General features: G+C 53.4%; 2 protein-coding genes across 8 annotated transcripts; one reads left to right on the top strand and one right to left on the bottom strand.

Moving 5' to 3' along the window:
* Positions 1–2160: 2160 nt before the first annotated feature.
* LOC144940599 (KH domain-containing, RNA-binding, signal transduction-associated protein 2-like) lies at positions 2161–62399 on the bottom strand. Of its 4 annotated transcripts, none has more exons than XM_078866827.1 (9): positions 61987–62399; positions 38794–38915; positions 37143–37259; positions 18860–19006; positions 18228–18367; positions 14961–15129; positions 12499–12557; positions 10919–10956; positions 2161–9466 (listed from the first exon to the last, which is right to left on the bottom strand). In XM_078866827.1, the coding sequence occupies exons 1-9, from the start codon at positions 62114–62116 to the stop codon at positions 9363–9365; spliced, it is 1026 nt and encodes a 341-aa protein (XP_078722953.1). In that variant the 5' UTR covers positions 62117–62399; the 3' UTR covers positions 2161–9362. The 4 variants fall into 4 exon arrangements, with proteins under 4 accessions (XP_078722953.1, XP_078722954.1, XP_078722955.1 ...); XM_078866828.1 differs by having other exon boundaries at positions 10919–10953; XM_078866829.1 differs by having other exon boundaries at positions 14961–15126.
* An 11408-nt stretch (positions 62400–73807) lies between these two features.
* Positions 73808–96205, top strand: ASRGL1 (asparaginase and isoaspartyl peptidase 1). Of its 4 annotated transcripts, XM_078866822.1 has the most exons (8): positions 73808–73907; positions 75440–75488; positions 81339–81567; positions 81730–81872; positions 82842–82993; positions 85453–85571; positions 92967–93077; positions 94140–96205. In XM_078866822.1, the coding sequence occupies exons 3-8, from the start codon at positions 81372–81374 to the stop codon at positions 94400–94402; spliced, it is 984 nt and encodes a 327-aa protein (XP_078722948.1). In that variant the 5' UTR covers positions 73808–73907; positions 75440–75488; positions 81339–81371; the 3' UTR covers positions 94403–96205. The 4 variants fall into 4 exon arrangements, with proteins under 4 accessions (XP_078722948.1, XP_078722950.1, XP_078722952.1 ...); XM_078866824.1 differs by lacking the exon at positions 75440–75488 and having other exon boundaries at positions 73808–73900; XM_078866826.1 differs by lacking the exon at positions 75440–75488 and having other exon boundaries at positions 81342–81567.
* The last annotated feature ends 16906 nt before the right edge of the window (positions 96206–113111 follow it).

Below are 113111 nucleotides of genomic sequence, written 5' to 3'. Positions count from 1 at the left end.
ACTTGCAGGAGCCGTCCACGCAGGCGCCGGCTACATCGGGCGTGTGGGGGAGAGGGCGGGTTGACTCTGGCTGGGTTGACTGGCTGGGTGACTCTGGCTGAGTGATTCTGGTTGGGTGACTGGTTGGGCGACGGTGTGGGAACGAACTCCCAATTGGCATGCGAGATGCTGGTAGCTTATTCACACGTTAAAAAAGTGTCCATTGAAGATCCATCTCTCTCTCTTTAGTTACTTTCTAAACGTCATCGCTTCTTCTTTCCTTGCTTGTTGTTAGACGAGTTTCTGCCTTTCCATGGCATGGCGCCGCTGAGAACGATTTCAGGGCGCTTCATAACATTCAAATGATTATCGTTGTTGGTCTTAATTCCCGGTGGGGTTGGTCAGCCTCCCAGGTCGACACGAAGTCGTTGGTGGTCTCTCTCTCTGTGTGTTTGTGTGCACGGATCTCCATTTCGCGGGTCGCAGTGTGGGTGGCTCACAAACCGGCTTGCTGGCTTTTCTCGTCTGCGTTCGTAGTACCGTGCTCCGGGCTTTATTGGGTTGCCCAAAGCAGGGTTTGTGAGTTCCTTCTCCGAGGCTTTGTGGGTTTGTTGTCGGAGTCATCAAGATTCTCAGTCTGGTTTCCATAGCGAGTGGGATGTTCATGGTGCAGCGTGTAGGGTGTTCACGGGGTGTGCACGATGAACATGTATTTAACAATAACTACCTCGCCTGGTATGAAGGAGGTCGTGGTTACGACCTCGTCTCTGACACTGCCTGCTGCTGCTGTATATTTGGAGTTTGCGTGTCTCTCTCTCTCCCCGTGGTCGCGAGGATTTGTCTCTAGGCCCTCCGGGGTTTCCCATCCACATTAGAATCAACGTCACGCGTTTACTATTATTTGGTTGCTGATATAAATTTCGTTAAAACCGCCACCGCCAAACCGACGCAGGCAATCGGTAAGGCTTGTCACGTAAATAACATTTGCAAACTAGTTACTAGTTCAGCACGCCGGTGTGTTGGAGAGTAAACCCACGACAACATCTACAATTGTTGGAGAGTAAAACCACAATGTTTAAAATTGTTTATGTTGTGAGTTTACTCTCCAACACACCGGCGTGCTGTTCTAGCAACGAATTGCCACGTTTTGTTTATGTTACAAACCTTCCTCTTTGGCTGTGTCGGGTGGTAGCGGCTTTAACGACGCATTTCTATTTATGCGATCTAACCCCAACACCTCTTATGGATGATATTAATCGTGGACGCCTACGAGGTGTTAAACTAAAAATTGTTTTTATTCTTTGTTCTTTAAGTTAACATTTTATACTGGTAGGAGCCTCCTGGTTACACCAGCCCACAGGGGATTATTGTGTCCGTCGTGCAGGGAGGGACTGGGTGGGGAGGGTGGGGCTGGGTGGGGAGGGTGGGGAGGGGCTGGGTGGGGCTGTGTGGGGGGTGGGAGGGGTGGGGCTGGGTGGGGAGGGGCTGGTCACCCCGTGGTGCCCTTATAAAACTCAACGTTTAACCTACTCACGCCGGATTGTGCCCGCCCTCAAAGTCGGGCATATTTGCGGAATACACCACGCCGCCGTTGACCCTGGCCATTGACAGAGCAACCCAACGTTCCTACCAGCTCCCTCCGCAGGAATGTGTTGAAAATTGTGAGATCCCGATGTGATGTTTGAATAAAATGAGAGGCAATCCCCCAAGATTCCAGCGTCCAACTTAAGAACGTCCGCACTTGCGAACAACGAAACAGCCACGAGACGTTGTTGTCCGTCACCGTCCCCACTTGCGAACCGAGCCGTGGAGAACTATTTTGTTCGGCGGAGCGAGATGCAGCGAGTCCCCAGCATCCCCATGCCGATGTACGACGGGGGGGGGTGATAAAAATTAAGGTACTGGGACTATTTTTAGTCAGACAAATCTAAAATCATGGCGAAACCTCATCAAATTGATCTCCTTCGAAGTGGTCTCCTGCTGATCGAACGACGATTCCAGCGATTACTGGCACGTGTCGAGGCATCTTGTGGTACTCTTCGATTCTGGGGGGGGGGGGGGCTTTCAGGTATCGAGTGGCAGTCTCGATGATGGTTGGAGGCACGTCCTGGCCGACGTTGGCTTTGGGGGACGCCTTGCGTTGCAGTTGGTCAGTGAAGGAAAAAGAGTTCAGGGTTTGAATCGTCTACAAAAAAAACTTTATTTAAGTTGGGTATTTCTGCAAAATGCACAGTCTCAATATATAAAGATGTAGATATATAAAAAGATACATTAGCTACGAGCAATAAGCAAAATGTACATGGCCTGGCGCGAGCGAAACGATGACAGAGACGCGAGACAGACGGGGGGGGGGGGGGCACAACCGGCATCTCAGCCGCTGCTGCCGCTGCTGCAGCTGCTGCTACTGCTGCTGCAGCTGCTGCTGCTGCTGCTACCGCCGCTGCTGCCGCTGCTGCCGTCGCTGCCGCTGCTGCTGCCGCTTGCCCGAACCCCCCCAAAGTCTCCTGCAGCGAAGCGAGCCCCCCCCCTCGTTCCATCGCAAGGTTCAAAAATATATTTATATATATAACGGCGCGCGAACAGAGAACAGTGGCAGGAATTCTGACTTTCAAAACAAGAAAGATCGTCAACATTTGCATTTTCACGATTGCCAATTGAACGGACGAACCGGCAACACGGGGGGGGGGGGGGGAAGGGACAACAGCGGAGAGGCAAGTTTGACACGAGCTTGGGGAATGCAACAACAAAGACCCTCCGTGTCGCCGAATCAGACTGTTGCCGTTAGTGGACAGCACCCATGAAGGGCCGGCACACAGCACACGAGGTGGGTGGCCAGCACCACGCCCGGCCGCCTTTGTCTCCCCGGTTGCGATGTTTTACACACCACCGCCAGGCAAGTCATTTGAGGCCGAGTCGACCGAGGGCGAGGCCTGGTACCGGTTCAGATGATCGTCACTGCTGTTGGTCGCGAGCAGGATTCGAACTCGTGTGGCCGGGTTCGTAGCGCAGCGTAGCGCTCACCACTACGCACACGGACACGTCCACGGCCCTTCCCCGCCCGCAGGCGATACGCAAGCACGCGCGCTCAGATTAACGCGCAAAAAAATCACATTCACAACATATTTTACCTTAAATGTTGTTGTACCTCACCACCTTCTCAGGTGTTGTGTGTGTTTCACGAGCAACGATCGAGGCGGTTTGTAAAAATATTCGACAACACACGGGTGTCCGTTTCACTGGCGATACATTTGCGCAGAGCCGCAGGGGTGGGGGCCCCGAACTGGACTTGTAAGACCTCAAGTGGCCACCACATTTACGCGCGCACGTACACGCGTGTATGTACGCACACGTACGAAGGCACGTACGCGCACGCTCGCCCGCCTGTCACCGCAGGAGGCCCTCGCGGTCAGACGAAGCACGGCACTTAAATATCAGATGTGGCGTTGTTGCCAGGTCAAGCAATATTCTCTCCCCCCCCTCTCCGAACAGCGCAAGTTAAGATGATCGCAGTGACAGGAACACACATTGTGTCTTGCGGGCCCGTTTCTAAGTGGTAGGCCGTGCGAAACGAAGTGGCGTGGGGGGCCACGTCCCGCCGGCCCACGTGCCATCGGCCGAGCCCACCACGAGCGCTCCGGGGAGGCCGCTATCGGCGGCTGGGGGCCCCAATCCTCGCGTCCCATGGCAGAGGTCGCCAGCCGCAGGAACGAGGAGCGAGGGGACGCACCGTGCGGACGACTTCTGGGCACATTCCCGGCGGCTTTGCCGGTAAACGCTCACCCCGCGTCGGCGGCGCGACGGGGCACCCCAAGCGTCGCTATTGGCTGGGGGGAGCCACACTTAAGAAGCCGGTGATAATTGTTGGCTGCGGCCCGAGTTAGTAGAGTGAGACCCGCTAACAGACACGGGGGCCGGGCCACGTGTCAACTGCTCCGTGCCACACATTTACCGCTCCATACCACAAATGGACCACTCCGTGCCAGGCGTTTACCGCACGGCGGATGGCACAGATGCGGTGGAGCCTTTCGAGAAGAGAAACGGTCACGTGTGTGTGGTGGCTCGGGTCAAGGTCTAAATTTTCCAAATAAAAAAAACACATATTTACAAACTAATGCATTTTGTAAAGCCGCATCGCAACATCGCCTCCCCCTTACTGGCAGGCTACGCTCGTCTGTGAACCCGTAGAAAATAGTAAATAGCAAAAACGTATCAAACTCATCATTGAGTTTAAAAAATATATATTATTGTTGTTATCGTCATTGTGTGAGGGACTCGATCACCTCCAGCAGTTCACAACCGACGGTGAAACGAAAAACAAAGCATTAATAAATCACGTCAAACCAAGGGGAAACACTGAACGCGAGCTTTGACGGAGCGACGCGACCACACGAGCGGAGACGATTCGCCTCCTCGTGCCCCCCCCCGCTCACCGTGACGGCGGCACAGACGCCACAGACGCGGGGAGGAGGAGCGGAGGAAGCCGTCTTTGAACGGGCGAAGGAGCGGGGGAGCAAGCGGCCTACGGGTTCTGATGTAGGTCCCCTGTGTTTATGGTTGTTTTGGTGTACCAGGTTAGGCTGCCACGGAGCTATTCGGCAGCTCTAGTCTTGCCAACATCCGCGCTAGCAACGAGGGTGCTCGCGGGAATCACGCGGCCAAGACACAACGCGTGCGTGACACAGACGGGAGGGGGGAGGGGCTACTCGCGCCAGACGTAGTGTGCGTGTTCCTCTCCGGAGCAGAGATCACAATACCGAGACGTCACCGCGACCCAAGCCGATGTGATGCCACTACCACCACCACCACCACGGCCACCGCCGTCGCACATCGCTACCCCCACGTCCCACCCAACGCCAGAGAGACACTCCTAGACTCAGAGACCCACACAGAGGCCCACAGACTCACACAGAGACTCCTAGACTCACAGACCCACACAGAGACCCATAGACTCACACAGAGACCCCTAGACTCACAGACCCACACAGAGGCCCCCCCCTTTGGCAGGTCACGGGAAATGGCAACTCTAGCGGGAAATGGCAACTCTAGTGCACTGTCGATCGGGAGGGCAGGGGGGGGGGATACCCACGCTTTACCCCACACACCACGGGGCGCCACCTGCCAGGTCGACTTAACGTTCCAAAGGGAGACGATGAGCCGAAAAATTTGGCCCATAAAAAAAATTCCGGGCCTCTGCGGAAGACGCTCACGCGCTAAGCCGGAGCGGCCCGTGCCGCGATGGGCCCCGGCACCGTCGTCACCCACCCCCCCCCCCCCCATGGCGATCGTGCGTCCGAAAGCGGCGGTGTACGTGGTGCTCGGCGCCAGCCGGACGAGCCAATCGAGCGTCGCGACGGCGGCACCCAAGACGACACGGGCGGCGCCGTGGCCGACGTCGTCTGCGATGTCGCTGGGGCCAAATAAAACCACGAGAGGAGCATTACTCTGTCGCCGTGTCCACAATGCGTACCTGCTGCCACCACCACAACCCCCCGTCAGGTTGCTGTAAGAAAGGTCACACGGCACCTGAGAATGCCAACCCCCCCCCCCCCACCAGCGCTCCGACTGTCGCCAAAGGTTGCCCACGCGCGCTTTCCTAGGTCGTATGAAAGCATTAAAATTATGTTGTGTGATTGATCGCGACAAACGCCAGTCCACTGCCGGTGCCCGGCACAAAGCTCGGGCGCGCGACGTGGGCCAGGTGTGACCCGCAAGGGCCCCACCCCCCCCCCAGCTGCGATGACAAGAACCGCGATCGAGCGTTTAGTCAAGAACGAGGAGCAGCCTCGAACTGCGAGCGCGGCGAGCATCGGGGGCTTCACGCACACACACACGCACACACGCAGGACGGCGCTGCCGCGTTGGCCGCCTTGTGCCGCTCGTTGTCGCGCGTTCGCGGGTTCGGGCTCCAGCGGCCGCCCTGGTTAATACTTAGGGCGTGCATGACAACAACCGCGTCGACGCCACGTGCCGCTCGCGTCGCAGCAGGACGCTAGCGGTGCCCCGTGACGTCTTTCGGAGGGGTGAGCGAGGGCCACGTCAGGCGCCCGCGTCCGCGGTTCCCAAGTTTGGCCGAATTCGAGAATTGCCAATTACTCGCTCGGGATCACCGTCGCCTGCAGGTGGCGGACGGATGGCCCCCAGGTCACTGTCACAACATGAGACTCATCTCGGTGTCTTTGTGCTTTCACCTAGTTAAGTTAAGTAAATAAAGTGCACAGAGATGCTATCATTATTATTATTGTTTTGAAGGATCAGAACCAGCGGTGAGCTAGTGGGCATGACGCGAGGCTTGGTGACCTGGTGGCGGCAGGGGCTGCGTGAAACAGTTTGGTCGACGAGTTGGAATCTGAACTCGGCGGCTCGTAGAGAAGTTGTCGGCCGGGAATTCGGCGGCAGGACGGGGGAAGCGACGCTGGGGAACGCGGGGCAGGGGAACGCGGGGCAGGTGAGCGCCGGGGACACGGCAAGGGGAAGGCTGCGTCAAGGTTAAGGTCGCGGTCCGTGGGAGATGCACGCGCAGCGTTGAGTGCCCCCCCCCCCCCGTAGCACTCGCTTACAACAAGAGGGAGGGGGGATTTCACAGTTGTGCGAAGTGTACCAGCACAAGAGACCTATCGCCAACTTGCCTTGAAGCGACCTACACATTTTTGCTTTCTTAAATAAACCACGACAGTTCTTTACGCGTCGACGTTCGGTGGACGTCCGGTGGCATTCAACGGACCCGGGGTGGTGGGGGGGGCGCTCGTGATGACGATGGGGGGGGGGGCTCGCGATGACGGCCGCCCACCGACGACGCCCGACACAAAGAAGGCAGCGCGTCTTTCGTCACCTCCACGCTCCGCGCGCGGCATCTGCACACAGCTGGTTTGGGGTGCACACCGGAGGCTTCGGTTCACCACCCCACCCGCCCACGCGGGGGATCTTTTCAGCTTTCCCACCTTTAATCTCTTCTCGCGGGGGGTCTTTCGCTTCCTAAACCAACAACACGGGTTTCACCCCATCACACCGGGCAGCGCACGCACGCACGCGATGGGTGGACGCGATCGCTAAGCGCGAGCGTAAATATATACACGCGCGGATTAGCGGCGCGTCCAGGACCGCGGAACGCACATCGCAAGTCGCCGTAGAGAGAGCGGGCCGGCTCGTACGAGAGCGATAGTCTCGTACGCACGAGACTCTCGTACGCACGAGACTACCGCTCCGGTGCGTACGAGAGCGACTGCTTGTTTTGGTGGGGAGAGGCAGTCGGGCAGGTGCAGGGGGAAAAACAAACGTGGGGTTGGATTTAGGCATCTGGAGTTGTCAAGAGGTGTTGAGAACGGGGGTTTCAGCGGCACGTTCACGACTCGGCACCAACCAGGCCGGCAGTGACTCGTATGTCTTCAGTGCGGCAGTGACTCGTACGCCTTCAGTGCGGCAGTGAACGGAGGACAGCGAGGAGTTAGCTTTGTGGATTATTTTGTTTGTTTTCCTTACGGTAGTTCGTTTTTTTTCGAAGCTCGCCACCCTCTTGCGACCCCGACGAGCCAATGAAAAGAGCACTCTACAAACAACGGTCTCTGAGTGTGTGGGTGACGGAATTGAAGAATAACAATCCCGTGCCGTAATCTGAGCGAATGGAGCCCATCGGCGCTTTTAAACTTTTTAACCCTCGATGACGTTTCCTGTGAAGCCCGGCCACTCGCACAAACGATTCCCATTCCCCCCCCCACCGCTTCAAAGAATATTTTTCATTTAAAAAAACCAGGTGACAGCGACGCCCCGGCGTGTTGTTTTGATTGCGGGAGGACACTTCTGAGACACTGCCTAAAGAAGTCCAACCTAATCCCTCCAACTGAACGGCGAAGAATGTCAAAACTCGGCGTCGCTAATCTGGCCACCGCCCCCCCATCGTCCCCGCCACCACCACCACCACCTCCACCGTCCCCGCCACCACCACCACCACCTCCACCATCCCCACCACCACCACCATCGTCCCCGCCACCACCACCGCCCCCATCGTCCCCACCACCACCACCACCTCCACCACACGACGGCAGAAACGACGACGACTACGGCGGTGATGCTGACGAGCTCCCATTGTCTTAATCGTCATCGCGCCGTCGCTCGGCGTCGTTCGCCAGTCACGGCGTGGGGAATGTTCCAAGCGCCGCGGCAGAAGTGGCGGTGGTAGTAGTGGTGGCGGCGGTGGTAGTGACGGTCATCGTGGTTGCGGTGGTGGTGATGGCAGTAGTGGTGGTGGTGTGGTGGTGGTGGTAGTGGTCGCGGCGGTGGTAGTGGTGGCGGTGGTAGTGGTGGCGGCGGTGGTAGTGGTGTCGGCGGTGGTGGTGACGGTCATCGTGGTTGCGGTGGTGGTAATGGCAGTAGTGGTGGTGGTGTGGCGGTGGTAGTGGCGGCGGTGGTAGTGGTGGCGGCGGTGGTGGTGACGGTCATCGTGGTTGCGGTGGTGGTGATGGCAGTAGTGGAGGTGGTGTGGTGGTGGTTGTGGTGGCGGCGGTGGTGGTGGTGGCGGTGCTCGTGCGCCCTGAAGCCCGGCGCCTGCGTTCCGCTCGCAGCCCAACAGGTTGAGACACGCGGCAGTTGGCGGAAACCGCAGGAACGCCACGGGATCTCAGCAATCTCTTCACGAAAAATGATGCACTGTCATCGCCCGGGGTGTTGTGGCGGATGGGAGGGTGCGTGCGGGCGGGCGAGAGGGTGTACAGGAGCACGAGGGATTATGGTATGTAGTTTGTGTGGGCTTTGTGCAGACTTTGTGTGTAGTTTGTGTCTAGTGTGTGTGTAGTGTGTGTGGAGTTTATGTTGAGTGTGTGTGTTGCGTGTAGTGTGTGTGTAGTGTGTAGTATATGTAGTGTGTGTGTGTAGATGACTTTGTGGGTTACAACCGGCTTACGGGGGGGTTGCCACCTGTCCTTTTCCCCCAGGACCGTGCTCTTGTCGAGGAGCTATCCTGGGGAATTCCTTTTGTCTTCTCGGGGACACTGCACATCCCGGAGTCGCGTCAGCCGTCTTATAACATCGCACAACTTGGGGATCCACGCACGCACGCACGCACGCGTAATCCTCCCATCTTCCGGCACCGTGCGATGTCTGTCCTTTGTCCGGGACACGTCTTCGCCTGTTCCTTCGGTACCTTGAAGAGGTGGCAACACAGAGCGGGAGGCCGATGCCGCTCGTGCCGAGTTGGGTGGGTGGGTGGGGGGCGAGCGGGCGGGTGGGCGAGCTTGTGGCAACGGAGAGCGTTTGTCGGGAGGAAGAGAAGGGGGGGCGGCGGCGGCGTGGTTAACTGACCTATCAGGTGGGACGACGGCCGGCCCTTCAGCCATTCAGCCAGCCCGCCCACCCGCCAGCCTGCCCCCCCCCCCCGGCACGGACGGATTGATTCAGTATCTATCGTAGGGATGGGGACGATAGACGGCCTTGCGCACGCGGCTCGGCGGGTCCGACTTGAGCGGGGCCTGCGGCGCTCGGGACCACTCCTCTGGACCTGCACCAGGCCCACACACGCGCACACGGAGAGACGGACGCGCGGCCGTGTTAACGACGCCCACCGACACGAGCGCGTCACGGCGACACCGCGGGGACATTTCACGCATATTTGTCAACGGTCAGAGAGGTGGAAACGAGCGAGCCGTCCGTACTTTCGAGATGCGGTCGCTGCACTGGGATAGCTTTCGGCGGCGGCCGTGAGCCGACAGTGGATTTCCACGTTCCCATGGCGAGGGACAGTGCTCTCTCTGCAGAGCTCTCCCTGCAAAGCTCTCCCTGCAGGGCGGCCACCGCCAACTCTGGCCACCAAGTGGCACGCGACGCCTCGCTCGCTCGCTGAACCGCAAGACGGAGTCTCCCACCCACCGGGAATTTCACGTTTTTATTTCTCCAAATGTTTTATCCTCGGCGTCTGCGTCGCGGCGACTCAAAGAATTCATCCGGCCCGTGAAAAGCGGATATCACGGAGCCACCCCTGAGGATTCCACCAGGATTAAAACTGACGGCCTCCCAATCGTGAGATGGATGGGCACCTCTATCACGGCGCCGCGGTTAAGATAGGCAACGAAACATTACTCGAAATCAGTTTTGTTTAAGCAACAACAACAACATAAACGCCTAAGCTGTGTTGCACAGCAGTCTGGATGAACACATTATGGGTGCCACGACTCGAGGGAGTGGGCGCGCACAAAGACATAGGTCCCCCCTGTAGCCTGTACCAGACTGTCAGAGCAAGTGCTGTTCACAAGCAGCACCTACACGAGGGGGGTGGGTGGTCGGCACCACGCCCGGGCGCCTTTGTGTCCCCCAGTGGCGATGTTTACTACACACCGCACCATGCACTCATTTGAGGCGTGCCTTAAGTGAGGCGTGCCGTGCATGCACACACACAGGCTCACACACACATACACGCCCCCACACAAAAGATAAAAAGATCCCCCGCATCGCCTTAACAGACTGTTGGGGAAAGTGCTGTTAGCGAGCACCTATGATGGCCGGAACGGCACACGAGGGGGTGGGTGGCCAGCACCACGCCCGACCGCCTTTGTCTCCCCAGTGGCAATGTTTACACACCGCACCAGGTACTCATTTCAGGCTGAGTCGACCTAGGGGAGGCCCAGAACCGGTTCAGATAATCGACATTGGGTGTTGGCCGTGAGCGGGAATCGAACCCGGGTCGCCAGGTTCATAGCGCTCCCAAGTACATATACTGTGTGTATGTACTGTGTGTATGCACTGTGTGTATGCACTGTGTGTATGCACTGTGTGTATGTACTCTGTAGATGCGCTGTGTGTATGTACTGTGTGTATGTACTCTGTAGATGCACTGTGTGTATGTACTGTGTGTATGTACTGTGTGTATGTAATGTGTGTATGTACTGTAATGTGGCGGTTAGCCTGGTGTTGTGGCCGAGCGTCGTGTTTGAGCAGGATGCTCGTAGGCTCTCACCGTATTCTTCGTGTCCGTACGCGTAGTACCGTGCGCTGCTGGCGAGACAAAACAACGGCGGCGGTCAGTCGCGAGCGATGGCGAGGGATGCGTCACGCTCGCGCCCACCGCCACCCCGGACGGGGCCGTGTGTTGCCGGGGCCGTTGGACGTGTCGGGCCCTCGGTGGAGCTGCGATCTCGGCGGCTCGTCGTGGTTATTGGTGGCAGCTTGTAACGCGCCGAAAAGTATTTACGCTCAGTCTCGAAAGGCGGGGAGAAGGCACTCAAGAGGCTGAAACACGATTGGTACGGTTGGCTACGCATAGCGCTCAAGAATTTCAACGTACGCACGTACGAGCGGGGAAAGGCAGCAGTAGCAGCAGCCACGCGGTGAGGAGTCGATGTTAATGGGCTCAGATGGCGACGTGGCCTAACCCAAAAAACAATTCACGATTCGTGATATGTGGCCGCGAAAACCTCCAGCGCGCCAAGCCTGACCGCATTGTCGTGCAGGGTTGTATGGTGAGTTCACGTGCATATGTACGTTGAACTTCTTTCACACCATACGTAGACAACCATGCTTATCGAAGGGGCGGGGGTAAGACAACAAACTAAACACAAAAAGCAGTTTTAAAACAAATGAGTTTGTCAATCTAGATTGTTTAAAAGTGCATAGCTCCAGTGGCTTCCTGATATCGGAAGGAAGAGCGCTCCAGACGGCCGTGGAAGCACATCTGAAAGTGCGTGATGCGGTGTCCATCTTTGTTCGATGGCTAGCCAAAAGCCCCGCAACTGCGAGGATGACCCGATATCACGTGATGACGAGATCAGCGAGGTGTTGTGCTTCAATTGTGGCAAGCACTGTGTGTGCAATGAGCACGACCTTACAACGGATTCGTTCGGCAGCCGGAAGCCAATGCAGCTCCGCGAGCACCGGACGGACACGGTGTCGGCTCTTGGGGTACCACCCGGTCACGACAAGAGCTGGAGAATTTTGTACGCAAGCCACAGCTTGGCAAGGCGAAGGCTAAAGGCCACGCTTGCACAGCCTCAACGGCAACGGGAGGGGGGGGGGCGTGATGACTGCCGCGCACCGCCAATGGACCCCACGCCAGCCGGACGGGAGGCATTGCGTGGACACACACCACGTATACATGCATGTGTGGGTAGGGCGCGGTGGTGGCTAGGAGATATTAACTACCTCGCCAGGTATACAGGAGGTCGTGGGTTCGATCCCGACCCTGACGCCTGCTGCTGTATATTTAGAGTTTGCGTCTCTCTCTCTCCCTCCGTGGACACGTGGATATTTCTCCGGGGCCTCTGGTTTTCCCTCTCCACATTTAGAATCAATGTCACCACGTGTTTAGAGTATTTGGCTGCTGCTATAAATGTCCACATGATGATGACGACGATAAGCCACTTCGTTGAGCTATTGTTTGCGATGGGCCAGGTCGCTTCTGAACAATGAGCTTCATAGTTCAGTGGGACCTTACCTGGTTGAAATTGAATTAATTTATTCGTAGTTTAGTCTTGATATAGATATCCAAATGAATCACTGTGATGAGCGCAGATGCACGTGGGTGCGCCGTGCGGGACCCACCTGCTGGGGTTGGACGCGGCGCTCTCGTAGCTGACGGTGTACGTCTCCTCCTCGTACTCCTGCAGCACGAGACAAAACGGACGTCACACGCCAGAACAGATCAGAACATGTGATTTGCACCAGAGGTGATCTGATGACCAGCAGCTCAAGACGAACGTGGCACGAGAGACGGGGGTGGGGGGGGGGGGCCTCGCCTCCGCGTGCCTTCGACGGAAAATCCGTCGTATAGGCTGAAGCTGTCGTCCAGAGCAGCGGCTCAAAAAGAACTTGGATCGTGTGGCCGGCTTGTTGATTAGACCACCGGCTCACAAGAGTCGAGAAAAACGTGGGCCACCTAAAGCTGTCTGAATCGGTCCCATCGACTCTCCAATTTGGTGGGCTGAATGACAAAATGTACGCTTACTCGGTTCTGTTGAGGTGGCCGTCTGGATGAAGGCCGAGTGCTTTTGTACGTGCAGTGCTGCAACACCGAGCGAGGTCATCCTCGCAGCAGAGGCGTCTGGCTAAGCCATCCAACAGAATCGGTCACCGTATCACGCGCGCTTTCAGATGCGCTTCTGCGGCCGTCTGGAATGCTTTTTCTTCCGATATTAGCAAGTCACTGGAGCTGTGCTTTTACATCATTATCTAGATTGAAACTCATGTCTGTACAACGCCTTTTTGTGCGTTTAGCTTGTCGTCCTTCCCTCGCATCTCCGATGGGTACCATTGGCTACATACGGTGCGAAAGGATTTCAACACACGCACGCACGTACAAATATATGCGTCAAGCTGCCTTACGGCAACGTTTTTCCATCAGATTCGAACGAACGCCCTGAGAAGCGCCGTGGCCTCTGCTACGCTGCGGGCGGTAGTCAGACAAGCACGTGCACGCAGCGAGTCTGGCGACGTTCATCGGTTCCTGCCAACCGCGCTGGTGCCAATCCAGAGTTCCCCCTTTCCTGGGGCAGATACCACAAACTTTTAAGCGGGCGGCAAGCTTATAAAACTAAACGATCGAACGAGTTCTTCGGCAAAACGGCGCCCCGAGGGAAGTTTTGTCTGAAACAAGACCCCACCCTGGTTATTTGCATCGTGGTGATGATTAATTTATCCGTTCGTCGCACGCCCGAGGTGTCCCCCCTTCTGAACACCAGCCGCCGCTGACGAGGACGAGCCCTTCGCGGGGGTAGCGCGCGGCCCGACGCGAACTCGCCGACTCACTATCAAACTTTGTTGGTGTCGTAACTTCCACGAAATTTTCGCTTTTATCCCGACCGCGCCGATCGGCGTCACCGTCGCCGCACTGAACTCTTGCGCCGCAGTGCAGCAACCCTCTGCGCTCGAGGACGGTCCCGTGGGAGCGGATATCACAGAGCTACCACCGATATATCTGCTCCATCACTAGTCCTTGTAGAACAAAACAAGGTTCAAATTGCATCGATGACGGCTCGGGGTTGTGTGTGTGTGTTCGCTCTCGCGCAGTACGTAGCCAACCGTGCTAATTGGAGGAACAATGTTATTGGCTGTGAGAGAGGGAGGGATTGATATGAGGAGTTATTATGGTGCTTGTATCTTTGTTGACAGATGGATGCATTGCAACATAGCCCCAGGCTCTTGAAAGGAATTGCAGACATATTCTCGATATACAAACTAGGGCTGAACGATTTGGGGAAAATATATGATTGCGATTTTTCTGACAGATATTGCGATTGGATTTGCGATTACATTTTTTTAAGTCAAGCTTCATTACCACATGATACCATCAAAATCTGAGCTGCTCTATATATTCTAATGCAAGGATGAGAACTTAAAACATATGAATTGCTTCCAACATGTATTTATAAAAATGTTTGAATTGAAATAGAACAATCAAACATAGAAGAATTGTTAAGTTAAATAAATAAAGTAATAGTAATACATTTTTTTACAATTTCAATGAGAAAGTAATAGGACTTTTAAAATCGCAGCCTTTGCGATTTGCTAATCGCATTGTTTAAAATTGCGATTTCGATTTGAAATCGATTAATCATTCAGCCCTAATACAAACGTTCGGTTTTTTTAATTTCGTGCTCAGACAATCGACAAATTGACGGGAGAGTTTTCGCTTGCCGAAAATTGCCCCGGCGCGACGCGGAAAAAATTTACTTAGCACAGGCTACCGGACACGCGCCGGGCGGTACGACGCGGGCAGCCCATCAGACGCGTCCACTGCCAATTCATCCAACGGTCGATGGCAGGGCGAAATCTTGGCCCTCGTCCAGGCAGACACGGCCACAAATGGGTATCTAGCGCCGCCGAATGTGTGCGAACACGAGCGCCGCGGGGAAAGACAAAGGCGGCCGCCCGGACCTTCATCGGCTGCTTGCTGGCGGCGCCGTCGGGCGTGGTGGTGGTGGTGGGGGGCGCCACATCGGGGGAGCGTGCGTGGTGCCGCGTGCGTGGTGCCGCGTGCGTTGTGCCGAGCGCGTGGTGCCACTCACGTATTCTCCATGCGTTGGCGCCGGCACCGCTAGGTACACGTCGTGGGCGTCGCGCGCATGGGGGCGGGCGGGCACCGCACCTGGCACGGCGCCGTGCGGCGCGCGCAACACGCGCACGGGGCGCGACATGGGCAGCGCTACCGCCGCCACCACGTGGCCACTGCTGCTGCTGCGCCACGGGGGTACGGGGAGTGGGGGGGGGGCAGCAGGGGGAGAGGGGAGGAGGTGGGGGATGAGGGGAGGGCGGAGGGGAGGGTGAGGAGGTGGGGAGGGGGAGGATGAAGAGAGGGGGAGGGTGAAGCAGGAAGTGGGATGAAGAGAGAGAGAGGATGAGAGGGGGATTAAGGGGAGAGGGGGAGGAACGTGAGAAAGAGGCAGGTAGCGTGAGAAGCAGGTGGGGGGGGAAGGGGAGGTGGGTAAGGCGGGGAGGAGGAGGTGGGGAGGGGGTGGAGGAGGAGGTGGGGAGGGGGGAGATGCGGAAGAGGGGAAGGAGGAGGAAACGAGCTCAATCAGAAACATGCGTCGCCACCACAACACCCGCAGAGACACCTTGCCAGGCCATCATCATCATACCACCACCACCATAAACATCTTTAATAAAGATAATTACCACGAAAGGCAGCTTGCAGAGCGACTGACTTTTGAACATTTGAATGTTTTTTATTGCGAACTTTATCGCCCTGCACAAATGTTTATGTGCTATTGCGGCATAACAGGATGCAAGAGACTACGGAGCATTAGAACGAATGACTCCCAGAATTGTTTTAGCCGCGTTTGCCGAGCGAGGAACGGGAGATTTACCACCCGCGCGGACCAAAGTCTCTCCGTTGGCCAAGATTGAGCGCCACGCGATATTAATACTCATCACCCTGTTGAACGCAACACTTTGTGCCCGCCACAGTTCACTTTTGCGCTTTGAAACGAACGCGCTCGCCCACGGTTTAACTGGCAATTTCTTTTTTGAAAAAAGAAACCCCCTTTAAGAAGATGCTAAAACCTTGATTCACGATCGATATTTGGGGGGAAGGAACGCGTAAAGATAATGGCGTCAAGACCTGCCGGCGAGCGACGCGGCCGAACGGGTCTACTCGCCACACCGCCATAAAGAAGGCCGGAGCCTGAATGGGGCTACTTTGGTTGTGAGGATTTCTCCTCTTCTGGACCCGATGGGCCCAGCAAGTCATGACAATCGCAGTAACTCACCCACACCACTACCCGTCACCCCACTCACTCACCCACACCACTACCCTACCCCCCCACTCACTCACCCACACCACTACCCTACCCCCCCACTCACTCACCCCCACCACTACCCTACACCCCCACTCACTCACCCACACCACTACCCTACACTCCCACTCACTCATCCACACCACTACTCGACACCCCCACTCACTCACCCTAACCACTACCCTACACCCCCACTCACTCACCCACACCACTACCCTACACCCCCACTCACTCACCCACACCACTACCCTACACCCCCACTCACTCACCCACACCACTACCCTACACTCCCACTCACTCACCCACACCACTACCCTACCCCCCCACTCACTCACCCACACCACTACCCTACCCCCCCACTCACTCACCCACACCACTACCCTACACCCCCACTCACTCACCCACACCACTACCCTACAGTCCCACTCACTCATCCACACCACTACTCGACACCCCCACTCACTCACCCTAACCACTACCCTACCCCCCCACTCACTCACCCACACCACTACCCGACACCCCCACTCACTCACCCACACCACTACCCTACCCCCCCACTCACTCACCCTAACCACTACCCTACACCCCCCACTCACCCACACCACTACCCTACACCCCCACTCACCCTAACCACTACCCTACACCCCCCACTCACCCACACCACTACCCTACCCCCCCACTCACTCACTCACTCACCCTAACCACTACCCTACACCCCACTCACCCACACCACTACCCTACACCCCACTCACCCACACCACTACCCTACACCCCACTCACTCACCCTAACCACTACCCTACACCCCACTCACTCACCCTAACCACTACCCTACACCCCACTCACCCACACCACTACCCTACACCCCACTCACTCAACCACCCACACCACTGTTACACATGTGTTGGTCCGGCAGAGGGGGGGGGGGGGGAGTTCGTTCCCAGCAATGCCAACGGGTGCCGGCCGTCATACCACCCCCTAAACACGTGTACATGTGTCGTGAGACAGCAGGAAAACGAGATTGCCGAAAGGGCTGCTTGCGGAGCCACTCCGTCGAGCGCACGCACGTACACACGTACGCACGCGCACGCACACGCACGCACGCACACAAACACGTGTGGCGCACTTGAGCCATCGTGCGACGCACGAGTCAAGCAGGGAAGAGCGCGACGGCGGCGGCTCGCGCAGTCACCGTGAATCACACGATGACACTCTACACTATTTGCATACGCAGGTGACCTTTCCATGGGCACGGCTAATCAATCATCATCGACGCCACCTTGCCACACTCCTTCCTCCCCTACTCACTCCCTCCCCCTCCTCCCTCCCTGCCTCCTCCTCTTCCCTCCCCCCTCCTGCTCCTCCTACACCCTTTCTCCTCCCTCTCCCTTCCTCCTCTTTTCTCCCCCTCCCTCCTTCTCCGCCAAGTTCTTATCGCCTTCTGCTCGATTCGAGCAACGGCCAAAACTCTCTCGTCTGTTGAAACTCCGATCGCGCGCCCTTCTGTTGCGGGTCCGCTTTGGCATTCCGGGCATTTTTTGAGGCCTCTTTCGCAGCGACCGCGATTAAAATCGAATGCAAAACCAACAAGAACAACGGCATGCCGCGGGTTGTTTTGTCGGCGCGTCCATCCTGCGCAGAGAGATGGCCCGCGGCCAGCAATCAATGGGTTTATTTCACATCCTGGTGTAATTAATGTGTACGGATGGGAGTAATTAAAGGGTATAGGGATGGGAGTAATGAAAGGGTACGGAGTGACTAACGTCTCATGGCAGACGCGAATGAGTATGTGTTAATTTGGAAAGACCGAGCGGACCATTGGCCACACAGAGAGTGAAGCACCGCAAATTTTACACGAGTCTCAAGGTATTCCACGCGAGTCTACGAGTCTCTACGTAAGCATCGGAGTCGCCGTGTGAAACCAGACAGGAGTTGAACAGCGGTGAACTCGGAACGTCCCACGGAGGAACTGCAGCAAGACGTAGACGTTGTTGCTCGTCACGCAGGCAGAGGAAGAAGATGAAGAAGCTAATTCTCACCGTGCCATGTGGTGGGGGGCTTGACGAGACACGGGGCGGCCTCTCCCGGGCGGCCCGTGGCTCGCGGGAGCTGGCACCAGGGCGTAGGCCTCCTCCTCTTCGCCGTTCATGTAACTCGACTGCCCGTTCGTTTCGTAGTCCTACAAAGACAGAGATATCCCGCATAGCCTTAGCAAACTGTAGGAGCAAGTGCTGCTGTTAGAGAGTAGCACCCTATGAAGGCCGGCACGGTACACGAGGGGTGGGTGGCCAGCACCACGTCCGACCGCCTTTGTCTCCCCAGTGGCGATATTATTACACACCGCGACGTGTTACGAACCCGGCGACCGGAGTTCGATTCCCGCTCATGGGCAAACACCGGTGACGATTATCTGAACCGGTCCTGGGGCCTTCCCTAGGTCGACTCAGCCCCAAATGAGTACCCGGTGCAGTGTGCAGTAAACAATCGCCACTGTACCAGCCACCCACCCCCTCGTGTGCGTGCCGTGCCGGCCTTCGTAGGCGCTAGATACTCGCTCACAGCACTTGTCCCAACAGTCTCTTACAGGTTATACGGGGGGGGGGGGGCGGGGGGGGGGCGGAGATCTTTTCTCTTTGTCTTGCCCCTCATTTGCCGAGCGAGGCCTGCTCACCGGCTGGAGGAAGTTTTGCAGCTCGGCGATGGCGGCCGCCATGCGTGCATACGCCTCCTTGGGCGGCGCGTTCACCATGACGAACACGTGCAGCTGCTCCTTAAGGTGCGAGTACTTGAGCTCCGCGCCGTTCCGCAGCTCCTCCTCCTGCAAGCGCAGCAGCGGCGGGAGCAGCAGTGCAGCAGCGGCGGGAGCAGCAGTGCAGCAACGGCAGCAGCAGCACAGCAGCAGCAGCGGGGCGTGGAGGGAAGCTTTTAACACAAAGTGCTTGCCGCAAATGAACCACAATACCTTGACTGATCTCGTCAAGGAGCATAAACCATCATCACGCAAACTCCGGTCATCATCCTCATAGCAGCAGCGACGCTGGCCATCGAACAAAGGCGGTCTCCGCATTGTGCAGCACTTTCAGAAGCACTTCTGCGGCCGTCTGGAATGCTCTTCCTTATGATATTAGAAATTCATTTCTTTAGAACTGCTTTTTGTGTTTGGTTTCTTGTCCTTCCCCCCCACCTCCGATTAGCACGGTTGGCTACGTACGGTGCGAAAGAAGTTCAACATACAGGCCTACACACGTACATACCTACAATCCGTCGAGGCACGAGGAACAACATCATCGCCTCTGTTGCGAGGGCGACCTGAGCTACATCAAGGTCAATTTAAGAACACGAATGATATATAAAAAACTACGTAAATCAATACAGCACAATGTGACTATGGATAAATTGCACCTGAAAGATATTAATTAACACCGGCCAGCGTTCGTCAAACGCCGCTAAGTAGTTGGCGACGGCATACAAATACGAACGCGAGCTGCTGCATTCAGCACCCGGGGCGAGACGACGCACATCGAGTGCACCAAACCACGCGCGTTACAACCCGAGAATACATCGGAGAGCCACTTTTGGATGTCTCTGGCCCAACGCTTCTCCCGCCAAGTTCAACGCACGCATGGGACCCTTCCAACCCTCCCCCGGTGCACTCTGTCCGACAACGTAACCGCTCCGGTTCGCCGGCAACGTTCGAGTCAACGGATTCGAGAGGCGATCCACAGCGGCGTTACGTCACAGCAAAGCAACTCGCCCAATCACACACTGTTGTGTCCAATCAAAGACAAAGATCCCCAGTATAGCCTGAACAGACTGTTGGGGCAAGTGCTGTTAGCGAGTAGCACCTATGAAGACCGGCACCGTACACGAGGGGGCGTGTGATCAGCACCACGCCCGATCGCCTTTGTCTCCCCAGCGGCGATGTTTTCACGCCACAACGGGTACTCATTTGAGGTCGAGTCGACCTAGGGGAAGCCCAGGACTGGTTCAGATAATCGTCACCGGTGTTGGCCACGAGCGGGAATTGAACTCGGGTCGCCGGGTTCATCGCGCAGCACCAACCACAACACTACCGCTCCCCATACCCAGTCGCGTGCACAGCACGCACCATGGCCGTCAGCCGCGGGCAGCAGGGGACCCGGTCAAGGCGAGGGGTGCAGCCGTGGGAACTGGTTAGGCGGCGACACCATCGGGCAGCAGTGTCAACGGTGCAACCTTTCATTTGAACCCTACCCCCCCATTGTAATGCTGTGGACGAACTGGGAGGTTGTTTCATCTGTCAACGGGAACCTGCAGTCTCCACCAAGCAGGCACTCTCCACCAGGCTCAACCATGCTGCATGCTTGCAGCACCGGTCAATCTACAACCACTCTTCATGGCACCGAACCCGTTTTTAAAAGCAGGTCTAGAGGCCACTCGCGGTGTGGCATTCATTCCTCGCTCGCAGCGAGCCTTCGACACTTCACGTGGCCTCAAAGTGCACCTGGCCTGGCACAGGAGCAGTGGTGTCGTCACCGCCGCTGAGTGGCGGAAGGCGGATATTAGTATTGGTGCGTGAGTTCGCGTGGGGAGCGGGAGTGGAGCGGTTCGTGCGATACGCTACGAATCCGGCGTCCCGAGTTCGCGCTACGAGACGCAGCGCGACGAGCAATGCGGCGGCCTATGCTCAACCCCCCCTCCGAGGAGCCTGGAATGCGTTCCGTGTTTCCTGAAAGCCGTTGAGTCAGTTCGCCTTTTTGAGTCCAGGGTCACAGCTTCGAGCAAGCGCTGTCGAGCGTTGTCAAGCCGGGTTTGCAACACGCGCACAGCGGGTTTGCCTCGAGATCCGCCAAGCGTTCTCTGGCTCTCTCTGCTGTGCCGAGGTGGGTGGCCAGCCCCATGTCCGGTTACCTTCGTCTCCCCAGTGGCGATGTTTATTTACACACCGCACCAGCTACTCGTTTGAGGCCGAGTCGGCCAGGTGGAGGCCCAGGACCGGTTCAGATAATTGTCACTGGTGTTGGCCGTGAGTGGGAATCGAACTCGGGTTCCCAGGTTCGTGGCGCAGTGCGCTAACCGCTACGCCAGCGCTACCTATACACAGACTGCGCGCGCGCACGCACACAACCACGCGCAGACAGACAGATGACCGAGTCGGGAATCAGACCCAGACCCTTCTTGCCGTGTGGCGGCGGCGAACATCGGCCACCGGGCGCGGCCCAACCAAGAGAGGAAGCAGCACATTTGAATGACAAGGCCTGAATTAGCACGGCTAAAAAAAAAACAGCAGGCGTGAAATCAGAAGGTAATCGCGGTATTTATAGCGCCTGGGGCAGGGCAGGGAGAGGCTCATTCCAGCGGGGCCAGCGCCCGTCCCGGCCTCACACCGAGGAGAGCCAGGGCCCAGCCTCTACATTCCGAAACCCAGAGCCATGCTCCGCACTCCTCCCGCACTCCTCCCACATATCTGCCGCACGTCACCCGCATGACTCCCCATGTTGCAGTGACCGCTAAGGACTGACGCAACTCGCCCCACCTTTTCAACTGCTGCCCCAGGGGTTCGAATGGACGTTCAGCGAACCTCTGGATTGCGAGCCCACTTCTTAAAGTCCACCAACTAATATTGAATTGTTTACCAGGTAAGGCTTTAGTTTGTCGTCCTTCCCGCGCACCTCTCGTTAGCACGGTTGGCTACGTACGGTGGAAAAGAAGCTCAACATACATGCACACAGGCTCCACTGAGCTATTTAACTCTTTTTCAGAAACGACTTGGCGATCACAAATTAGAGCCCTACGAAGTGGCTTATCATCATCGCATGTTAATTTATAGCAACAACCAAATACTCTTAAAAGCGTTATGTTGATTCTAAAAACTGAGAGAAAAGACCACACGACCACGGGGAGAGAGAGAGAGAGAGACACGCAAACTCCAAATATACAGCAGGCGTCAGGGTCAGGACCGATCCCACAACCTCCTGCATACTGTGGCGCCCCGTATGGTGGGGTAAAGTGTGGGTACATGGAAACACCAGGCCGGAGCCAGAGGCAGACCCAGCAAGAGGCGATTCACGCCATGTGAGTCACGTGGGTTAGTTTGACCATACCTCACCACACTAGTCCGTGCGGGGTGGTGAAGGCAGAGGGGCACAGGCGTACAGTACAATAATACATTTTGCTGCGTTGCTCTCTGCCGTCCACCACGTGACCAAACAACCGACAACAGCTGTGATGCATCGCAGTCGACCGTCAAAGCCCTGCACAGGCTAAACCCAGCTCAGCTTCTGAGAACTGATGGGAGCGGGTATTGGGGTGGAGGGTGCATTCCGGGTGATTTGGCGATGGGCAAAGAGATGTCTCTATACAAATATACAACAAAGACACAGATCCCCCCTATAGCCTTTAACAGACTGTTGGGGCAAGTGCTGTCATCCATGCGGATGTAGCAAGAGCTGAAATAGCTACTATTCTTAAGAATGCTAAGAAACCCACTAGTAACATCAGCAAAAACGAACGCTCTGAACTCGCGGACCTAAAAAAGAGAGATGATATAGTCATCCTCTCGGCAGACAAGGGCAATGCCACGGTCATCATGGATAAAGATTCATACAACAACAAAATCCTGGACCTTCTTAATGATGGGAGTTACTCCAAAATTAAAAACGATCCCACTAAAAGCCTAACGACGAAAACCAACAGTATCATCACGAGTTCGACTTCCCTAATCGAACCAAGCAAACGTCCCTCTCTAAAACCATCGGCGGCAAGACCTCCCAGACTCTATGGTCTTCCCAAAATCCATAAGGACGGCACCCCGCTACGACCCATTGTGTCGACGATAAACTCTCCTACGTACAAACTAGCCCGTTTTCTATCAGATACTCTGCTCCCTTTCACAGGCAAGACCTCTTCAGCAGTACTCAACTCAACCCAATTAGTCTCTATGGTTAAGGACATGGTACTATCTCCTGATGACATCCTCGTCAGCTTTGATGTAGTATCTTTGTTTACCAAAGTCCCAGTACCGGACACCCTAACAATAATTGAGGACTTAGTCCAACATGGATTGAATTCTGATGCACCTGCGCTGGTTAGGCATTGCCTCACCAACACCTATTTTACCTGGAATGGCACCTTCTACAAACAGAATGAGGGTACCCCTATGGGCTCCCCTTTGTCACCAGTTATAGCCAACATATTCATAGAAAAGTTTGAATCAGACGCCATCCAGACATCCACCCTGCGTCCTTCCCTGTGGAAGAGATATGTGGATGACACTTTCGTCATCTGGCCACATGGCCTCCCAGCATTGAACCACTTCTTGGACCACATCAATTCTAGACACCCATCCATCAGATTCACCATGGAAGTGGAGAAAGACGGTAAACTACCATTCTTGGATATTCTGTTTGAGAGGAGTCCTGACGGTTCCTTGGGACATTCTGTCTACAGAAAAGCCACCCACACAGACTCCTACTTGAAACCGGATTCCCACCACCACCCATCTCAAAAGAACTCTCTCATCAAAACGCTATACCACAGAGCACATGGCATTTCTGACAAACAACACCTGACCGGTGAATTAAGACATGTACATCGGGCCCTCAGGATGAACGGATACTCTGACCGTACTATCCGCCAAGCTGTCTCTCCCACCACACAGAAACAGCCACATGAAACTCCGACCAAAACCATCACGTTACCATACATAGCTGGCGTGACCAAAAAGATCTCCAAAATTCTAAACAAACATAAGATCCAAGTCCGATTCAGTACAGTGCATAAAATCCGTGATCTGATTCCATCTGTGAAGGATGTCGTTCCTGACTTACAGTATCCTGGAGTCTACAAATTGAGTTGCATTTGTGGTGATTGCTACATTGGAGAAACGAAACGTCATGTTTCTGATCGTGTCCGCGAGCACAAGTCAGATCTGAAACACGGCAGAACTGATTCTTCTGCCGTGGCCGATCATTGCTACAACTCGGTGGGCTCTCATGAAATTGTCTTTTCCGAGACCAAGGTTCTCTGCAAACCTCCCGGCTACCATCAAAGGTTTGTACACGAAGCCATACAAATATACAAACACAGACATAATTTCAACCGTGATGATGGGTACAAACTTAGTAATCATTGGAAAGATGTTATCAACCACGCAAAAAAGACTTAATCACAAATTTTTTGGACCATCTTATCTGACAGGCACTATTTTACTGTACTTTACCGAGTGTTAACATCCCCAGTTATTTTAACAGTACTCTCTTCATTGTTCAGCCAGCATTGTTATAAACATGGGCATTTTCGTTCTTTTGTCTATCATGTGTATCAGACCCCCCCTCCCCCTCTCTCTCCATTGTGTTGGCGTGTGCAGTAATTGGCCGCTTGCGCACAAGCGCTTCCACGTCCGTCGCCCACCCTTTTGGCCTCGCCCCCCCCCGCCTCCCCCTCCCTCCCGATACGTTCCATTCATTGGCTACCATAGTCTGATGAGCTCCCCCTAAGTTTGTACCCATCATCATTTTCGTTCTTTTGTCTATCATGTGTATTAGACCTCCCCTCCTCCTCTCTGCCCATTGTGTTGGCGGGTGCAGTGGCTGGCCGCTTGCGCACAATCGCTCCATTGTGTTGGCGTGTGCAGTAATTGGCCGCTTGCGCACAAGCGCTTCCACGTCCATCGCCCACCCTTTTGGCCTCGCCCCCCCTCCCTCCCGATACGTTCCTTTCATTGGCTACCATAGTCTGATGAGCTCCCCCCTCCCTCTCCCTCCCCCCTCAACTCGCTTTTAAGGGATTACATCTTGAATCATTGCCTCACTTGATACAGCTAATCTGGCTGTGACGGTCCCACCTGATGACGGAGACTTGTGTTGCCTCCGAAACGTCGTGATTTTTGTTTTTATTTTATTTTACTTTCTACGTGACTTTACCGAAAAAACCTAAGAAGATGCTGTTAGCGAGTAGCACCTGTGAGCGCCGGCACGGCACACGAGGTGGTTGGGTGGTCAGCACCACGTCCGGCCGCCTTTGTCTCGTTAGTGCCAATGTTTACACATTGCACCAGGTACTCATTTTCGGTTGAGTCGACCTAGGGAAGGCCTAGGACCGGTTCAGATAATCGTCACTGGTGTTGGCCGTGAGCGGTGAATCGAACCCGGGTCGCCAGGTTCGTAGCACAGCGCGCTAACCGCTACCCACTACCACTCCTCATACACAAACTGCCCGGCTCTCTCTGGCAGAGCTCTTCGCCTGCTCGAGTCAAGGAACCATGGCCGCGGATGCTGGGAAGTGGAACGGATGCGACGCGGTCCGTCTCTCCAACGGGACCCCCCGGGACCCAGTTTGGTTCGCTCCGATGCCACCTGCACAGCGAAGGAAGGCGAGAGGCAGAAACGCCGCCGGCGACTGCGCCGTTGCTCGTACGTAATGCACGTGGAACTTCTTTCGCACCGCACGTAGCCAACCCTGCTAATCGGAGGTGCGACAGGGTACGACTCGCCCTCAAATGAACGACCTGGTGCGGTGTGTAAATATTGCCACGAGGGAGACAAAGACGGCCGGCCGAGGTGCTGGCCACCCACCTCCTCGTGTGCCATGCCGCTCTTCATCGGTGCTCCTCGCTAACATCAAAGTGTGCTGCCCTCGAGTGTGTGTGTGGGCCAAGGTAAAAGGATCTCAGAGGGAGCTCTGTGATGTCTGTTTTCGCGGGGCCGTTCACGAGCACGGAGGGTGAGACGCACCGCCCCGCGAGCCTTCCGGGCGGATTGTACCGCCCGGTGAGAACGCGACACCGATTGTGCGACGGGGATAGCATCGGGGGGAAACCACTCTTCTGTTTTTGATTGAGACCGACGGCGCAGGCAGGTTGAACGAACACAACGCGGCGCCGTGACGGGGAGCCGTGGTGGCTAGATGTTAATCTTGCCTGGTACGCAGAAGGTTTGTGGGTTTCGATCTTGACACTGATGCCTGACGTACTATATATTTGGAGTCTGCGTTTTTCTCTCTCTCCCCATGGTCACGTGGATTTTTCTCCGGGTCCTCCGGTTTTTTCCATCCACATTTTGCATCATCACGCATGTTTAAGAGTATTTGGCTGCTGCTATACATTCCAGGTGATGATGATGATGATGGGCCACTTCGTTGAGCAATCATTTACGATGGCCGGGTCGTATTTGAAAAGTGCTAAAGAGCCTTACACAGTGAAATAAAAATATTCTTGGTTCTTTCGGAAATAATAAAATAATAAAAATAAAACTATAAAATTCTCACTACGTTTCGATTGCAACACAAGCAATCATCATCAGGTGTGAAAACCACTTTTTTCAAATGTTCTTGCTGTGTTAAACCGAAGAAAAGAGTTTTCAATCTTAACTGATTTAAAAGTGCATGGCTCCCAGTGGCTTCCTAACATCAGAAGGAAGAGGCGTTCCAGACGGTCACAGAAGCAGCGCAATCTATACATAGCAGCTCAGTGGGGGCCTTACCTGGTAAAATAAAAACGTTAAAAGTTTTGAAAACGGCGTGGACGCTCGGCTGTGGCTGCACGCATGGGAGAATGCGAGACACCGACGGTGGCTGGGGGGGGCGGGGGGGGGGCAGTGGGACTGTGCCCTCTCCTCAACTGGACGTCAGCAGCGAGGCGATTGTCCTTCTGAGAAAACCCAGAACACGGCTCCTATTGTGCACTCCGTGAATGGGCGGCGAGCCCACGCGACGATTTCACACGGACGGCGGCGGCGCGACGGCCATCGGCGCACCAACGGTGGCAGAGTGCAGCAGCTCGGTTAATTAAAAAAACCGCAACTGTTTGAACAAGAATGGGGTTTTAGTTTTTTAACACAAGTAGATTGTTCATTGCCGACAGTACCACTTGTAATTGGCTTCTTACGCCCTACTCGTCCTTCCCACCACCGTGCAAAAAGGAGTTAAACGAAAAAACGCGGAAACCTGACGCAGCCAGGTAATAAATGTGTCACGTGACTTGCAAAGTGGGCAAGTCTGTTGCCACTTCAGCAGCAGCAGCAGCGCAATGTTTCGCTCGAGATCATGCCCAGCATCATCAGGTTGTTAACCGGAGCTCAGATCTCGAGATCCATGCTGGCCACTAATCTCGACCGCAATGTCACAGCCATTTAAAAAATTGCAAGATTCCTCTTCAACGACGACACCGGTGGTGCCGCTGAAGCAGTTATACATTTGGCCACGTGCGATCCCAACTCGCGATTCACACGCACAATCCACGTGCGATCCGCACATGTGATCCACACGTGCGATCCGCATGTGTGATACACGTGTGATTCACGCATGGATCGCACGTGTGTGATTCCCGTTTGGTTTTCATTCATTGGGTGCGTCGGTTGGACCTGTGAGACGAGTAAAAGCTGCACGGGGAAAAAAACCCCTCAGGGCGTCTTCTCGGGCACATTCTCTCCTCGGGTCGAACATCCATCGTGAGAGTCTCGGCCATTAATCATCACAGAATGGAGGCCGGGACTTTCCCAAGCCCACTTTCTTTTGTTCGCGATCAAAAGCGACGTCTCCAACCTGCGGGTTATGTTCGCGAATCCACGCGCGTCCAGGGGTTATTCCCAGCGCGCATCCCTGCCGCTTTGCGCACCTTTCCACCGCAATGTTTGGCAATCCTCGTGTTTTTTTGTACGTCTCCCCCCCAACTACTCATTACGTATCCCCTGCAGTCGCCCTGCTTCGCCCTTTGAGGCATCACACGGCAACAGCTCACGCATCCGCCTCGCCCTTCCACTGGGAGCTATGCACTTGTTTGGAACTGCTTTTGGTTGTGTTTAGTTAGTTGTCCTTCCCCCCGCACCTCCGATTAGCACGGATGGCTACATACGGTGCGAAAGAAGTTCAAAATAAACTATTAATGAAACTATTTTTATTTCACCAGGTAAGGCCCATTGAGCTATTCAGCTCTTTTCAAAAGCCACCAGGCTTCAACGAAGTGGCTTATCGTGTGGAAATGTATGGTAGCCAAATACTGTACAAGTACGTCTCTAAATCGAGAGGATAAAATCGGAGGACCCGGAGAGACATCCACGCGACCACGGTGGAGAGAGAGAGAGAGACACCGCAAACTCTGAATATAAAGCAGCAGGCGTCAGGGTCGGGATCGAACCCACGACCTCCTGTATAGCAGGTGAGGCGGTTAACATCTCCTAGCCACGTACGTGCAACGAATCTGACGTTAATGTCAGTGACGTTCCAGAAGGGTCCGAAGAGGGGCGAGAGGGGCGGCCGACGAAAAATTCAAAACGACTTTCATGTCCGCGGCCGCTCACCGATGATGCCGGACCGCCCATCGGACATTTTCGTGATGGCGGCCAATAAAAGTCAGGCTCACGACGTTGTCGCCGCTGCCGCCATTGTCGTCGTCCGCCACTTTTATTGGACGCTCACAAGGTGGGGGGGGGGGCTTCAAAGGGGCATTAACAGTGGAAAGCTTCCTCCTCCCCCCCCTTCCTCCGTGGGAGATAACATTTACAGCATTCAGTAGCCCAAACACGTGGTCCCGACCGACCCAGTGTGAAGGTCACACGTTCAACTAATCTAAACTGCACGTGCGCACGTGACCCGCCCTCTCCCCCCCCCCATTAAAATAGTCATACCTATCAGACTGGACATTCGTTTTTCTTCACGATTCGACGGCCAACGCTGCTATTAACAAAATAACACGATGTACATTTGAATTAAATAAAATATTTTTTATTTTACCAGGTAAAAAGGCCCCACTGAGCTATGTAGCTATATATTTGTTTTTCAGAGGCGACCTGCCAATCACAAATGATAGCTCGACAAAGTGGCTTACCATCATCATCGTCGTGTGGAAATTTATAGCGGAAGCCAAATAATCTGATGTTGATTCTAAATGTGGAGGGGGAGGAAAAACTAGAGGGACCCGGAGAAAAGAATACACGCGACCACGGGGAGAGAGAGAGACGCAAATTCCAAATACTTTTATTTTACCAGGTAAGGCCCACCGAGCCGTGTAGCTCTTTTTCAGAAGCGACGTGGCTATCACAAACAATAGCTCAACGAAGTGGCTTATCACGTGGAAATTTATAGCAGCAGCCAAATCCACACGATCATGGGGGGAACAAGCAAATTCTAAATATACAGCAGGCATCAGGGTCGGGGTCGAACACCACGATCTCCTGTATACCAGGCGACACCTCGGCACCCTTTTCACCGGGCAGATCGCCCCCACTCCCCCTCTGCAAGACTGCTCAGTCCACGTGGCTGCTGCCGCTGCTGCTGCCAAGCGGTGTAGCGGGAGCCCAGAGTGCGCTCCTCCTTCATCATTCACCCCGTCACGTCTGTGCACATACCCACACTGGTGCATGTTTACAAGCTCGTGACATTTCACACAAAGAATATTTCGAACTTTGATACGGTCACCGGTAAAACGACCATAAACCCCCCCCCCTCCAAACCTAACATTTACCCAACCCAAGGGGGGAGGGCAAAAAACCACGACACCCGAATAAATGAGTGCGACGTGAAAACGTAAGACCTGTCAACCGTGCAGGGCAAACAGCGCAGCCCCGCAATCGCTCGCCCGACGTCCTGGGAACGAATAATGTGGGATGGGGGATACCCAACCCTGTGCCCCACCGCACGCGGCCTGCCGATGGTCGATGAACAACCGTGGTCTTCGCTTTGAGACTTGAAGACGGTTGCGGCGCCGTTTCAACTGATGCTGGAGTCTAACCGGTGCGCTGCTGGGTTGCAAGTGCAGTCTGCGAACCGTTATACCGCGGTGGCGGGGAGACGTTAACTACCTCGCCTGGTATACAGAAGGTCATGGGTTCGATCCCGACCCTGACGCCTGTTGTATATTTGGAGTTTGCATGTTCTTCCCGTGGGGGCGTGGATTTTTCTCCGGGTCCTCCGTTTTTTTTCCTCCACATTAAGAATCAACATCGCGCATTCAGAGTATTTGGCTGCTGTAAATTTCTGCGTGATGATAAGCCACTTCGTTGAGCTATCATTTCTGATGGCCGGGTCGCTTCTGAAAAAGAGCTACATAGCTCGGTGGGCCTTACCTGGTAAAACAAAAAAACATTGTTGAGTTTTAAGTCCGTAACAGGTAACTGTAACGTTCCTTTTCTAGTTTTGTCTTTCACCAACCCCGAGTGCCAACGGTGTCACGTCACGAGATGCCGCATTCGTTCGGACCTCTCACGGAGCAGTGCGGCCCTTCCTTTGAGAGAACGGCCATCGGAAGGAGACGTCTGAGAACTACCTCCAAGATCCCTTCTGGTCTGCACACTCAGAGTGTGGCACTTTCCCAGGCACTCTGCCGCTCAAGAGTATGGGGCAGTCCTCGACTTAGGGAACAGGCTATGTTCCTGAGAGCCGTTTGTAAGTCGTGTTGTTTGTATGTCGGAACTCAATCGTACGTCGGAACTCAATCGTTAATTGCACGCACGGTCAGTGGTATAAAATGTGCTATGGTTGAACGAAACAGGGTAGCATTGTTAAACTAATACGTCAGAAGTGTTGTACATTTGCATGTAATACTGTAATAATACTGGAAAGTAAATAAAATCTAAAGTAAAGTAACGCAAAAAGAAAAAAACAGTTTAATTTTCACTTAACTTGAGTCGAACGGTTCACTCTTGTTGTTGTGCATCACGCGGAACACTGGGGCACATTACATCTCGTGGAAGATCACGCCACCCAACAAAATAGTTCCGCAGTTGGGTTTGTAAGCACAACCGAACGTTGGCAAGTCGGACGGTTACAAATAACGTCTCAACGGCGGTTCATTCGTAGGTGCGGACGTTCGTAAGTGAGGACTTTTTAGGTCGGGGACTGCCTGGAATGTTCATCCACATGACAGTCACCCCAAAAGTTTTAACTCAAGAGCTGGAATCTATCCTAATTACTGCGTGTGCAGAACCAAATCTAAGTGATGTCTTTAAGAGTGCGATAATTGCCTGATAGGTCTGAGACCATCAACTTCAGCACAATCGAAAACCCGGTTCTGCCTGGATATGAACCCCGGTGCTCAGCGGAGGCAGCTCCTGCGGCGTCTCAGCCGCCCGGCCACCTCGCGGGCAAACCTCCGTCGTGGGACGCCCGAGATTGGCGCGGTTGGGCCACATACGGTGCGCGAAAGGAGTTCGACGTCAGTCCATCCACACGTACGAACATCCACACAGAACATCCCCCCGCAGTGACTTGGGCAAAAATAACTAACGGCCGCCAGCTCTCTGCGGGCCTCTGAGACGACGGTCGGAACGATGACGTGAGCCCGGCGGTGGCCCAAGGGCTGGGAGATTTGGCACGGGCAACGCCGGGACACCTCCGCGCCTCTCAAAACCGTTGCTTCCAAAACGCCGCATGCGGCTTGTCCATGCCGGGGAGCCGGCAAACCCCCCCACGTTTATGTTTTTTTTTATGAACGTCGACTTTTTGAAACTTGCCTGCTGTTTTTCTGGCACGCGATATAACTGAACTCTCCGGTTTCGCTCTGCGAGCAACTGCCAATTATTTGCACGCAGACAAAAGGACCAGACAAAGATCGTCCCCGTCTTGTAGCCCGCCACAGACTGTCGCGGCAAGTGCCGTCGGTGAGCAGCAGCAAGCTGTGAAGGCCGGCACGGCACACGAGAGGGTGGGTGGCCAGCACCACGCCCCGCCGGCGCCTTTGTCTCCCGAGTGGCGACATTTACTACACATTGCACCAGGTACTCATTTGAAGCAGAGTCGACCTAGAGGAGGACCAGAACCGGTTTAGATATTCTTCACCGACATGGGCTGTGAGCGGGAATCGAACTCGGGTCGCCGGCTTCGCAGAGCAGCGCGCTAACCACGACAAAATCTGAATATTTATCCCGGAGGAATCCGATGAGCTCTAAAGCTATTTTTCACAGATGCCCAATAACGCTCCCCAAGCTCAGTGTGTGTGTGTATATCCACACACATATTGTTGTTTTTATATACGTGTGTATGTATATACACAGAAAGACAAAGATCCCTCGTGTAGCCTTAACAGAATGTTGGGGCAAGTGCTGTTAGCGAGCAGCTATGAAGGCCGGTATGGCACAAGCGTGGGTGGGTGGCCAACACCACGCCCGGCCGCCTTTGTCTCCCTCGTGGCGATGTTTACACACTGCACCAGGTACTCGTATGACGCCGAGTCCCAGGACCGGTTCAAATAATCCTCACTGGTGTTGGCCGTGAGCGGAAATCGAACTCGGATCCCCAGGTTTGTAGCGCAGCGTGCTAACCGCTACACTGCCACTCCCCACAAACACACACACACAGCCACCGTTCCTGTCATCACCTGTATCGAGACAGCATTGCACCTGAACGTGAACACTCAGGGGTCATCGGCACCGGGCGTGTTTACTCCGCGTCACTGCACATGCACGCAAACTTCAGTCGCCACAGTCCACGTCGCGCAATCAATTTGCGATGGCTAAAGGTTGCACAGCGGGTAGAAGAATGACCGTCGAACACCGTTTCATGTAAAAACACACACACCACGCACTACAAAGATTTGCTCTCAGATGAACACACACACAGACTCACGTTGGTCGTACAGAACGGCTGTTTGCACAGCACCTGCGTTGGTCACTGGGGCACTCAGTAGCCGCAGTGAGGGCCACCCTTTTGTGACCCCGGGAGAAATCAGTGTTGACAATTGCACCGGGTACGCACAGGAGACCCGAGTCAGCTTTCACACAGTCCAGAATAGATCTGGATTCCGGCAATCGATAAAGCGCCCAAACAGTGAACGTCCCCCACTGTTTCCGCGCGGCATTCTTGGGATGCGGCCACACTTCAGACAGCCGCGGTGTAACTCCACATTGTATCGCACAGACCTGGCACAGCTACACAGAAAGAGACCGACACACTCGGCCCACAAGAGCCACGACCACAGACAGCCATAGACTTACATCGAGACCCACGGACTCACACGGAGACCCACAGGCTCCTCACACGAAGAGCCACAGAATCACCATGCAGTGACCCACAGACACCTCACACCGAGACTCACCACACTCTCAATTGGTAACATCGCCCCAGCAGCAAAAACTTCAAACTCAGAAAATATTTCCTGGTACAATTCATTATCTTGAGGATGCGTCTGGCCAATAGCAGTTTACATTTTATGCAGAATTGTTTTTTAGCTATGGTAGGAAGCCCACCCCCCCCCCCCCCCCAGAGGAATCCCATGCAGAACAGGGGTGAGAACGTACTAACCTCCACACATACAGGAACCCAGACTGGGGAATCGAACCCAGGCCCTGGGTTCGATTCGCCGGGCCGCACGAGTGACGCCAACCGCGCTCTCCAACCAAATCCCATTCCGTCAACGTGAGTTAGAGCACTGCCAACCTGACATGAACACGCACCTACGCACGCACCTAAGAATGCACGCAACTAATCTGGACACAAAGCTCCGTCTCCAACACCGGCGCTGGCAAGGGCGAGTGTGTGTGTGTGTGGGCGAGTATGTGTGTGTGTGGGCGAGTGTGTGTGTGTGTGGGCGAGTGAGTGTGTGTGTGTGTGCAAGCAGCACAGGGTGGGCCCCCGCTCGCAAACAAGCAAACACACGTCGGAGCTGCGGCAACACGCGTTAAGACGACACCGCCGTGGCACCCGTCCCAACGCTCCGCCCGAAGAGCCGGCGACCACGGCCCCCACAAGTTCTCACACGCTGGGTGGGGGGGAGGGCGGGGGGGAGGCACACATGAGTGAGGGGGGGGCAAACGTGGGTGGGGGTTGGTAGACGCGACGGGGGCACTGTGGGACTGATCTAGCGGCGGCGAAACTCCCTCTTCATCTTCTTCTTGTCGTGCGGCTGCTGATGCGAATGCAGAGCAACAGCGGCTACGGTCTCACATTCAGGTGGCCAATCCAGCAGACAACAGCGTCAGGAGGTAGCAGAGTAGTGTATCATTGTAGATTTGGGCGTTGCGTCGTTCCTCCACGTTGGGTCTCTTTCTGCTGCACGTTCACAAACATCAGCAGAGACAGGATCCCAATGGTGGGGACTCTTCAGTTGAATTCCCACGCCGATGATGAACGCTACGCACTCATTCATGGTGATTCCCCTCTTGAGCACACCACTGCTGGAGGAGCGCACTTTACCGCGCCGGTCAGTTCGGATTGGCAAAGGCGGGCAAGATGGACGTGGCGGCGTCGTTGTGGGGCACGCCGATGGATTTTTCTGCACCCCCCCCCGCCCGCCCTGCTGCCCACCGCATTACCCCACAGCCTATAGCAACTGTTACGCGTGGCAGTCTGCCACATCCAGGCTCTCAAAACCTTGCATAACTTCCCAAAAGTGACGAGATGTGGGGGGGGGGGGGGGGGTGCATTTCCCAGGTGATAGGTTACAAGATGTAACCTATCGGGGAACGGTTAACGATGAAGTAAATGGTGGTGAGATAATTTCTAGACTGGCATTCCGAATGGGCCCCTCCCCCGTGAGGCAGGGCTGTCGTTGGATTACCGGCGTTATTTTGGGGCTTAACGTGCACACCCGACGTCGACTCTTCTTTCCTATTCTCTCTTACGAACCCGACTCAAAACACGCCATCGCAAAACCTCAGAATTATAGGCTTAATGCCAGTCGAGAGCCTCCCTTGCTGACGTCCTCACCGTCAACTCGTCACAGTGAGCCACGGTGAGCCACGGTGAGCCACCCAGGCTGGGCTCACGACCGTCCACGTTTCAGCATCGGCCATTACCAACCGGTGGGTCATGAATGTTCTCCGAAGCAGGCCCCCGCCCCGAGGGCGGTTAACTTGACCATCCTTCACCGTGGGCTGGGGAGTGTTTTATCGGTGAAAGAAGGCGGAGGAGCCATGAACCCGGGAAGGGGGTAGGGTCTATACCCTCCGGGCCGCACGTAACGTTATTTTTATTAAGGATACGCCGTGTCGTAAATCGCGTTAACTGCGGTGGCTCTTGAAATGTTAACTTTAGTTTTTGTTACCGAAATGGTTGCCGACCCCCCCCCAACCCCTGCCCGCCCGCGGCATTGGACAAACACCAGTGAGCGCAGAAACAAGCAGCAGCAATGGGACGACCGTGGCGTGATGATGTTGAGGTGGTAGCTGCATGATGAGGAAGAGGGGAATATGTTGACGTTGATGGTGGTGATGTTGATGATGATGTGGCTGTCTGGAATGCCCTTCCTTCCGATATTACGAAGCCACTCGAGAAATGGTGTTTTAAAAAATCAGATTTTTGTGTTTAGTTTGTTATCCCTTCCCCTGAAACTCTGATCACCATGGTTGGCTATGTACAGTGTGAAAGAAGTTCAACAGACATACTTCTCGCCGAAGTGGCAAGATGTTAACTGCCTCGCCTGGTGTATAGGAAGTCGTGGGTTCGATCTCGACCCCTGTAAATTCGGAGCTTGCGTGTCTCTCTCCCCGTAGTCATGTGGATTTATCTCCACATCCTCCGGTTTTTCCCTCCACATTTAGAATCAACATCACACGTTTAAGAGTATTTGGATGCTGCTACAAATTTGCACCTGATGATAAGCCATAGTTTTGCTTTTTTACTTTTTACCCAGGGTTCGAGCCTGCTTGGCTTGCCAAGTACGGACAAGTTCACGCGCGCGCGGTGTGCGTTCCGGACGACCCGGTCGGCTCAAGAGCCACACACAAGAGACGGGCGTGGCCCGAGAATGGCAGGATGGGGGAGGTGGGTGGTTTTAGGGTGGGGGGGGGGCACGGCCAGGGTGGGGGCCCCCGTGGACGCGTGCCAGCGGCCCTCCCGTACCCACAATTGCGGAGCCTCCTCCGCGGGGGCGGGTTGGCATGACGGTATTCCGCGCGGGCCGGCGGGCGGACGGGACCGGAGCACCGTGCAGTCGCTGGGCAGGCGGCGACCGGCGGTCTAACCCAGGCGATGGGAGTCAAGCGTCAAAGTGACGTCGGTTCTGGGCGAGCCACGCCGCAGATGTCACGATGGCAGCGTGGGCCTCGTTTGTGAGAGCGGCGAAGGTGGGCGAGGCTCGCGTCACCACCCCCGTCGGGAACGGCGAACGCCGAATCGCGGGGGGAACTTTCGTGGCCGCGCGCAGTTCCCAGTCGCTGTCGACGGACTCCGAAAAACAATGCGACAATTCTCGTTTTCCGTTGCGTAAACTTTTCAACAAACGAAGAGGCTCCTGCGAAAATGCATCCACATTCAAGAAGACAGCGCCGCAATATATAACCGTGCAGAACAAAAACAGATGCACACACACACGTACGCGTACCGACACACGGACTCTTTTGAAAAATCAGCTGCCATGTGAACCACAAAGAATGAAACTATCACCAAGTGCAGGGTGGGCCCGGCCAGTGTAGAGACCAAAAGTGAAAGTGGCGTGACCCGACCGACGCACAACAGCGAGCGCACGGCCCACTAAATAAACTCACGCGATGTGGTGACCGGTGACAGAAGTGAAACTGTGACGAGCGTCGCAGCAGCGCTGTCTCCGCAGCTTCCACTTGTCACTCGCCCACTCATCAGGCGAGCGAGCGAGTGGATTGGTGAGTGAGCAACCGAGTGGGTTGGGATGATGAGCGAGCGAGCAGGAGAGCAAGTTGGTGAGTGACCGGGTGAGCTGGTGAGCGAGTGGGTGAGTGCACGAGCGAGTGGGTGAGTGATCGGGTGAGCTGGTGAGCGAGTGGGTGAGTGCACAAGCGAGTGGGTGAGTGATCGGGTGAGCTGGTGAGCGAGTGGGTGAGTGCACGAGCGAGTGGGTGAGTGATCGGGTGAGCTGGTGAGCGAGTGGGTGAGTGCATGAGCGAGTGGGTGAGTGATCGGTTGAGCTGGTGAGCGAGTGGGTGAGTGCACGAGCGAGTGGGTGAGTGATCGGGTGAGCTGGTGAGCGAGTGGGTGAGCGCACGAGCGAGTTGGTGAGTGATCGGGTGAGCTGCTGAGCGAGTGGGTGAGTGTGTGTATCCGGTGCCACGGTGTTAACCGCCCCCCCGTACCTTCTGCTTGTCCCTCATCGACCCCCGCCCGCAAATGGCCATGCGGGCACCCGTGCTGGCTTGCAGCTGCTTCAATGTCTCTCCCTTCGGCCCCAGCAGCTTCCCGATGAAGTTGAACTGCGAGGCGACAAGCGGAGAGAAGCGTCAGTCCACAGGAAGATCCCCACAATGATCCCCACCCCCCCTGTATAGCCTTAACAGACTGTAGGGGCAAGTGCTGTTAGCGAGTAGCACCTATGAAGGCCGGCACTGTGGCACACGAGAGGGTGGGTGGCCAGCAGCACGCCTGGCTGCCTTTGTCTTCCTAGTGACGATGTTTACACACCACAACAGGTACTCATTTGAGGCTGAGTCGACCTAGAGGAGGCCCAGAACCGGTTCAGATAATCATCACTGGCGTTGGCCATTAGCAGGAAGCGAACTCGGGTCGCGGGGTTCGTAGCGCGGCGAGCTAGCCGTTTCACTTCCGCTCCCCACACACATAAATAGTACAAACACACAGTATATACACACACACACAGCAGGGCCCCTTAACTGCAACGCTGGCTGATAGAAATGCCACGTCATATGGCAGCCAATAGCACCTGCTTGTACCCAATAAACATTTCCTAGGGGAGGCCAAGGACTGGGTTCAGATAATCGCCACTGGAGATTCCCACGCCGCTCCGCTTGCACGCAGATTCTTCTTTTGTCCCGTGATTGTTGGTGACAAGACGAGAAGAACTTGGGGGGGGGGGGAGACGATGATGGTAGGTAGGGAATTCTAAAGCGAGGGGACAAAAATAAAAAATAGAAGTGTTGTGACCTGTGGTATGGTGAGTGACTGGGTGGGTAAGTGGGCGTGTGGGTGAGTGGGTCGGTGAGTGAGTGGGTGGGTGAGTGAGTGGGTGAGTGAGTGAGTTGGTGGGTGAGTGAGTGGGTGGGTGGGTGAGTGTGCATGTGGGTGGGTGAGTGAGTGGATGGGTGTGTGCGGATGAAGAGTTTTTGGGACCTGCGGTGTAGTGAGTGAGCGACTGAGTGAGTGAGTGGGCGTGTGAGGTGAATTGGGTGAGTTGTTGTGACTTGCAGTGTAGTAAGTGGGTGACCGGATGGGTAAGTGGGCATGTGAGTGGGTGGGTGGGTAAGTGTGTGAGTGGGTGAGTGTGTGAGTGGGTGAGTGGGTGGGTGAGTAGGTGGGCATGTGAGTGGGTGGGTGGATGAGTGGGTGAGTGAGTGGGTGAGTGTGTGGGTGAGTGTGTGGGTGAGTGAGTGAGTGTGTGAGTGTGTGAGTGTGTGGGCGAGTTGTTGTGACCTGCAGTGTAGTGGTTGAACAAAGTGTTGTGGTGAAGATGAAACGGCGAGTGTCTGGTACAGACCAAGCCCTCAACACGGGTGGAGGAATCAACGGGTAAAGTTCACGGGCACAGTAACCATGGTAGCAGTGACAGGTGAGTGATAGAAGTTGATGGGAACAGTAACCATGGTAGCAGTGACAGATGAGTGATAGAAGTTGATGGGAACAGTAACCATGGTAACAGTGATAGAACAAGTGACTGGAGTGAAGCAGCGAGCGCCGAAAAGCCGCCGCACAATCCAAGCAAGAGCGGCAACCTGCTGTGATGGTCGTGCAAGGCCCGCCACCACCACCACCACCACCACCACCGCCGCTCACCTTGGGGTGTTCCTTCACCGGTATGAGCACCTTCTCGGACAGCTTGATGGACTTGTTAGCCAGGATCTCCAGGTACTTGGGCTCATCCCGCTTGTTCGCAGCGTGGCGAACTCGCGTGATCTCTGTCAAAAAAGAAGAAAAAAAACAACCACGTTGCATTAAAAAAAAAACTAACAAACCATTTTCTATTTTACCAGGTAAGGCTCCACCGAGCTGCGTAGCTTTTTTTTCCAGAAGCGACCCTGGCCATCGCAAACGATAGCCCAACGGAAGTGGACGATCGCTGTGTGGAAATGTACAGCAGCCAAATACTCCATGAATCGGTGACGTCGATTCTAAATGTCAAGGGAAAAAGCGGAGGATCCGGAGAAAAATCCACGCGACCACGGGGAGAGAGAGACACGCAAACTCCAAATATACAGCAGCAGGCGTCAGGGCCGGGATCAAACCCATGACATACTGCATGCCAGGCGAGGTAATTAACATCTCACCACCTCGGCGAGATGTATGCATACTGTACGTAGCCAACCGTGCCGATCGGAGTTGCAGGGGAAGGAACAAGAAACTAAACACAAAAAGCAGTTCTAAAGAATCAGTGTTCAATCTAGATAATCATTTAAAAGTCCATAGCTCCAGTGGTTTTGTAATATCGGAAGAGCATTCCAGACAGCCGCATCATCAACATCACCACCATCAACGTCAACATCTCCCACTTCCTCATTATGCAGCTAACTCCTCAACACCATCACCACCATCAACATCATCGCCACCATCATGTATGTATCTACGTTCAACTTCTTTCACACCGTACGTAGCCAACCGTGCTCATCGGAGGTGCGGGGGGAAGGACAACAAACACAACAAGAATAAAAAAATCTGTTTTTAATCTAGATGATTTAAAAGTGCATATAGCTCCCAGCGGCTTCTGAATATCAAATGGAAGAGTGTTCCAGACGGTCCGCAGAAGCGCCGCATCTGAAAGTGCTTGCGGGGTGGACGTGGTCGTCCATCGAGCCGGCGCTGCCCGCCCGCTCGTCCACCCATTCGCCTGTCCGACAAGTGGAGGATTGCGGTCCCCGATGCCTCCTGAACATCGCCCCGCCGTCACTGACCCCGCCATCACTGACCCCGACGTGGTGGTGGTGGCGGCGAGCGCGCGACTCGCTCGCGCCTGTAACAGGAGCAGCGGCTAGCCGCGTGACGGCGCGTGCGTGCGTGCGTTTGTGTGCGCACGCGAGCGAGAGAGTGAGCGAGCGATATTTCCTCCGAGGCACCGATAGCAACAAACACCGCCATAAATTATGTGCGCGAACAAAAAACCGGCTCAGGCAGCGGGGTGTCGCGCACGAACTCCGCCCGACGGCTTCGCGCTAAAACGGCGCTCGCGCTCGTCGCTGCCGCGCGCTTTTCGTAAGCGGGGGACGAACGAAAGCCAAGTGAGCCCGCAAGACGCAGTGGCGGCGGCATCGGGTTGTTTCGCGAGGGCGGTGCACGGCATTTGCCGAGCGTGGAGTTAGCCGAGCAGGGAGTTAGCTGAGCGTGGAGTTAGCTGAGTGTGGAGTTAGTCGAGAGGGGAGTTAGCCGAGTAGGGAGCTAGCCAAGTCGAGCAAACATCCCTGCTTGCCCTAACCCAGTGTCGTCGCGACTTGGACAAGTTGCGCCTGAGATAGAGAGGGGGAAGCGCGACGATTGGAGAACGCGACGAAGCGCAATACACCTCGCTGCTGACCTCGTGGAGGAGCGAAAACCATCACCACGCAAACTCCGGTCATCCTCGCAGCAGTGGCGGCTTATGGATAACCGTCGAACAAAGACGGTCGCCGCATCGCGCGCTTTCAGATGCGCTGCTTCTGCGGACCTTCTCAACTGCCCTTCTATTCGATATTTGGAAGCCACGGGGAGCTATCCACTTCCAAATCGTTGTCTATTGTTGTGTTTAGTTTGTTGTTCTTACCCCTGCATATCTAATGAGCAAGGTTGCCTATGTGCGGTACGAAAGAAGTTCAACATACGTATATGATGGTGGTGATGATGTTGATGGTGGTGATGATGATGTGGCCGTCTGGAACGCTCTTCCTTTCGACATTAGGAAGCCACTGGAGCTGTGCACTTTTTAATCCACGTTAAAGACTAATTTCTTTAGAACTGTATATTGTTGTGTTTAGTTTGTTGTCCTTCCTCCACACCTCCAATCAGCACGGTTGGCTACGTATGGTGCGAAAGAAGTTCAACATACACACACGTAAGGCGACCGGTGGCTGAGACTAACAACCGAGTGGCAGCCGTAGTAGGGAACGTACGCCCTCCTCGCCAGATACGTCCGTCCGTCACGTTCCGCCCTGGAGATGGGGCGTGCAGGAACGAGAGTGGATCGCTGCCGTCGCGAGCGGCCTCGCGACGGCAGCGGCAACATTGCCCCGAGTGGTCTCCTGCGCTGCGGACCTTAAGGGATCCCCTGGGCGTTCAGCGTGTACGCCGACATCATTTGGGTGCACATTTGTTTTGCCAAATTCGAAAACTGCCCGCAAAACGACTCGGTTGGGATCGCGCGCGGTCGTGATCACCCTTGGAATTTTTTTTACGTTCCTGGTCTCTTGAGTTCTCGTTCCCGGGGGAGAATAAAGGAACGAAACTTCGCCCAAGCGAGTCGACAGACCGTGCCTGATGGCGGCATGGCCGGGTGACAAGCGAAGAGGCGAGGAGGTATGTAATCCATCACGACATGGTGGCCTGGCAGGGCGTCGCGGGGCTTCCCACAAGCCTCAGCCGCCATGGCCGCCACGGCCGCCACGGCCTCCACGGCCTCACACGCGATCCTCGCTCAGCCTCCCAGTGGCTGAGCCCCAGGCACCCCCGGACAGGGGGCAAAAACTTCACGGCACCCAACAAGCACACTCTCGCACACACGCTCGCACACACGCACACACAAGCTCGCACACGCGTACACACACACGCTCGCACACGCGTACACACACACACTCGCACACGCGTACACACACGCTCGCACACACGCACACACAAGCTCGCACACACACACACACGCACGCACACGGGCACGCACTCGCGCACACACACGCACACGTATGCGCACGAACATAAAGACAAAGATCCCTCATATAGCCTTAACAGATTGTTGGGGCAAGTCCTGTTAACGAGCACCTATGAAGGCCGGCACGGCAGACGAGGGGGTGGGTGGCCAGCACCACGCCTGGTCGCCTTTGTCTCCCCAGTAGCGATGTTAACACATTGCACCAGATACTAATTTGAGGCTGAGTCGACCTAGGGGAGGCCCAGGACCAGTTCAGATAACCGTCACTGGTGTTGGCCGTGAGCGGGAATCAAACCCGGGTCGCCAAATTCGTAGCGCAGCATGCTAACTGCTACACCACCGCTCCCCACGTACACCACAGCAACCGCCATTCGCCACTAAGTGGCGGTGACATCACCACGGCACTTGTGCCAGGCTATGTGCATGTTGAGGCCACGTGAAGTGTCGAACGCTCGCTGGCAGGAGGTCACGGGACAGACCCAGGTGCCACGGGTCGACTGACTGAGATGAGTGGCCGATGCACCACCTATGTCCCCTACTGTGCTAACTTGCTGTGCTTTAGCCAGATGACGCTCTGCTCGTTGTTGTGAGCATCGCTCCTCCGCCCTCCGTTGTTGTTGGAGAGCGACTGCCTCCAACTGCCCAGTAGCGTCCTTCACGAGCCTCCTCCACAGAGGCCGATCTTAACACCGCTGGTACCAGTCATCAGCAAGTCCACTCAGCTCCACGTCCTCCTGTACCACATCACTCCATCTCTTCTCTAGCCCGTGCCGTGCCCGTCTAGCCCCCTCTATGCGGCCGAACAAAAGCTCTTTAGGAATGCGGTGGTTGGGCATGCGGGCTTCATGACCCAGCCAACGCAGCCTTGCCTGCCGGAGGAGCTCACCGATGGGACTTTGTCCAGATCTTTCAAGGATTTGTGAGCTCCTCACACAATCCAGCCTGGTTAAACCCAGGATGGAATCATAGGCAGGCCAGCCTAAATGTTTATAACCGGTGAAGATGTTCCATTAGGGGGGTCCCACGTACACGCGCATGCACGTACACACGCACACAGCGAAATGGCGCCGCCGTGCCATTGATTCACACTGAACTCACGTCACCAACACCGTGGCCCGAAAACTGAAACGTGTGGAATTGGCGACGTCACGGGCGATGGCTCTGCTTCATGCCGCTTCAAGTAGAAAGGGCCATTGGACAAGATGTCGCCTGTTATATATTTTGCCTCTTCGGGCCCCAGTTACAGTTGATCGTCGATTTATCCGGCGCGAGATTATCCGGCTGCTTCCAACATTATCCGGCGGTCCCAGGCCGATCCGGCAAAATCAGCAAAACCACTCCAAATGCTGTAACCAGCACCGTGTGAAGGACAAAAAATATTACATATGTTACATTATACACTACATACAACTTAAACAATGCAAATACTGCGCGTATATATACACACGTCACCCCGTGATGCAGACTATTCGAGATTGCAGTGGTAAGTACGGTACAGTAAATACGGTAGCTTTTTAAAGTGGGATATTTATTTGCATCTATTTGTATGTTTATTTATGCCAATTTAACAGAGTAAACACATACAAATATAACAACACCTAAAAACATAATGTAATGCAAGAATGTACAATTTTATTTTCTGAAGATTAGTGATTATCCGTCATTTTTGAAAGTCGCTGGATAATCGATGATGGACTGTTTTTTCTTTACCCAGCAAAGCCTCGCCGAATTTCATAACTCTTATTCAGGCGGGTCCAGCCAAGAGAAATTTGCAGGTTAACTCTTCAGCACTGGGATGTTTTGGCCCAACATCATTTGCTTTGTATGGGTTTATTTAAATTTTCAAGCTACGGAGAGGAAAAATACGGAAGGCCCGGGAGGAAACCCACGCAGAACGAGGGAAGAACATACGCATTCCACATGGAGAGGTACCCGAGGTTGGTATCGAACCCGGGCGCCTCCGTGGTGCGAGGGCACAAGCGTTACCGCCCGTGCTGCAACAGCCCTGGGCGATGACGTCTCGAACGGACGGAGCGCGATTCGGACGTTTGCGTTCCCGACACAGCCCGGGCGAGGCACGGGCCTGGGAGCGCGCGGCACGCCAAGCCACAGATCCATACTACCCTACACCTCACACCCCACAGGTCCACACTCCCCTACACCTCACATCCCACAGAGCCACACTCCCCTACACCTCACATCCCACAGAGCCACACTCCCCTACACCTCACATCCCACAGAGCCACACTCCCACACAGCCCACAGAGCCCCACTCCCACACATCCCCACACCCCACAGATCCACACTCCCCTACACCTCACATCCCACAGAGCCACATTCCCACACATCCCACAGAACCACCCTCCCCTATACCCCACAGACCCCCACTCCCACACAGCCCACAGAGCCCCACTCCCACACATCCCCACACCCCACAGATCCACACTCCCCTATACCTCACAACCCACAGAGTCACACTCCCACACAGCCCACATCCCCACACTCCCACACAGCCAACAGATCCACACTCCCCTACACCTCACACTCCCACAGAGCCATACTCCCACACATCCCCACACCACACAGAGCCACCCTCCCCCCACACCCATTCCGTCCCGACGACGGAATGTACACGCACCGTCATCGGAGTGGGAAAGTGGCTAAGCAAATTCTACGAGCCGGGAGTGGATTTGCTACTTGAACGAGCGTCGTTTTACAGCCCAGAGCCCGTGATGAAACAAGCAAAAGCCACATTCCTATAGCGGGGGCGGATGTGGGACACACAACGACTGCTGACTTCCTCACCTCGCGAGTTAGCTCAATTGGATGACGACGAAAAGGTGATCGAGCAGAGTCGACCACCTCTCCCTTGGCCGGATTTTTTGTTTCACTCGTGATTTTGTTCGAGTGTAACACGTAGTAGTCGTAGGTCTTTCACGACCAATATTATCCGTGAGAGGTTTTTGTTGTCGAGTTATATCGCGTAAATGATAAATGCGTCGTCGTTAAAACCCCCGCTACCACCACCCGACACAGCCAATCACTAAAGGGTTTGTCGCATGAACAAAACGATGATCGATCAGTTATTAGTTCAGCACTAACCGGTTGTGTGTTGCAGAATAAACCCACGACAACGTTTGTAATTCGAGTACCGTGACATTCTGCCAGTAATTACAACAACCAGCCTCGTCAGGCGACAGCCAGAGAGTTGTGGAGAAATCCTCCTCCTGCTGTTTCAGTCTTAAATAGAGGAGAGATACATGTGATGTCGTCACCTGTGAGCCAATCAGCTGGAGATATACAATGCATTCATATAAATTACAATGTATATCTATTGTTGGTTGGGTTATTCACAGTTCATCAACATACATAATGTATGAACATTATTAATTACAATGTGTATCTATGCTGGTTGGGTTATTCACAGTTCATCAACATACATTATGCATGCACGTTATAAATTACAATGGATATCTATGCTGGTTGGGTTATTCACAGTTCATCAACAGATATAACGTATGTACATCATTGTTTCAATAAACGATATTGGAGCACTTAGCGGCTTTTAAAATGTACTCATTACATAAACGAGGCTGCCACCACCACCCCAGCCAACACCGCACCACGGGAGGCCCTCCTTGTCCGGCGTGTGTGTATATACAGGTGTGTGTGTGTATACAGGAGTGTGTGTGTGTATACAGGTGTGTGTGTGTGTTGGCACAGTAGGGGGCACAGGTGGTGCATCAGCCAGTCATCTCGGTCATCTCAATCAGTCGACCTGTGGCACCTGGGGCTGCCCCGTGACCTCCTGCCAGCGGGCGTTCGACACTTCACGTGGCCTCAAGGTGCACATGGCCTGGAACAAGCGTCGTGGTGACGTCACCGCAACTTAGTGGCGAATGGTGGTTGTTGTTGTTGTTGTGTGTGTATACAGGCGTGTGTGTAAACAGGCGTGTGTGTGTGTGTGTAAATAGGCGTGTGTCAACAGGCGTGTGTGTGTGTAAACAGGCGTGTGTGTGTGTGTGTAAACTGGAGAGGTAGTGTAGCGGTGAGCACGCCGTGCTACGAACCCGGGCACCCGAGTTCCATTCCCACTCACGGCAGACAAACACCAGTGACGATTATCTGAACCGGTCATGGGCTGCCCGCAGGTCGACTGAGCCTCAAATGAGTACCTGGCACGGTGTGTTGTAAACATCACCACTGGGGAGACAAAGCCGGCCGGGAGTGGTGCTGGCCACCCACGCCCCTCGTGCGCCATGCTGGCCTTCATAGGTGCTACTCGCTAACAGTACTAACTCAGGCGATATGGGGGGATCTTTGTCTTTATATACAGGTGTGTGTGTATACAGGTGTGTATTTATACAGACGAGGAAAGTCCATCAGAGTGAAGACGGCACAGAGACGGCACGACCTTTCCATTCACGTGAAGAAGACGCGGTCAAAAATGCGTCAATATCGTTAAATCGCCGGGGAACACGTGCACGCACGCACGCGCGCACACGCACGCACGCGCACACACGCACGCACGCGCACACACGCACGCACGCGCAGGCACACACGCACGCACGCACAACGGCATTCGAGGGCCCGTTTTCACGGCGTGTTTAACCGGCGAATGGGGAGGCAAGCGGCGGGGGCGAGGATTTCACCAAAAACATTTTCACGGAGCGCGGGGGAACACGTTGTCGCGCGCCCGTGCCTTCCGCAGGCGGCCTGCGGAGAAGCGACGACGACAACTCCGCTCACCGAAGAGCGTCCGACGGGCCGCACGAGACCAAGCGCGAAGACGAAACCCATTGTCTCATTGACAAGAAACCCATTGTCTCATTGGCAAGAAACCCATTGTCTCATTGACAAGAATAAGATTGTCTCATTCACAAGAATAACATTGTCTACCCATGCCAGGGGGATGCTCAGAACCTCTCAGTTTCTAAACTGCAGTCTGCCAACCCCTCCCCCCACCCCCCTTTGGGGATTGTCCAATGCTGAGGCTCAGTGCAGAGCACCGTGGGGGCAAAGGGTGCGAGAGTGATGGTGGTGGTTGGAGCAGTTGTGACATCCGGTGCCTCAAAGCGAGAAGACCCTGGGTTCGATTCCCGACGTGGGCGCCTACTCTGTGGAGTATCTAAGTTCTCTCTCTCTCCCCCCTCCTTGTTCTGCGTGGGTTTTCCTCTGGGTTCTTCAGTTTTCCTCCCGTAACTTAAAAGAAAAAAAACCCTTACCCACGTTGTGACCGGTATTGGCCAAATTACAGCCCCAATACCGAAAATGTACTGGCAAATTACTCAATATCTTGCCACTCTATCTTTCTGTGTCGCCTTCTCGCCCTCTAGGCTCTCAATCTTTGCTGTCTCTCTCTGTTCTTCTTCATTGCACTCAATCCACGCTGTCGCTCTCTGCACTGGAACAAACTTCCCCCTCCACATTAAGCAGTCACAAGTTTCAGCTCCTCACTCAAAACTCACTTATTGTTCCCTAGGTCACCCCACGACCGCCTTATCTCCCCCTCATAACCACCAACGCTGCTATTCCCTCTTCATGTTCTCATTATATGTTCAGGTGGCGACATGACCAAATAATGACTCAGCGAGCCACGGGACTGGAGCAAGCAAGGAGAAAGCCAAGACAACTAACCAAGGGCCCCTGTTTAATCCACTTCCTCAGGTGAGGAGAGAGCGCAGTGAGGGGAACACAGAGCAAAGGGACCCTTGCTACAGGTGACTGGGAGATCCTGGCAGACCTCCGGAAGAAGCTTCGATTCCCAGAAGCGATAGCCGGCAACAAGCCTCAGACTGGACATCATCCTCTGGTCCAGAGGAACCAATCAGGTGGTCCTCGTCGAGATCACAGTACCCTGGGAGGAGAGGATAGAGGCAGCACATAAGCAGACGCTCAGGAAACACCAGTCTGTCATCCTTGAGAGCCAGCGGGATGCATGGAGAGGCTGGAGTCTACCAGTTGAGGTCGGCTGCAGGAGCTTCGCAGGACAACCACTCCGGAGAGCGCTGGAGGCTGCTCGGCATCGAAGGAAGAAGTTGTTGGCAGGCAGGCAGAAGCGGCATCCTGTTGGATCCGGCTGAAGCGGAGTGAGCGGTGGCAGAGCCAAGCCGGCAGTAAGGGAGGCCAGGGCTGAGTTGAGCGGCGGATCAAGGGGGTAGTTCCAGGACGCTGGCTCTGCCGCCGAGCCGCCCCGAGGTGTAGTGGGCTAATCGACGAAACACCGGCAAGGAGGGGGGGGTTGTGCCCACTTGAGAAACCGGTGAAATTCCCACTCGGCTCGCTCCCAGTTAGGGGAGTGGTGCCTTGAATGAGGAAGGAGTAGCGATTGAAGTGACATCCGGCCAACAGAAACCAAAGGGAAGTGAGTACCTGTCAGGTGAGCCGGCAGCGATAATCCCCATTGTATTTCGGATGTATGGCATGGTTAAGGCGCTATGTAATTTACGTTAAGATGAGATATGCAGCAGCTGCAGCAACAATATAGCCTCCCCCACTAACCACGACAATTATAATCTTTATTTAGACTTGCAGGAGCAGGTATCCGATGAGCCATGAAGCTCTGATTCACAGATGTCCAGTCTGGGGGCTCGGGGTCAAAGTTACGACAACAAACGACAACAACAACAAAAACGACAACAACAAAATTATAGGAGTGCAAAAATAGAGAGAAAAGGTAAGCAAATCACTAAATATACATAAATAAATAAAAACTAAGTAAATAAGTCAGAATTTTCAACACTAAATGACAGCTAGGGCAAGGCAGTTTAGTAGTAGGTCAGGCTTTCGCGACCAATATTATCCATAATAAAGGTTGTTTTTGGGTTAGATAGCATAACTATAAATGTGTCATTAAACCCGCCACCACCCCCCGACACGGCCAATTCGTTACCAGTTGAGCAATACAGCAAAACAACAACAAGAACAGTCCCAGACTACAGCCAGACAACGACAACACAGCAGTAGTATTCCCTCAATGAAACAGCAAGTTGACATTGAACTATCGATACCACACGGGTAAGGATAAAAAGTCACAAATCACAAACTTGGCAGGAACCTCCGATTGGCGCGGTTGGATACATACGCTGCAAAAGAGGTTCAACGTACACAAAAGACAAAGATCCCCCGTATAGCCTACACAGACTGTTGGGGCAAGTGCTGTTAGCGATTACACGAAGTAACACAATTTTTGTTCCTGGGTAGTAAGTGTTATTTCCTAATTGCCTATGCCTAAAAAGTATAGAAACTGGCTATTATTCCCCACAAACTTTGCTTTTGTGACCAGGACAGTGATATTTTGAATTCTACCCATTTTCAATGAGAAAACGGGTGAATTTGTGTCTTTTCGTTCACAAAGTCAGAAAAAAAAACATGAATCTAAATTAACATATATTTATACTAAAATAATAAAAAAATTACTACAAAAGATTTAGAAGCGAGTAGTTTTTCGAGATTTACGATTATAATGTAAATCACTTTCACGAATCAGCCCCAAAATGTAGCCTCCCATCATGTTCTCGTTATACTGTCCTTGGTAGCGGCGTTAAAAGTCAAGTAAATCCTGGTGGAAGCGCTAGCCTTGCTCCTCCGAGTACACTCCCATGTTCTCCTTGAATTTATCAAGATGAGCATCAAGTATATGGACTTTGAGGGACATCCTACAGCACATTGTGCCGTAGTTCTTCACCAAAGTCTCAACCAGCTCCACACAGTTTTCGACCTTATGATTGCCCCGGAAGCTACGAACCACTGGGACAAAGTTGTTCCAAGGCACTTTCTCCTTACTAGTGAGCTTCTTGGGGAATTAATTGCACTCCAGGATCTTATTTATCTGTGGTCCGACGAAGACACCGGCTTTGACCTTTGCCTCAGACAGCTTAGGGAAGAAGTCTTGAAGGTACTTGAAGGCTGCTGACTCCTTATCTACAGCCCTGACAAATTGTTTCATAAGGCCCAATTTGATGTGCAGTGGTGGCATCAGCACCTTCCAGGGGTCCACCAGTGGCTCCCACTTGACGTTGTTCCTCCCCACAGAGAACTCGGTCCGCTGTGGCCAGTCCTGCTTGAGGTAGTGCACCTTGGTGTCCCTGCTGTCCCAAAGGCAAAGATAGCAGGGAAACTTGGTGAAACCACCTTGGAGACCCATCAGGAATGGCACCATTTTGAAGTCTACGATAACCTCCCAGCCGTACTCATACTTCAAGGCATCCAGCAAGGTCTTGATGCTGTTGTAATCCTCTTTGAGGTGCACCGAGTGAGCCAGGGGAAGAGACAGGTACTTGTTACCATGATGGAGCAGCACGGCTTTGAGGCACCTGGATGAGCTGTCAATGAAGAGGTACCGCTCGTTCTGGTTACAGGCGATACCGATTGCCTCGAACAGACTGGTCACATTGTGGCAGAAGCAGAGCCCATCTTGACGGGTGAAGAAGCTGCAAAAAGGTTGGTGACGCTTCCTCTGATCTCCGAATTGCACACTTTCATCCAACAAGTTCCACATCAAAAGCTTGGCATTGGACTTGGTGAGACCAAGATCTCTGATCAAGTCGTTGAGGTCTTTTTGGTTGGGGTAGTATAGGTTTCTCTCCTCAGCACACGAGGGGGTGAATGGGCAGCACCACGCCCGCCTGCCTGCCCGCCTTTGTCTCCCTAGTGGCGATGCTTTACACACTGCACCAGGTACTCATTTGAGGCTGAATCGACCTAAGGGAGGCCCAGGACCGGTTCAGATAATTGTTACTGGTGTCGGCCGTGAGCGGGAATCGAACTCGGCTGACCAGGTACATAACACAGCACATCGCAAACCGCTACGCCACCGCTTCCCACAGACACACGTGCACACACGTACACACACGGACACACACGGAGGCGGCAATAAGAGAGCAACGGGGGAGTGGCGACGGGGTAGGGAAGGAGAGGGACTTTCGTTGCCTAGCAACGCTCTAGAGAATATCTAGCTCAACGCACTTGAAATATACATAATTATTGTTATTGCTGTCATTGTTGTGACAGTTCATCTGCTTGTTTAATCCAGGAAAGCCTCAGCGGGATCTCAAGACCTTTTCAAGCGTTCGCAGGAGAGGGGCCTGATGGCTGCTGTGTGTCACTACCAATTGAGGACATTTGGCGGAAATTTGGGCCGCGACAGCAGCCAGTAGCATGCAGCGGCGGGCCGAACTCGTGACGATGCTGTGTCACGGGATCGTCCCCTTTGTTACGGGATTCTCCGATGCCAGGGTTAACGAGGGCGGCCCCCCGGGACTCGAAGCGCGAACCAATCCCAACGAGTGGCGAGTGTTGGGCCACCGCTGGGCCACCGCTGGGCCACCGCTGGGCCACCGCTGGGGCCACCGCTGGGGCCACCTCCCCAAACAAGAAAGCAAGCGGCAAAACTGTTACCCGTCTGGAATGCTGCTCGCTCCCATAGACGTCTAATTCCCCTCCCGTAGACGTATAATTCCCCTGGCATTCTGCTCACACAGCAGCGCTCGTGAATGTTGTGGCAATAGCGTCGGCGATTTAAAAAACAGGTGAGAAGATCCACGGGCAAGGGCCCGCGGCAGTGGGCGGGTGGCAGAGGTGGGGGGGGCAGCAGCAGTCCTTGCTCGGGTCAAAAAAAATGTCAAAGAACCAGTTATTCCTGTGACCGCTGTGACAGGTGAGGGAGCATCATTTATGAATTTCTGCTGCTGCTGCTCCCTCGTATCACGGTTTTGCAAAAAAACACCCACGCATGCAAAAAACCACACGCACGACACGTGTACGCAGCAGCACTGTTACTTCCTCGACACGCTCGGAGTGAGAGTACGCACGTCTCGAAACTAAAATTAAAACGGCGGGCTCATCGCCAAACAAGGGTCATGCGGCATCAAGGTTTAAAAGACTTTCCCATTCTAAATGTAACACGTAGTAGGCGGCTTTCGCGATCAATATTATTCACAATCAAGGTTTCTGGGTTAGTTCACGTTGAGTATAAATGCGTCATAACCCACCACCACCCGACACAGCCAGGAAAGTTTGTCACGTAAAGAAAACGCGCCAATTAGTCACTCCTGGCTGTCTCGGGTGGTGGAGGGTTACGACACATTTATACTTACACGATCTAACCCAAAAACCTGTATTGTGATTATTCTAAGTTATTCTCTGTACAAGCGGCGGTGACGTCACCGTGGAGCCTGTGCCAGGCCGGGTGCACATCTGAGGCCATCACGTGATGTGTGGAAGGCTCGTTGCTGGTAGGACGTCACGGGACAGACCCAGGTGCTGTGGGTTGATTGTCTGAGACGACCGGCAGAAGCACCAACTGTGCTCCCCACTCTCTCAACTCTGCATTTTATCCGCCCGGCGCTCCGCTTGTTCCTGTGAGCGTTGTTGCTCTGCCCTTGGCTGTTGTTGGAGGGTGACTGCCTCCAACTGCCCAGTAGCAGCGTGCTTCACGAGCCTCCTCCACAGAGGCCGACGTTGACATTGTCTTTGGCAGGTCAACTCAGCTCCACATCCTACTGTAGGATGGTGCGGAAAGCTCGCTGGCAGGAGGTTACGAGACAGACCCAGGTGCCATGGGTTGACCGACTGAGACGACCGGAAGACGCACTACACGTGCAGACGCACCACCTGGACTCCCCATTCACTGCCCATTCTTAGCAGGGGATAATAATGGACCCACATCAAGGGGGAAAAGCAGTATCACAATCAACAATCAGCCACGATCAAGCCACTGTTGGATAGAGGCCTACTCTCCAAAGCTCATGCCAGCATCCTCGACCGAGGGGCATGTAACCGTCGCAACTGCATCGAGCGGTAACGAACGAACGCAGCACCCGGGATGCCGGCTAATGTTATCGGATCCCGGAAGCTAAGCGGCGGTTCAGCCTGGACAGCGCTTGCATGGGTGAAGTCACATGCACGCCAAGTTGCCAGAGTTCACTTAAAAACTCGAAACCTGTGGTTGCTATTGTTGTTGTTGAATCGCTGCTGTCCACCAGCGCTGCTCTTCTGGACTTCGGAAGGCCCACGCGGCTTACGCTCACCACCTTCCCCAACACCTACTGACCAGTGTGGTGAAGTATGGTCAAATATAGCCCACACAGTCTCACACGGCGAAGGTAGGCCCTTAACCAGCAATAAAAGGGCTGTCAACCGCACGGCTCACTGGGTGAACGGGAGCGGGAGGAACGGAAGGCGAGAGCCGGAGGAACAAGGGGCCAGAGCTGGAGGCACTGTGGCGCCACCGTCACCGCCGTGGCGTGCCTCCCCGGGTGAGCGACAGCTACAAGTGGCGGTGACCACGACGCGTGACGCGACCAGACTCTGGGCAAACATCCGCGGAGCTCCGAGCGCCGACGTCGCCTCGCGAGGACGGGAAACGTGGCCCGCCCGTACAACAGCAGCAGCAGCAACGTCACCACGGCGCTTGTGCCAGGCTAGGTGCACTTTGGGTACACGTCAAGTGTTGAAGGCTCACTGCCGGCAAGAGGTCACGGAACAGACCCCAAGTGCCGTGGGTTATCTGACTGAGATGACTGGCGGATGCACCAACAGTGGGTTGAACACGGATAGTCGTAATACTGAAAGACAAAGTACACCACGGTCTGCACCTGCTTATGACACTTAAACACATAAGCTGGTGATGCGATATCTTATTATTCCTCGCATTTACTCAATCACAGAGTTTCTTTTACGTTATCTTCATATCCTCGAACGGGGGGAGGGGGGGGTGCACGAACACAACGTGGTGTTGCGTTGCGCGTCGAGTTGCATCAATAATGCACGCGACAGCCTCTGTTTAATTACAAACAAAGACGCAGAGTCCACACCGTGCCAGGCGGCGGCTTACAACAGACGAGCGCGTCGTTCGTAGTTGCAGCTTTGCCGACGCCACATTGTGGCTGAATGGAGTTTGAAAGAACTAACAAACAAACACTGCCTTGTTGTAAAAGACCCGACACGGAAGATCCCCTGGGGTTTGATCTTCCACGAAGCTGCTCACGGTCCACCCTAAACCGTATCCACTGCACAAACTGTGGCAGCAGCAGTGGATGCGGATGTGCAAATGGAAAATAAAAGAATCTCCAGTAGTAGTCTGCGACTGTGATGGTCCAGAACGGACCGTAACAACGTATAACGACGCAATGCCCTATCCACAAATACGACGCAGACATCACGGCGATACACTCAGCCATACAAAGGAAAGAAGGATTGACCAACTCTCACTCATGAACTGGAGACGTCACCGTGGGCCAAGCCAGTGATGCCACATCCACAACAACCACCGCCACCACCAGCACCACACCACCACCACACCTCACTACCAACGCGTCTCACCCACCGCCAGATCCTCCAAGGTTTGCCCTGACAGTTTCATTCCACCATCTGGTCTCTTACACTCACGCAGAGACCCAAACACTTGCAGAGATCCATCAACTAATACAGAAACCCACAGACTCTCAGAGACTCATAGCCTCACACAGAGACGCATAGACTCTCACAGAGACTCTTAGACTCTCACAGAGACCCTTAGACTCATGCAGAGACCCGTAGACTAACACAGAGACCCAAAAACTTCTATTATTTTTTATTTTACCAGGTAAGGCCTGCTGAGAACTTTTTCAGAAGCGACCTAGCCATAAATGATAGCTCAACTAAGTGGCCTATCGTGGGGAAATGTATAGCAGCTACAATATTCTAAACGCACGTTGATTATAAATCCAAACAACCACGGGGAGAACATGCAAACTCGAAATATAAAGCAGGCATCAGTCGCAATCAAACCCACGACCTCCTGTATACCAGGTGAGGTAGTTAACATCTCGCCACCACTTGCAGAGATCCACAGACTCGCACAGAGACCCATAGATCTTTTCCGGCAGTATCCCACCAACTGCTCTTAGGCCTTCACTTCCCATTAATCGCCGGTCTCATGGACACCACTCCAATGCATGCCTTGTTATGCATGTAACTCACTACGTGTGAATATATATAGGCACCATACGTAGTAGCACCTATACACATTAGCAAGTGCTGGCATGCCTTCAGTAAAGGTGGCTTTAGCTGTACGAATGTTATTCTTTAATTCAATTTGCTGGGCTAATTGGTTTGCCATTCCGAGCGAGCGACCGACGGGACATGTAACATTGCCACACCCCGGCGGGTCTCGGAGGAACGCGCGAGGATGGCGAATGGATTGGCAAGTCGTAGGCCGTGGATATAACAGAGGTCACGATCAACCCCCCCAGCCCAAACCGCTCCCTCCGCCCCACCTCGTGGCCTGACTTGCATTCCGGAAAACACATCACAGTGATGAATGTACGGCACTCTCGATTATCCGCGTGCGGTTTATCCGATTTGCAGATTAACCGCGCACACAGAGATTTTAAAATAAGTGAATAGCTCGTTGATGTTCCCTTGAGCCCAAATTAATAATCTAAAACAGCGATACATTGTTATTCTTGGAAATGTTCATTACAAGTCGTACCATGCTTGAACCGGACAAATATGTTGTTCCGGTTAATCTGAAATCCACGTGATCGCCTCTACAGTACAGTAGTTGCAATATCTGTACAACAGTGGGGCAGAGTTTGATTGATGTTGATTGGCATGGCTCTGCTATCATCCACTTAGTAGGCCAAGTCTTCTGACGGGAGCAGGAAAGTGTTATCACTGAGCAAGCACATTGATCGGTCGATCGTTTATTTTTGGCAGAGATTGACGAAAATGGTTATATTTTTGGATTACCCCCATTTTGAATTATGTGGTAGGAAACGCATGTTTCTTCATAACGCGGATGTGAAATAGATATAACGCAATCGAGCCAACAGAAACTGCATCTCGGCGTAGCATCATCATCGCACAATATATTGGGATGATGCTGGATACTGCTAGATGCTACCCACGGCGCCCCGGTCTTTATTCAGGCCTGCGTACACATCTCACGTGTTATAGCAGACTCACAGCCACCACCGGGCACGCGATCGAGCGAGCTGGCTGGCTTTGTGGCCAGGTTAGGGCCCTCAACGACCTGTAACGCCAGAGCTTCAATGACAACCCGTGCGTGTGTACGTACGTTGAACGTCTTTCGCACCGTGCGTAGCCAACCGTGCTAATCGCAGGTGCGGGGGAAGGACAACAAACTAAACACTAAAAGCAGTTCGAATAAAATTAGTTATCAATATAGACGAGTTAAAAGTGTGTAGCTCCATTGGCTTCCTAATATCGGAAGGAAGAGCGTTCCAGACGGCCGCAGAAGCAGCGCATCTGAAAGCGCCGCACGATGCAGTGTCCGTCTTTGTACGATGGCCCGCCAAAAGCTTCCAGCGGTAATTACAGCATCAATTGCTGTAATCTGACTTCTCACTCAGCACGGCTCCTAGTTTGCTCGAGGCTAAACTGCTAATTTCTTCTCCGTTAAGTACCAAAACAATCTCGAGTTGTGTTCACGGTTCACGGACTCCAAAAGCAAGCGCTTGACTTACCCTCCTCCCTCTCGGGCCATTTATCATCGTCCGAGACGCGCAAGGTGTTAGTCATCGGTTTACAGCGAGAGTTCCATCTCCCCCCTCGGACGCGTTCCGGTCCCTCGGGCCGTCACTCTCCAATCACCCGTGACCATTGTCCACCGTCGGCCCTTGTCGCGCGATGCGTCCGGCCCTCGCCCACTCTGAATTTATCAAGTGGCAGCGATCGCAGCCGATTGTGTTCTCCGATCCACTCCCGTTCCTCTCTCCCTCTCCTCGCTCTCTCTCCCCGCTCTCTCTCCCCGCTCTCTCTCCCCCTCTCTCTCCCCCTCTCTCTCCCCCTCTCTCTCCCCCTCTCTCTCCCCCTCTCTCTCCCCCTCTCTCTCCCCCTCTCTCTCCCCCTCTCTCTCCCCCTCTCTCTCCCCCTCTCTCTCCCCCTCTCTCTCCCCCTCTCTCTCCCCCTCTCTCCCCCCCTCTCTCTCTCTCCTCTCTCTGTCCCTCGACGTGATCCCCAAACGTGCTTCTCTCCATGCTTCCTTGCGCACTTTTCAGCCGTTCGCTCGACGATGAATTTTTTTTGGTTTCAACGATCCCCACACACATACACGTCATGGCGGGTAAACGGCCAGGCAAAGTTACTCAGGGTAGAATTAATCCAACGAACCTGAATGAATTCGCCTTAATTTGAATTCTGTAGAACAGCAAACAGGCATCTCGCCTTGCTGAATACCAACCTAACCACTTCCGTCTTTCTACAATTCCCTTTATTCTATTCTCCACTTTAGAATTACACCCTTTCTTCACAACGCGTGTTTGTTGTCTTTGTACGACGGGGGTGTTTGAATGGCCCGCGTGGGTTGGTAACCACACTGCAATAACACCGGCTGCTAGAGTTGAAACGGAGGTAAATAAAGTATAACTTACATAAAGAGGTCATTGGGAGAGAGTGGATGGGGCGCCACGGTGGTGAGATGTTAACTCCCTCACCTGGTATACAGGAGGTCGTGGGTTAGAGTGGATGGGATGCCACGGTGGCGTTCGTGAGTGCAGTGGTTACCTCAGCGATTGCTTAACAATGTTATGATGGATAACATCGGCGGTGTCATAGGTATGCGCCGTTTCTGGGTCTCCGCCAGGTCGACTCAACCTCACATCACTACCTGGTGCAGTGTGTGCGTGTCAAAACAAAAGCACTGGGGAGACAAAGGCGGCAAGGCGTGAAGCTTGCTGGCCACAAGCCCTTTCAAAGTGCCAACGCGGGTTGCCAAAGCATGCCGCCGCAGCAGCCCGTGGTTCGGCTCCACTGGGGTTTGTGATCTTTGGTCGTCACACAAAGCGGTCGGGACGGCTTTGTGTGACGCGTGGGCACAAATGAAGAGGATATTTACAAAACACATCGGAGGAGTCGATGGAGCTCTCGCTGCCCGCAGCGCACATGGCAAGGTGTTTGTTGTTAACCCGTTGACCCGCCGTCCTCCCCACACTGGGATGTCCGTGAAAAAAGCAGCTCATCGGATTCCTCCTGCCATCGAAATAAAGATCCCGATTCCGATTGTGGACACCGCTGCCGCTTTATAATCTCTTTACCCCCACATCTTGATGCTCGTGCTAAACAACCAAAATTATAACCATGCTCACAAAGGGCTAGACCTACCAACATCACTTGTACAGACGACTTTTTGTCAATGCCATTCTGGATGACGGACTCCCAACACCACGTGGAATGCGAAGGCCACATGACCATACTTCACCACGCCGGTCGGTGCGGGTCGTTGAAGGCTGGAACATAGTGCAGTGCAGTACAACGGTGCACTTTTGCCACACTGCTCTCCAATGATAGACGTAGGCCCCGCCGCAGCCTATAGAACCTAGTTTGTTTGTTACAGGAGGCGATTGGAGCTGGTCCAAGCACAGGCTCAACATGTATTGTTGTTTCCCTGCTTAGCTTGTGAGAGTCGAGGAGAACTGGTGGGCGAGTGTGTTCCGGGCGACTTTGTCGAAGGTGCGAATTACGACAACAAAAACATTAATATTGCCTTCTTGCCATATTTTTCGTCTCCACATATGACAAATCGAAGGGTATTCTTTTTACACAATCCATTGGGCGTACGGCCGAGGTCGACTCAGCCTCAAGTGAGTTTTCGGTGTGGTGGGTAAACATCACCACTGGGGAGACAAAGGCGGCCGGACGTGGTGCTGACCACCAAGCCCCTCGTGTGACATGCCGGCCTTCATAGGTGCTACTCGCTAACAGCACTTGCCCCATCAGTCTGTTCACGCTGTGCGGCGACGTGGGGGGATCGAGTTCGAGACAAAACTCTACGAACACAACTGCGTTACACCACACTGGACTAGGTAGGTGTTGGTTGTTTTTGTTGTTCGGCACGCGGATGTCCAACATTTCACTGGGAGCTTCTTCTTGATGGAAAAGAAGGCCCACAAACACCGCATACGTGGGAACAACCTGAAAAACTCGCGTGTAAGAAGTGAGTCTCGACTAGACATCTGTTGAAGAAGAGCTTTATAGCTCATCGGATTCCTCCGGTATGACTAAAGATTCTGAATCTAACACTTCAAACGCAATGTTAGCAGCATGCCAGGTTTGGTTTGAGGAAGAAATGCAAGTTTTTCTGTTTACATTTCTGTTCAGGCCACATTCTAAGCTGAAGAGGCAAGTGAACGTGTGTGTGTTTGTGTTTTCTATCACGGGGGGATCGGTAGTGTCGTGGTTAGTGCTGCGCTACGAACCCGGCGACCCGAGTTCAATTCCCGCTCACGGCCACCAACACCGGTGACCATTATCTGAACCGGTCCTGGGCCTCCCCGAGGTCCACTCAGCCTCAAATGAGGACCTGGTCGCGGTGTGTGTAAACATCGCCACTCGGGAAACAAAGGCGGCCGGGCGTAGTGCTGGCCACCCACCACCCCCTTGTGTGGCCTTGGTAGGTGCTCACGAACAGCACCCCAACAGTCTGTTAGGGCCATACGGGGGATCTTTCTCGTTTCTATCGCGGTCGTTGGGCACCGGCCCTGATGCTCAATACGCCACGCGGCCAGCAACAAAACGTGGGCTCATCAATTCGGGACAAATTCCGGATTAGAAAAAACGACGGAAAAACATCATCGAAGACGGTTATAATGTTAGCATTGTTAATTCTCTGCGTGCCGAGTGCACACACACAGACAGACACACGCCACGTGGATTTTTAATACAGTTCCACGTCCAATGCTCTCTTTAAGATCACAGCCGTGCGTCACACTACACCGAGCCCGTAGGCTTGCTCGCGCGCACGCACGCACACGCAACGAATGTTCACTCATGACAGGATATGCGTAGTATGCAGCCTCCCAAATGCATCAATCTCCTGCCACTGCTACTCTACTAGCCTGGTTAGTGTTCCCGTGAACTCCACTTACTCATTCCTCCACGCATGTTGAGACCTCACACTGCAAGTCACAACAACACTCACCCACTCATTCACCACACTGGCGGTCACAACAACTCACTCACCCACTCAATCTCCCACCCAGCCGCTCACTCGCACACTCATTCAACACACTGGTGGTCACAACTCACTCACCCACTCACTCTCCCACACAACAACTCACTCACCAACTCACTCTCCCACGCAGCCGCTCACTCACACACTCACCCACTCATTCACCACACTGGCGGTCACAGCAACACACTCACCACACACTCACTCACCCACCCAGCCGCTCACTCACCCACCCACTCCCTCACCACACTGCAGCTCACCTCACTTCCCCATCTCCCGTTTCTCCCTTCTCACCGCTCCACCCGTGGCACTCCCTCCCTCCCATCGTCTCCAACATTCACAATCCCCAGTCGTAAATCGCCTCGCTCATTTCAGGAAAACCTATCTATTACGACTGTACAATGCACACAACTTTGCGTGCACGCACACAGACACCGCATCGTAATTGTTGACACGCCGGTATTAAGTGTGTCACTATAACCATGGCTCGCTTAACCTTTACTGTAGCATTGCACTACCCTTGGTTCTCATCGATACAAAAATGTAGAATGTTAACAACTACGTGGGTGTGATGAAACAAAGTAGTTGTGTGACTTACGTGCTCCATGATTAATTTGTGTTTTCGATGATTACCTTCTTAAAATAACCTGGCCATGCCTCGCGACCCACTCAGAAAGGGCATCTCGCAAGCACCGTCAGCGGCGTGCGTGCATCCCAGGGTACAACTCCTTGGTTTCATCACACTTATGCAGTTATATATTCTTGGTTCTTTCGGTAAAGTCACGTAGAAGGGAAATAATACAATTATAAAAATATTAAACAATAAAAATGATCACGACGTTTCGACTGCAACACAAGCAATCGTCATCAGGTGTGAAATCCACAGCAAGAAAATTTTGTATTGTTATATATTATTATTTTATTATTTCCCTAAAGCTTTCAGTCACGAAAGCTTTAAATCAAAACCTATGCAGTTACTAACATTACACATTTTATTATCGATTGAGAACCAAATGGGTGCAAGGCTGCAGTGAAGGTTTAGAGAACCGTGGTAGCAGCAGTTCGGACATCTCTCGCCACCGATGTGTCAGTGCGCTAACCACTGCGCCACGACTCCCCCCCTTTCATAACACCCATCACCAAATGTGCCAAGAGCAAGCGAGAGATGTTCAACCTCAGGTAGCAGTTTAACACGTAGGCTTTCGCGAACAACATCATCCATAATATAGTTGTGTTGGGTTACAATCCGAGTACTCGATTTGCTCTCCAACACGTCAGTGTGCTGAACTAGTAACGAATGGCCACGTTCTGTTCACGTTCTGTTTACGTGAATAAAATCTGACTAATTGGCTGTGTCGGGTGGTGGTGGGTTTAACGACACATTTATATCTACTATCTAACCTCAAAACAACTACACTGACGTAGCAACACCTTTATGTTGAAACCCAAACTAATAAATCACATCATTCAGGGATATTGGCCACGCAGATAAATCGGAAGAGCCTTCAGCTGTGCCACTTGTAGGTGGTATCGACTCGTGATACATCTTCTGGGCTCATGGACTCGAGCAGCTGCAGTCGCAATAATTTTGAACACGAAAATCACCATGAATTGTGTATAAATACTGTACACACAGACGTCTGAATAAAGAGTACACGGCGCAAAGACAGAGAGAGAGAGAACCCTGCTGCGCAAGTGCGTACGGCACTGTGTAAGAAGAGCAGCAGGTGAGTGGTGGTGGTGAGTAGTGGGCAGTGTCAGGGCAGTGTCAGGGCAGCACGTGAGTGGTGGTGAGTGGTGGTGAGTAGTGGGCAGTCAGGGCAGCAGGTGAGTTGTGGTGGTGAGGAGTGGGCAGTGTGTAAGGGCAGCGTGTGAGTAGTGAGTGGTGGTGAGTGGGCAGTGTGTCAGGGCAGCACGTGAGTGGTGGTGGTTAGGAGTGGGCAGTGTGTCAGGGCAGTAGGTGAGTGGTGGTGAGTAGTGGTGAGTGTGTCAGGGCAGCGTGTGAGTTGTGGTGGTGAGTGGTGGGCAGTGTGTAAGGGCAGCGTGTGAGTAGTGAGTGGTGAGTAGTGGTGAGTGTGTCAGGACAGCAGGTGAGTGGTGGTGAGTAGTGGGCAGTGTGTCAGGACAGCGTGTGAGTAGTGAGTGGTGAGTAGTGGTGAGTGTGTCAGGGCAGCATGCGAGCGGGCAGCACCTTCCTGGATGAGGCGCTTGTACAGCCCCTGGCTGCTGCCCAGCTTGTCCCGCTCCGTCTCCAGCTCGTGGACGTAGCCGCGCGCCTTCTCCTCCTCCTGGCTCCGACTGCTGCTGCTGCTGCCCTCCATGGCTGCGGACAGTTCCTCTCTCTCTCTCTCTCCGAGGCTGGAGGTGCGGGGGCTGCCCCTCTCCTTCTCTCAGGGGCAGCACGGGGCGCAGGAGGGCAGCGGTGCTTCTCCCTACTCCAGCTGCTGCTGCAGCTCCTTGCTTCTCCCCCTGCTGCTTCTCCCTGGTTCTCGGTGGTGGTATCCCTTTATAAAACCAAAATAAAACAACAAGGGCAGCGATAACAACACCACAGCCTGCCGATTGCGATCGCTGCTGCTGCTGCTGAAGCTGACTGCTGCTGCCTCTAGCAGCTCCCGCTCGGTATCACTCCGCGACTACCCCCCACCCCTCCCCCTCCGCCGGGCCGCGTCACCGCCGACTTGGGCTCACGCCGCGAGAAGAGAGAGAAAATAAACCACCCCCGCCCCCTTGCGGCGCGATTCCCCCACCACCAAGAAAAAAACGTCACGAATTTGAATTTTTGAAATGAAAACAAATATAACGAAAGACGGACAACGCGAGATTAGGGGCCATCCATTTAGTACGCACGCATGGAGGGGGGAGGGGGGTTTCACCCAAATGCGTTCATAAAAAAAAATAGATTAAATCACGACGTTTCGGGCGCAACACAAGCGTCCTTCTTCAGGTGGGGACAACTTAGCGAAAGCACGACCGCTTAAGTGTGTCTCAGAGGTGTCTGTGACGAGTCATTATATAGTCCCGGGGGGGGGGGGGGGTCAAACTGAAATGTGCGTTACTAATTTACCCGGCAGCATCACAAAAGGCGGCTTATCTACTTCCACCATCTGCATTACAAAGCCTCAGTTGAACTCCAATCGTTGCTCGGGGTTACAACTCCCCCCCACACTCACCATGCCCCCCCCCCCGCGACTATATAATGACTCGTCACAGTCACCTCTGAGACGCACTTAAGCGGGGTGCTTTCGCTACGTTGTCCCCACCTGAAGAAGGACGCATGTGTTGCGCCCGAAACGTCGTGATTTTATTTATTTTATTTTAAAAAAGTTTTTACCTACGTGACTTTACCGAAAAAACCAAAGAGTATGAATCCTTTCAGTCACGAAAACTTCAAATCTAGAACCAAATGCTACGCTTGCGTATGGGGGGGGGGGTCACGTTTTGACGGATTTTTGCGTTCCTATTAAACTAGGATGGCCCCCAACTCGCCTCGCTAACTATGGAGCCGCTGACACTCACCGACTCACTCACTCACTCACCTACTCACCCCTCACTCACTCACCACTCACTCACTCACTCACCCCTCACTCACTCACCCCTCACTCACTCACTCACCTACTCACCCCTCACTCACCTACTCACCCCTCACTCACTCACCTACTCACCCCTCACTTACTCACCTACTCACCACTCACTCACCTACTCACCACTCACTCACCTACTCACTCACCCACCTACTCACCCCTCACTCACTCACCCACCTACTCACCCGTCACTCACTCACCTACTCACCCCTCACTCACTCACCTACTCACCCCTCACCAGCTTGAACGCAGCGCGTGCCGAGGTGAATGTGAAACTTCAAATCTAGAACCCCTTAGTCGTTGGCGGGGCCAACGACTAAGGGGGCGGGGCTAGAGTTAGAGGGCAAGGCCAGTGCCGAGGGGCGGGGCTAGAGTTAGAGGGCGGGGCTATGGCTCGCCAGGGGCGGAGTCACAATCAAGGCCCTTTGTAACGCTAATTAATACTGGTAGGAACGAAGTGGACCAGACCACCAATAGATTAATGTGTCCGTCCGTCCGTCCATCCGTCTGTCCGTCTGTCCGACAAGATGGCCGCCCGCTCCCCCTGCGATCTGTGAACTAAACAAGATGGCCGTCGCTTCCGGCGCCTCACGGCGAAACTTTAAATTTCGCTTCAAATTTACTTTACTGAAACGCAGCACGTTTTTTTTACACAGAGACAAGATACATTTATATTAACACAGACACGAGATACATTTAATCGCCTTATTTGCGAGGCCTACTGCAGAAAAGGCATCGCGAGGCCTACTGCAGAGAAGGCTTCGCGAGGCCTACTGCAGGAAGGCTTCGCGAGGCCTACTGCAGAGAAGGCTTCGCGAGGCCTAGTGCAGAAGGCTTCGCTAGGTCTACTGCAGAGAAGGCATTGCGAGGCCTACTGCAGAAAAGGCATCGCGAGGCCTACTGCAGAGAAGGCTTCGCGAGGCCTACTGCAGGGAAGGCTTCGCGAGGCCTACTGCAGAGAAGGCTTCGCGAGGCCTAGTGCAGAGAAGGCTTCGCGAGGCCTAGTGCGGCAGGCTTCGCGAGGCCTACTGCAGAGAAGGTATCGCGACGCCTACTGCAGAGAAGGCTTCGCGAGGCCTACTGCAGAGAAGGCTTCGCGAGGCCTAGTGCAGAAGGCTTCGCGAGGCCTACTGCAGGAGGCTTCGCGAGGCCTAGTGCGGCAGGCTTCGCGAGGCCTAGTGCGGCAGGCTTCGCAAGGCCTAGTGCGGGAGGCTTCGCGAGGCCTAGTGCAGAAGGTGGTGGTGGGGGGTGGCGCCTCACGGCGAAACTTTAAATTTCGCTTCAAATTTACTTTACTGAAACGCAGCACGTTTTTTAAACACAGAGACAAGATACATTTATATTAACACAGACACGAGATACATTTAATCGCCTTATTTGCGAGGCCTACTGCAGAAAAGGCATCGCGAGGCCTACTGCAGAGAAGGCTTCGCGAGGCCTACTGCAGGGAAGGCTTCGCGAGGCCTACTGCAGAGAAGGCTTCGCGAGGCCTAGTGCAGAAGGCTTCGCTAGGTCTACTGCAGAGAAGGCTTTGCGAGGCCTACTGCAGAAAAGGCATCACGAGGCCTACTGCAGAGAAGGCTTCGCGAGGCCTACTGCAGGAAGGCTTCGCGAGGCCTACTGCAGAGAAGGCTTCGCGAGGCCTAGTGCAGAAGGCTTCGCTAGGTCTACTGCAGAGAAGGCTTTGCGAGGCCTACTGCAGAAAAGGCATCGCGAGGCCTACTGCAGAGAAGGCTTCGCGAGGCCTACTGCAGGGAAGGCTTCGCGAGGCCTACTGCAGAGAAGGCTTCGCGAGGCCTAGTGCAGAGAAGGCTTCGCGAGGCCTAGTGCGGCAGGCTTCGCGAGGCCTACTGCAGAGAAGGTATCGCGACGCCTACTGCAGAGAAGGCTTCGCGAGGCCTACTGCAGAGAAGGCTTCGCGAGGCCTAGTGCAGAAGGCTTCGCGAGGCCTACTGCAGGAGGCTTCGCGAGGCCTAGTGCGGCAGGCTTCGCGAGGCCTAGTGCGGCAGGCTTCGCGAGGCCTAGTGCGGGAGGCTTCGCGAGGCCTAGTGCAGAAGGTGGTGGTGGGGGGTGGCGCCTCACGGCCAAACTTTAAATTTCGCTTCAAATTTACTTTACTGAAACGCAGCACGTTTTTTAAACACAGAGACAAGATACATTTATCAATCTTAATTTGGAGCTTTCGTGACTGCAGGAATTATTCTTTGGTTCTTTCGGTTAAGTCACGTCTAAAAATAAAATAATAAATTAAAATAATAGCGACGTTTCGATTGCAACACAAGCAATCATCATCAGGCATAAAAGAAATAGCATTAAAAATCTAACAAGAAAACTATAGACAGACATAAGCAGACAGACATCACAAGGACACACAGAGAGAGGACACATATCGGCACAGAGAGAGGGGTCGTTTCTGTGACGGTCCCTTAAATATAGAGAGGGGGGGGGCGGGGACGGAGAGAGGGAGGGGGCAGAGAAAATTAGCATATCAATGAGTGTACGGCAACGTGTTGCTGCTGCGCAAGTAAGATGACGACGTGGCACGGCACACAAGCTTGAAATTAGGAGAAAGGCACACTAAAATTAAATAACCTCGCAAAATATCGAAATGTGATGTAATACAACACAGAGGGTCGGTCAACACACAATTAACGCATAGCCTGGTTGATTACGTATTTCAAAGATTGCTAAGTTAGAATTTAAGTGTGAACATTCCAAAAGAGAGGACACAGGCAGAGAGAACAAATAGCCAGAGAGAGAAAAAAGATAAGCTTAAAACTTCCCCGTAGAAGTGGTTCAATCTTAATTTGGAGCTTTCGTGACTGCAGGAATTATTCTTTGGTTCTTTCGGTTAAGTCACGTCTAAAAATAAAATAATAAATTAAAATAATAGTATTATTTTATTTTTAGACGTGACTTAACCGAAAGAACCAAAGAATAATTCCTGCAGTCACGAAAGCTCCAAATTAAGATTGAACCACTTCTACGGGGAAGTTTTAAGCTTATCTTTTTTCTCTCTCTTGCTATTTGTTCTCTCTGCCTGTGTCCTCTCTTTTGGAATGTTCACACTTAAATTCTAACTTAGCAATCTTTGAAATACGTAATCAACCAGGCTATGCGTTAATTGTGTGTTGACCGACTCTCTGTGTTGTATTACATCACATTTCGATATTTTGCGAGGTTATTTAATTTTAGTGTGCCTTTCTCCTAATTTCAAGCTTGTGTGCCGTGCCACGTCGTCATCTTACTTGCACAGCAGCAACACGTTGCCGTACACTCATTGATATGCTAATTTTCTCTGCCCCCTCCCTCTCTCCGTCCCCGCCCCCCCTCTCTATATTTAAGGGACCGTCACAGAAACGACCCCTCTCTCTGTGCCGATATGTGTCCTCTCTCTGTGTGTCCTTGTGATGTCTGTCTGCTTATGTCTGTCTATAGTTTTCTAGTTAGATTTTTATTGCTATTTCTTTTATGCCTGATGATGATTGCTTGTGTTGCAATCGAAACATCGCTATTATTTTAATTAATTATTTTATTTTTAGACGTGACTTAACCGAAAGAACCAAAGAATAAGATACATTTATATTAACACAGACACGAGATACATTTAATCGCCTTATTTGCGAGGCCTACTGCAGAAAAGGCATCGCGAGGCCTACTGCAGAGAAGGCTTCGCGAGGCCTACTGCAGGGAAGGCTTCGCGAGGCCTACTGCAGAGAAGGCTTCGCGAGGCCTAGTGCAGAAGGCTTCGCTAGGTCTACTGCAGAGAAGGCTTTGCGAGGCCTACTGCAGAAAAGGCATCGCGAGGCCTACTGCAGAGAAGGCTTCGCGAGGCCTACTGCAGGGAAGGCTTCGCAAGGCCTACTGCAGAGAAGGCTTCGCGAGGCCTAGTGCAGAGAAGGCTTCGCGAGGCCTAGTGCAGAAGGCTTCACGAGGCCTAGTGCAGAAGGCTTCGCGAGGCCTAGTGCAACAGGCTTCGCGAGGCCTAGTGCGGCAGGCTTCGCGAGGCCTACTGCAGAGAAGGTATCGCGAGGCCTACTGCAGAGAAGGCTTCGCGAGACCTAGTGCAGAAGGTGGTGGTGGGGGGTGGTGGGGTGGTGGCGGTGGGGTTGGGTGGTGGTGGGGGTTGGTGGGGGGGTGGTGAGGGCTGGTGGGAGGGGTGGTGTTGAGGGTGGTGTTGGGGGGTGTTGGGGGGGGGCTGTCAACTGCGCGTCACCAAGTCGTCGGCTCCCGCGAAAATCGCTGCGTTTTGTCGTCACGGCGTCGTCGATTTGATGGCGTCGCTGAGATAAAAGCGCCTCCTCGCTGAAGTCGGTCGCCGTGAAGTCTGCAAACGACCACTTCGCCCCCAAGTAGTTGAAGACGGGGGACAGTCGACACAGCGGCGTCCACCCACGATCACCACGATCACCACACGCCGCCCTCACCACTTAAGCAGGGCGCGTTGCTAATGGGCGGGGTAGAGGCGGGGACTCGGAGCCTCTGGCGCGCATCGCTCCTCCCGGAAGGGGAGCACCCCACGGGCCAATCAGCACGGTGCTCAGAGCTATTGATGGGCACCGGGATACAATCGCAATTATCTCACCAGATATTTATTGGAACTATTCCCAGGACTCAACAAATTGATCGTTTGGAAATGAAAGACTACGAGTCTTTAAATCTCACAGCGTTTCTTGTCAAAACAAACACTTTTAATTAACGTTACACTAGAATACAGTAATTTTTTCTTTAACTCCTCTATACCCGGACGATATCCCTGTACCGGTACTAAGTATTATTCCTACCAGCCCACCCCGCAGGGTCCTGTTTGTAATTAGCGTATTTGTGTACGTGAAGGCCGGTACGGCACACGAAGGGGGTGGGGGGGGGGGGGGCACGCCCGGCCGTCTTTGTCTCCCGAGTGGCGACGTTTACACACCGCACCACGCACAGGAATCCTTTGCCAACCGCGAATTTACCGATTGCGGGTTTTGAGTATATACGGATTTCTGTATCCATACAATAGGGTTTTTTGGGTTAGACCGCGTAAATATAAATGTGTCGTAAAACCCGCCACCACCCGACAAAGCCAATTAGTAAAGTTTCTGACGTAAACAAAACGTGCAAATTAGTTACTTGTTCAGCACGCCTATGTGTTGGATGGTATACCCACTACAGCATCTACAATTGTAGATGTTTTGTTTTTCGTCACAAACTTTATGAATTCTCTGTGTCGGGTGGTGTGGCAGGTTTAACGACGCATTTATATTTAGGCGATCCAACCCAAAACAAAACCTCTTATGGAAAACATTGGTCGCGAAATCCTGCTATGTGTTAAACGCTGATTAAATCCGTGGGATTGTTTAAGGATTTGTGGGATTTTCTATTTTCCACAATAGAGGTTTTTGAGTTATTTGTTTCCCAATGACACCAACTGCCCTGCTGTCAATCAACATCAATAATGTGACGTAACAAGTGATATAACTGGTAACCAACGTCAACATCAACCACGATTTGACATGTCACCAACTCGTGATGCTGCTGCTGCTATTGGCAGCGGTGCACAAGCAGTTCAAAACAACAACAACAAACTCAACCAACACGTTCCGTGGCAATTACACCGTGTATCCCTAACAGGAGGGAACATATAATTGGCGACGTTTCGGACAAAGGCCCTTCTTCATAGCGCACACAGAGAGAGGCCAAAGAAGATGGGTGGATAGAAGTTAGCGACTGGTATTTACCCGTTGGAGCCTGACGATAATTAAATGGCACGAATATAAATATTTCTAGTTTTATAGTGATGCAATTGGCATATGAATGGGTACATGTCATTGTTCTCGTCTTGCGGCAACGGTTGCGCCCACAGGCTCGGGGCACATCGTGGAGGGTATTTGTAAAAGACGCGTGTCACTCCGCTCCTGGATGAGGGCCTCGCCTCGCCGTGCGGGTTCGCAGGGGTTCCTGCCAGACTGGTTGTAAGAGCCGAACGCCAGACTACATTCGAAGCTTTCGTAACTGCAGGAATTACTCTTTGGTTCTTTCGGTAAATTCACGGAGAAATAAATTAAATAATAATAGAATACGACGCTTCGATTGTGACACAAGCAACCATCATCAGGTACAAATGAATGATAAAACAAACATAGTAAACTTGGAAATATAATGCAATACAACACAGAGAGTCGGCCAACACAACAGTCAACACCCCACCTGGTTGATTAAGTTCTTCCAAAGATTGCTAAATTTGAGAGAGAGACAAAACATAGACACGGAGACACACACAGACACACAAGCAGAGAGAGACTCACACAGAGACAAACAGAGAGAAACACGCACAGAGACACAGAGACACACAGAGAAAGACACACAACATAGACACACAGACAGACACACAAGCAGAGAGAGACTCACACAGAGACACACAGAGAGAGACACACAGAGACACACACAGACACACAGAGAAAAACACACAACATAGACACACAGACAGACACACAAGCAGAGAGAGACTCACAGAGACACACAGAGAGAGACACACACAGACACACAGAGAGACACACAGAGAAAGACACACAACATAGACACACAGACAGACACACAAGCAGAGAGAGTATCTCACACAGAGACATACAGAGAGAGACACACACAGAGACACACAACATAGACACACAGACAGACACATACGCAGAGAGAGACTCACACAGAGACACACAGAGACACACACATAGGCACACAGCCTAACGCCAGGTGTGCCATTAAGTGTGTCAAAGAGCACAGACGACCATCACGCGAACTCCGATCATCCTCGCAGCAGCAGCGGCTTTTGGCTAAGCCATCGAACAAAGATGATGGTCACCACATCGCACAGCGCTTTCAGATGCGGCGCTTCTGCGGACGTCTGGAACGCCCTTCCTTCTGATATCACAAAGCCACTGGGAGCGATGCCCTTTTACATCACCATCTCGATTAGCACGGCTGGCTACGTACGGTGCGAAAGAAGTTCGACGTATGTACGTGTGCAACGCTCCCTATCATCTTTGTGGTCGCCATTATTTTCAATTACCCATGCGAGTGTTTTTGTTATATTTGTTCTGATTGCTGTTTACCTCATTGCTGTAGCATATCATTAGACCTCCTTTGCCAGTACCAAAATATAATAAGGGGTTTCCCCTTTTTTTCTGGCAACAAAACTGAAACCTTTTTACAAGTAATTCTAGATTTGAAGCTTTCGTGACTGCAAGGATTCATATTCTTAGGTTTTTTCGGTAAAGTTACGTAGGTAAAAAATTAAAATTAATAAAAGTAAAATAAAAATAAAATAAAAATCACGACGTAATCATGTGTGCTGTACCATACTTTAATTTTCTTCTGTTTGTGCCTTCATCATTTTGGTGAGCCAGGTCACTCTCTTGCAAACTAGACTCTTGTCCTGGTCTCTTGTATGTACGTTGAACTTTTTCGCACCGTACGCCGCCAACCGTGCTAATCGGAGCTGCCGGAGTTCTCGCCCGCGTAAACAAAATTCGCTTCACTTGCACTCTTGCTCATGAGACAATCCCTGTTTAAAAAAAAATATAACCTTCAAATGAATGGTGGCGGTGGCGACTTGGGGAGTGGGCGTTCATCCAGCAGTGGAGTGACCATGGCTTAGGATTATGAACCATCAAAACCACAACGGCCACCACCACCCTCATTGAATAAACAATCACAGAGACCCGCTGTGGGTCCCTGCAGATAAGAAGGCGATTTTACGAGACCATGAGCAGCAGCCGATTGGCTTTCCAGCCCAAATCCGACGCAGCAGCAACAACAGCAGCAATCGTTTAATTGAGAAACATCTGAACCGGTTTCGACCTCCTCATTATTTTTGCGCTCCAAACAACAATAAGCACGTGCGGTGTATGAAAGCACGGCGACAGCGACCTCTAGTGGGTGCGCTAGGACGTGACTGCCACGCGTTGAAACTGGCCTGCCAGGACACATCACAAACTCGACCTGTGTCTTTGAGAACCGATTGGCTGTAAAATAAACCGAAATCGTGAAGCTGTAAACGTTGGTAGGGAGAGGTGGGCGAACCCACATTTTACCCCACAGCCCGCGACCTGCTGGCCGATACACTTGTCGGACAGAGGTGGGGAGGCATTTATTTAACTTTAAATCATCGTTTCGACTTTCAGCTGCCGCGCCTGGAGGTAAGAATTCAGCAAGCCAATCAGAGTCTGCAATCGTCCTGGAGGAATCCGAAAAGCTACTAAGCTCTTCCCCCCCCCCCCCCCCCCACAGATGTCCACCAACAACAACAATAAAGGGGGGAGAGGAACTCGCCCGAGAGGATGTCGAACCGAGGAGATGGACCGATGGAAATCAGTTCACATCGCTGTCAACCCATCACGGGTTGCCCCGTATTCTTCTTGTACAGGGAAATTGAGTTTTCAGGTCCATACGGCGTAGAGCCGTTTCAATACGGGCACAAAAATGTCTATGTGTTTGTGTTTCTCCCTCGTGATGGGACTTTGTAGAATGAATGTTGAGATTTATAAGGGACACGGGGTGACCAATAAGGTCTGAATTGATCTGTAATACGGTAGGGCACTGATAAGAGTTTGACAACTATCAGTTCAGGTGATTGGTGGATCGTTTTACATTCCACACACCGTTCCGATTGGTCGGCTATATTTATCAGTGAGGTACACTCGAATAATTATCATCTCCCTAATTTGTAGTGTTTTGAGAGCCGGTGTGTGTAAGTTGGGAGACTCTATCTGACGAGCCAATTCCTGACAAAACTCAGAATCCCCATGTACCGAGTGGTAACTCGGCTTTCGCGCCCAATATTATTCACGATTAAAGTTCTTTGGATTAGATCGCAGAACACATTCCTGCGGAGGGAGTTGGTAGGAACGTTGGGTTGTTCGGTCAATGGCCAGGGTCAACGGCGGCGTGGTGTATTCCGCAAATATGGCCGACTGTGAGGGCGGGCACAAGCCGGCGTGACAGGTTAAACGTTGAGTTATATCAGGGCACCACGGGGTGACCAGCCCCTCCCCACCCAGCCCCACCCTCCCCTCCCCACCCAGCCCCTTCCCACCCTCTCCACCCAGCCCCACCTCTCCCATTTTTGGATGCACGACGGACGGACGGACACAATAATCCCCTGTGTGCTGGTGGAACCAGGTGCTTCCTACCAGTAAAATATTCACGTGTCGTTAACCCACCCACCACCCGACGCCACCAATGAGTCGGGGTTTTGTCGCGTGAACAAAACGTGCAAGACGTGTCTGTGAGTACTTCAGCCGGCATCGTGGGGTGATGGCGAGCAGCAGTTTGGCATCCCCAATGGGCAATTCTGGCAAGCCGCCTGATGAAGCTGGCTGTAATCACCAGCGAAACGTCGTACTCCAATTGTCAATGTTGGGGCTTTAATCTCGCCATAGACTCCCCCCCCCTTTTATGAATAAGGGGCCGTCCATAAATGACGTCACGCGATTTTGGACGATTTTTGACCCCCCCCCCACTTCGTCACACGGCATCACAAAAGTCAGACCCCCCCTCCCTCAAATATGACGTCACAAAGCTCTGTCCCCCCCCCCCCCCCCAAATATACAACATGCTTCAAATCGCTTTAGACTATTGTCATTGTAGTGCGTATTTAATGTGGCGCTGCACTCTGATGTTGTAGGAGAAAACATTTATTAAAAAGTCTATTTAATTAAGTAGAACGTGTTGTCTATATTCATTTAAAGTTGCGCATTTTAATGTGACGTCACATTTCTCAAACACCCCCCCCCCATCGTCACAAATGTCTGACCCCCCCCCCCAGGTGCGTGACGTCATTTATGGACGGCCCCTAAGAATCCCCACACCCGACGAGTCAACTCCCTCCAGCAGTGGATCGAGCACGTCACGGCTCTGCTGACGAGGACGTCACCGCTATTCCAGCGGGCGCTGCGCTTCGGGTATCGCTCCGCCGGGCTGTGATTCGCCCTCGCCGCGTCACGGCCACAGCGTGGAGGAGGCGGCAGGTGCCGTCGCGAGAAAAATAATTTTTGTTTCCTCCTCCCCGCGTTTAGTGCAGGAACAGAGGAAGGCGAATCTGGGTGTGGGGGCCTCCCCCCACCACCCCCTCACACACGCAGATAACTAATGTACAGCTCAGGATCAAGTATAATCGATCCACTGCTGGATGGAAATCCTCTCTCTCACAGTTATTCACAATCCCTGTTCAAAACCAACGACACGGCGATTACATGATTTCGCTTTGCATTCGATTCGGGAATCGATTTTTTCTTTTCTCGCCGTCAATCGCCTACTTTGTGGTCGATTATTAAAATTACAAATTGTTTGTTTGTTCTCTATCATGTTGTAGTTAGTTATGTGAATGCTCATTCGTGGTCACAACACATCATTTGTACGCAAGGGATAGTGCAAATATTATATAGCGAATCGAAAACATCGATTCAACTCCCGGTCAGCTGATCGGGATGTAATCGTCAGCTGGTCGCGTGCTGGACTCTTGACTGAGAAGCTACCGGCGGGGAGGTGAGTGGTGAGTAGTGAGTGAGTGGTGAGTAGTGGGTGAGTTGTGTGTAGTAAGTGGTGAGTAGTGGGCGGTGAGTGGTGAGTAGTAGGTGGTAGGTGGTGGGTGGTGAGTGGTGGGTGAGTCGTGAGTGGTGGGTAGTGAGTGGTGGGTGGTGAGTGGTGAGTAGTGGGTGTGTGGTGAGTAGTGAGTGGTGAGTGATGAGTAGTGGGTGGTGGGTTGTGAGTGGTGAGTAGTGGGTGGTAAGTAGTAGGTGGTGGGTGGTGAGTAGTGGGTGGTGAGTGAGTGGTGAGTGAGTGGTGATTAGTAGGTGGTGAGTAGTGAGTGGTGAGTAGTAGGTGGTGAGTAGTGAGTGGTGAGTAGTAGGTGGTGAGTAGTGAGTGAGTGGTGAGTAGTGAGTGAGGATGGTGTGTGTGTGTGTGGTGAGTAGTGGGAGGTGAGTGGTGAGTAGTGGGTGGTGAGTGAGTGGTGAGTAGTGGGTGGTGAGTGGTGGGTGGTGAGTGAGTGGTGAGTAGTGGGTGGTGAGTAGTGAGTGGTGAGTAGTAGGTGGTGAGTAGTGAGTGGTGAGTGAGTGAGGCTGGTGTGTGTGGTGAGTAGTGGGTGGTGAGTGAGTGGTGAGTAGTGGGTGGTGAGTGGTGATTAGTAGGTGGTGAGTAGTGAGTGAGTGGTGAGTAGTGAGTGAGGCTGGTGTGTGTGTGTGTGGGGAGCGGTGGTGTAGTGGTTAGCCCTACGCTGCGCTAGGGCCAACACCGGTGACGATCATCTGAACCGCTCCTGAGCCTCCCCCCTAGGTCGACTCAGCCTCAAATGAGTACCTGGTGCGGTGTGTATAACACTGCCGCTAGGGAGACAAAGGCGGCCGGGCGTGGTGCTGGCCACCCACCCCCTCGTGTGGCCCTTGTCGGTGCTCGCGAACAGCAACTTGACCCCAACAGTCGACACGGGGCGGGGGGGGGGTATCTTTGCTCGTGGCCATGCTGATGATCTCTCATGAGCGTGGACCCGGAAGGCCACAGCTGAGAGAGGCTCGTGGTGAGGCCTGCGGTGTTTCCCTCCCGCCAGACTGCCCTTCGTGCCCGGCCCGACTGCCCTCCCGCCCGACTGCCCTCCTCCTGCCCGACTGCCCTCCCGCCCGACCCGGCCCGACTGCCCATCCTGTCCGTCTGCTCGCCCTCCTCCCACCCGACTGCCCTTCCCGCCCGACTGCCCTTCCCGCCCAACCCGACTGCCCTCCCGCCCGACTGCCCTCCCGAGACGGGAGGAGAGAAGCCGCGTGGACTAGAGGACACGCTCGTCAATCAATCAATCATGACAAGGAAACCATCACAACGGAGACTTTGATGCAGCGGTCATGGTTCTTAACTTTAACTGCAGCCTTGCACCCCTTTGGTTCCCAATCGTAAAAACAATGTACAATGTTAATGAATACGTAGGGGTGGATGAGAGAAAGTAAAGCTGTAACTTACGTTGCCACGTGCTGAATTTGTCTTTTCTATTATTTGCCTTCGAAACAAATCTGGCCCATGTCTCCCACCCCCCAGAAACGGCATCTCACAGCATGCCCAGAGGGAGCTCTGTGATGCACCCCAGGTTAAGAAGAACCACTGCTCTAACACTCCGCCCAACACGAGCACTACTCCTAACCACACACTAATCCTACCACTAATACTACCACTAACCCTACCATACCAATAACCCTACCCCTAACACTAACCCCACCACTAACACTACCACTAACACTACCACTAACCCTACCCCTAACACTACCACTAACCCTACCCCTAACACTACCACTAACCCCACCCCTAACATTACCACTAACCCCACCCCTAACACTACTACTAACCCTACCACTAACACTACCACTAACCCTACCACTAACCCTACCACTAACACTACCACTAACCCTAACACAGTGGTGCACAACCTTTACTGCAGCCTTGCACCCATTTGATTCTCGATCGTATTTTTTCAATAATGTTAATAACTACCTTGGGGTTGATGAGACAAAGTAGTTGTGTAACTTAACATGCCCCGTGCCTTAACTTGGGTTTTCGATGATTTACCTTCTAAAGAAAATCTGTCCATGTCTCGCACCCCTCCCCGCCGCCCCAGAAAGGGCACCACCCCACGCACCCCCAGGGGGTGCTGGGTGGTGTACCCCAGGTTAAGAAGAAGAAGAGCCACTGCTCTAAGGCAGCGGTCCCCAACCTTTTTGGCACCAGGGACCGGTTTTGTGGAAGACAATTTTTTCACGGACCGGGTGGGGGGGGGTCATCATTGGGTTATTCCCCCTTTTCAAAGAAGCTCTCCAGCGACGTTTGTTTTTACTCATTGTGGCTTATAGGGGTTAGAGCTTGTGGGCTCATCAACACTGTGACTGCGACAAGTGCGCAGTGTGGGAAAGAGGCGCGGATGGAAGTGGTCAATAATAAAACAATGGGGGCGGGGGCCACGCGCGGACTCACCGCTCTCCTCCTGCTGTGCGGCCTGGTTCCTAACAGGCCACGGACCGGTACTGGTCCGCGGCCCGGGGGTTGGGGACCCCTGCTCTAAGGGAAGCAAGCGGGATTGGGTAGGCCATGTCTACGGCTCGAAGGTACGACAATGGTCGAGACGAACCAAAGGAGGGGAACACGCCCCAGAGAGGACGGTAACCGCGGAGATGGAGCGACGAAATCGGCTCGTGCGCAGCAGGAGCGAGATGGATCGTTGCATCGGAGAACCGCCTGCAGGGGCGACGGCTTGGGAGAGCGAAGGCCTCATTGAGTGGATGGATAGAACCACGGCTGATCACGATGGTGACAGTTGTCTTGCGAGAGCATCGGGTGACGGAAGGGGCCTTGATCCACGCGTCAGGGTAGCGAGCCTCTACCTGGCGGGTCTAACACCTTGGCAATGCGGTCTCTGGCTCGCTAACCCCTCGCCTGCCAGGGTACGCGATCGTCGGCGCCAAGCGGTCCGCGGTTGTCGAGATGTGGATTAGGCAGTGGGTGGTTCAAAGTTCAAGAGCGTTGAGCCGTCAAAGTTCAAGAGCGTTGAGCCGTCAACGGCTGGGACCCTGGGTTCACATCCAGGCAGCCGCCCAACTGTGATTAAATCCAGGTTCTCGAGTGTATAGTGGAGATGTTGTATGCCTCAGCCTGGTCACAAACAACTCCGCAAAAACAATTGAATTCTAGCTTTTTTATTACTCTCATTCGACGAGCATTACTCCAAGGTGGCAGGGCTGGTCGAAAACACTGCCTCCTGTTTTTATCAGATGCAACCTTGCAAGGATTTTGCTCTATGACAGTGGTTCTTCTACTTCACCTGGGATGCACACACCCCCTGCGAGAGATGCCCTTTCTGGGGGTGCGACACGTGGCCAGATTTTGTTTTCAAAGGTGAATAATTTAAAACACAAATTGAGCATGGGCATGTCGAGTACAACTACTTTGTTTGATCAAACCCGATGTATTTATGAACCCAACTTTTTTTTACGATTCAGAACCAAATGGGTGCAGGCTGCAGTGAAAGGTTAAGACACCACACTGCTCTGTGATGATATCGGCGTCCGTGGGCTGTTTTATTTCTCGGGGGTACAAATGCACTACTACTGGAAAATTACGAGAAACGTTTATTCCGTATGGCATTTTTATGAATGTTTAATGCTTGCCTATGGGCTATGCATTAACTAGAGCCTTGCATGTCAGCTGCCTTGTTACTTTGAAATCCTGTGCAAAAGCTTGGTCCTACAAACCCGAGGTTTGTCAATGAGAATCTTTCCAAATTGTATTTCTTGCAATATAAGTACTCTCTGTAGCTTAGTGGAACTCGTTTCCAAACACCCCTTCATGGGCCCTGCTTCATAGCGCTCTGCCATCCTCTCTGCCATCCTCTCTTCATGTTCTCGTCATAGCTCTCTGCTCTGAAGAAGGTGCATTCCCAAAAACGTCGCCATTTCTTTACGTGGCGGTGTTGCTGCCGTGTGTGTTTTGGGATTACGTTATTGATGCTTGTGCGCAGCGTCTTTTGTTCAGATGGGTCTCGTGTCGTCTTACCGGACCTCCTGTGTATTGAGCAACGCGCATTGGCACGCAGCATTCCAGCGTACAAAAGCTCCCGTCCTTATCCACACCACCAGTTCAAGAGAACTGAATGAGCCTGGCGCCCGCGAGTGTCGTTTTCAAAATCGCCCACTCGAGAGTTGAGAAGATGCGGCCACCCCCGCCGCCACCACTACCACCACCTTAGGCACCGTGCCAACGGCGGCCACTGTCGGTCGTTACCTTGAAGGCGACGAGGTAGCAAACCCCCATACGGCCCTTCGTCTCGGTGAGGATCACAGCCGGCGTGTGGTGGCCACGTGGCCACCAGCTGGGCAGCAGCTGGCCAGGTGTGGGCCCCCGTTTTTAGGTTGCTTGAGAGCGCACTCTGCTACGCTTCTGAGCGCGTTTGCCGACCACCCAATGGGATTGGCCCCAACGGTTGTAAAATAACCACACGAAGAGGAGCGGTCTCCGGCGAAGCGGTGAAAGTCGACCGTGTGAAATACTCTTATATAAGCGCACAACTTTATCTGTGATGAACGCTGCACTTTCCGTCGTCCCTGCGCCCCCTGCATGAACGACGGAGGCGCAGGGACAGACTCTCGATTACGTTGGAATCGATCTGCAGACGGCCAGCAGCTCTGTGTCGCCTTATCTCGATCCCGCAATCCCAAACAGGTGAAAGTCCGCATCGAACCGAACCCCCAGCAAGGCCATCTACTTAACGACTAGAGAAAATTCACACGAAATGTCGTTTTCAATGAAGTCTTTCAGATCTAAAATGATACAAGCTTTTAATGATGAAATAAAATTATCTAATTAAAAACATAATACAATTCAAAGATGTTTCATTTTACAACTTCAAAACGTAGCATCGGGTGCTTGCGTGAATGCGTCGTTCGTGTGCAACTTTTTACGTGACTTTCCTGGCCAAAGGCCGCGGATGGTTGCTCGGGAGCGCCGCCGTAGGCGCGGCGCCCCCAAACAACCCCTCGTCGTAAATTGATAAAAATGCAGAAATCGCTGCCAGGGCAGGTTCGTTCGGCGTGCGATCGGTGCGTACAACGTCTAAAAATAAATTGCGGCATATCGGCGTCATGCTTTGTACAGGTATTGCGACAGTAATGCCTCCGAGCTGCTTGTCGTTCCCGGAACGTGCAAAATAGCAATTCAGTTGATGACGCATCCTGTCCAAGCCCAGTTGCCTTAACTGTCAATAGTCTGTCCCTCACCAGCCCTTTGTTCTCTGTCCCTCACCACTTGGTGTAATCCCACGCATGCCACCTATCCGTGCTGCTGATGAAAGTGCTGTTTAATGTACGTTGAACTTCTTTCGCACCGTACGTAGCGAACCGTGCTAATCGGAGGTGCGGCGGAAGGTCAACAAACAGAAAAAGTAGCTCTAAAGAAATTAGTTTTCAGTCTCGTGCAGCTTGGAGCAATTCCACCGCTGAAAAATGGCAAAGATATAATTTTCGAGGAGATGTCTTAAAGTGAAGATCCTGAGCCCTATTGAAAAACAATAGTTTAGTAACTTTTTTTTATTTTTGTGAAATGTTCCTGCCATGGTTCCTCCCAGCCTTGGTCTTGTCTCAAATGTCGCTGAAAATATTTACAAAAGACTCAGCACCTGCGACTGTCACCTGCTCCCGCCACCACCTGCCCATGTGTAAAACTATACACGCGGCACGCATGCACACACACGCGCTCACACACGCGCGATCACACACACGCGCTCACACACACGCGCTCACACACACGGCCCTGGCAGCCTCGTAGGAAAACAGAGAAAATAATTAGGGCAAAGATTCGCAATTGCATCAGCTTGCACTTCCCAGGTATTAAGATCGACCTCTGTATTTGCTGACGGCTGTGAACGTCGCAAAGGTCAAACCGCACAGGCTCATTGCAGTGCTTTGATGGAGACAGATTTAAAACGTTGATCTATTAAAAACTTAACTTATTTTTTATTTTACCAGGTAAGGTCCCTCTGAGCTGTGTAGTTGTTTTTAAGAACCGACCTGGCTGCCATAAATGCTAGCTCAACGAAGTGGCTTATCGCGTGGAAATTTGTAGCAGCAGCCAAATATTCTGAACACGTTTTTAAATGTGGAGGGAAAAACCGGAGGAGAAAAATCCACGCGACCACGGGGAGAGAGACACGCAAACTCCGAATATACAGCAGCAGGCGTCAGTGTCAGGATCGAACCCGCGACCTCCTGTACACCAGGCGAGGTAGTTAACATCTCCCCACCACGGCAGTACATCAAGTGGATTAATTTCCATCTGTCTTCCATCTGTACGAAGATAAAGGGTTATACCCCACCCCCCCCACGTGTTTAAATGGTAACTTGCGGAGTTGACCAAATATCCCGAATGTACGGCCACAGAGCTTGGGCGATTGTTAGCAGCGCTGGTTCTGGCTGCTGTGGCGTTACAAATTTGCGTGTATATTGATATTTAAAGCGAACGTGTTGACAAAGTAAAACATGACGTGAGAGTTTCAGCGTGGGGATGGATGTGCTTTCCGGATTAAAAAAAAAAATCTGAAGATCCGATCTAGTTCATGAAATGTTAGATAATCCCGTTTTTTTAATATTGGGATTGATCCAGAAACATAAAAATATATCACCGGCATGACATCACTTCCCTCAACAGTGGCGTCACTTCACACTAAGATCTGAAAAATAAGAATAGGTTTTACCATATCTGGCAATAAAACAGGTGCTTCGATGTTAAAAAAGTTGATACCTTTTGCAAGGAATAAATTACTGCATGACCCACACACTTTACTTGTGGTGAAAATGCAGACAAACATGGCTCTGATAACCTTTGGAATTGCCTTTGAAACTGATTGGCCTACACCAGAGACAGAAGCCTGTCCCGAGACGAATTTAACCATATTTGTACTTTTATTCTTATTTATGTAGTACCGCAGAAGGATACTTTTATTATGCATTCATTTATTATTTAACTCGATTTTTCTTCCTATTAAGATAATGGTAAATAAATCCAGAGTTCCTTGCACAGAAACTTTGTATATTGACTATTTGCATATTGAGGTATTTACTATATCAGGTGTTCATACAAAAGTCAGAAGTTGACACAAAAAATCCGCCCAGCTCTGCAGTGAGCGATGTTCCCACCGCAAACGGAGACGTTTGCGAACAGGTTGTACGAACAGGTCGTACGTAGTTACAATTTGCATACAGGAACATCGTATTCCATGTGATGCGTGTCTGTTTAAAATACTCTAAACCAGTGGTTCTTAACCTTGAGTGCAGCCTTGTACCCCTTGGGTTCTCAATCGTTGAAACAATTATAATGTCAATAATACGTAGGTTTGATGAAACAAAGTAAAGTTGTCGCGCGACAGCGATGAAAAACTGCAAACTCTTCTCTGTTCCAGAAGGGGACCTCGCGGGCGCCAGCCGGGAGAGCCATGATGGAGGGCGTGGAGGTGGTGGTGGTGCACGGCGGCGCCGGCGTCGTCAGCGACGACCGGGCCGAGGCCTGCAGGGTGGGCGTGAAGCGCGCTGCGGCCGAGGGGGCCCGCGTGCTCGCCGCGGGGGGCTCCGCCATGGATGCCGTGGAGGCGGCGGTGGTGCTGCTGGAGGACGACCCCAACTTCAACGCCGGTAGGGCGCTCACGTGACCCCCCCCCCGCGCGTGACCCCCCCCCCCCCGCGTGCACCCCACCACCCCCCGCACGCGACCCCCCCGCACGCGACCCCCCAACCCCCTCATGTGTGACCCCCCGCCACTCCCCCCCCTCCCCCGCGCGTGACCCCGTTGCGCAGGCGTGGGCTCGGTGCTCAACGCGGAGGGGGATGTTGAGCAGGATGCCCTCGTGATGGACGGCTCGCGCCTCGCAGCCGGCGCCGTCTCCTGCGTGCGCAACATCGCCAACCCCGTGCTCCTGGCCCGCCTCGTCATGGATAAGGTGCCGCGCTACCCACCCTCGCCCTGGACAGGTGGATGTATGTATGTATGTTGAACTTCTTTCGCACCGTACGTAGCCAACCGTGCTAATTGGAGGTGCGGGGGAAGGACAACAAACTAAACAAAAAGCAATTCTAAAGCAATGAGGTGTCAAGCTAGATGATGATGATTTAAAAGTGTATCACAGCTCCCAGTGGCTGCCTAATATCGGAAGGGAGAGCGTTCCAGACCGCTGCAGAAGCGCATCTGAAAGCGCCGCGCGATGCGGTGATCCTTTGTTCCATGGCCAGCCAAAAGCCGCTGCTGCCAGGATGACCGGAGTTTGCGTGATCGTGGTTTATCAGCGAGTTGGAAGGATGGATGCAGAGTTGGACGGGTGGACAGGTGGACACGCGGGCGGTCGCAGGTCATTGTTGGGTTAGGCCATGTTATGATCTGACCAAAATGTGTGTGGATACTACCCTCCAATATCTGACACAGCCAGACAAATTAAATTGTCACGCATGCAAGCGTTGAACCACGCGCCGATTAGCATTTGCTTCAGTTCGCTCACCGGTGATTTGAAGGGCAATTCCTCACAACTCAAGTTAGCTGGAGATTGTATCTTGCCGCTATATTTACCGGCGAGTGAGCTGACGCCATAAGTCCTCCGCATATATACGGGGCCCCCAGAGGCACGTGGCAACAGCGAACGGCGATGATGCTGCTGTGACCGACGTCTCCTGATGAGCATGAAACCGGTCAATAGCTGTGACTTTGTACCACCGCTGACCACTGGGACGATCGCGTCTTCCCCGCTCCTTGGGCTGGCGGCATAAACGACGACAAGAAAAAAAACTGCCGTGCTTTCTGGACAAGGCTGTACGAGGTTTTGCGTGCGCGATGCTTGCACACCGCCGGCCGCGTGCAAGTGAGCGCGGGTGGCTAAACACCGGCCTCCGTCTGCCTGCGTGCGCGCGCGCGGTGGCAGACGAGTCACGCGATGCTGACGGGGAGCGGAGCGGCGGCATTCGCGCGCTCCCAGGGAGTCCCCGAGGTTCCCGCGGAGCAGCTGGAGACGCCGCGCTCCCGCCAGCGCTGGGAGAAGAACCGGCGGCCCGACCCCCAGCGCCACCCAGACGAGTAGGGCCCCCCCCTCACTACTCCCACCCCCCACCCACCCCCTACCCACACTGCACCAGTACACACCAAAGTTCCCTCTTACCTATGTATACAAATGAACTATGTTTCTAGTCTCTAGGATAGTCTACGGGTCCACTGTTAGCCTTCCGCAGTGGTGGCCAATACCCCAAGCACCGTGATCCATCCTGGTGCTTGTCACCGGGAAGCTACGACCAACAATCGCGTGGGCGGATTCAACCCTGCAATGTACTCCAGACATAGCAAGTACACACGCCGACTTGGTAGAAGTGATGTGTTTCAGTGATCTTCATTGCAAGGCCACCGCGGGCCCACTGGCAGCCCCTGGTGGCCTTTAGCGCGGGCCCTGACGCGCACCCCTCATCGTCATCATTGTGTTGTCACAAGCCCCCAATGGTTTCAAATGGTGTGGCGGCCCTCGCACTAATGATGGCTTATCGGCGAAAGTGGCGCCCCTCTCAAACTTAGTGAAGCACACTGCTGTTTAATGCACAAATTCTTAGTCAGGGGATTTGCATTTGCCATCGGCCGTAAGTAAATGTTCTGTCTGCCAATGTCTTTGTTCCGAGTTGTCCTGATATCCACAACAAAATCGCTCACGATGATCCACCCGCGGATCGCGATTCACGTACTGGCCTCTACCGCTCTATGGGATGGCTCACCGCCATTTACAATAAGTGAAAAAAGCATCATCATCACCTGCCTCCTTGGGCAGGTTACATTCTGAAATGGTATGAGAATAGTATCACATTAATCTCATCACACACAAACGGTTTTGTCAACTAGTTTGTGTCACGCGTGTAGTGTCAACGATTCATAGACAGAGTTTCTAGGAGACACTTTCTTTATTAACAACTTCCACGGTCTCGTCCGCACACTCTCCACACGAGCTCAGCCTGTACACAACACCGGCCGTCTAGCACTGACGGAGCTGACTGAGATAGCCAACTACTCTCCTTCGTAGCGCAATATCTAGAGGAGACGTTGAGCGACGACGACGACGAGATGACAGCGACGACGAGACGGGTCCACTCCCAGCACCGGCCTGGGGCCTCCAGACGGGGTCCTCTATGACCCTTCCCTAGTTCCTCCCCCTTGCCCACACATCGTGCTCACACCCTCACCGGCGTGTGAGCTGTCTGTCCACCACAGTTGCCGCTGCTGTCCACCAGCTGGCGCTATTGCACTACACATGTATTTACTCCCACTCGCATTGACAAAGCCACTGTGGTGAGATGTTAACTATCTCACCTGGTCTGCAGGAGGTCGTGGGTTAGATCTCGACCCTGACGCTTATATAGTTGGAGTTTGCAGTGTCTCTCTCCCCGTGGTTCCTTTGGATTTTTTTCCACATTTAGAATCAACATCACGCGTTTTGAGTATTTGGCTGCTGCTATAAATGTCCACGTGATGATAAGCCACTTCATTGAGCTATCATTTGTGATAGCCAGGTCGTTTCTGAAAAAAAAGCTACATAGCTCAGTGAGGCCTTACCTGGTAAAATAAAAAAATAGATGGAGCCGGTGCAGAGCCACGCTTGACATTGGAGAAGAAGGGAGCCCACAGACACCAAGGCAATAGAGCCTTCCATAAAGCACACATACACACAATGGAGTGCTGCTCAGCGAACACAACGCGAGACAACATGGATCTACCAAGCGGCGTCTAAATGCGATCGCGTCTCAGGGCACCGCACAAAAATAGAGAGCTGTTGTGGTGCTGAGAGGCAGCCAACAGACTCGATTCTGATTGGTTGTTCCCCGTCATGGCGTGGCACCTGTTTAAAGGAAGCCTGGTCTCACTTCCTGAATTCTCATTGAAACTAAAAAAATTATATTACCAGGTAAGGCCCCTCTGAGCTATATCGCTATTTTATAGAAGCAACTTGGCCACCACAAAGATAGCTCAACGAAGTGGCTTGTCACCACGTGGACATTTATAGCAGCAGCCGAATACTCTTAAATGCACGTCGATCCTAAATATGGAGGGAAAAAACCAGAGGACCCAGAGAAAAATCTACGTGACCACGGGGAGAGACACCGCAAACTCCAAATATACAGCAGGCGTCAGGGCCAGGAACTAACCCGCGACCTCCTGCACACCAAACGAGGTAGTTAACAATTTGCCACATTGAGGCCCTGGGTACTTTTTCCCTGATGATGCCTCACCTATTCACAAATCAAACATCGTGTCCGTTACTAAACTTGGACTCGGTTGCGAGATTTGCTCTTCAACTCGCCAACAATAATTTGTACGCTGTTTAAACGCTCGTGCACGCGACAATCTAACTCGTTTGTCTGTGTCGGGTGGCGGAGGGTTGCACGACACACGTCTGTTTAGATCACTTACATGGCCTCACGAAAACAATCAGCCGATAGTAAAACTACATCCCGTGGCGACGCCTCCCTGTGGCTGTGGCGCTCTCCCCCCCCGACTGGCAGGCTGCACGGCACCGTGGGGGCGGTGGCGCGGGACCGCTTCGGCAACCTGGCGTGCGCCACGTCCACTGGAGGGATGACCAACAAGATGGTGGGCAGGGTTGGAGACACTCCGTGCATTGGTGAGTCACGCCGATGGCTGAACTACATCCGGTGACGCGGTTGGTCCATGGGGGTGGCCCGGTCACCTTGCGTGGCTGTCGGGGGCCGGCGTCGCCAATCGCCCCTTTTCGTGAGCTGCCCAACCGTAAAAGTTGCGCACTTAAGTTGGGGGCCGACTTTGAAGCGGGCTACGACGGAATCGCCGATCTTGCTGATGTTAGCCAATCAAATCGAGGGGGCGTAGTGGGGTTACACGACTACTCCAAGTATGGCTTGTAAATGAATCACTTGCCAATTAATTGATTGCCAGAGAATCTCAACGAATCGTCATTTTAAAGATGGCTGCCCGTTCAATTTCGCGCCACTGTTGGATTGACGGAGCGGAATCGATTACGATCATGCCTCGATTTACGATCCACAATGACCATATATGGGCAAAGACAACGCTTCCTTGGGCCAATGCCTTTCTTCCATATATGGGCAAATCACCGATCGGTGATCTTGTCGCGTGTCCAAATTCATCATGGTTAAGCGCCGCACCCGTGGTCACCACCCCCCCGCCTCCTCGTGATCCGTGGTGCAAACAAATCCCTCGAGACGCCGGTGTACAGCACCAAGAGCAGTTTATGGGAACGCTGTCGCAAGAGGTCACACGTCTGGTGCAACGGCTCCTTCGCTGACTCCGCGTTGATGAATGAATGCCCCGTCCGTGGCCGCACTCGCGGGCCTGGCACGAGGTACCTGGTGCAAACTCTCGGTTGAGGGTCTCACCGGAAGCCTCTTTTGTCTCCTGGATGTGTTTCTACTTTCTTGCACCGGAGAACCTCCTCGGTGCCTGGCCTGAGCGTGAGCGCCGCCAGGGTCGGGAGAGGCCTCGTACCGATACGTCCCGTGAGCGCCACCGGGGTCGGGCAGAGACCTAGAGCCGGGCGGGCATGTGGGCGGGCGGGCGGGCAGGCGGTGCGACGTCAAGCGCAATCACAACAACGACGATAACAACAACAACGGGCGTAGGGGAAAAGGAACCAAGTGTTTTAATTCGGGCTCTCGTGACAAACTCGTGTCAACAATAGTTAGAAGATACTTCGTGGAGGCACAACGCATGCACGCAAGGGTGTGATCGCCCACAGGTTTGTGTGAAAAGGATTTTTTTTCGTGTTTTGTCAAATTATTTTATATCAGATCTCAGCTGTGAAGGCTCAGTGAGCCGAGGGAATGCAGGGCTGGGCTCGTTACACCCCGAGATGTACTCCTGCATGGTGGGGGTGGGAGGTCAGTATGAAATATGTTGAAGATGATGTTGAAGTAATCGGTTCAAATCCAGCATCGATGCTGGGCGACGTTTGATCGATGTGGGGCCTGGGGAGATGAGGGAGACCCGGCGCTTCGTGGATTTCGCGAGTGAGCCTTGGGCCCTCTATTTTGACGCCCGGTTCCTGGCAAGGCCGCTCGTCGACCCCAAATGGCGGCTTTGCGGCACGCGCCGTGCGTTGACCGTTACTCCCCCAAAAACTTTCACCGCACCTCCCCCCACCCACGTGCTGCTTGCTGTGACGAAGGCAAGGGAGAGATGGCCCGCTCAGTAGTGCGTGGTGAAAGTTTCGAGAGAGAGGGAAGGAATGCTCAGCCTGAGCCTTCTTGCGATCTCGAGTCTCGACGACCAGCGGGGAAATGGCATTGCCTCTGAAGGAATTGCTCCGAGAGATGGCGAGGTGGCTGGGTAGTGGGGCGAGTCGGCTCGCAATATCAAGGGTTGACCAGTTCAACTCCCGGATGGGGGGGGGGGGGGGTCGACTCGGCTCATCATCCTTTCCTCCGGGCGTTGATAAAAAGAAAATAGGTACCGCCTTGTGTCGGGGGGTGGGAAGTCACCAATGGTTGAATCAGAATTCTGAATCTGTATTTATCCTGGAGAAATTCGATGAGCTATGAAGCTCTTTTTTTATCACAGATAAGACAATACAAAACATTGGAGTGCAAAGTAATTGTGAATGGTAAGAAAATCACGAATCAATAAATAGGTAAAGTAGATGAAGAACACAATTACCAATTGTACAAGTTCATAAATACTTCATGAAGTTGTACAGAGACTGTTCTGACTCTCCCCCCGCCATATGAATGTGGCTCTGCAGGGGTGGAGGGGGGGGGTGTTAATGGGAGGATGGGCACCCGAGCCTCGATGCCCGTTTAAGTGGCAGAAGCTTTGACTCGGGAACCACGTCCATGAATGATCGCGATTCATTTAATTTTCCCATTGAATGACATCTGTGAACTACTGGACATGTGTGAACTACTGGACATCTGTGAACTACTGGACATGTGTGAACTACTGGACATGTGTGACACTACTCGACATGTGTGAGCTACTGAACATGTGTGACACTACTGGACATGTGTGAGCTACTGAACATGTGTGAGCTACTGGACATGTGTGACACTACTGAACATGTGTGAGCTACTGGACATGTGTGAGCTACTGAACATGTGTGAGCTACTGGACATGTGTGAGCTACTGAACATGTGTGAGCTACTGAACACGTGTGAGCTACTGTACACGTGTGAGCTACTGAACATGTGTGAGCTACTGAACATGTGTGACACTACTGGACATGTGTGAGCTACTGGACATGTGTGAGCTACTGAACATGTGTGAGCTACTGTACATGTGTGAGCTACTGGACATGTATGAGCTACTGGACATGTGTGAACCGCTGGACATGTGTGAGCTACTGAACATGTGTGAGCTACTGAACATGTGTGACACTACTGGACATGTGTGAGCTACTGAACATGTGTGAGCTACTGGACATGTGTGAGCTACTGAACATGTGTGAGCTACTGTACATGTGTGAGCTACTGGACATGTGTGAGCTACTGGACATGTGTGACACTACTGGACATGTGTGAGCTACTGAACATGTGTGAGCTACTGGACATGTGTGAGCTACTGAACATGTGTGAGCTACTGTACACGTGTGAGCTACTGGACACGTGTGAGCTACTGGACAAGTGTGAGCTACTGGACATGTGTGAGCTACTGAACATGTGTGACACTACTGGACATGTGTGAGCTACTGGACATGTGTGAGCTACTGGACAAGTGTGAGCTACTGTACACGTGTGAACTACTGTACACGTGTGAAACTACTGAACATGTGTGAGACTACTTGGACTCCGGTGAACTACTGGACATGTGTGACCAAGAGCTTTACAGCTCATTGGATTCCTCCTGTAGTGTAAATATTAACATTCTGACCCCGTGCACCACCACCACCCACCGACCACCTTTTTGCAGCGCTCCTCAGCCATCTCCATGTCCCAGCTGGAGGACGCTGACCTCCGTCCCTGTGCGCCGGGGTGAGGAGATGGCATTTTGTGGCGGGCGGAGGAACCGCCCCTGCGTGTGCGCGTGTGTCGGGGTCTCATCGCACGTCGTCCCGCGCCATTAGCACCGCTCCCCGAGTTCCGTAAACCCGAGCTCCCATCGTCGTCGTCGTCGTCATCATCATCGTGGTCCCCCCGTCACCCCCCCGCTTATCGCGCCGTACGATTAATGGGGCGGTCAGGGGCAGGGGGAGGGTGCCGTATTTACTTTCTGTACATTCTGCGGACTGCCTCGGTACAATTGTCTCTGTGTGTGTGTGTGGGGTTACGTGTGTTCATGTGGAGTAAACACGACAAGGTTGTTCCACAATGGCAAGGGGGGGGCGGGGAGGGCTCGTGTTCACGCGGCCCCCCCCCACCCGCTCGGCGAGGCTTGCAGTCACATTGAGTTTATTTTATATTTACTTTGTATCGTCGCACTGTGTTGATCCAGGGACAGCTACACCGAGCCTCAACACTTTGTTCTTCTTTACGGGGAGGGTTCCTGCCAAGTTCATGGTGATTGGCGTGGTGGTGACCACCCGTGACCTCACAGCGATGTACGCTTGGGTTTGATTCCCGACCCGGGCGCCTCTCTGTGGAGTCTGTGTGTTCTCTCTCCGCCAATTCAAGTGAGTGTGTGAGAGCGAGCGAGCGTGTGGTTGTGTGTAGTCTGTTTCTTCTCTCTCTCTCTCTCTCCCTGTTCTAGTGAGTGTGTGAGGGTGACTGTGTGATTGTGTGTAATCTGTTTGTTCTCTCTCTCTCCCTGTTCTAGTGAGTGTGTGAGGGTGACTGTGTGATTGTGTGTAATCTGTTTGTTCTCTCTCTCTCTCTCCCTGTTCTAGTGAGTGTGTGAGAGTGACTGTGTGATTGTGTGTAATCTGTTTGTTCTCTCTCCCTGTTCTAGTGAGTGTGTGAGAGTGACTGTGTGATTGTGTGTAATCTGTTTCTTCTCTCTCTCTCTCTCCCTGTTCTAGTGAGTGTGTGAGAGTGACTGTGTGATTGTGTGTAATCTGTTTCTTCTCTCTCTCCCCTGTTTTAGTGAGTGTGTGAGAGTGTCTGAGTGTGTGGAGTCTGTATGTTATCTCCCTCCCTGTTCTAGTGAGTGTGTGAGAGCGAGCGTGTAATTGTGTGTAGTTTGTATGTTCTTTCTCTGTTCGAGTGAGTTTGTGAGAATGAGTGTGTGGAGTCTGTATGTTCTCTCTCTCTCCCTATTCTAGTGAGCATGTGGGATAGAGTCATCTTGTTGGGCGACTTCAATGCCCGAGTTGGTCATGATGCTGGCACCTGGTCTGGAGTGATTGGAAGCCATGGGCCAGATCAGCTCAATAACAACGGTAGGAGGCTGCTAGATTTTTGTGCAGCCCATGGGCTTGTAATTACCAACACGCTGTTCTGGCATTGGCGCATCCACACCACATCATGGATGCATGCCGGGTCCAAGCAAGAACATCTGCTGGACTACGCAGTGACGGAACAGCGGATGCGGGCCCATGTCCTTGACTCCAGGACCTACTGTGGAGCTGATCTGCCCACTGAAATTGTCATCTGTAAGATGCGCCTGCCATTTTTCCACTCCGGTGGTGGGTGTACACCTAGGACCCGATTTAAACTCATAGTGGCCTGGTCTCAGCTAGCTGATGAAAGATGCAAGCGAGAATTTCATCATCGCTTGCGGCTGGGGTTGGCATCGTTCCCTACTCCTGATGTCGAGGGGAAATGGGCGAGGTTTAGGACTGTGGCTCATGCAGCTGCAATGGCTGCTTTGGGTACACGGTCCAGACCTCCCCAGAGATCCTGGCTGACAGAGGAAGTGTTCAGACTGGCTGAGAAAAAGCGACAGGCCCACTCTCATCGTCTACAGCATCCCACGTCAGAGAATGAGGAGGCTTACCGCAGCCTTCGCTCGGAGGTTCGGAGAGTCGTGAGGCACTGTAAGGATGGGTGGTGGTCACGGGTTGCTGAGGAGATGGAGTCTGCCTCAATGGCCCACACCTATTACCATCATTATGGGAAAAAACGGTGATCTAATCTCCGACCCCCAAGAACAGGTTTGCAGATTTGCAGATTTGCTGACCATTTCTGTGAGGTCCTGGGGGAGGAAAAATCCCTCAGCCGGGAAAACATCATGGGACAAAGTGGGGTTGACCCTGCTGAGGCTGCGGGGCCTCAAATATTGGAAGAAGAAGTCACCCCCTGTGAGTGGCTGGCTGAGGTGCCATTTGTTGAGGAAATACTGAAAGCGATCCAGAGGCTGAGAACAGGAAAGGCACCGGGCAGAGATGATCTTCCAAGTGAAATGCTGAGGGAGGGTGGCGTTTGTGCACAGACTGCCCTACATGACATCATAATAACAGTCTGGACCACTGGACGGGTTCCTCAGGATTGGAAGGATGCCCTGGTAGTCCCCCTCTTCAAGAAGGCGGACTGCACAGACTGTAACAACTACAGGGGCAGCTCACTCCTCAGTGTGCCGGGAAACGTCCTGGCAAGTATTATTCAACATCGCCTTGCTAGGCACGTTGAGGAAAGGCTTGCGGAGCCCCAATGCGGTTTCAGGAAAGGGCGGTCCTGCACAGATGCCATATTTTCTTTCCGTCTGCTACATCAGAGGTGTAGGGAATTCCAACAAGACCTACATCTCTGTTTTATTGACCTAGTCAAGGTTTATGATACCATCAGTAGGCCTGGGCTCTGGGTTGTTCTTCATGCTTTTGGAGTTCCTGACCCTCTGCACACGATCATTAAGGACCTTCATGATGGTGAGCGGGCCCGGTACACTTCACGTGGCCTCAACTTGCACATAGCCTGGCACAAACTTCGTGGTGACGTCACCGCCACTTAATGGCGAATGGCGCTTGTTGTTGTTGAGTCTGTATGTTCTCTCTCCCTGTTCTAGTGAGTGTGTGAGAGTGACTGTGTGAGTGTGCAGGCTGTATGTTCTCTCTCTGTCCCCCGTTCTTCACGGCTTTCATCCGAGTTTCTCTGGTGTCTTCCCAACTCATGCAGCCAGCTATGGCTGCACAGTTTGGTAGTACATGTTATGTATATCGTTTATTATAAAATTTCAGTCACAGTTCCTATGATCACTGTTACATTGCTTTTATAGCTTTATTTTGGTGATTTCGAAAACGTTTTAGTTTAGCCATATTTGTTGTTGTACAGAGTTAAACTGATAACTTTAATCTAAATTGTCGTATGGTTGTTATTGTTTGACTTGCACCCCACTGGGATTTTTGCACACAACATTGATATACGGTGCTTTTTCTGGAAGACTTTGCTGTTTTTTCCTGGATTTTTCTGTTGCGTGTAGTCACTTTAAGATGTTTCTTGTTCATGTTTTGTTTGTTGCGGTTGCACCCGAGTCAAGAGCCACATGGCTCACAGGGTTATACCAAATAAATGAAACTGAAATTGAAAGCTAATGAAACGCAAACACATTGTCACCGGTGTTGGCCAAGACATCCCAATGCTCAAAGATGCCCGACAAATTACTCAATGAGGCATCACACAAACAGCCACAGCAGCAACGTCGCCCCCTGCTGTGAGAACTCAGCAGGACCCTTTGGAAAAACAGTCTGGAGACTCGTACAGGCTTCCCTGGGTTAGACGAGGGAAATAATCATATTGGTGATAATATTATGATTGCCAATTTTGACCGTGATGCTGATGCACAATGGCCCGCTTTTATTTATTTTTGTAAATCGTCTCGGGATCTTGAACGTCCCAGCGTGAAGCAGAGACAGTGCATCATATTGACGCAGGAAAGACATTCACCCCACGATTAACCAGGGTGGCCGTGGGCTCGCAGCATGAATCTCTGGAGCATGCGGTAAGACACGTGGCCGTGACGGCTCACCGGAGCCACGTGGCCGTGTCCAGGTGCTGGGTGGATTGTCACATCGCAGGATCGTGAGAGGTAACGATGGCTTGGCAGGGGGGAGATGTTCATCCAGCCGCGGATTGACCATAGCTGATGGTGCTAATTACGGGGGCATGTGGTGATGACGGTGGTGGTGGTGGTTGTCTGGGCCCCGTGTGTCTCCGCACAGGGAGCGGAGGCTACGCAGACAACCAGCTGGGGGCGGTGTCCACCACGGGCGACGGGGAGTCCATCATGCGCGTGGTGCTCGCGCGCCTCGTCCTCTTCAACGTCCAGCAGGGTGAGGCACCGGCTCCATCGCCGCCGCGGTGGCCCAGCACAGGCACAGGCCGCCGCCACCTCCGGCTGGCACCGCATCGCGCGATATGGCCTCTGATGGTCGCCGGCACTTGCGCCGTGTGTGTTGTGCGTGAGTGTGTGTGTTGTGCGTGTGGTGTGTGCGTGGTGTGTGTTCGGTGTGTTGTATGTATATTGTGTGTGTGGTGTATGTTGTGTGTGTGTATGTTGTATATATCTTGTGTGTGTATGTTGTGCGTGTGTGTGTTGTGTGTGTGTGTTGTGCATGTGTGTGTATGTTGTGCGTGTGTGTATGTTGTGCATGTGTGTGTGTGTATTGTGCGTGTGTGTGTATATTATGCGTGTGTGTGTGTTATGTGTATGTTGAACTTTCGCACCGTACTTCACCAACCACGCTAATCGGGGGTGCCAGGGGAAGGATAACAAACTAAACGCACAAGGCAGTCGTAAGGAAATGAGTCCTCAATCTCGATGATTTACAAGTGCACAGCTCCAGAGTAGCAGCTTGAGCTTTCTTCATCTCATCGTCCGCTGTCAAGCAGCGTTCACCTTTTCTGCCTCTCGACCGCTTCTCCAGAAGCTCTTCCGTCGATCTCGAACTCCTGAGAACGGGGCTCAGTCCACGTCGGTTTCTCCGTCGTGTCACCGCGCTGCCCCACGCTGCCCCACGTGACCACGCTGCCCCACGCTGCCCCATGTGACCACGCTGCCCCACGTGACCACGCTGCCCCACGCTGCCCCATGTGACCACGCTGCCCCACGCTGCCCCATGTGACCACGCTGCCCCAGGCTGCCCCATGTGACCACGCTGCCCCGCGCTGCCCCATGTGACCACGCTGCCCCACGCTGCCCCATGTGACCACGCTGCCCCACGCTGCCCCACGCTGCCTCATGTGACCACGCTGCCCCACGCTGCCCCATGTGACTACGCTGCCCCGTGCTGCCCCATGTGACCGGCTGAACCACGCTGCCCCGCGTGACCACGCTACCCCGCGCTGCCCCGCGTGACCGCGCCGCCCCGGCGGGCCGACTGTTTCTCCTCCAGGCATGAGCCTGGAGGAGGCGGCCGACTCGGCGCTGAGTCACATGACGGCGCGGGTGGGCGGCACGGCGGGCCTCGTGCTGCTGGCGCCCGATGGCCGCTGGGCGGCACGCTTCAACTCGCTCCGCATGTCCTGGGCGGCTGCCTCGCCCGGGGCCGCCCTGCTTCACTACGGCCTCGAGCGCGGGGAGATCCTCGCCGAGCCGGCGCCACCGATGCCGCTCACCGCGCCCGGGCCTGGGTCTGGGGCTGGGCCCAAGCGGTGACCCGGGGGAGGGGGGGGAGGACGGTGGGCGGCGTACGTCGGTGTCGTTTGCATGCTAGCGGTGATCACGGGCGTGCGGGCGGGTGGCGCTGAGACGTCGGTCGGGCGCTGGGCCGGACGGGAGAGGTGGCAGCGACGTGCCGACGTGGGTAGGAGGGGAGATGCGGCTTTGTTAGCAAAGCCAGAGTGATTTACAATGAGGCACTGTTTACAGCCCTGAGCCAGCGATGGAAATCCCACATTCCTGTGGCGGGGGGCGAGTCTATCCATAAGAAGACTACCCCCACAACGTGGTACCCGTTTTATCATCCCCCTGGAGGGATGATGGGCTGAGTCGACCGCTGCTGGATGAATGCTTCGCCCCACGCCGCGTCGAGCAGGAGGGGGCGGTTTGACACGTCGTAAGCGAGTGGCAGCGCTTGCGAACGTCGCGAGCTGTACATTGGCAGCGTTTGCCTCTCGTGGAACTGACGGACGCGGCTTGGGTACGAAGAAGAATGGATTTGCGTGGAGGCTTCCCGCCGGTGTCTCGAGGCCTCGCGGCCACGTCGGCGACACGGGGCGCACGTGCCGGCGAGGCGGAGGCCCCCCGAGGAGCGTGTCGCTGTCCGCTACTGGACCCCCACATGGTCTGTTCCTCAGGTTCTCGTTTTAAATTCGCAGGAGGTGTGTTCAGAATCGCTGTGAAGGCGGTACGTCTGTGTGCGTCCGTGCGTGTGTGTGTGTGTGTAGGGAGCGGTGGTGTAGCGGTTAGCGCGGCGCTACGAACCTGGTGACCCCAGTTCGATTCCCACTCACAGCTAAAACCAGGGACGATTATTTGAACTTGTCCTTGGCCTCCCCTAGGTCGACTCAGCCTCAAATGAGTACCTGGTGCGATGTGTAAACATCGTCACTTGGGAGACAGGCAGCTGGTCATGGTGTTGGCCACCCACCCCCTTGTGTGCCGTGCTGGCCTTTATAGGTGCTCGCTAACAACACTTACCCCTACAGTCTGTTCGGGCAATATGGAGGATCTTTGTCCCTGGAGCGGTGGTTAGCGCACTGCTCTACGAACTCTGCGACCCGAGTTCGATTCTCGCTCATAGAAAACACCGGTGACGCTTATCTGAACCGGTCCTAAGCCTTCCCTAGGTCGACTCAGCCTCAAATGAGTACTTGGTGCGGTGTGTTAACATCGCCGCTGGGGAGACAAAGGCGGTCAGGCGTAGTCCTTGCCACCCACCCGCTCATGTGCCGTACCGAGCTTCATAGGTGATACTTTCCCCAATAGGTGACACTTTCCCCAACAGTCTGTTTAGGCTTCACGGGGGGTCTTTGTATGTACAGCCCGTTTTGTCACTCCACTGCTAGACGAGGGCTTCCCCCACGCTGTGTCGGTCTTGTGCGGTAGTTTATCTGTACTTCACCAGGGCGCTGCGGTGCTGCGGTGGTGAGAGGTTAACGACGTCGCCTGGTCTACAGGAGGTCGGAGGTTCGCTCCCGACCCTGACGCCTGCTCCTGCTGTATATTTGGAGTTTGTTTGTCTCTCTCCCCGTGGTCGCGTGGATTAGTTCTCTCCGGCTCCTCCGGTTGGTACCTCCACATTAAGAATCAACGTCACCGCGCGTTTAGAGTATTTGGCTGCTGCTATAAATGTCCACAAGCCACTTCGCCGAGCCATCATTTGTGATGGCCAGGTCGCTGCTGAAAACAAGAGCTGTACAACGTTTAGTTGAGTACTGAAGGAGCTTTCATCGATTGAAGCCGCTGTCATTGTGTTTGTTCCTGTGAAAATTAAAAGGTTTTTCCTGTGGCCCCTTCAGCTGCTCTCAAGCCGTTTCTTCTTCAGCGCGCGCGTGGCCTTCGCTCCGGCGATGACGAATTCCCCAGGTCGCCGGGACCGCGAGGTGACCACGTGCCGTCGTCCCCCTGATCTTCCGCTCGCTCGCTCGCTCCCCGCGGCGTGACCCGAGCGGGTCGCTCGTTGCGAGGATTTTTGTCTCGCAGCGGTTTTTGCGGTGCGGACACAGCGACCGCCCATCCCGGTTGACGCTTCGGCGCACGTCAACCGTTGGATACTCGGCGCTGTCCACTATGCGGTGGACGTCAAACGTCCTCGTGGTGTCGTTCGCAAAAAAAATGGGCCGCTGTGAGCACGCGAAAATTTACTCATTTGGGAAATGCGTCGTGGTGGCATCGGCCACTCCTTGCAAAACTAAAGTTCACCATGGGAGTCCAGTTCACCATATTAGTCCAGTTTATCATGGGAGTCCAGTTGTCCATGGGAGTCTCTTTAAGTGACCACTTCATGACTGTTATTTATTGAAGGACCATCATCGCTGTCTCGTATTCACACATCGCAGCTTTTTGAAAAATGTACTTATTGATTTTTTAAAAACCTTTTTACCGAATTCGTTATGAAATGAAAAATGTCTCTTGTTGTTGTTGGTTTGCCGAACCACCCCCCCCCCCAGGGCCGGATCATGGTCCCATGAGGCCAGTGGGCACATGTCTTTTGGAGCCCCCCCCCCCCCCCGCTTTCCTATATTGGTGTCTTTCTTGTCTTCCTCCTCGCAAAATCATTCACTAGATTGTCAAAATCTATCTGTCTGACAAGGTCTGACTCTATTGACATAGGGGACAATGAGCTGAGACGTGTTTGGCAACATGCTATTCCACAGCTAATTTTTTTTATTCTGGCAGTTTGTCACTGGGAAAGTTAGAAAAATCCGAAGTGCCACGAAAACATTGGGAAACACTCAAACGTCTCAAACAATTTATTTGGGCACTTCTCACCCTCAGAGTCAGACATGAAAGACGTGAATTGGAGGAGTTCGTTGGCAAAGTTCATGTCCAGGTCTGATGAATATGCATCAGAGAGTGAATTTACCTTTTCCACTATGACATCACTATTAGACACCTAATCTGACATAAACAGAACTACAAAGAGACTGGTCAAACGCTTGTAAGCGTCCAAGCGATATTCAAGGCATGCCACTAGCTTATCAATGACCACATAAAATCTCTCTATTTTGAACTCCTTCCCCTCAAGTGTCACACCTGGCTCTGAGCTCTCATCTGCAAATGTTTTGCATTTTCTCTTTCGCTGAAGATCGTGCTTAAATCCCTCAACGAAGACAAAAGCTGTGCTACTACAGAGATGTCAATGTCACTTTCCTGTAGGTGCATGCTTGTAGCGTGGAACCGGTCAAGTATGACGTCCCAGAAATGTGCCATGAACACCATCTCTAAGGTGTCCAATTAGCACAGAGTCCAGCGGCCTCAATTCGAGTATCTCTTTTCTCATTATCATCATGGCACATACCACCGAAGGCCGCTCTGATGTGGGTGTAATTTCTCCACAGTGCCTTGGTTGACTCTGCCCGAGCACTCCACCGAGCACTGGACAGCGATTTTAATGTCAGTCTGACATCTGTCCTCCGAAAGATTTTCCCCCATCTGTGTGTGGATGAAGAGCAAAATGTGTACAGTGACTGCAACATGTTAAAAAAAACTCGTCAGCCTCTGGGCTACTGTCATCAACTCACACTGTAAGCGCTGCGGGGCCCGGGAGCCCGAGTGGTCAGCTCACGCTTGAAGCGCGGAGGGGCCAGGGAACCTCACACTGTAGGTGCCGAGGGTCTGGGGGGCCCAAGTGGTGAGCTCACGCTATAAACACCCAGGGCCCTAGTGGTCAACTTGCGCTGTGCGCACTGAGGGCCCTGGCGTTCTACTTCCTTCGGAAGTCTTGGGCCACGCACCGCGTGCGGCCTGAGGCTTGGAGGCCCTCTGGCTGTCCGAGGCCCCAGGGAACTGGCCTCATTGGCCCGGTCCATAATCCAGCCTTGCTACCCCCCACCCCCCAGCCCGCAGGCGCAAGTGGCTTCCGAAAGCGGCCCGCGAATGAAGTTCCAAATTCAGCCGAGAGAGGGAGCCAAGGGATTGGTGTACAGACACTGTGCAGATGATCGGCAGCCAGCAGCCACGCGGGCCAGGCACCACCAGCAAGCTGGTATACTCCAGCAGTGTCGGGTTTGTTGTGAAGACATCTCGCGCAGGAAAATTACCAAATAAAGAGCCCAGGAGGTGAAGCTGTTGCACGTTGGTGGAAAGCCACCTCCGTCGATATTTGGCAGAAAACAAGTTTTTGACGACCTGATGCATATTGGCCCCAAACTGCTTCCCGCCTCCCAACCAGTGCACACACGGACCGCATACAGAGTACATACACACAGCACATACACAGTACATACACACAGCACATGCAGAGTGCATACACACAGCACATACACAGTGCATATACACAGCACATGCAGAGTGCATACACACAGCACATACACAGTGCATACACACAGCACATACACAGTGCATACACACAGCACATACACAGTGCATACACAGCGCATACACAGTGCATACACACAGCACATGCAGAGTGCATACACACAGTACATACACAGTACATACACACAGCACATGCAGAGTGCATACACACAGCACGTATAGAGTGCATACACACAGCACATATGTAGGGGTTATTACGGAGAGAAAGGCGGACAGAAAACACAAGGGTGTCTGCACCCACACACGGGTGTCTACATCCACGTCCGCATCCGTTAACCACTGGGGGGGCATGGGGGCTCTGTGATCCCCCATAACCCCGCCCCTTGGAGGGAATCCCTATAAAAGGCGGGGAGCCAGAGAGCTCGGGGCCAGTGTGGAAGAAGCTTACCAGTGAAGTCTGAAGACCGGCAGAATAGGCCCTGGGACTCCCCTGCCTCGCTGCCCTTGTCAGGGCCGAGCTGGGCAAGCCAGCGGCGCGGCCCCAAGAGCTTCCGGACCTCTGCTCTTGTAAGAGCAAGGCCGGCTTAGCTGGGTGCCGGGATCCGTGCTTACCAGGGCCGGATCAGACAGCCTCCCGTAGCACTATTAGAGGAGGGCTGGGAACAGGACAGGGGAATTAGTGCTAGGGGTGGTTTCCCATCTAGTACGGGTGAAGGGGCCGTTACCCCTTCAAGTATTGTACTGTCCTTGTGTTAATAAAAGAGTGTGCCTCGATTCCGTCGTCAGTCTCCCTGGAACTCACTACACATACACAGTGCATACACACAGCACATACACAGTACATACACGCAGCACATACACAATGCATACACACAGCACATACACAGTGCATACACACAGCACATACACAGCGCATACACACAGCACATACACAGTGCATATGTAGTAGGTTCCAGGAGACTTGGACGACGTAGTTGGAGGCACACTTATTTATTAAGCACAAAGGACATAACAGGCCGAGATGTACAACACTTGAAGGGGTATCGGCCCCTTCACCCGTCTAACTGGGAGATCCACTCTCTATGTTACAGCTAGCCTACTCCTAGGTCCTCCACTACCGGGCTAGGGGAGGCTAGCTAACCCAACCCTGGTTAAGCTGGGATTACGGCACCCTGAGTCCCCAGACCGGCTCTTACAAGAGCATCGGCTCTGGGCTCTCGGGGCCACGCCACTGGCTTGCCCTGGTCGGTCCTGAGAAGGACAGCGAGCCAGGGGAGTCCCAGGGCCTATCTAGCAGGTCTTCTTGCTTCACTGGTTAAGGCTGAACACTGAACCCCGAGCCCTCCGGCTCACCGCCTTATATAGCCACTCCCCCCCTGAGGGGTGGGGCCGTGGGGGATCCCAGCTCCGTGTCAGCCCCCCAGGCTGAACGGTGCGGACGTCGATGTAAGCGCCTCTTGGCGTACGGGCATAACCACGCCCAGTGTGTTTGTTAAGCCCTCCGTAACACCTCTACACATACACACAGCACATACACAGTGCACACACACAGCACATACACAGTGCATACACAGCACGTACACAGTGCACACACTCAGCACATACACAGTGCATACACACAGCATGTATAGAGTGCATACACACAGTACATACACAGTACATACACACATCACATGCAAAGTGCATACACACAGCACATAGACAGTACATACACAGTGCATAGACACAGCACGTACACAGTGCATATGTAGTGTGGTTCAAGGAGGCTTGGACGAAGACCACTTCTGACACCAGATGTAGTGTGGTTCAAGGAGGCTTGGACGACGTAGTCGGAGGCACACTTATTTATTCAACACAGTTGTATCTACAGGCCGAGATATACAACACTCGGAGGGGTATCGGCCCCTCCACCCGTCTAACTGGGAGATCGACAACCTATGTTACAGCTAGCCTATTCCTAGGTCCTCCACTATCGGGCTAGGGGAGGCTAGCTAACCCAGCCCTGGTTAAGCTGGGATTACGGCACCCTGAGTTCCCAGACCGGCTCTTACAAGAGCATCGGCTCTGGGCTCTTGGGGCCACGCCACTGGCTGGCCTTGGTCGGTCCTGAGAAGGACAGCGATCCAAGGGAGGCCCAGGGCTTATCTAGCAGGTCTTCTTGCTTCTCTGGTTAAAGCTGATCACTGAACCCCGAGCCCTCTGGCTCACCGCCTTATATAGCAACTCCCCCCTGAGGGGTGGGGCCGTGGGGGATCCCAGCACCGTATTAGCCCCCCAGGCTAAACGGCGCGGACGTCGATGTAAGCACCTGCTCGCGTACAGACATAGCCACGCCCAGTGTGTTTGTTTCCCATCCGTATCAACTCTATAACACCCCCTGCGTAACACCTCTACACATACACACAGCACATACAGTGAGGGAAAAAAGTATTTGATCCCCTGCTGATTTTGTACGTTTGCCCACTGACAAAGAAATGATCAGTCTATAATTTTAATGGTAGGTTTATTTGAACAGTGAGAGACAGAATAACAACAACAAAATCCAGAAAAACGCATGTTAAAAATGTTATAAATTGATTTTAATTTTAATGAGGGAAATAAGTATTTGACCCCGCTGAAAAACATGACTTAGTACTTGGTGGCAAAACCCGTGTTGGCAATCACAGAGGTCAGACGTTTCTTGTAGTTGGCCACCAGGTTTGCACACATCTCAGGAGGGATTTTGTCCCACTCCTCTTTGCAGATCTTCTCCAAGTCATTAAGGTTTCGAGGCTGACGTTTGGCAACTCGAACCTTCAGCTTCCTCCACAGATTTTCTAAGGGATTAAGGTCTGGAGACTGGCTAGGCCACACCAGGACCTTAATGTGCTTATTCTTGAGCTACTCCTTTGTTGCCTTGCCCGTGTGTTTTGGGTCATTGTCATGCTGGAATACTCATCCACGACCCATTTTCAATGCCCTGGCTGAGGGAAGGAGGTTCTCACCCAAGATTTGACGGTACATGGCCCCGTCCATCGTCCCTTTGATGTGGTGAAGTTGTCCTGTCCCCTTAGCAGACAAAACACCCCCAAAGCATAATGTTTCCACCTCCATGTTTGACGGTGGGGATGGTGTTCTTGGGGTCATAGGCAGCATTCCTCCTCCTCCAAACACGGCGAGTTGAGTTGATGCCAAAGAGCTCCATTTTGGTCTCATCTGACCACAACACTTTCACCCAGTTGTCCTCTGAATCATTCAGATGTTCATTGGCAAACTTCAGACGGGCATGTATATGTGCTTTCTTGAGCAGGGGGACCTTGCGGGCGCTGCAGGATTTCAGTCCTTCATGGCGTAGTGTGTTACCAACTGTTTTCTTTGTGACTATGGTCCCAGCTGCCTTGAGATCATTGACAAGATCCTCCCGTGTAGTTCTGGGCTGATTCCTCACAGTTCTCATGATCATTGCAATTCCACGAGGTGAGATTTTACATGGAGCCCCAGGCCGAGGGAGACTGACAGTTCTTTTGTGTTTCTTCCATTTGCGAATAATCGCACAAACTGTTGTCACCTTCTCACCAAGCTGCTTGGCGATGGTCTTGTAGCTCATTCCAGCCTTGTGTAGGTCTACAATCTTGTCCCTGACATCCTTGGAGAGCTCTTTGGTCTTGGCCATGGTGGAGAGTTTGGAATCTTGATTGATTGATTGCTTCTGTGAACAGGTGTCTTTTATACAGGTAACAAGCTGAGATTAGGAGCACTCCCTTTAAGAGTGTGCTCCTAATCTCAGCTCGCTACCTGTATAAAAGACACCTAGGAGCCATACATATTTTGATTGAGAGGGGGTCAAATACTTATTTCCCTCATTAAAATGCAAATCAATTTATAACATTTTTGACATGCGTTTTTCTGGATTGTGTTATTATTCTGTCTCTCACTGTTCAGATAAACCTACCATTAAAATTATAGACTGATCATTTCTTTGTCAGTGGGCAAACGTACAAAATCAGCAGGGGATCAAATACTTTTTTCCCTCACTGTAAGTGGCGGTGACGTCACCACGGTACTTGTGCCAGGCTAGGTGCACTTTGAGGCCACGTGAAGAATGTATGTTGAACTTCTTTCGCACTGTACGTAGCCAGCTGTGCTAATCAGTGATGCGAAGTGTGCAAGGCTCGCGAGAAGGAGGTCATGAGGCACTCTATCTACGAACCGCCGTCAAACGTTCGCCATAAGTTATCTGCGCGGAGGAGAGGTAAGGCCAAGACGCCCCTCGCCTTCCGTAGCGCACTTTTGGCGCTAGCGAAGGCGGCCTTCCCCAAGATGGACCATGACGGAGTCGACTCATTTTGTCCTTGAAAGATTGTTGATGTTGGCAAAGGACCTCAACATCGTGATGCCGGCCGTCGACGAAGACTATTTATCTTCTCTCAAGGTTGTATGATGCATCCAGGCGCACCAGCTCTTGCAACGACATCAAGGGTTGGCGGCGTGTACGGCGCCTCTTGAGGCACGAAGACGAGTCATGAAACATCACACACTCGGCCCCTGAATTCACCTCACGCATCGCGTTCGGTCGGTTTTCAATGGGGTGTAGCCTTTGTCATCCTCAGAGGCGGATTGCTCATGCATTGGGTTGGAGGGTTTGCTCCGTTACAACATTGTCGTGCTTACTGCCCTACGGGGTAAAGTCATCTGAGCGGTGTATGAGCGACTGTTGCACCTGGGTGTGCATTAGACGCTAGCCACACTTAAACTCGACTTCTTCTGTCCTGGCATGGAAAAAGATGTCGCAAATTTATTGAAGGGGTGTGTGCAGTGCGCGTGGCGGAAATCCCTGTCTAAACCCTGTTGTCCACCGTTGCAATCCATTCAGGTTTCCCGCATAAATTAGCTGGTTGCTCTTGATATTCTTGGTCCATTTCCTACTTCCCCTCGTGGCAATAACTTTGTACTAGTGGGCATCGAATATTTTTCGCGCTGGCCGATGGCCTGGCCGCTTCCCAACCAGTCAGTGGCGGCCATCACCAAGGAAATCCTCGATGGCTATGTGATGAGTGTCTTCTGACCGATCAGGGTAAGAATTTTTCTTTGAAATTGCTGCGGGAGGTGTGTGACTTGTTGGGAACAAAGAAAGTGCGTACGTTGCCATACCACCCACAGACGGATGGAATGGTGGAGCGCTTGCACAGGACTCTGACTTCTATGTTGAGCCATCAGGTCAGCGAGTCCCAGCTTGACTGGGACTTGCATGTTCCCGGGGTCCTGGCTGCCTATAGAATGGCCCCTCACGCGTCCACCAGTTACTCACCACTTTTTTATGTATGGAAGAGAACACAACCCTCCGATTGATGTCCAATTACGAGCCACACCAAACAAGGCTAAATCCATGCGCTTTACCCTTCAGAGGCTTTCGGAAGTGCGTGAGGCTACCATAGAAAATTCCAATTCGCGTTAATTGGCAAATTAGTGGCTGAGGGGTTTCCGTCTTTCTGCACATGAGTGGGCTCCAAGTGACAGAGCTGGCTGCACTATCCCCAGGTACCAGTGACTACGTCATCCAAATTGTTTAAACCCTGGAGGGGGCCGGTTGATGTGATTCGGGTCGTTCGGCCCCAGTGCGTTCAAATTCTCTGGGGTCAGCGGAGTTGGTGTGTGCATCCCTCTCGCCTCAAGCCTTTCATCGCACCGTGTGCATTCATCCCATCTCCCCTACGCAGGGGCTGAGTGTCAGATGTGTCTGGCGAGCTGAGGTGTGTACCCGCTGAGGGGAGTCATGTGATCCCGTCAGGTGCCGCGCGTTTAACGTTCCTCAAGGCCGCCACCTGCGCCGTCTCACCAAGATTCGGGAGAGGAAGGCCCATTTGCCCGGCCGACTGCTCTTCGTGAGGAGCCGAGTTCGACGGAACATTTTCAAATTCCCCCCGGGACCCCCAGGGAGAGTAGGCCCACCTCCCCTGGGGGCCCGGCCACAAGGACTCGATCAAAGACTCTTCGGTTTTCGTGATCCCCATACACACATGCTCCCACACCATCAGTTGGTTGTCGCACTCAGCAGGCCGTATTGGTTATTGGCTGAACCGGGCCTTCATTGTGCTTGCGGGTGTTGTTACACGTGAGGGTGGGAGATGCTGGTACTGGAGGCGGTCCCGAGGTTTCGCCTGTTACGGCGTTTTATTTTTTCTCTCTCTTCCCCTCTCTCTTCCGTTGTTTTTGCCTATTGTTGTTCTGTACTTCCGTCCCCTTTCCCCGTTAGTTAATGTATATTCTGTATATAGTGTACATATTGGAAAGATGGGTTGGGGTATTTATTTGTTGAGGCACACTAAGGGGTTTTGTTCTTTTGTTGAGGGGGAGTTGACAGCCGGGACATCTGAGTGCTGCGAAAGGGGATGGGGGGTGGGTGATGTAGTGACATCGCGGGATGTCACTGTGCAGTACCGGCCCTAGAGAGGCACGGCATGCGATGTAGCGACATTGCGGACACCACAGTGATGTGGGTGAAGTGCCGGCCCTAGAGAGGCCCGGCGTGCGGTGTAACGACACCGCGGACACCACGAGGGTGTGGGTGCAGTACCGGCCCTAGAGGGGTCTGGTGAGCGCTGATGGATAGCGCTGGATGGCACCGCGCTTGGCGTGCAGTGCCAGCCCTACAGGACAGGGTGTGGGAGTGCCGGCCGTAGGAATGGGGTTACTAAAGGCCATGGCACTCTGGTTGACCCGAGAGCACACGTGACCGGTTAAGTCTACAAAGGGGCCCAAGTGGGGGCTAGGGGTGGTCACGTGGTGAGCATCCAGATCCTTCCCGAGGATTCTGGAAGGTGGTCATGGCCAAGGGCGGAGCCAGCCACGCCGCAGAGAATATAAGCCGGGTCCCCAGAGGGACCGGCGTTGCTGTTGTTCATCCTGAAGAAACCTTCGTCAACGTTTTACGTTCTTCCGAGTCTCCAACACGTGGACCTGGACGCGAGCTGTTGGTCCCATTCCATCGTAGCAGTTACATTGTTATTAGTGTAATAAGAGCCTTTCTCGGATTCACATGGTGATCGGCTTTGCCGGTCCCACTTTACAGCCAATGGGGGGAGAGCCTGGGAGCATGGCCTCGGCGTGATCACGGGATGTCAGCTAGGTGATTGGTTTTGCTGGTCTTGGCCTCAGCCAATGGGAAGACAAGTCAGGGGCGTGGTCCCGGGAGTTGATGAGGAATCTTGAACATTCGGCGCAGGCTATTGAGGATTGGCTGGAGTGTACCACGTGACCCAGGCGTTAAATAAGGGGAGAGAGGAGAGACACGTGGTCAGACACGGAATGAAGAGAGAGAGAGGCCACGCGCGAGTGGGGCTCCGGGTGCCACGTGGCGGTGCATCTCTGGTGGCTGTCTGCCCGCTTCCCGTTGCCTGCCAGCAACGGGGAGTGTTTGTGAACTGCAAGAAGTTAAAATAAAGGACCGATTCCACAAGCCGTCTCCAGCGTGTTATTAAATTGGTGTCAGAAGTTCTTCTGGGACCGTTTGGACGATCTTCAAGATGTCCAAGCACCTCAGAAAGAAGAACCCACCCGACCCTCCATCGGAGAAGTTGTGGAGATGGACGACGACGATCTGCTGGGAGCTACGGCTCCTCTGCCTCCGGCTGCCGCTCTCCTCGACACCTCTCATTGCCCACGGGAGGAAGAGGCAACCATCTCAAGGGCGGACGATGATGGCGGAGCAGATCGAGTCACTCCGCGCGATTATGCTCAATCTGGTGATGGCGGTCGCGTCCTCTTATGCGGTTCAGCTTAATGCCGAGGACCAGGATCTTAGGTGGGAAACGACGTCCGCCATTTCTCCTGCCACACGGGGGGAGGCCTCTATCTTGGGCGGGGCGGCGGCGACGGAGCCGTTCGACGCCATCTTGCGCGAGGCTGCCACCACGTGGGCGCAGGACGCCATTTTGTCGGAGACGCGCAGAACGCGGGAAGCGCAAATGGAGACGCACGAGGCGTCTGCCTGCCACCGCGGACATCGGCTTTCACAGATTAAGGAATTTATCGCCGGGGGCGATTGGAGTGCTTTTACATGGCGCCTTGAGTCGGCCTTCAGATCCGTGCGATGGATGGAGGCGGAGGCACTGGAAGCGCTGCCCACGCTGCTGGACGATGTTTCCCTGGCGGTCTTCCGATCCATCCCGGCATCCAAGAAGAAGACGCTTCGTGATGCTTTCGCGGAAATGGCGGAGTTTTACGACCCGCAGACGGCAGCTACGAGAAAATTTATGTCACGTCGTCGAGGATCAGAGGAGTCGCCTTTGGCTTACCGGGGGGCACTGGTGGCGTTAGCCATGGCCGCTTACCCCGACGCGACGGCTGATCACCTCGATCCTCTTATCCTTTCCCATATGCTGGAGCTGTCCCAGGAACTCAACATCTCGCTGCCGGTATGCGGCCACGAACCGCTTACATCGCGATGGGTGGCGCGCTGCTTGGACGCTAAATTTAACATCAAGCACTGGGATCAGATGGCGGCATGGACGGGGAAACCCGAAATCGACGGCCCACCTTTAGGGTGGTCTCCACGACGGGTCGTCCACTGCTCCGACGACTCCGGCGACGACGAGGTGGTGGCTGCTGTTCCGCACTGGATCCTGAGACGGCGGCTGCGCGACCAGAGTGGTGACTATGCAAGCCGACCACGTGCGGGGGCCGGGTCGACCGACCGCCGGCCGACGACGGCCACGTGCTTCAAGTGTGGCCGACGAGGCCATATTGCCCGCGACTGCCGCTGCCGACCTCTGCCTTCGCCGCTTCCACCGAGTGGGCCTCCATCTCCTCCACCGGGCGCGGAGCCGCGACACCCTCGGGCGAGTCGGCGCAAATCGGACACCCGGCAGGTCGTGTCACATCATTCATCCACTCGCACACATAGTTGCACTTCCAATGATAATTGTGATTCTTCGGTGTCATTACCACGCTCTACTACACAATGGAAAAAATTGGCTCGGTTGTGGCTGCGGTGTCAGGTTCGTCGACGGTACGGGGTACCATCGAGGGCATCGACGTCCGTATTTTGGTGGACACTGGCGCGTCTGCCACCATCATTTCCGATGTTATTTTTCATCTTTTGTCTATTCCCACGTCGCGAATCTGCCGGGTTAATGACGCGTTTGTAGACGCAAATGGGGGTAGCATGGGTATTTTCGGTAAAGTCGATGTGCGTATTGCTATCGGTAATATTACCGCCAAAGGATCGGTGTTGATCTCGCGCTCACTGGCCGTCCCATGTCTATTAAGTACCGATTTCTTGCGCTGCATGCCACTTAAGATACTGGTCGACCAGGATTGTTTAGAAATGCCGGGGGGTCGTAGGATGTCGTTCCTGCCTTCCCTGCTGGCCCGTTCGCAACCGGGTAACGCTATTAACGCCATGGTCGCTGCCACAGTAGAAGTTCCATCAGGCTCACAAATGCTTATCCCGCTGCGTTACCGTAAACCCCTTCAGGTTAAGGATGGTACGATGGGTGTGTTATTATCCCCGTCGAATTCGGTGTCTAAATCTTTTTCCTTGGTGGCAGCCCAAACGATCGTACGGCCGGGTCAGGCCCCGTTCATACAGGTGTTGAATGGGGGGCCAGACCGGGTCGTTGTCCCAGCTGGATAGGTATTGGCTCACGCCACTACCGATTTCGCCACTTTTGACGGAAAGCCACAAATTAAAACACCCACCGATGGACCGCCACGCGATCGTTCACAGGAACGGTGGATCGCGGACTTGTGCGGGGAAAATTCATCTTTATCAAATGCGCAGAGGACTGCTTTGCATTCGTTGTTATTACAGTATGCTGACGTTTTCAGTAAAAATGATTTGTATCTCGGCCGTACGTCGCTTTTGTCGCACCATATTGACACCAGTGCGACACCTCCGATTTGTATGCATCCACATCGCATGAGCCCTGCAGAAAGGGAACACGTGCGCGGCGTGGTAGACGAGATGTTGGCGCGGATATTATTTCGCCGTCCAACAGTCCGTGGGGCGCGCCGGTGGTACTGGTTAAGAAAAAGGATGGTGGGACGAGATTTTGTGTAGATTTCCGCCGGTTGAATAAGATATCCGTGGCGGACGCATACCCTTTACCACGGATGGATGACTCATTGGACACTTTTTCAGGGGCAAAATTCTTCTCCACCCTCGATCTGTCCTCGGGCTTTTGGCAGCTCCCCCTCGATGACGCGTCGAAACCCAAGACGGCATTCCGCACGCCACAAGGTCTCTTTGAGTTTAACCGGTTACCCATGGGCTTAAATGCGGCTCCGGCGATGTTCCAACGCCTGATGGAACTGGTACTGGCGGGACTACAGTGGGAGACATGCCTCATATATTTAGACGATATTATCGTTTTTAGCCGCACGTTCGAGGAACACCTCCAACGCCTGGAGACTGTCTTTCAGAGGATGCGGTCGGCTGACCTAATGTTTAAACCAAAGAAATGCCACCTTTTGCAACACTCCGTCCGTTACTTGGGTCATATCGTCAGTTCGGACGGCGTGTCCACTGACCCTCAGAAAGCGCGATGTGTCCGAGAGTGGCCTACACCCACTTCGGTGGGCGACATTCGGTGCTTTATTGGGTTTGCATCCTACTATCGCCGGTTTGTTAAGAACTTTGCCACACTGGCTAAACCACTGCATATGCTGACGGGCAAAAATCAAAGGTTTAAATGGGGTCCGGAGGAGGAACGCTCTTTTCACTCGCTCCGGGATCACCTCACCACGGCGCCTACGCTCGACTACCCAGACTTTTCCCAGCCGTTCATCCTTGACACGGATGCTAGCGATATCGGCATCGGGGCCGTTTTATCGCAACGTAAAGACGGAGTTGAACGAGTGGTTGCATACGGCAGCAGGGTTCTGTCCCCGGCAGAAACACGATATTGCGTGACAAGGCGGGAACTTTTGGCGATCGTGCATTTTGTTCGCCTGTACCGGCTACGGCCGGTACAGGCGAACAAAATGCACGATCGCCAAAAGAAGGAAATTCCTCGTTCGCACTGATCACGCGGCTTTGCAATACTCATTGAAATTGGACCAACCATCAGGCCAATTGGCTCGGTGGTTGGAATCGTTACAGGAATTTTCCTTCGATATCACGTACCGCAAGGGTGCTCGCCACGCCAACGCGAACGCGCTCTCCAGGTTACCACCCATTCCCCCGTGCACTTGTCTGATGGGTATGCACCGCTGCAGGGCACCGCTTACCTCGCCCTGTCCGGTTATGGGGGCGATGTTGAACGAGGACAGCCAGGATGTGCCAGTGGATACTGATGATACCCTGTGGCTGCCGCACTCGGTTTGGCTACGCGAGCAGGAGGCCGATGCCTCTCTGGCTCCGCTGCGGAAATTGATCGGGAAACCGAGAGCTCATTTGGCGGGATGGAAGTGGCGGATGTTCCGGGGCCAGGCGGGACTATTAATGTGTACCGATGGATTGTCTGACCGACCACGCCTGGTCGTGCCTACATCCCTTCGCCCTGACCTGCTTCGCGCTCTGCACGCTGACAAATTAATGCACCTCGGCGTGCAGAAAACTTTGGCCGCAATGCAGAAAGATTTATTTTGGCCCGGCATGACGGCAGACGTCAACGACTTTGTCCGGTCATGCCATGATTGTGCGAAGAGGAAACCGCCTCGGAAACATTATGTGCCGCCATTACGTTCCATTGAGGTATCCCGTATAAACGAATTAGTTGCTCTGGACATCCTCGGGCCGTTCCCTCCATCGGCTAGGGGCAACAAATACCTTCTGGTCGGGGTAGAATATTTTTCTCGATGGCCTATGGCCTGGCTTCTGCCTGACCAGATGGCTGCGTCCATCACCGATGCTTTCGTGAATGGTTATGTCATGGATAAAGGAGCACCCGAGAGGCTGCTCACGGATCAGGGACGTAACTTCTCCTCCAAATTGCTCAAGGAGGTTTGCGATGCGCTGGGCACAAAGAAAATCCGCACTTCCCCTTACCATCCGCAAACGGATGGCATGGTGGAACGATTTAACCGCACCCTTTCGGCTATGCTTTGTCACACGGTGAGTGAAAAGAAGACCGATTGGGACTTGCACATACCGGGCGTCTTAGCAGCATACCGCATGGTTCCGCACGCGTCCACGGGATATTCGCCATTTTTCTTGATGTATGGTCGTGAGAACGTACCTCCCATTGATGTACAACTGGGTACGCTGAGGAAACAGCCGTCCCTTTCCTTGCCTGATCACGTACGGGACTCGCTTGAACGGGTTACAGAGGCGCGAGAGGCCGCCAGATGTGCGACGGCCCGTACGCAGGCAAGGAACGAGAGATGTGCGCGTCGATCGCATACCCACATGCCCTGGTCAGTGGGCGATCTGGCATGGCTCCACTGCCCTCAGGTGCCGGTGGGCACATCCCCTAAATTGCACAGGCCTTGGCGGGGGCCTGTGACGTTGGTGGACATTCGGAACCCACAGAGTGTTCGCGTCCAGTACGGAAAACGTCGGTGGTACGTCCATTCGTCGCGACTCAAACCCTACGTTGGTTCGCGTGACGATCCCTCATCTCCACTTGTTGACCTGCCGGGGTCTGCTGTGCCGAATATTCCGCTTTTCTCGCCCGTTGATCTCCAGCGGGGCTGTGTTGTGCCCCCTGCAGATGAACAGGTTTTGAGGGCTCATGAGATCCCCGCCGTCCCTCCTCCAACGGGACCTGCCCTGGACACGACTGAAACCGAACATTCTCCTTCTTCTTCTTCATGCCAACCACCTCCTGTTGATCTGGCGGCAAGGCGACCGTGCGCAGGAAGCGGAGAGGGTCCCGCGTCGCGTACGCGGTCGAAATCTCTTCTGTTTCGATAGCATTGATTGCCTTGCAGTCCCTTCCCTGTTGTTACCGCGCTGCAGGGACGCCCTAATGTATGTCTGTTTATTCATGGGTGAATTTTAATTTTGTTCGGCGCATAGACGCCCATTTCGCCCCTTCATGGTTAATGCGTCTTTGACGCCCAATTAAGCAATTTTATGGAATCGGCTTGTCACCCTTTTCCCAGCCGAGACGGCTGACTTTTCACCGGGGAGGGGGGGGGTGATGTAATAAGAGCCTATGTCGGATTCACGTGGTGATTGGCTTTGGCGGTCCCGCTTTACAGCCAATGGGGGGAGAGCCTAGGAGCATGGCCTCGGCGTGATCACGGGATGTCAGCTAGGTGATTGGTTTTGCTGGTCTTGGCCTCAGCCAATGGGAAGACAAGTCAGGGGCGTGGTCCCGGGAGTTGATGGGGAATCTGGAACATTCAGCGCAGGCTATTGAGGATTGGCTGGAGTGTACCACGTGACCCAGGCGTTAAATAAGGGGAGAGAGGAGAGACACGTGGTCAGACACAGAACGAAGAGAGAGAGAGGCCACGCGCGAGTGGGGCTCCGGGTGCCACGTGGTGGTGCGTCTCTGGTGGCTGTCTGCCCGCTTCCCGTTGCCTGCCAGCAACGGGGAGTGTTTGTGAACTGCAAGAAGTGAAATAAAAGGACCGATTCCACAAGCCGTCTCCAGCGTGTTATTACATTAGTGTAGTTAGCCTGGTGGTCACCACCATAGGTTGTTATTCTGTTAAAGGGAAGTTATCCCGTGTGTTGGAGTTAAATAAACGTGTCGCCTCCAAGTATACGTCTGCGACTCAGTTGAACTCACTACATATACACACAGCACACACACACAAAGACAAAGACCCCCCATATAGCCTTAACAGACTGTTGGGGCAAGTGCTGTTAGCAAGTAGCACCTATGAAGGCCGGCACGGCACGCGAGGGGGTAGGTGACCAACACCACGCCCGGCCGCCTTTGTTTCCCCAGTGGTGATGTTTACACACTGCACCAGGTATGCGTTTGTAAGTCTGAGTCAACCTAGAGGAGGCCCAGAATCTGTTCAGATGCACTTATTAGTCGTGAGTGTTGGTAGCGCAGAGCGCTAACCACTGCGCCACTGCCCCCCACTACACACGCACAGGACACAGAGAGAGAGTGGTTTCATCTCTTATCACCGGTTTATTTTACCAGGTAAGGCCCCACTGAGATGTGTAGCTCTTTTTCAGAAGCTACCTGGCTATCACAAATTATAGCCCAAAGAAGTATCTTATTATCACGTGGACATTTATAGAAGCAGCCAAATACCCTAAACGCGTGACGTCGATTCTAAATGTGGAGGGAACAACCCGGAGGACCCGGAGAAAAATGCACACGACCGCGGGGAGAGAGAGACGCAGATTCCAAATATACAGCAGGCATCGGGATTGGCATCCAACCCACGACCTCCTGCATACCAGGCGAGGTAGTTAACATCTCCTAGCCACCGAGGGAAGCGCGGTGTAGGCGCGGTGTTGGGGAGCGCGCGGACGACGATTTGAGGCGCACTGCGTCTCGCTGCGTGACGACTGCCGCCAGCGCACAGGGTTCCCCATCGTGTACCCTGCCGC

The sequence above is a fragment of the Lampetra fluviatilis genome, chromosome 23, assembly GCF_964198595.1.
Source record: "Lampetra fluviatilis chromosome 23, kcLamFluv1.1, whole genome shotgun sequence".
In the NCBI taxonomy this organism is placed as follows: Eukaryota; Metazoa; Chordata; class Hyperoartia; order Petromyzontiformes; family Petromyzontidae; genus Lampetra; species Lampetra fluviatilis.
This window is presented reverse-complemented; position numbering and strand designations above follow the sequence as displayed.

Excerpts from the sequence above, each read along its gene's own strand:
- LOC144940599 (XM_078866827.1), bottom strand. The coding sequence starts at position 62,116 with ATGGAGGGCAGCAGCAGCAGCAGTCGGAGCCAGGAGGAGGAGAAGGCG. Across the intron at positions 19,007-37,142 it reads CGATGAGGGACAAGCAGAAG|GAGGAGGAGCTGCGGAACGG; the intron begins GTACGGGGGGGC and ends CTGCGCTTGCAG. Across the intron at positions 10,957-12,498 it reads GCCGCGTCCAACCCCAGCAG|CAGCGCACGGTACTACGCGT; the intron begins GTGGGTCCCGCA and ends TTGTCTCGCCAG.
- ASRGL1 (XM_078866824.1), top strand. The coding sequence starts at position 81,372 with ATGATGGAGGGCGTGGAGGTGGTGGTGGTGCACGGCGGCGCCGGCGTC. Across the intron at positions 82,994-85,452 it reads CCCCAGCGCCACCCAGACGA|GCTGCACGGCACCGTGGGGG; the intron begins GTAGGGCCCCCC and ends CCCGACTGGCAG. Across the intron at positions 93,078-94,139 it reads CCTCTTCAACGTCCAGCAGG|GCATGAGCCTGGAGGAGGCG; the intron begins GTGAGGCACCGG and ends TTTCTCCTCCAG.